Here is a 138,587-nt window from a genome sequence, read left to right as displayed (position 1 = left end):
AGGGTTAGAAAGAGAGGAAAGGAGCAGTTGTTAATTAAAAGCAGTTATAAATTAGAGCAGTATGTTAGTAGGTTTGCAGGCCTCATGCTCATCAGTCCAAGGTCAGTCTGGCAGAGAGCCTAGAAGCGAAAAGGGAGGAGGGAAAGTGAACTGAGGAAAGTCCAAGTGGCACTCAAAACTTAAAGTTGCTTTCTACCAATCTACCAATGGAATTCGCTTAGACCTGTCCTTTGTTTATGAAACATTCAGCCAGGGTGTCCCTTTCTTAAAGGCACAGCCTCAAACGGTCACACACTCTGTGGTAGCTTGCCCAATACAGGCTGCCTTACATAGACACCTGTAGGGTCCCCAGCTTGCTGATGCACCTGTGGTGATGCAGTTGTACATTTCTTTCTAGGACAGCCATTTCCACTCCATCTATTGTTTAACTGAGAGATGGTGCTGGAAAGTTGTAGCTGCCATCCAGTCTCCTGAGTTTAGCAAATCACTTGACCAGCCTGTGTGTTTGCCAGTGGTACCCTTGGCCTGGGGATAATAGGGAGTGTGAAATACCCACCGGATGCCTTCTTCCTTTGCCGGTTTCTGTACTCCTGTGGCAGCAAACTGGGATCTGTGACTGCTTTGCACGTCCTCTGGGAGAGGTAGGGCACTAAACTGACGAGAACCGAGACTGGGATGACAGGACTCAAGACTCAATATGAGTGATAGGAATCATCCAACTTGATTGTTCCACGCTTCATTATTTATAGTCTTATCTTATGCATAGTTAATCCTAATTTAACACACACTATTGGTTTCTCTCTAAAAGGTTACATCATTATTTTACTACTCTGTGGTTTTTTCTACTCGGTCTAATTGCTCTTTTCCCCAGATCTTGCCTCCTCCATATCTTGTCTGTCTCTTCTCAGAGGCAGCTTGACCGTAGCATACCAGGCAATCAGCACTTTCCCACAACTCCTACTCCAGTGCTGTATTTTCAACAGAAAGTCCTTCAAGGCCTGAACTGCACAGGTGTTCCTGGGACTCATGTCTTTTTTCCTTAAACCAATCCCCAACACTAAACCACTTCTGCAGACTTATTCTGTTGGCAGTTTTAACAGCTGTGGACATGGTGACTCCTGAAATCACTTCTACCAGGATATGTATTTTCCCCCTGAGGGTGGTAGAGAGCCTAAGTCATCTATTTGTCACTTACCCCACAGCATTTTCCTACCCCAGATATGCCCTGGAGGCACTGCACCCAGCTGTGTTCAGCCACGTGAGATCTCAAGTGTGGGCAGGCAGTGCTCTTCACATCACCTCATGAAACAGGCCAGCCTTGGGCTGTGCCTTCCCTGTGGCAATGCCAGCGACGAGCAGTGTGAGCAATCTGGCAGTGCAGGCCTAGAGCCTGACATGGTGGTAGGCCATAAATGCAGAGCCAGCTAGCAGTGGAGCAAAACAGTGCTGTGCCTGCAGCATGTAACTAAAACAAGACACTGGTAGCTATAAACATGGACAGTTATCTTGGGACAACAGGACATGCACCTGCATCAACAACCTGGTTGTGTCATTAGTAGTTGGACCAATAATCTGTAATGGTGCAATGTGTGGTCACTCAGAGGGAACCAATGGAGCTCTGCCAACAGGGCTCTCCGAGTCTATATAAGTTGTAGCAGTTGCCTTGCTACGCACTTCTTCTTCTGCCTTTCCTGTCTCCTGTTTCTTCTACACTTTACAGTGCTATACTTGCACTACAGGCCTGCTCCATAGGCCTGCAACACTGGAACAATAAAGGAACAATACTCGATCACATTGGTCAGCTGTATTGATTCCCAATCTTCGTCGTCTACATCTTCCCCATATGGATCAGCACATCCAGTCTGGCCTCACTGTTCCCATTCATGATCATCATTCATGGTACCAACTTGTCATTACCAGCCGAGGTTATCGGCCTGTTGATTACACTGAGCAGCTCCAGATGCTGAGCAGCTGTCTTTCACCCAATCAACACGCAGTGCTTGCTGATCTCCTAGCTCTAACAACTGTTTCCAGCTGTCAGTTTGCCAGAATGGGACCCTATTCACCTGTCAGCTGCTAGCCACTCAGTGACCTGCCCACTCTGTAGCTCCTTTAAAGACAGCATGAGGACTGCCCTAAGCTCTCCCACTTGTGCACTCCCTTGGCCTGTTTGGCTTAGCCTTTCTCCAGTGCCGTGGCCTTACGGTTCCATTGGTTGGTTTGTCTACAGGATGATGCATCAGGAAACCAAACCTCTTTAAGGTTGCTGCCCTTTTCTTGAAAGGTGCCTCTCTAATGGGAGGTTTGCTTGGAGGGGTTTGAAATATCCAATTCCTATCTACATTTTCCTGTAATTTACTTTAATATTGCCTTCCCTAATAGGCATGATGTCCAAATTGGTTTACCACTTACAGAGGGTTGGTTTCTGGGCAATGCCTGCAGATTGGAGCTGTGCCTTTATGGACTACATCTAAAAGGTGGTGAGGTCCTCAGATGATCACACTTTGTCCCCTTCTTATCTGTTTGCTTTGGCTCACCACTTGTACCAGTGGCAATGAACCTTTCCAAATATCTGGTTCTGTTACCAGTGAGGGAATGAGAGCTAAATCCTAATGGTCTCTCTGGTCCTTCTGGTCCTTGTTGATACAGATTGTAATGGAACTCATGTTCAGTGAATTGGGCATGGCCAGGGCCTAATTGTTGGAAAAGTCTTAATTAGTAAATCTCCTGTTGTTCAGCCCGTTGCCATGACTTACACCTTTAGAGCAGGTTGTATAAAGGACAAGCAATAATAGGACAGCAAGGGGTGTGTTTGCACCACTAACTTAAAGCCTGCTGCAATTCCTTTTTGCTAGTTGGACTCTGTCCTTGCTCTGTTTTTCCCAAGGTGTCTGGGGAATCAGATGCCATTAGACCTCCAGAAACATTGTCCTTTGTGCAGGCCCTTGACACTTGCTCTCCAGGTGGCTGTGTTTGTGCTGCAGCAGCATCATAGCACCATTCATTTGGATGCATTTGATACCTGCAAGGCTATCTGGAAGGCCATGAATGAGAGGAGTTACTCTGGCCTGATTGACAGGAGCTAGCATCAGGGATCACTTTCATACATCTCTCATACACCCACTGCACAGATGCTGCTAGATCTGAAGCCTTAGTAACAAGAGGGTCTCCTCTCTCTTGTGGGCCTGTGGCCCCAGCTCAGGAAGGTGCTCAGGCAGTTAATGAATAGTTGTGATTACCTGGGGTGGTGGTTGGAAGTACTTCAGGTCCCAAATATCCTTCTGCCTTGTCCTCACTCAACTAGACCCAATCCCTGCCTGTGAGGGAAACTCACCTCAGTGACTCTACTTCAGATCCCTCTGGGCACCAGGAATATTTTTCCTGCAATGTAGGCAGGGACATGAGGGAGGTTTGTATTGCAGTGAGGCCCTTCCTCTTCTCCCTTTCCAGCAATTCCAGCCCTAATTAATAGGCAAATCTGTACTGGTTCTATCATAGGGTCAGGGTCTTCTTCTGGATCACTGTCATCATACCACAGGTCTCTGTCCCACCTTTTGGAATCCTCATGGAGTTAGACATGTGCTGGACTGAATCAGGGAGTGGTCAGTGTGAGATTCAATCAAGTAATTGCTCTACCTGCAGCTGGCTTTCTTGTGTCCCAGCTGCAGCCAGGAGTTTTCCCAACTGCTCATTTTTACTGACAAGAGCAATATTCTCACTTGAAAAAGCATCTGCTTGTGTTCCCAGTTTCCCTCACCTCTCTTCCTCACAAGCTAAGGACATTTTAAGTAGCTCATTCTCTGACTTCAGAATTGCATATTCTCCATTTGCATTTTTTTTTTCAGGAGTGTGAGAGTCTAATAAGTTTGTCTCTCTTGATGTGAGTCAACAAAGATAAACTGATAGCAGAGCCACTGGAAAGAAGGTGGAAAGAATCCTGTCTACCAATCCTGGATGCAAATCAGCTTGTGATTGCATCGTGATAACACGGGACTACAACCATGGACCCAAGGACCCAGCCATCACACCTTTAGGGCAAGATAATCTCCACCCATCAAGTACCCTGGGCAGGGTAACACAATGGTTTTTACCACCTGTTTCCTGCTGTGTAAGGAATGTGGGGGGCTTGTAGACGGGGGAGACAGAGATTCCCTCCCCTCCATCCAAAAATCTTGCCCACACAGCAGTATACATACCTAAGGACTAAAAACTGTATAAAAGACTGGTTTGTAGAGAGAAACAGGAGAGAGAAACAGAGGAGAAAAACGGAGATGAAGGAAAACACAGGAGACGGAGCATGCCGCTGAGAAGAGAAAGCTGGGACAATGCTGCTCCAGAGAAAAGAAGCTGCCCGGAGCACCACAGCTCCAGCCAAAGCCTCAGCACCCTTTCTCTAGAGACCCAGGCTGCCCAGAGGAGCCTCAGCACCATTCCTGTACCAACCCAACATCTCCCCAGAGGATCACAGCTCTTCTCCAGCCATAGCCTCAGCACCGTTTCTCTACAGACCCAGGCTGCCCAGAGGAGCCTCAGCACCGTTCCTGTATCAACCCAACATCTCCCCAGAGGACCACAGCTGTTCTCCAGCAAAAGCCTCAGCACTGTTTCCCTACAAACCCAGCATCTCCTGCAGCACCTTTCCTCCGCAGACTTTAACTGTCTTGGGGGGGATAAGGGGTGTGGTAATATAATTCCTTTCCTCTTCTCTCTCTCTTTTCTCCCTCTCCCCTTCTTAATATAATTCCTTTCCTCTTCTCCCTCTCTTCTCTCTCTCCCTCTCTCTTTTCTCCCTCTCCCCTTCTTATGTCCACTTTATTTATGTAATAAATAGTCTAGCTGTTGATACTTTGGCCTCGTTTGTGCCTCTGATTTCACAACACGGGAATATTTAAAAGAACTGTGTCTCCGGACCGAGGCATTTAATGTCTCTGGACCTTGACAAGGAGGTGGGGAAATTTCCATCTCTTGTTTTGCCTGCAAGACAAACAAGCCCCCAAATGTGCAAATAATTCTTTGACCAGTTCATCTTTTTCATTTCTGTTGATTCCTGCATTGCTCTATTCCCTGCAATGAGAACATGGCTGCAGTGACACCCTCTGCAGTACTGATTTGTAGTACCAATTTTGCATTATGCTCCAATCTGGTCTTTTTAAGGGTGCTCCATTATCGTGATGCCTGTAATTAGCAATTAATGGCTCATTTGCAGTGAAACAGCTGAACCTCTTAGCTTTCAAGACACTTCTGTTTATGGGTTTGGTTTCAAGACAGGATATGAGCATCTCAGGTGGAAGAAGGCAGGCAAGCAGCAAGAGAAAATAGAAGTTCTAGTAAGGGCAGTGTCAAAGCAGAGGTGCAGGATCAAAGGGCAGTGAACAGAGCCCTGAAGGCAGTCTCCAAGGAACAGCAAGCCAGCATCCAGAGCGTGCAGCAAACTGGGATGGAGCAACCTCGGGCAAGAGGCGGCAGTCTGGTTGGGAAGAAAATCCAAAGTAAGTTACTGCTTTTGAAACAACTTCTGTGTCAAGTGGGTGGAAATTCTGCTGCTGCCTCCAGGCTTTGGGAGGCAAGGTTCAGATTGCTAAAGCTGATAACTTGAACTCACTTCTACTGTGAAACGTGGAAGTGCCACACACTTAGATCCTAAGGCGATGCTGAGGTTTGGCCGTGATCAGTTCTAACAATGGAACAGCTCTGGCCTGAAGGAAGGACCCCCCCACGCCAAGGGAGATTCCCACGCTGTGAATCCTGCCCTGGGTTCTAACAGGCTGAGTGATTCCACCTCAGAATCTGTGCCAAGGGACACAACTCTCTGGTGAGCTAATAACTCGGAGTGGTCTGAGAGCAGGAGTGCTGCTCCAAGATTGCTGCTCCAAGATTGCTGCTCCGAGATGATTGCTGCTCCAAGTTGATTGCTGCTCCAAGATGATTGCTGCTCCGAGATTGCTGCTCCAAGATTGCTGCTCTGAGATGATTGCTGCTCCAAGATTGCTGGTCCAGGATGATTGCTGCTCTGAGATGATTGCTGCTCCGAGGTGGCTGCTCCCTGCGCCCTGTCTCCGCCGTGCCAGCCGAGCGGCCGCGGTGCAGCCGTGAGCTGCTGCTGCCTGTTCAGGCAGTGCCGGTCTCGGCCGGGAGCGCCCCTGTGCTGCCAGCCTGCAGCGCCCCCAGGAAGCCATTTCCCTTGGTTTAGTGCCAGCACTTCCTGGATTATTCTGCAGCTCCTGGAAGCTGTTTCCCGGACTTCAAGTCCCCAGAGAATTCCCTGCCCTCAGGGCACCAGCTGCGGCTCCTCAGCCTCCTGGGCTCTGGCGGCCGTTTGGAGCCGGGGAAAAGCTGTCTGTGGGCTTGGCCTTTCCACCGTGTCTGAACTGCCTACCTTGCTTGTAACCATTAACAATCCTGTATTGTTATAGTATCTCCCTACTGGGAGCTGTATGTATTTTTGGGGCAGGAGTTTCCTGGGAGAACAAAAAATTGTATTTTCATAACTCCTGCCTGATATTGATTATTAATAACCATAACACTCACTGCCAGCGAGGAGCTGTGCTCTCTGGAGTCTCTGATGGTCTGCAGGAGAGGAACCTTTCTCGAATGTTGATTGAACCTTTGAGTTCTTCTTCTGTAGATGTCATGTTAGATCATCACTCTGTCAGGTCCTCTGCTTTGAAGGACACTTTGCTAACTAAGGGAAGATATCTGGGGAAGCTTTGGGGATAAGGATGCAAAGACTTTGTTAGTTACAGGTGATAAGGACGTGGTTAAATTGTGGAGGTAAGCCGACGCCACCAGGATTTCTCTTTGGTCTCCTCCTGTTCTTGCACTGCCTTCTCATAGATGATGTTCCTGAGCACTGGATCTTAAAACCATCTTCTCACCTGGAGTACCTCATCCAGCTCTGGAGCCCTCGACACGGGAAGATCATGGACCTGATGGAGCAGGTCCAGAGGAGGCTGGAGCACCTCTGCTGTGGGGACAGGCTGAGGGAGCTGGGGCTGTTCTGATGAGCAGGAATTTCTTTTCAAGATCTTATCAGGTTGAAGAGTAACAGAGCTGATAAGGAGCTCCTCATTGTTAGTTGGAATGCAGGAGGGATTAGAGAGAGAGCACTTGCATAGATAGAAGCACCAGGATTTCTGTGAGATACTTCTGTTGTTTTTAGATAGATAACCTTTGTAGAGGTAGAACACACCTGGGCTTTGCTGTCAAATATTAACATGCCTCTGCCATTTCAGATGGATCTCTTTTTGTATATCAGCCTGCACAAAACTCTCTGAGGGTGCACAGCTCTTTTGAAGGGATGCTACCTGTGTCCAGCACTGAAACAGAAGCACAATACAAGAAACTTACTGAGTCTCTTGTCTTTCTCTAAGTCAGTTCTTCTCTTTAAGTCAGTTCAGCCTGGAGAAGAGAAGGCTCCAGGGAGACCTAATAGCAACCTGCCAGTACCTGGAGGGGCTACAGAAAGGATGGAAAGAAAGGCCTGCAGTGATAGGATGAGGGGCAACAGCTTCACACTAGAGCAGAGCAGATTTGGATTGGCTGTGAGGAACAAGCTCTGCACCATGAGGGTGGTGGAACACTGCAACAGGTTGCCCAGGGAGGTGGTTGAGGCTCCATCCCTGAAGATCTACAAGGTGAGGCTGGACAGGGCTCTGGGCAAGCTGATCCAGTGGAGGATGTCCCTGCTGAGTGCAGGGGGTTGGGCTGGATGAGCTTTGGAGGTTCCTTCCAGCCCAAACCATTCTGTCATTCTATGTCCATGCAATGTTACTGTCCAATTACAGCACAAGTACCCTCTTGTCTCTAATAAGTAATTAAAGGCCACCCTGTTTTCCAGGACCTGTAATAACTCTGCTGAGGTGCTACTCAGTACTTTGATTGTAGCCTTGGCCAGTTGTTCTCCCAGGAGGCTTCATTTGTTCATGTATGTTCCATGTTTCCCTGCAGCACACATGGGGCACAGGGGCAGGATTAATGAGTGGTCATTTTTGTGACTCTGCAGATGCCCAGATCCATGCCAGGTGTCCTGCACACCGTTCAGGCCAATAGCACTCCAGGAAAACCCCACTCCTCCTCTCATTAGCAGTCAGCAAAGCCAGCAATCAGTCACATTCCCTAACCTGGCAAAGCTAATGTTGAAGTTTTCATGCACATTATCATTCAGACACATTATCACATCTGACTCCATCCAGTATGGGAACTTTCCCCTTTCCATCCCATTCCAAAATACATGACATGAAAAATGACCTCAGGGGTTTGTTCCTCTCCACTGAGGTCCTTCTGGTGTCAGAGCTAGCTTCACTCAAACGAAGGATGATCACCAGTTGATCCCTTCCACTTTGACTGCTGTACTGGAGAACCTTGAATGGCCCTTTCCACTTTTCCTGAAGAGGTTTGTTGCCCCAGGTCCAGATGTATGCCAAGTCTCCTGGATGATAGGGATGTGCTGGAAAGGCAAAGGTCACTGGAGAAGCTGGAACAACAAAACTATGCAAAGATGAGGCAGGTACAACTGCCCTACCCAGACACAAAAGCCTGACAGACACTGGACAAAGGGCTGAGGCTTGCTGGGAGCTGATAAAAGTCAGCTTGACACCTCCGTGGTGAGGGACCCTGCTTCTTTGTGCTTGGAGGACTCAAGAAACTGATCACAGAGCACCCTCAACAGGGTATCAATGGAATCCTGCTGTGGAGACAGGAAGAGTTGATGTCCATGCAGCAAGCAGCCTGGCAGACAGAACCTCTCCCCTTAGACTGGGCCCTTGTCTGAGGAGCCCTCATTGCCCTTTAGTTGAGTGTCTACATTTTGGGTACCCACAGAACACATCCTCACAGAGAGCTCCAAGCTCAGCCAGTCCAACCCAAGACCCAGCACAGCAGGGTCAGCACCAAACCATGTCCCTAAGCCCCAGGGCCACAGCTGCTGGAACACCCCCAGGGATGGGGACTCCAGCACTGCCCTGGGCAGCCTCTGCCAATGGCTGAGATCCCTTCCAGGGCAGAAATCTTGCCTGAGCTCCAGCCTGAGCCTCCCCTGGGGCAGCTTGGAACCATTGCCTCTGCTCCTGTCCCTTGCCACCAAGGAGCAGAGGCTGTCCCCTCCTCACTCCAACCTCCCTGCAGGGAGCTGCAGAGAGCAAGGAGCTCTCCCTCAGCCTCCTCTTCTCCAGCCTCAACCCCCCCAGCTCGCTCAGCCCTCCTCTAGCCCAGGGGCTCCAGGCCCTTCTCCAGCCTGGCTGCCCTGCTCTGGACAGGCTCCAGCCCCTCAGTGTCCTTCCTGCAGGGAGGGCCCAGAGCTGAGCACAGCACTCGAGGTGTGGCCTCCCCAGTGCTGAGCACAGGGGATGGTCACCTCCTGTCCCTGCTGCCCACCCTGCTTCTGACCCAAGCTTCCTTGGCCCCCTGTCTATCTGTGGGATTTTCTCTTTCTGAGTGGGTGAGAGCACATTTTGGTTCATCTCTCTCTAGACAAGTCTGCTGATTATGCAGCAGGATCCTCCTGACTGACATCCAAACCTGGAATTTTTGAGTTCAGAGTAATTACCATAAATTCACATGCTGAGGTGGCTGCTGCTGCTCTGTTCTGTGGCTGCCTGCACACCAAAAGATGAGAATCCCCTTCCCAAAGATGTGACATACTCCCTCTGGCTGTGACCTCCCATTACATGACTGTCCCCTGGAAAAACAGTGATTGGGAAGGCCTTCCCTGCAGGATCTCCTCGGGACTCACCTTCTCTTTGGAACTGGCTGGGTTCTTACCAAGGCTCAGGGAAGAGCCTCTGGCCACTCCAGGGATGTTTCCTGGCAAATTTGACTAAGTTGTCTCTTTAGGCTCTGATTCATCCTTCCCACCATCCCAGCTGATTGTGGTCTCCAAGGCATAGGGAGGTCCCACTTGATTGCCATTACTGTGGAGAAGTTTTGTGCAGCCTCTGCTGTCAGATGAAGTCCCCTGTCTGATGACATAGACCCAAGAAATGTAGAGCTCCCATCTTCACTGAGCTACTCAGACTCTGTGCTTCACTGTGCATTCAAAGTAGACAACCTGCAATAGTTGTGGGCAGCCTTTGGCCTGTTTCAGACACTGGGGGACAGAGTCCTTTGGGAGGCATCCCTGAGGGGCCAAGGAGTCCAGAAAGGCTGGAACTGCTCCAGAGGGAAATCTGAAAGGCTCAGGAACAGGCTGCTGCTTAGGGAGAAGAGAAGAGTCTGCAGTCATTGGAAGAAGGGGCAGGAGACTTGGGAGGCCTGCAAGATTGTCATGAGACTATGCAGGGAGAAAATTAGAAAGGCCAAACCCCAACTGGAAGTGAACTTGGCTTCAGACATCAGAAAACAGGAAACTCTACAAATAAATTAGCAACAAAAAAAGGCCTAAGGAGAATCTCTGCCCTTTGCTGGGTGCAGGGAGGAACAGTGGCAAAAGATGAGGGAAAGGCTGAGGGACTTCACAGCTCTTCTGCATCAGCCTTTAGCAGCAAGACCAGTTGTTGGCTGGTAGCCAGCCCTCTGTGCTAGAAGCCCCCATAGTCCAAGAGGAGAGGGCCAGTGACCTGCTGCACTGCTCAGACATGCACAAGTCTATGAGGCTGGGTGGCAAACACCCAAAGGTGCTGAGAGACCTGGCAGAAGTGCTCACCAAGCCACTCTCTGCCCTGGCTCAATGGGGACATGCCAGCTGACTGGAGATTGGCAAACATGACACCCATCTAGAAGAAGGGCCAGAAGGAGGACCCAGGGGACTGCAGACATGTCAGTCTGACCTCAGTGCCAGGAAAAGTCATGGAGAAGATCATCTTGAGTGCCATAACACACCAGATACAGGACAACCAGGAGATCAAGCCCAGTCAGCATGGGCTCATGAAGGGCAGATCCTGCTTGATGACCCTGGTCTCCTTCTACAGCAAGGTGACTGCTGAGTGGATGAGGGACAGGCTGTGGGTGTCCTCTACCTGGCCTTCAGTGAAGCCTTTGACACTGTCTCCCACAGCATCCTCCTGGAGAAACTGGATGCTCATGGCCTGGATGGGTGGATGCTTCACTGGGTTAAGAGCTGGCTGCTGGCCAAAGAGTGGTGGGGACTGGAGTTAAGCCCAGCTGGTGGCCAGTCAGCAGTGGTGTCCCAGGGCTCAGCACTAGGGCCACTTCTCTTTAATGTCTTTGTCAATGATCTGGGGGAAGGGATCCAGGCACCCTCAGTACGTTTGCAGATGGCACTGAGTTCAGTGGCAGTGTTGATCTGCTGGAGGGTAGGAAGGCTCTGCAGAGGGAGCTGGGCAGACTGGATCATCTACTGGGACCAATGGAATGAGGTTCCAAAGGCAAAGTGCTGGGTCCTGCACTTGGGCAACAAGAACCCCATGAACACTCCCTGCTAGGGGCAGAGTGGCTGAAACTGCCCACCAGAAAAGGACCTGGGGGTGCTGGTGGACAGCTGGCTGAAGATGAGCCAGGGTGTGCCCAGGTGGCCAAGAAGGCCACCAGCATCCTGGCCTGGGTCAGCAGTGGTATAGCCACCAGGAGCAGGGGAGTGATCATCCCCCTGTACTGGGCACTGGTGAGGCCACACATCAAATACTGGGGTCAGTTTTGGGCTCCTCACCCCAAGAAGGACATTGAGGGGCTGGGGTATGGCCAGAGAAGGGCAACCAAGCTGGGGGAGGGTCTGGAGAACAGGGCTGAGGAGGAGCAGCTGAGGGAGCTGGGGGTGTTGAGTGTGGAGCAGAGGAGGCTGAGGGAGACCTCATTGCTCTCTGCAGCTCCCTGAGAGGAGGCTGCAGGGAGGTGGGGGTTGGGCTCTGCTCCCCAGTCTCAGGTGCTAGAAGGAGGGGAAATGGCCTGGAGTTGTGCCAGGGGAGGCTTAGGTTGGAAATGAGGAAAAATGTTTTTGCTGCAGGAGTGGTCAGGGACTGGCAGAGGCTGCCCAGGGAGGTGGTGGAGTCCCCATCCCTGGAGGTGCTCAAGAACTGTGTGGCCATGGCATTGGGGACAGGGTTTGATGGCCATGGTGGTATTGGGTTGCTGGTTGGACTGGAGGATCTTGGAGGGCTTTCCACCCAAATCAGTTCTATGTTTCTATGGTATTTATCTTACATCTCTATAGCTGTTTAGCACAGAAACCAAGAGACTTGCAGCAGTGTGAAGATTGAAGCAGAGTCTCCTGGATGCAAGGACTATGGCTAGATTGGGGGTTTTGAGGCAGTCTAACAGCAGAGCTGAAACCCCACATTGGTGCCTGGAACGATGTGGGCTTGCACTGAGGTGAGCAGTGGCAGTGTGAACACAGAGACTGCCTTGGTTAAGCCACTTCCCAGGGAGGACTCTGCTCCTCTGGTCACTTTGCAGCATCCCTTGCCTTGACACCTGTTGTACTGCAGCCACAAGCAGTGCTCTGTGCTGCAGCCATGAATGCAGGGTCTGATGTGTGAGGACATTTTCCTTTAAGCATTCTTTTCCACATGCAGTGTGTGTTTTAAGTGCCTTCCTTTGTTGCCTATTCTTAGAATTTCTGGGAGGAAAGGAACAATTTCACTGTTGCAGAGATTATTTCATTTCATGAAGAAAATAATAGACTGAGAAATGATATCCATTCTATAGACAAAGAGGCAGGAGGAAAGCAGTTGGGACTGTCAGTGCCAGCACTTTTCTGTTCCTCCTTTGTTCAGGTCTAGATTAGCCAGCAACAGGGCTGCCAAAGAGCTACATCTCAGGCTTCCCATCAGAGCAAGACACTGTGCCTGCTTGATGCTGGCCAGTCCTCCACCCTAGAGCATGTGCAGGTGACTCTGAGACACAGGCATTTCCTTCTCACAGTTCAGAAGGACTACTTGGAAGGCACAGAGTTGATGTGCAGGTGCCCACTGTTGTGTAGGTAAGGACCAGGGCCCAGCAAGTCTTTCAGATGTATTGGGCCATACATTTCAGCCTTCCTGCTGGTGAGAAGGACCAGGGCCAGGATGAACATGACATGGAACTAAAGGAAAGCCCTTGGAGCACAGCTCATCCTCTGCTGGAGCCCTTAGCATAAGCAGCATTTCAGAAGAGACAGACGGGTTTGTGTGAGCCTGTCTCTTGTGTCAGCCATTCCCAGGTGCTTCAGCAGCTGAGAGGTAAATGCAGCAAAGATTTGAAATAAGTCAAGAGCCCAGCTCAGGACTGGGTCTGTGTGGCTGGCAGCAGCCTTGCTGAAAGGGACCTGGAGGTTCTGGTGACTGCAAGCTCAACCCGAGCCAGCAGAGCCCTGGCAGCAGCAAAGGCGAATCGGATCCTGGGCGGCGTCCGCAGGGGCGTTACTAGCAGAGACACAGACATGATCAATCCACTCTGTGCAGGCCAGGCTTCTAGAATACTGTGCCCAGTTCTGGTCCCCACAATTCAAATATGTGGATGAGTTGGAGAGGGTCCAAAGGAGCACCATAAAAATGGTCAAAGGGCCGGAGAACCTGCCCTACCAGGAAAGACTGAAAGAGTCAGATCTTCTCTCAGTGGAGAAGAGAAGGCTTAAAGTACTTAATGGCAGGCACAAAGAGGAGAAAGGCTCTCTTCACAGGGAGCCACATGCAGAAGATAAAGGGCAAAGGGTATAAGTTGCACTGGGAGAGATAACATCATCAAGCCTCTCCTTCCCATGAAAGGCTGGGTCAGATGACCTTTCAAGGTCCTTTCCCATCAGGGCTGTTCTATGGTCCGGTGATTTTTTGGCTTGGGGCAGGCTTACCCTAGAAAGCTCCAAATCAATTAGCAGGACCAGCCCTTTGTGCCCTTTCCCCAGCCCTGCCCCAAGAGGAGATCTTGCCAGAGATGCACTGGCAAGCCCCCTGCCAGAGCAGGGCACCCAGGGCAGGGCACACAGAACACATCCAGGTGGGGTTGGAAAGTCTCCAGAGCAGGAGACTCCACAACCTCTCTGGGCAGCCTGCTCCAGGGCTCAGCACTCTCACAAAGTTTCCCCTCCTGTTCCTGTAGCTCCTCCTCTGCTCCAGCTTGCCCCCAGTGCCCCTTCTCCTGTCCTTGGCCATCCCTGAGCAGAGCCTGGCTCCAGCCCTGCACATCTTTATCCCCAGCAATGAGGGCAGCCCTCAGGCTGCTCTGCTCCCAGCCCCAGCTCCCTCAGCTGTGCTCACAGGGAGATGTTCCACTGCCTGCAGCAGCTCTGTGCCTCTGAGCTGGACTCTTTCAAGCAGTTCCCTGAGGTCCTTCTTGAACTGAGAGGCCTTTTTCCTCCAGCTGTTGCTTTTTCCCAAGCAGGCACTGTTACAGAACAGGCTTCCTCAGTGGGACCCTGCTCTGGGACAAGTGCTTGGTCGCACCCAAACTGCACACAGTGAGATTGTGGTGACCTGGCTGGATGCTGCCATCGCCACTACACCACAGGACAAGCAGTGTCCTGAGGCTGGGTGTGAGTGCACTGTGACTTGCCGTGCTCTGCAGCGTGCTGCATCAGCGCTCCTCACTGCAGAGAAGCGGCTGCGAGCGGCAGGCGCAGCCAGCGAGGCCATCGCCTCACCTGGGTGACTGCAGGCTGGCTGCAGCGTGCTTCAGAGGCCAGGCCTAGCTGGAAAGGTCACAACATCCCCTGAGCTGCCTCCATACTTTCAAAGCTCCTTCCTGCCCCGGCTCAGCCAGTCTGCCCTAGCTGACAACACCCCCCAGACCTGTGGGGAGCTTCTACTGCCCTTGTTTGTTGACAGTGAAACACTTGGGAGCAGCACAAGACTGATTATTCTCCAGCCCAGTCCTCACAGGAGGACTGCTCTGCATGCTCTGCATGCTCTGCCTGCTCTGCTTCTGCTTCCTGACCACAAGATGTCTCCTACAAACCGTGGAAACAGCCCAAGGTTGTAGGACAGCCTGGGGAGGTGCCTCCACGGAGGACACAGTCCTGGCACTTGTGTCTTGCACCTGCTTGGGATGAAAATCGACTCAGGTTCACCCCTCCTCTTGCATCAATTCCAGCAACACGGGGTGTGGAAATGATTTATTGATTTTAGAGTCATAGAATCATTTGGATTGGAAAAGACCTTTAATGTCATGGAGTCCAACTGCCCATCCCACACCACCACAGCCACCATGTCCCAGAGCTTGTGTCCACAACAGCTCTGGAACACTTCCAGGGATGGGGACTCCACCACCTCCCTGGGCAGCCTGTGCCAGTCCCTGACCACTCCTGCAGCAAAGACATTTTTCCTCCTCTCCTAAACCTCCTGTGGCAGAACTTGAGGACATTTCCTCTCATGCTATCATTCATTACTTGGGAGAGCAGATGGGCACCCACCTTTCTCCAGCCTCCTCTCAGGGAGCTGCAGAGAGCAATGAGGTCTCCCTCAGCCTCCTCTTCTCCACACCCAACCCCCCCAGCTCCCTCAGCTGCTCCTCCCCAGCCCTCTTCTCCAGACCCTTCCCCAGCTTGGTTGCCCTTCTCTGGACCTGCTCCAGCCTCTCAATGTCCTTCTTGCAGTGAGTGGTCCAGAACTGAGCCCAGCAATCAATCTGTGGTCTCACCAGTAGTGAGTACAGGGCCATGATCAATTCCCTGTTCCTGGTGGCCACACCATTGCAGATCCCAGGCCAGGATGCTGGTGGCCTTCTTGGCCACCTGTGTGGCAGTTGCACTGCACCAACTGCAACTACACCCTACACCCTACACCCTACACCCTGCTCCTGCTCCTGCTCCTGCTCCTGCTCCTGCTCCTGCTCCTGCTCCTGCTCCTGCCCTCACCATCCCCAACCAGGAGGAAAGACCTCGAGGTCGAGCTTGTTCTCGCTGGTGTCCCTCAGTGTTAGGTCCTTTTGTTTGCTTGGAGAGCAACTAATTGGGCAATTGCCCACAGCCAAGCTGAGAGGGGGGTTAGTGGAGCAGAGCTCTGGCTCCACAGAAGCAGCCTTTGCACCTTGGAACTTCTCCCCTTTAGAAGGCAACCTAAGGAACCTCCTACCACCTCCCCCACCTTGGTGAGTACATCCACCTACCCTGGCTGTCCCTGAGAGGTTCCTTTTCTGAGTGAGTTGTGTGCACGTTTTGGCTCATCTCTCCCAACACTTCCACGAGTTTCACTAGTTGTGCAGCAGCATTTTCCTAGCCCACAGCTGCACCTGCTGTTTCCTTGTGCTGGAAGCAGAGCAGATTTCACTGCAATAAAGCACTGGCTGGCAGCCCCCTGCTTTGTCTCTTTCCTGAGTACACACTGCCTCATCTTCAGCTGCTCTCAACAACCACAGTTCACAGGTGGGACCCTTGAAGGGCATCTTGTCCAATTCCCCTGCAGTCAGCAGTGACAGCTCCAACTAGAGCAGGCTGCCCAGGGATACATCAAGTCTGATCTGGGTTGTCTCCAGGAACAGGGGCTCCACCACATGTCTGGGCAACCTGCCTCAGTGCCTCACCACCTTCATTGTGCAGAAATTCCTCCCGATGTCCAACCTAAATCTGCCCTGCTCCAGTTCCAAACCATTGCCCACAGGCCCTTCTGAACAGAGCCTTCCCAGCCTTCCTGTAGGTGCCCTTCAGATATTCAAATGCAGCTCTGAGGTCTCCCTGGAGCCTTCTCCAGGCTGAACAGCCCCAACTCTCTCAGCCTAATCTCTGATCATCTGTGAGTACTCTTCTGGACCCTCTCCAGCAGGTCCATATCCTTGTGCTGAGGGTGTCATAGCTGGACACAGGTCTGCAGGTGAGTTCTCATCGGAGCAGAGTGGCAGAATCACCTCTCTCTTTTTGATGCTTCTTTGGATGCAGCACAGGCTGCCATTGGCCTTCTGGGCTGCAAGTGCCCATTGTTGGCTCCTGTCTAGCTTCTCACCCACCAGCAGCCCTGAATTCCTCTCTGCAGGGCTGCTCTCAGCCTCCTCGCCCCCAGCCTGCATTGTTAGCAAGGGTTGCCCTGACCTAGGTGTAGGACCTGGCACTTGGCCTTATTGAACTTCATGACATTCTCCTCAGCCACCTCTCCAGCTTGTCCAGGTCCCTCTGAATGGCATCCTGCCCTTCAGTCTTATCAGCTCAGCTTGCAAACTTGCTGAAGGTGCCCTCAGTCTCTCTGTCTGTGTCATTGATACAGACATTGACCAGCAGTGGTCTAACTCTCAGATCCTTTTCTGCTGGGCAGTTTGCAGCCCCTCTGCCCCAAGCCTGACGTGTTCACGGGGCTGTTGTGACCCAAGTGCAGGACCCAGCACTTGGCCTTGTTAAACCTCACACAATGGTATGATACTGTAAGGAAAAATTAATCCTACCTAGAAGTTCCTGTTCACAGCAGAGACCAAGGAGTCTTGTAAAGCTTTGTTTGAATCAAGGCAGAGTCCACAGGACAGTTCCCTGCGGGGTCTCTCAAATTGCTGAAGGCACAGCTTCCCTTTTATCCCAAATTCCTGGACACAAATTTCCCTTTCCCCATGGCTAAGATACTCAGCATTTACAGTCCTGATATGCCCTACTACATGTACCCCTTCACAGGGCACCCCTGCATCATACACCCTATGTTCATTTCAGTTAGGTTCTTCTCTGGGTGGAGAAGTTAGTACTGAGTAGTCTCTTAAGCCTGCACTCTGTCCTAGAAGTTCAGCAGTTCAGGCTGTGTTCAGTGTCTGCTATCTTCAGACAGCCTCCTGCTGAAGCAAGATCCCAGGTGAGACACTTAGCAGAGGCCCTTTGTGATTCACATACACATAGATCAGGTGAACTGTCTGGTTCTTCCTGTGCTATTTCAACTCCCTCTCAGCCAATTATTCCTTTGTAAAGGCATTGCCTACTTCTAATCCCATCAATACCAGTGTCAAAAGCCTTTCTGAAGTCAAGGTAGGCAACATCCACTGCTCTCCCCTCATCTACCCAGCTGGGCACACCATTATAGAAGGCTATAGAATGGCCAAGCATGGTTTTCCTTTGGTGAATCCATGTTGACCACTTACAATAACCTGGGTTTGTCTATTGTCCTATTTTTCCCTTACCTTGTGAGCCCTCCTTGGTGTTGCTAGACATGTATATTGTTAAAATTTGACATCTTTTACTTCCCAACTGATTCCAGACTATTTCTTTCATGAATTTACCTCTCCTTTCCCCTACCTGCTTTTTGTGTGTGTTTGTGCTTTACCTTACCAGGAAAGGCAGGGTGAAGACTCTCAATCTGTTACCATCTGAGCTTTTAAACTCCAGTTGAAGCTCAAAGCAGCACACTGGCCCGTCTCTCCTAAAACGTACGTGGGGGTCCACCACAGTGTTCCAGCCAGAAGAGCTCTCTCCTGGCTCTGTACTTGCAATGGAGCCATGGCCCTGGGCCCCTTTGATACCCCAGGTGTTTGTGTACAGGCATTTCAGAGGGTTAATCAAGCATGCACCACATATGGGTGCAAGAGGATGCACCATAGCCAGGCACACCCTTGAGGTGCTCGGTCATTTGGCCTCCATCTTGGAGGGCAGCCGGGGAACATTTTTTGCCATTCTGACTGGCCTGACTTCTTAGGTGGAGGGGTTGGCATGACCCATTTGGGGTGCTGCCCCCCAAGCCCTTCAGTTTAGTTCAAGGTTGAGTCTCTGTCCTGGTTTGAGCTGCAGCAGAAGGAATTCTGTTGGGTGCTTTCGCTCTCCTGAGTAGCTGCACGCTCGGAAGATGGCAGCAGGTGTTTGCACAGTGGCTGCTCTGGCAACAGCCAGAGTCAGCACCAAGGGGTGCACCGAGGGCACTGCCACATCCTCTGTGCTGCCTTGGGAGGTGTGGAAAGGCCACACCTGCAGGGAGGAGTGGACAGGACAGGTGACCCTAAACTGACCAACAAGGGATTCCATCCCATGGACATTCAGTAGGTCACTTGGGTCAAGCCTCTTCTTCAATGACCAGCATCTGAGGAGGCTTTTCCTGTAGGAGAGTTATTGTTAAGCTTATGCATTACTGGCATAAGCTTCACAGGGGAGCTGTCTGCGTGAGGCACTGCAGTGTGAGATCAGAGCTGAGGCACTGAGGGTGACAGAATCAGCTGCATCACCGTCACCCATCCTTGCTTTAGAGAAGGAGCGTGGCAAGAGGCACCTCTTGGAGCCTGCTGGCTGCAGCCCTGCATGCTGAGGCCTGGGCAGCAGCTTTCCTGCTCATAAGGCTGCTTGGGACCCTTTTTGCCTGTCTACCCCTGTGCTCTGGCATGCCCTGTGCAAAGACACAGCAAAACTATGATGTCCACAGTCATGAGAGTACCTGACCTGTTTCTCTCCCTTTGAGACAGCCAGGGGAGCCCCTAGCAGCTGAGCTGTGTGAGCTGCCCCCTCCCCAAACCTGCAGGCATCACTGCTCCTCCTGAGCCAGCTGGCACGGTGCTCACTGCTGCTCTGCCAGAAGGACACAGAGTGCAGCATGCAGGGTGAGAGATTGGAATGAGCTCCTGTCCTTATCTGGGGTAGTATCACATTGCTGATTGCAGAGAGCTGCCATCTGCGCTCCTCGGTTCAAGAAGGACAGGGATTGAATAGAGAGTGTCCAAGGGAGGCTACATGGATGCTGAAGGGACTGGAACATCTCTCTGGTGAGGAAAGGCTGACAGCCCTGGAGCTCTTCAGCATGGAAAAAAGAAGGCTGAGAGGCAATCTAAATATAAATGTCTGAGGGGTGAGTGTCAAGAAGGGGCCAGGCTCTGTTCAGTGGTGTCCTGTGATAGGACAAGGGGCAAAGGATATAAACTGCAACCCAGGAAGTTCCACTTCAATATAGAGGAAAACTTCTTTGCTGTGAGGGTGCTGAGCCCTGGAGCAGGCTGCCCAGAGAGGCTGTGGAGTCTCTTCTCTGGAGACTTTCCAAACCCATCTGGATGTGTCCTGTGTGACCTGCCCTGGGTGACCCTGCTCTGGCAGGTGGGTTGGACTGGGTGGTCTCCAGAGGCCCCTTCCAACCCTACCACTCTGTGACTCTGATTCTATTATCTGAGAATGGCAAAGGGCCTTTTAAAACACACAGAGCAGCACAGCAGACAAGCCAGCAGAAGTACAGCCTGTGAATGCTGTGCTGCTTGCTGTGGAGTTTCAGAAGGTGCAGCAGCCCTGTCACAGGGAAGGCAGCAGCAGTACTGACCAGGACTCCTTGACCAGGTCTCCTTGAGCAGGACTTTCAGAGCAGCATGGTGGATTCTGGGTTCCTCTGAGGCTCAGTGAGACAATGGTGACGGTGCCAGAACATGTTCAGACGGAAGCATGCCGGTCGACTCCCGTTAAATGCTACAGAGGGAGCCAAGTGCTGCCTGGCACTTGTACACTGTGCCCCTGTACACTGCACTGGTTAGGCCACACCTCCAGTACTGTGTCCAGTTCTGGGCTCCTCAGTTTAGGAAGGAGGTTGACTTGCTAGAACAAGTCCAGAGAAGGGCAACGAAGTTGGTGAGGGGTTTGGAACACAGCCCTGTGAGGAGAGGCTGAGGGAGCTGGGGCTGCTTAGCCTGGAGAGGAGGAGACTCAGGGGTGACCTTATTGCTCTCTACAACTACCTGAAGGGAGGTTGTAGCCAGGCAGAGGTTGGTCTCTTCTCCCAGGCACCCAGCACCAGAACAAGAGGACACAGTCTCAGGCTGCGCCAGGGGAAGTTCAGGCTGGAGGTCAGGAGGAAGTTTTACAGAGAGAGAGTGATTGCCCATTGGGATGGGCTGCCCAGGGAGGTGGTGGAGTCGCTGTCACTGGAGGTGTTCAGGAGGAGACTTGACAGGGTGCTTGGTGCCATGGGTTAGCTGATTAGGTGGTGTTGGATGATAGGTTGGACGTGATGATCTTGAAGGTCTCTTCCAACCTGGTTTATTCTATATGTTCTATATGTTCTATGTCTTGGATTATTTTGTTGTGGTGGTGGTTTGGTTTGGGTTTTTGGTTGCTTTTTGTTGTTGTTGCTTGTTTTTAATTAACCATTTGCAGAGACATTATTTAAGCTTTTGAGCTGACAACAGAGCGAGCTCTGATTTAGTTCCTCGAGGAAGAGTCACAGGGCTGTAGCACAAAGTCCAGCTGCAGCTTGCATGGGAGTTCAATGCTTCTGGATACTTCATAAATCAAAACCATATCACTTCTTTTCAATGTATTCCTGGAAAGTGATATTTTCACAGCTCTCTTGCAACTTTTGGGGTATTTCTGCCCTGTTGCCAGTGTCTCTGCTTGTGGAGGATATGATGAATTAGTATTTTTGTCAATCAGTCTTTCCCTCATTTCCCCTTAGTTAGAAGTCCTTTTGTTTGCCCTAAGACTGAAGGGGCAAGAAGTGTTGCAGCTTTTTTTCAGGAAACTTCCTTTTGTGACATTTCCTTTCACCTCATTTCATGTAATTCCATGGCTGAGAGAGCTGGGGGTGGTTAGCCTGGAGAGGAGGCTGGGAGGGGAACTTATCAATGCTTACAAATATCTAAGGGGCGGGTGTCAGAAGGATGGGGCCAGACTCTCCTCAGTGGTGCCCAGTGACAGGACAGGAGGGAATGAGCACAGACTTGGCCATAGGAACTGCCATCTAAACATGAGGAGGAACTTCTTTACTCTGTGGCTGGCAGAGCCCTGGAGCAGGCTGCCCAGAGAGGTGGTGGAGTCTCCATCTCTGGAGATGGATCCACCTGGATGTTTCTGGGTGACCTGGCCTAGGTGACCCTGCTCTGGCAGGGCACTCCATCCACGATCTCTGGAGGTCCCTCCCAACCCCTATCTGTGATTCTGTAAACAATTTTCCCTTTTCTTTTCATTTAAGCCAGGGGAATGCTGCAGGATCCTCTCGTGCCAGCACTGGCCTTTGCCAAAGTACTTACTTCACCAGCTGGAGCTCTTGCTTCCACTGCCACCACTCTTTGGAGTATACATGTGCTCATGAATTTAAATGCACTTATGCTAAAGAAAGTGTCCATGTGAGTCACAGGAAAAGCCTGACATGGCAAAACATCCAAGAGTTCAAAGCTTACCCTAACTGTAGGAGAAGTTTAGTTTTTAAGAGGTCATTCTTGCTGCCAGTTCCACTGAAGAAGGTTTATCCTTGCCAGTCGAGAGGACCCAGTCTCAGGCTCTGCCAGGGGAGGTTTAGGCTGATGATAGGAAGAAGTTCTTCCCAGAAAGAGAGATTGGCCATTGGGATGTGCTGCCCAGGGAGGTGGTGGAGTCACCATCCTTGGAAGTGTTTAGGAAGAGCCTGGATGAGGCACTTGGGGCCATGGTTGAGTTGATCAGATGGTGTTGGGTGATAGGTTGGACTGGATGACCTGAAAGGTCTTTTCCAACCTGGTTGATTCTATTCTATTCTATTCTATTCTATTCTATTCTATTCTATTCTATTCTATTCTATTCTACTCTACTCTACTCTACTCTACTCTACTCTACTCTACTCTACTCTACTCTATTCTATTCTTTCATCTGCAGTGTCCTCTGCTCCCTTCACAGGAGGATTTGCCTCCCAGAGCAGGTACCATTTCCCTTCGTGCATGCATGAAGGTCTCCCAGGGTGCCTTTGAAAGTCTTTCCCGCAGCAGTTTGTCTTCAAAGGCTGTCCAGCTGCAGTCATTCTGAAGCTGCAGTTTATTTGTATTAAGTTTTCCAAGAAGCCTTGCAGCTTTTAGCAGGAGTTCCTGTAGCATTCACTTTTTTTCCCACTGAAAAAATTGGGTCTATCAAAACAATGTCATGTCCCTTTGGAGGAATGAAAACCAATTCATCATGTTCTCAACTGCCCAAGGATATCTAATTGTTTTGTTTCAGGATGGCTTGTCTCTGTCCATCTGCTAGAGGGTAGGGAAGGGAGGGATCTGGAGAGGTGGGAGCCATGGGCCAAGGCCCATTGAATGGAGTCCAACAGGGACCAGAGCCACATCCTACAGCTGGGTCACAACAACCCAGTGGGGAAGCTACAGACTTGGGGATGTGTGGGTGGAAAGCTGCAACTTGGAGAGGGACCTGGTGCTTATGGACATGGTTTAGTGTTGACCCTGCAGTGCTGGGTCAAGGGTTGGACTGGAAGAGCTTGGAGCTCTCTTCCAGGTGGATGTTCTGTGGTTCTGTCATTACCCATCATGAGTGGGTCATGGTTTAGGTCCTCCATTTCCCCTTTCTTCTGGGATTTCTGACTGAGTTCCATTTTCCATCAGGAACAGTAAAGTCCCTCCTCACTGTGTTGTGATGCACCACAGGTGAGCCAAGCTCACATTTTAAACCCCAAATATTTTGGAACTTCCTCTGGTTTATTTCTCTTTCCAATACCGAACAGAAGCAGCAACAAGGGACAGTGCAGCACACAGGCTGATTTTCAGCAGGCTCTACTTTGAAGGAAGGAGGAGGAGGATAAGAAAACTCTAGTGCGCTGGCACCTCCCACTTCAGTGGAAGTGAAAGGAACAGTGAGCAGAGCAGGCAGCACCTGGGCCACACCTCCATGCCCTGCCCTTCTCTTTAGTCAGGATTCTTCCTTAGTTACATTTCCCTGCACATGAACTGGCATTAGGGGAATAAAAAAGAAAGAAGGAAAGAAATCAATACCTCCCTTTCTTAGAGTAACTGCAGAATTGGAGCAATGTTGATAAAACCTCTCTGTGCTGAAGGAAAGATAATGAAATTGTTCTTTTTATAGCTTCCACTTCCAGCTCCATGGCAGGTAGCGAGTTCTCCGCAGCCTGTTCTTCCCTTCAGAAGAATATGAGCATGAAGCAGCTGTGAGATGGCCTCACTGGCTTCAGCACCCTGTAGGGGAGCTCCACTTGGGTTCTGCGCTGCTCCTGTCCCCTCCAAGCGCCAGATGCTCAGGAAGCAGGATGACCAAGCACCAGGACAATTCAGGAGCAGCTCAGCAGTACTCTTCCTTATCTATTCATTCCTGTATGCTTTTTCTTCCCAAGCAAGGTGTGGAGAAGAGAAGAGCTGCTGCCATTTTCCCACAAGAGTTGTTGCACTATGGGAGGTCCATCCCAGCTGTGCCTTCCTAGCTGACTGAAAGGAAATGCTGGCTTGGCCTCTGGAGCCATGGGATGGAGCACTGGAGCAACAGAGAGCATGCAGATAGAGGTTTTGGAGCACACTCCTTAGATCTGCTGAGCTCCTATGAGTGCAGTGAGACTGTGGCAGAGCTCTGTGGGTACATTGCTAACACATCCTGGCATTTTCCTGACATCTGCATGGGAGGCTTCCTACATTTCAAACCACTGTGTCCAGTTTGGAAGTAGAGGTGTTTGTGTGTAACTCAGATGGCAAAGCTGCTTCCTTCTGACATGAGCAAGCAGCAGACTTCCACCTTGCAAGCGTCAGAACAATGAGGCAGTGAGCAAGAGCAATCTTAGCCTAAGAAGCTGGGCAGTTATAGGCAGCTGAAAACCCTTACCAAGAGTACTGCTGGTCCTTCACTTCGTCTCTTCATCTAGTTTTCAGATTCTAAAGTCAGTTTTTCCACAAGAGCCTCTCCTTGAGCAGTTGTTACCCTGCCTGCCTCCTTCACGACTCTCTCCTTCACTCCAGCACAGCTTCTCAAGGAAGAATGGAAGAACCCAAGGCAGTTCAGGTCAGCTCTGACCTCTTTTTCTCCTACTGTTTGTCCCTTTTCTTTCTATGGTCTGTACATGCCCTGTTTTGTGAGGAGGAGAGCATATGGTCCACATCTCTCAGGACAGCAGAGTGCCCAGGCCATTGTCCTGGAGGTGGATGCTTTCACAGGCTGCAGATCTTGCAAATGCGGAACGTTCAATAAATGCATCTTAGCAGTCTCCAGATCAAATGCTGCAAGAGTGAAGGGTACAGGATGTGTAGCAAAGCAGGGCTGAGCATTGTGTTCATCACACACAGCACTAACCTTGGAACAAAAGCACTGGTTATTGTAAGTAACCATAAGCAAACACTGATGTGCAGCTCAAAGGAGGTCAGATAGGAAGAGCTAAGGATTAGTGCTGGCACTACACAATGCAGCAGCCTGTCTGAGCTAACTGGCTGTGACACACATGTCAGCAGAAGCAGGGCTGGAAGTGAAGGGAAGTTCCAGGACCAAGTCAGGCATACTTTCAAAAATAACTGGCAGTAATTTCAAAGTCAATGGAATCAACTGATTGCCCAAAGAGCACTCTCAAAATACAGTAAGCAGAAATAGTGCCATGACTCAAGAGCAAACAGAAAGCTCATTTGAGAAAGAAGAGTATCTACTCTTGCAAAGAGATGTGCACACCAAACCCAAGATCCCTGCCATTTGGAAATGCAGAAGTAGTTTAAGGCAAACCAGGATATCTGACCCAGACATGATAAACACAAAGCTTGAAGAGAAGACTTGCTTCAGAACAGGGAGCAATGATGGGGCCAGCAGACAGTGCTTTAGCTCTTCATTGCCTTAACCAAGTGCTATATCCAGCCTGCCCTGCTTTGAACTGGAACAGAATCAATTCTGCTCACTTTCCAGTGCTTTCTGAAGGTGCCAGCAGGTACCTGTAGGCAACTCCACACTGCATGTTTGCAGATATCTCTTCTGAAATAGCAGAATGCTCAGTGTTGATAGATACTACTAAAGACCAGGATGCAGACAAGCTCTTGCTTCCACCTGATCCTGCAGAAACTAAGGTCAGTGCTAAACTGCGTGTCACACCTGAGGGAGGGAGCAGACAGGACAGTGGTTCCAAACTGGCCATGAATGGATTCTAATATAGACAGTAGTGAAGTTCAGCACAGCATAGCACAGCACAGCAGAGCATAGCACAGCGTAGCACAGCGCAGCATAGCGCAGCACAGCACAGCACAGCACAGCGCAGCACAGCACAGCATAGCACAGCACAGCATAGCACAGCACAACGCAGCACAGCACAGCGCAGCATAGCATAGCACAGCACAGCACAGCATAGCACAGCACAACGCAGCACAGCACAGCGCAGCATAGCATAGCGCAGCACAGCACAGCGCAGCACAGCACAGTGCAGCATAGCATAGCACAGCGCAGCACAGCATAGCGCAGCATAGCACAGCACAGCATAGCATAGCACAGCGCAGCACAGCACAGCATAGCACAGCACAGCATAGCACAGCACAGCGCAGCACAGCACAGCATAGCACAGCACAGCATAGCACAGCACAGCATAGCACAGCGCAGCATAGCACAGCACAGCATAGCACAGCACAGCGCAGCACAGCACAGCGCAGCATAGCACAGCACAGCATAGCACAGCGCAGCACAGCGCAGCACAGCACAGCGCAGCACAGCACAGCGCAGCATAGCACAGCACAGCATAGCACAGCGCAGCACAGCGCAGCACAGCACAGCGCAGCATAGCATAGCACAGCGCAGCACAGCACAGCATAGCACAGCGCAGCACAGCACAGCACAGCGCAGCACAGCACAGCATAGCACAGCACAGCACAGAGCAGCACAGCACAGCACAGCACAGTGCAGCATAGCATAGCGCAGCACAGCACAGCACAGCGCAGCACAGCATAGTGCAGCGCAGCCCAGCACAGCACAGCACAGCGCAGCACAGCATAGTGCAGCGCAGCACAGCACAGCACAGCGCAGCATAGCATAGCACAGCACAGCGCAGCACAGCACAGCGCAGCACAGCACAGTGCAGCACAGCACAGCGCAGCACAGCACAGCACAGCATAGCGCAGCACAGTGCAGCATAGCATAGCACAGCACAGCGCAGCACAGCACAGCGCAGCATAGCATAACACAGCGCAGCACAGCACAGCGCAGCACAGCACAGCACAGCACAGCATAGCACAGCATAGCATAACACAGTGCAGCACAGCACAGTGCAGCATAGCGCAGCGCAGCACAGCGCAGCACAGCACAGCGCAGCACAGCACAGCGCAGCGCAGCACAGCACAGCACAGCGCAGCGCAGCACAGCACAGCGCAGCGCAGCACAGCGCAGCATAGCATAACACAGCGCAGCGCAGCACAGCGCAGCACAGCACAGCGCAGCGCAGCACAGCGCAGCATAGCATAACACAGCGCAGCACAGCACAGCGCAGCACAGCACAGCGCAGCGCAGCACAGCACAGCACAGCATAGCGTAGCACAGCACAGTGCAGCACAGCACAGTGCAACACAGCGCAGCATAGCACAGCACAGCGCAGCACAGCACAGTGCAGCATAGCATAGCACAGCACAGCACAGCATAGCACAGCACAGCATAGCACAGCACAGCGCAGCACAGCGCAGCACAGCGCAGCATAGCATAGCACAGCGCAGCACAGCACAGCACAGCACAGTGCAGCAGAGCACAGCACAGCACAGCACAGCGTAGCACAGCATAGCACAGCACAGCACAGTGCAGCACAGCACAGCACATCACAGCACAGCACAGCACAGGGCAGCACAGCACAGCACAGCGCAGCACAGCACAGTGCAGCACAGCACAGCACAGCGCAGCACAGCACAGCATAGCGTAGCACAGCACAGCACAGGGCAGCACAGCACAGCACAGCACAGCACAGTGCAGCACAGCACAGCGCAGCACAGCACAGTGCAGCACAGCATAGCACAGCACAGCGCAGCACAGCACAGCGCAGCACAGCACAGCACAGCACAGCGCAGCACAGCACAGGGCAGCACAGCACAGCGCAGCACAGCACAGTGCAGCACAGCATAGCACAGCACAGCACAGGGCAGCACAGCACAGCGCAGCACAGCACAGGGCAGCACAGCGCAGCACAGCACAGTGCAGCGCAGCACAGCACAGTGCAGCACAGCATAGCTCAGCACAGCACAGCATAGCACAGCGTAGCACAGCACAGCAAAGCACAGCACAGCATAGCACAGCAAAGCACAGCAAAGTACAGCAAAGCACAGCCCAGCCTTGCCTCACAGGGCTGTGTTCCAGACCCCTCCCCAGCTTTGTTGCCCTCCTCTGGACACCTTCCAGCAGCTCAACATCTTTTCTAACCTGAGGAGCCCAGAGCTGGACACAGGACTCCAGGTTTGGCCTAACCAGTGCTGAGCACAGGGCACAATGACCTCCCTGCTCCTGCTGGCCACACTGTTCCTGATGCAGGCCAGGATGCCTTTGGCCTTCTTGACCACCTGGGCACACTGCTGGTTCATGTTCAGCCTACTATCACCCACTCCCCCCAAGTCCCTCTCTGCCTGGCTGCTCTCAGCCACTCTGACCCCAGCCTGTAGCACTGCCTGGGGTTGTTGTAGCCTATGTGTAGAACCTGGCACTTGGATGTGTTCAATCTCCTGCCCTTGGACTCTGCCCATCTGTCCAGCCTGGCAAGGTCCCTCTGCAGAGCTCTCCTACCCTCCTGCCCTCATCCAGATCATCAATAAAGATATTGAACAGGCTGGGGCCCAGCACTGATCCCTGGGGCACACCACTGGTGCCTGGCTGCCAGCTGGCTGTGGCACCATTCACCACCACTCTCTGGGCTCAGCCTCCAGCCAGTTCCTAACCCAGCTCAGAGAGCTGCTGTCCAAACCAGGGGCTGACAGCTTGGCCAGCAGTTTGCTGTGGGGGACAGTGTCAAAGGCCTTGCTGAGGTCCAGGCAGACTACATCCACAGCCTGCCCCACATCCACCAGGCAGTCACCTGAGCATAGAAGGAGATCAGGTTGGTCAGGCAGGACCTGCCCTTCCTAAATCCATGTTGGCTGGGCCTGAGCCCTTGGCCATCCTGTGAGTGCTGTGTGATTGCACTCAGGATGTCCTGTTCCATAACCTTGCCTGGCACTGAGGTCAGGCTGACAGGTCTGGAACTCCCTGGCTCATCCAACTGGCCCTGCATGTGGATGGGCATCACCTTGGCAGTTTCCAGTCCTCTGGGACCTCTCCAGTGAGCCAGGACTGCTGAAAAATGATGGAGTGGCTTGGAGCTCATCTGCCAGCTCTCTCAGCACCCTAGGATGGATCCCATCCAGTCCCATGGACTTGTGGCTGAGCAGGTCTCTAACTACTTCCTCCTGGATCAGAGGGGAACTATGCTGCTCCCTGCCTCCACCTGCCAGCTCAGGAGGCCACTTGTCCTGCAGACAACCTATCTTGCCATTCCATATACCTCACATCCAGCATAAAGCTGAGCCATCACCATGGCCAAGTTCTCCTCTTCCACGAGCAGTATCCAAGGAGGAGTCCATCAGCTCCAGCCCATGCATTATGGAAGCACTGAATCTGGTTCCCATCTGCTGCCCAGTGCAGTCTGCACATACTATCAGGGATGATGTGACTGCTATGGGGGCAGTTGGGTTCAGTATAGGGTTTGTCCATATTAAATGTCATTGTTGTTCCATTAAAGCCATTGGTTTTCTTTTCCAGTCAACAAAGTCTCTTTCTCTTATTCCCCGGGATAAAACTCTCTGGGCTACTGAGGGATGAGCAAGAAAAAGTGCCCATTTCTGCTGCAGTGGTGCACTGGCAGCTAGCACACCAAGGCAGTAACCAAGCCTGCCTGATCCCCAGCTATGAGCTGAGCCATCTGCTGGAGAGCCAAGGAGCAGTCAGCAGGACCTGCTCCTCGTTTAACAGTCCCACACAGCCGGTGCAGCCAGCGCGCGTCCGCCCCACTGCTGCGTGTGCTGTGCCGCACGTGCGGGAACTCAGCAGGAGCTGCAGTCCAAGGCAGCCGAGTGGTAGCAGCACAGCTGACACGGCTGAGGCACTTTCCTCTGGCCCTTTGGCAGCACAGTGCAGGCCACACTTGGCTTTCACTTGAAGGGGTGTCCAGTACCACTCGGAAGGGGACTAGTCCAGACCGCACTGCAACAGGACACCTCCAGAACACCTGCAGAAGACGTCTTACAGGGTGACACATCTTAACCAGCCTGTGAACGCAGACTGCAGCCCTGAGCACCCCACCAATCGGCTGTTCCACACCCCCCTGCCCTCAGCTGAGCCAGCCAATGGGCTGTTCCACACTCCCCTGCCCTCAGCTGAGCCAGCCAATGGGCTGTTCCACACCTCCCTGCCCTCAGCTGAGCCAGCCAATGGGCTGTTCCACACTCCCCTGCCCTCAGCTGAGCCAGCCAATGGGCTGTTCCACACCCCCCTGTGCTCAGCTGAGCCAGCCAATGGGCTGTTCCACACCCCCCTGCCTTCAGCTGAGCCAGCCAATGGGCTGTTCCACACCATCCTGATCCATGGGCAGTGCATTTGCAGCCAGTGGCTGCAGCTGTAGAGCAGGGCCAGGGGGCCTGTCAGGGCCGGGCCGGGCTTGGCAGGGCCATCCCTGCAGCCCCGCACTCTGTGCAGCCTGCCTGCAGCGTTTTGCTGTTCCCAACGTGTTTTTTCTCTCTTCCTGATGTTCTGTGAAACTCTCCTTATCTCCACCCACCGGCATTTGCCTTCACTCCCGGTTTTCCTTCCCATCCCACCCGCAGGGTGCTGCAGCTGCTCGCTGCACCCAAGCCCTGACTTTTGGCTCTTGTGAGATAGAGTCACCAACGCCCTGCTCAGGAGAGCTGCATTCCTCGAGGAGACCACAAAGCCAATCCAGTGAGCGCAAAGGGCAGGGCCGCTGCCCCAGGCTGCCCAGCAGGAGCATTTTATACCATAAACCACCCCGTGAACTGAAGAGCTGTGCTCCCAGACCTGCTCTATCTGCTGTGACCATCCAGCTTTTGTTGGTGCTGTGGTGCTCAGTGCTGACATTTAACATCCACTGTTGGGAGTGTGTCTGGCTCCTGATCTCTCCCCGAGTACAACTTTGTGTGCTTCACATTTCTAGCAGTAATAAGTTTGTATTATTGCTTTATTAAAACTGGTCTCATTTCAACATCTTCCTTTTCCTGATTTCCCTCCTTGGGGAGGGAGCAGTGGTCATTGTCTGATCAAAAAACTGGCCACATGGGGACAAAGCCTGCTGCTTATTCCCATCTATTGGAAAATATCCCAGCAAGTGTTTTCCAGCAGGCCTCACCCTGTCTGATGGACTGATCTTTGGTGTGCACTGCTAAAGCTCTTCACAAAACCAACCTGCCCACATCCTTCCAAATCTCAGGAGACCAGCCCTGCATTTTACAACCACAAACCACTGAACCCAATCAATGCCTGAAATATCTCAGGCTGCCTTCCTCTGTCTCTACTCCTGTTCGTCCTTCTTTCTTTCTGCTCTTACACCTGTGGGATGAATCCCATGACTGGAGTGTGGCTGTCAATGGCTACAGGCTGATCAGAACGGACAGCAGAGGAAGGAGGGGAGGAGGTGTTGCCCTCTCTGTTAAGAAATGGATAGAGTGTGAAGAGATGTCCCTAAAGAATAGCCATGAGGAACTTGAAAGCTTATGAGTATGAATTAGAGATCAAGGCAATAAGGGGAACCTTGTGGTTGATGTTTACTGAGGCCACCTGATCAAGGAAGCCTACTGATGAAGTCTTCTTATTCCAGCTTCAGGAGGTATCATGCTCACAGGCTCTCATCCTGCTGGAGGATTTCAACCACCTCAACATCTACTGGAAAAGCAGCATGGCAAGCGGTAGCCATCCAGGAGACTCCTGCAGTGCCTCGTAACTTCTTTCAACAGAAAACAGAGAGCCCTGCCCAAGGGGATGCGAGACTGGACCTGATGGCCACCAATGCAGGAGAGATCATCAGGGATGTCAAGACTCTTCTCCCAGGCAATCAGCACCAGAACAAGAGGACACAGTCTCAAGCTGTGCCAGGGGAAGTTTAGGCTGGAGGTGAGGAGAAAGTTCTTCCCTGAGTCACTGGCCATTGGAATGTGCTGCCCAGGGAGGTGGTGGAATCACCGTCCCTGGAGGTGTTCAAGAGGGGATTGGACGTGGCACTTGGTACCATAGGTTAGTGGTCATGAGGTCTTGGGTGACAGGTTGGACTTGATGATCTTTGAGGTCTTTTCCAACCTTATTGATTCTATGAATGGAGGCAGCCTGGGCTGCAGTGATCACACACTGGCGGAGTTTGCAGTCCTAAGGGATGAGTCAGACAAGGAGCAGAGTCAGTGCCCTGTATTTTAGGAAGGCAAACTTGTAGCTCTGCAAAGAATTAGTAGGGACCCCTGGGAAATGGTCAGAGCTGGTGGATCTTTAAGGATAGACTGCAAGAGCTCTTGATGCCCAGGCATAAAAAAAAAATATCAGGAAAGGAAGGGAAGAGACCAGCATGGCTGAGTAGAGAGCTCCTGGTGAAACTGAAGGGCAAGAAGGAACTGCACTGGCAGTGGAAACAGGGGCAGGGATCTTAGCAAGAGCATAGGGATACTACCAGTTGTGTAGGGATGAAGTTAAGAAGGCCAGGGCATGGCTGGAGCTGAACCTGGCAAGAGATATGACGAATAACTAACAGGGCTCCTGCAGGTCCATCAACCAGCAGAGGTTACAGAAAACACACTCTCTGACCAGCAAGAAAGGTGAGTTGGTGACAACAGAGCAGGAGAAAGCTGAGGCTCTCAACAGCTTTTCTGCCTTGGTCTTCACTGGCTATCTCTCTTCTCACACCCTCCCAAGTTGAATGACCACAAAATGGGGACCAGAGGGACAAAGTCCCTCTCACTGTAAGGGAAGATGAGGTTCATGACCACCTGAGGAAACTGAACGTATGCAAGTCCATGGGAGCTGAGGAGAGTCCCAAGGGAGTTGGCTGCCGAAGTTGCCAAGCCATTCTCCATGCCATTGGAACATTCCTGGCAGTCAGGTGCAGTCCCTGAGGACTGGAAGAAGGGAAACCTTGCCCCCACTGTTGAAAAGGGTAGAAAGGACACTGAGAACTACCAACCTGACAGCCTCACCCCTGTGCCTGGGAAGATCATGGAACAGATGCTCCTAGAATCTGTGCTGAGGCACATGAGTCCAATGGCTGCCTGGGCTTCTGTGTGGTTTAGGCATGTGCCCAAAGGGTCCAGGAAAGTTTAAAGTCAGATCTGGGTGTTGGTTTCGGAAGTTGGGACTCAAGTTCTCTTGCCGGGGCGACTGTGTGAGCTCTTATGGACTGCCGGGGGACACCTGGTGCACGGCCGATGGCACAGAAACCACTCCTGTTGTTTGAAAGCAGCGAGGCCTGGTTCTCTCTGTGGCTTTCGGCTCAGGGTAGCTTAAGAATGCGAGACCTACCTTTTTCTTCCTTGCTCTCTGCAGAGCGGCAAGTGGCAGGGAGCAGAGTGGAGGAGGGGCAGCAGCAAGCAGACCAGAGTCAGGCCTGTTTTCACTGTGGGGGAGGGCCACCCGTGGCAAATGGGTGAGCAATGGCTCCCAAAACCCAAGATGGCAAATGGGGACTTCAGCTGGAAAGCCATTCCCAAAGGCTCTGGGAACGCGTTCATGGCTTTGGCTGGAAAAGCCATTTGAGTACCTGAAGGGGTGGAGGTGACTTTGATTCTGCATCGCAGCGACAGAGATGGCAGGAGGCCTGATGGGTACTGAGTGGTGGCGGCTCAGCGGGAGCCGTGCCATGTTCAAGTGGTGGTGGCAGCATGGCCTGTGCCAGGCTGCATTCGAGCGGCAGCACTGCCTGTGCTGGGCTGCGTTTGGGTGGCGGCAGCGGCACCGCCTGTGCCGGGCTGCGTTTGGGTGGTGGCAGCGGCACCGCCCGTGCCGGGCTGCGTTTGGGTGGCGGCAGCGGCACCGCCTGTGCCGGGCTGCGTTTGGGTGGTGGCAGCGGCACCGCCCGTGCCGGGCTGCGTTTGGGTGGTGGCAGCGGCACCGCCCGTGCTGGGCTGCGTTTGGGTGGCGGCAGCAGCACCGCCCATGCCAGGCTGCGGTTGGGTGGTGGCAGCAGCACCGCCTGTGCTGGGCTGCGTTTGGGTGGTGGCAGCGGCACCGCCCGTGCCGGGCTGCGTTTGGGTGATGGCAGCTGCACCGCCCGTGCCGGACTGCGTTTGGGTGGCGGCAGCGGCACCGCCCGTGCCGGGCTGCGTTTGGGTGGCGGCATTGGCACCGCCCGTGCCGGGCTGCGTTTGGGTGGCGGCATTGGCACCGCCCATGCCGGGCTGCGTTTGGGTGGTGGCAGCGGCACCGCCCGTGCCGGACTGCGTTTGGGTGGCAGCAGCGGCACCGCCCGTGCCGGACTGCGTTTGGGTGGCAGCAGCGGCACCGCCCGTGCCGGGCTGCGTTTGGGTGGCGGCAGTGGCACCGCCCATGGCGGGCTGCGTTTGGGTGGTGGCAGCGGCACCGCCCGTGCTGGGCTGCGTTCGAGCGGCGGCGGCAGCTGTAAATCTCTTCCCTGGTTTTTGGATATGTTCTGAAAATGGCGCCTAGAACCTGGCTCCGCCTCCTCTCTTCTCAGTGGGCTGTGGTGCAGCCGCTCCCTCTTCCAGGGGAGAGCTGTGCACCTGGATGCCTGTCATGCCTCGGTACGCGAACGCCCAGCGGGGGGGCGATGTACCTGCGATATGCGTTTGTATAGCCTCGGACCGTGGCTGGAAGCGGCCAGCGCTGGGCTTGGGATAGGCCCCTGCTGGTTTATGGGAGGCTCGACATGTGGCTCCCTGGAGGGATGAAAAAAAAGCGGTCGTGGAGCCTGATTGCTCCGACCGGCTTGCCCCAGGGTTGGAAAAAGCCACTGAGTAAATGTAGATTCAAATAAAGGCTTGACTGAGAAGTTGTGAGGTTCTTCCAGGTGACCAGGATGTCCAACAAGTCCACAAAGAATTCACACTGCAGGAGAATGGTTCTGTGTTGCTGGGAGGTTCCAACATATGAGAAAGAAGAACTGGAATGGACTGATACTTGAGCCTGAATGAGAGACTGTGTGGAAGAACACCCAGATGAAGACACGGACTGCTGCTAGACATGTCATCAGAAGAGTTCTAATTTGATTGTATGTTTTGGGTGCAGGGATTATGGTATGAAATAAGGGGTGGTGTGTGGAGGTTCAGGCATGCCCCAGGGGGTCCAACCCAGGGGGTGGGCACAGGAAGCCAGTATTTCATCCCATAATGCCCTGCTCCCCTATAAAACTTCAGCAGGGGGTCCTCTCTGCCTCTTACTTCCCTCACCGCTCCCTAGGTAATAGGGTGAGCTGCCTGTCTTGGGCCTGGCTAGGCCCAAGGCCGGGCTGGGGGCGGGAGAAAGAGCCCTGGGAGTTTTGGGTGTACCCCCAGGTGGGGGTGGGATGTTCTTGGGTATGTTTTAGGATCTCTCTCTCTTTTGTCATGGTGCTTGTGGTTCTCTGTAAAACTTTGTTTTTCCATTTAAACTTTCCACTATTTTTTGCAATCCGTTTGTCTGAGTCGTTTCTTTTGCCCGTGGTGGGAGAATTGGTCTCTCAACCTACCACAGCTTCATCAAAACAAGCATCAAAAAGAAAGAGGTGATTCTGTCACTCTGTTCTGGTGAGACCTCACCTGCAGTGCTGTGTCCAACTCTGGTGCCCCCAGCACAAGAAAGACATGAAACTGCTGGAGAGGGTCCAGGGTAGCCACAAAGATGATCAGAGGGATAGAGAACCTTCCCTATGGGGACAGGCTGAGAGGAGTTGAGGCTGTTCAGCCTGGAGAAGAGAAAGCTCCAGGGAGACCTCAGAGCATCCTGCCAGTAGCTGAAGGGGCTACAAGAAAGCTGAGGAGGGCTTGTCCACTTTGGGTCATGGTTTAATGGCCATAGTGGTGTTCAGCTGATAGCTGGACTTGACCTTGGAGGCCTTTTCCAACTGAAACAATTCCATGATTTTATGACTGTTTGCAAGGCTTGTACCACTAGGAGAAGGGGCAGTAGTTTGAAAGCAGAGCAGGGCAGATTTTGGTTGGACATTAGGGAGAGGTTCTTTACTGTGAGGGTGGTGGAACACTGCAACAGGTTACCCAGAGAGGTGGTGGAGGCCCCATTCCTGAAGACATTCAAGGTTAGGCTTGATGGGTCTCTGAGCAACCTGATCTAGTTGGGAGATGTCCCTGCTCACTGCAGAGGGGTAGGGCTGGATGACCTCTAAAGGTGCCCTCCAACCCAGTGCACTCTAGGATTCTATTTCCCCTTGTAAAAACTGTTTTCTTGTTTCCTGATGTTCTTGGACAGTACAAACAGCCAATGGAATTGCTTAGAAGGGGTGGATTGTGACAGTTTTAGGCTGTGCCTTTAAGAAAGGTCAGCTACTGAACGCTCTAGCTGAATGTTTTGGTGTAAAAAGGAAAACAAAGATAATTCTAAATTAATTTCAATGGTAGATTGGTAGCAATGTAACTTTAAGGAGTTTTAGTTTTAGTTCAGTCTGTGCAGTCGGTCTGGACAGCTGGTTTTCTTTCTTCTGTGCTTGCTGGAGCTGACCTTGGACTAATGAGATAAGAAACTAATTCTTTTCTTCCCTTAATATATGCTTTGAACTAACAGAATTTCCCTTAATAATTACTTTTCTCTCTAACCCTTTTTGGGAAAAAAGAAGGAAGGGGGGAAAGGGGATTTTGGGGGAAACCCTCCTCCATCGAGGGGGGGAAAGTTTTCTGTGTTACATTCTTTCCTGTATATTTTTGTATATACTGTAAATCCTGTATCTTGTGTATATATTCATTGCATTTCATCCTGCTGGTAAAAATACAGCTCTTTTCCATTTTTCTTCTCCAAATGAGTTAGCTGTGGTTTGTGTGAGGGGGGGAGAGTTGAACTTCTCTCACTACCACACCCTAGAAACACTTTATTTGGCATCACCTGTACTTGATCCTACCCCATCACTGGGTAACCTGGAAAACCAAGCCCCAAGACATTAAGGACTGTAAAAAGAGAAATGATGCCCTAATTTAGAATGAATTCAAGGGCATTCTGCAGGTATTATTTAGACAAATGTTTCAGATTTGCAGCTGAAGTGCAGCTGAGGGGTTGCTGGGTGCCCAGCCTGGCTGCAGGGCTGTTAGAGAAGATGCTGGCAAATGGCAGCAGCAAGCCCTTGCCACACAGCCGTGCCAAAGCAGGGCAGCTCCTCCCACCCCAGCCAAAGTCAAAAATATCAATTTAAACCAAAAGAAAAGGTACAGGATATTAATCAAAGCAGCTGAGACTGGTGCCAGTTTCAGCAGATGCCTCCTGAGCACATACCAAGAGGTGCCCATCCCCCTGCCCAGCTCATAGCACTGCACAGCCCCACTCCATCACACAGCACAGGGCAGCTGTGCCCAGGTAAGATGTGGTGACAGCTTGCAGGCTGGCTCACAGACAGAAGGTGGCAATGATGCCCCCAGTCCCCTCCAGTGCGGGATCAAAGAGATTGAACAGCCAAAAGTTTGGTGAAGTCACTTCCTGCTGTCTCTTCACAAACAAGGGACACTCAGACTGTCACCAGCAAGTGCAAACCGGTGTCAGCATCAGCTGGGGTTTCACTGCAATGCAAGCATGTCTGCCCTCTAAGACTCCCAGACTCAAACCCTCATCTACTCTTCCATGCTCAGGTGGTGTGGCTCTGAGCTTGCTGTCAGCCATGGTCACTCTGCCCTCCCCTCAGCTGTTCTATTTTAATCACACTGTGATTGAAATGGTGAGGTTCAACAAGGCCATGTGCAAGATTCTGTAGCAGAGTAGGTGCAACCCACAGCATCAATACAGGCTGGAGGATGAAGGGATTGGCAGCAGCCCTGCAGAGAAGGTCCTGGGGATACTGGTAGATGAATAATTGGACATGAGCCAGCCATGACTTCTTACAGCCCTGAAAGCCAACCATTGGGATTCTGCCCCGGTACTCTGCTCTGGTGAGACCTCACCTGGAGAGCTGTGCCCAGACAGGAAATACAGAGACCTGTTGGAACAGGTTGAGAGAGGACCACAGAAATGATCTCCTGTGAAGAAAAGCTGAGAGTTGAAGCTATTCAGCCTGGAAAAGAGAAGGCTCTGGGGAGACCTCAGAGCAGCTTAAAGGAGGCTTATAAGAAAGATTATTTTTAGCAGGGCATGCTGTGAAAGGAGAAGGGGTGATGGTTTTAAACTGGAGGAAGGTAGACTCAATCTAGATATAAGACATCTTTTTACAGTGAGAGTGGTGAAACATTGGCCAAGGTTGCCCAGAGAGGTAGGCAGGTGCCCCATCCCTGGAAGCATTCCAGGTGAGGTTGGCTGGAGCTTTGAACAACCTGATTTAGTTAAAAATGTCCCTCCTTCATTGCAGAGGAGTTGGATTAGATGACCTTTACGGGTCCCTTACAACTCAAAACATTTTGTGATTCTCTGACACTCAACCACAGTCCCAGTACTACCCTAGCAGCCAGGAGCACACATGCATGTAAGACAGCAAGGGGAGGCCACAGCTCACAGATTAGTCTTTCAGAAAGCCAACAAAGAATCCCTTAAGTTGGTTCTAAGGAGAGAAAGCAATGGGAGAGGTATGATGGGACTGAGAATCCCAACGAACCCTTTGGTATCACATGGGCAGAACCAAGTGCATTCCGTGCATTGACCCTGGGGCCTGAGACCTAGCAGGCAGGTTCCAGGAAGAGCTGGCACAAGCCAATGTGCCTCTCACTAGAAAACCTTAGCTTCTAGTTAAGCTAGAAAAATCAGTACCTTTGACACAGCATGAAGATGATCACATACTTGGGGCTTGGTCTGGTTTTCAGACATGCAGGTTTTAATACTGTGCTGTAAAATTACCCCCACAGCAATGCTTGCCTGTGTGAAGGCCAGGCCAGACTGCTGTGAGCCCAGCTGGGGCCACGAAGCTGCGGCAGACATGGACCAGCCTGCAAACACCCCTCCTCAGCTCAGGCATTTGCCCAGGTCAGTTTGTAAAACCCCTGTTGATTTCAGTTCTGGATGACGTGATTTAGCTAGAGGATAAACTTCATCACTCCTGGCTGCATTCTGAGTGCAATTTCCCAAACCTAACATAGTTTCACTTTTTTTGCATTTTGTTAACTGCTTAGTGTACAGAGTCACAGCATGGGCTGGGTTGGAAGGGACCTTGAAGCTCATCCAGTTCCAACCCCCTGCCTTAGGCAGGGACACCTCCTACTAGCTCAGGTTGCTCAAGGCCTCATCCAGCCTGGCCTTGAACACCTCCAGGGAGGGGGCAGCCACAGCCTCCCTGGGCAGCCTGTGCCAGGCTCTCCCCACCCTCACTGCAAAGGATTCCTTCCTCATCTCCAGTCTCAATCTGCCCTCTCCCAGTTTAAATATGTCCAAACAAATACATCTGTTTGTTTCTATTGCATGGAAAAATACAAATGGCTGTACTACACAGCATTGCCTGGAAGATAAATTGGACATCCTGCCTCAACTGCTTTTTAAAGATCAAAATTACATTATATTGTCATTAGTGATCAATGTAATTGTTTTATAGTCAGCCTTTGAACCAAGTAAGAGACAAGCTACATAAACTCTGTTCCCATGCCAAATTTGACTACTAGAAAGCTGAAAACAATAAAAGTCAGCACTGAGAGAGGACTGCAAATTTGCCCATGCAAATGTCAACAGCATTGCTTTTTTAAGGTATTTTTTGTTGTTCTGCTTCGTCCTGCAGGCTGGGTGCACTTGAGTGACCTTTATCCACCAAGGCCACCTTCACACCCATCCAACTTCTCTTTCTGAAAACGCGGGGTCCTGAGCGAGGAGCCCGTAGCAGAAAGCACCAGGCCCTCCGGCTCGGCGTGCAGGGGACAGTCTGCGCTGCGGGGCAGCCTTGAGCTGCTGCGAGCCGCAGAGGCGGCTCAGCGCCAGCTGCAGCCCCGAGTCCCCGCAGCGCCCGCAAGCCGCAAGCTTTGCGTCTGACCCAAAGAGCCCACATTTACCGAGTCTAAGCCGTGGCCCACCTGGAGGTGCCTGGTTGAGGATGTTCAGTTATTTTATTCGCCTTTCCCGCACCGCGACGAAGGGCTCTGCTGCCGAAATCCCTCAGGTTCAGCTTTTCTGCCGAGAGAGCCTTGCCGAGGCTACTCGCCTGGCACCGTTGGGACGCGGCTCGGGACCCCCCTCGTATTTATCCCGACGCAGATCCCCAAGACCCAACCCAAGTCCATCCCGGACAGATAAAGATAGGAAGGGGCGGCTGCCCTCCGCCGAACCGCGGTCCCCTCCTCGCCTCCGAAGCCGCAGGGTAAGGCCTCGTTCCTCCACCGTGCTGGCCCCGTGCGCACCGCAGCGCCGCGGACTCTGCCACCGCCTCTGCCACCGCCCGCAGCCCGCGCCACGGACTCGGGCGCGGCCAGCCGCTCCCAGGGCGCGCGGGCGGCGCGGGGGCGGGCACGAGCGCGGCGGAGGAGGGGCGGCGGGGCCCGGCGGGGCCCGGCCGGAGGGGCGGGGAGGCTCCGCCTGCTCGCGCAGCACGGCTCCGGCTCCCCGCACGCACCGGAGCGCCCTGCTCCCTCCTCCCGTTCCTCGTCCCTCCTCCCTTCCCCTCCTCCCCCCCTTCCCTCCCCGGGTCGCCGCGGCTCCGGGAGGAGCGGGGGGGGTCCTGCTTCCATCCCTGCCCCCACCGTCTCCCACCCGCCGCGCCGAGGAGAGGCAGGTGAGGACTCGGCCGCGGCCCCGCTCCCGCTCCCTGCCTCGCGGGAGAGGCGGCCGCGATGGCGGCGCCCGCCGAAGCGCTAGGCCCCGGCCGCCCGCCCCCGGCCTGTCCCCGCCGCGCCGCCCCGCCGCCGCGCCCCGGGCAGGGGCCCCGCGTGCCTCATCCCCGGCCCCTTCCGCCGCAGAAAGTTTCTCGGCAACTTTCTTCCCGGCCCGCGCCCGCGGGGCCGCGGCAGCGAGCGGGCGGGCGGGAGGGAGCCGCGGCGTTCCGCGCCGCTCGGGGCCGGGCCGGGCTGGCTGCGAGGGCTGGGCAGGGGGGAAGTTTGCGAGGGGGAGCTCTGTGCCCGCACCCCACCGGCGGGCTGCCGCCATCGCGGCGCTCTGCGGGAGGCTGCCGGCTCCCCCCCGGGTCGGCGCTCGGCGTGAGCTGTGCGCGGCGCGCGCCCTGCCCGCTCCAGGTCCGGGCGCGGGCGGTGGGGTGCAGGCACCGCTCGGCCGGCACCGCTCGGCAGGCACCGCTCGGCAGGCGGATGTGCGAGACCGACGTTCGGGGAATCGCTTTCCGAGCCGCCTGCGGCTTGGCCTGTATGGAATTGATGGCTGTAATGTTTTTTTCGCCCTCTGATCTGGTTTGTATCCTTGCTTCGAGCAGGTGGAGCACGATTGCTTTAAATTTCTGAGTCATTAGCGTTCAGTCATGATATTTCATCAAGCCTCTTCATCTTTCTTACGATTAAAGGAAAAGAAAGTGTTGGACACCCACAGGCCCCTGTTCCGCGGAGCCTGCGGGTGGCTTGCGGTGCTGTGTGCGGCTGCAGGTTTGCTGCGCAGAGTTGTGCACACCCCCCCGGGGCCAGGCCAGCCTGGCGGCTCCTGGGCACGGCGCTGCAAAGAAACCTGCCGTCGGAACGGGCCGGTCCGCGTCTGCTCTGCCTGTGGGTACAGGCCCCTGGGAATGAGAAAAGTGGGTTATCAATAGCGCCGGACCTCCTGGCCGCGGAGAAGGTGCGTTCAGGCATACCTGCTGCGTGTCACCTGCGCAGAAATGACGAAAGAGGTGTTTGGATTTACTTAAACGGTCAGGATAGCCCAAAATCGGTTGAAAACTTGGAGCGTGTTGCCAGGGAATGTTGTCTGTTGCTTAATAATCCATAGGCAGGAAAATGAATTGCAGGCAAATTTTGCAAGCGAGATCTAAAAGTTTACCTTGGAGGCTTTTGTTTGTTTGTTTGTTTCTGGGAAGTAAGCCCTGGAAGAGGAATCTCTAATAGAATTCCCCTGTCAGTTACACTGTCAGTGTGTTGCAGATTTACCACAACCCTCTGCTTCTGCAGGCTTCCTAGATGTAAGAATTCTTCCCATCCACACAGCCAAACGTTGCCCTTCCACCCCTGCTTCTGATGTGTGTCTGTAAGTTAGGCCACAGGAAGCTGCTGCTGAACGTAAGCATAGAGTGGAGATCCTGGGTGTGTTTTGCTTAGCCAGGATGTCCAAGGTTGGGACCAGAGAGTATCTGTGACAGGAACAGAAAGAAAGCAGCTTGAGCACTGAGCTGAATGTTGGGTGAAAAGCTCCAGTGTTCCCAGGTGTGGGAAAGGACGAGAGCAGCTTGTAGCAGTGTTGTTATTAATCATTCCATGGGTTTCCTTAGCTCTGTTTCCTCAGGAAGCGTGGCTCAAATGCAGCTGCAGGGCCTGTGCTGTCCGTCCCTCTAAGAACTATTCTGGCTGCTAGCTGATTTCTAACCAGTTTGGTAGCTGAGGTCTCAGGTGAGAAATTCCTACAAAATCTGTGGATGTGAGCAAGCAAGGTGGGAGAGAGCTTATGGTGCACACACTGGAGAGCTCATAGCAATACCTCAAGGTAGCAGGTGATGCAGGGAATGGGGCTCCCTGTTGTGGAGCTGGCAGAGCTCCTGGGCCAGTTTTCAGTCATCTTTCTTGGTATCTGGAGCCCAGTGCCACTCCTGGAAATCTGAAGAGCTGCCTTTGGAAGGAGAGCAGTGAGCCCAAGGTAGCTTAATCTGCATTTCATGCTACAAAGAGAGATTTTTTCAGAGGAATATTTATTGTCTCCCAACAGTTCTTTGGCTCTGAGATAAATGACAAAGCTGAAAGTATATTTAACTTGGTGCATTATTTGAAAGAGCTAGAAAATAACCTTTGTTGTGTGACACAGTTCTTGGGGAGCTGCAGCTAGCAGTCTGGGCTTCCTGTCTTTATTGGCAGTCTTTATTTGGGGCTGGGATTCGCCAAGAGTGGAATGGGTGCTGTGCACTCCAGGAGCTGGTGGCTGCCATGTGACAGTGCTGTGGGACATGGCACGCCGTGGGGGCAAAGTTTACTGCATGAACAAAGTAGCTGTGTGTGTTTCCTGTTCTCTGTGGACAAAAGCTGTGTATTTATACAGAAGATAGGTGTATTTATGTATCCATATGTACATATATGTGTCTATACAGAATGTGTATTTGTACAGAAGAGCTGGGGAGGACAGGACAAGGGGCAAGGGCTTTAGCTGGAGGAGGGGCCATTTAGACTGGAGATTAGGAAGAAATTCTTTAGAGTAAGGGTGGAGAGACCCTGGAACAGGTTGCCCAGGTAGGCTGTGGATGTCCACTCCCTGGAGGTGTCAGGCTGGATGAGGCCTTGAGCAGCCTGGGCTGGTGGGAGGTGTCCCTGCCCATGGCAGGGGTTTGGAACTGGATGAGCTTCAAGGTCCCTTCCAACCCATTGCATGATGCTGTTTTTCCATGGATAAGTCCCTGTGTTCAGACTGTTAGCTAGAGGAACTCCACACTCTGATCTGTACTCCTTCCTTGGCCCCAGCTGCTTTGCCTCGCGCCTTGGTCACAGTTTGGCTGAGCCCTTGGCCTTCATCTGGAGCCTGGTGGCAGCGTTACCACAGAAGCTTTTCTGAGCAGGGCCTCGCTGCTGCATCATGCCAGGCAGGACACCTGTGTGAGGGTGTAGTCTGTGGGTACTCTGAAGCTCTCATGGAAGCTTTTGGGCTTCTGGTACTGGAAGTCTGGCAGCTGATGGCTCAGGTGGGTTAGTGAGTGAGAAGTGAAGGTTCTCAGGCTGCTGTCACAGAGTGGTTTCATTTGTGCCCTGGAGTAACCACCTCCAAATACAAGTCGCTAGCTCCTTCTTGCTGTTCATTTCTTTGTTGTTCTCCTTGAGATGGCAGTGAGATGCTGGTTTATAGTTGGGGTTTGTGATGTGGCAGCCACTTTTCCTTTGAATTCATTTTTGTTTAATACAACCTGCTGTATGGTTGCCATATGGTAGCTTCCTTCAATCACTGCAGTTTCCAGCTGCCTTCAAGCCAAGGCTTTAGAGCTGTAGGATTCCAGACTGTGTTATCAAGGTGCCAGGTTTTGAAGGCAAACCTGGATAAATTCTGTGTGCTAGATATAGTAGGAAAAAAAAAGTTCCTATTAAAGGGGGCTGTCAGTTAACTAACTGTAGGAGAAGTTTAGTTTTTAAGAGGTCATTCTTGTTGCCAGTTCCACTGAAGAAGGTTTATCCTTGACAATTGAGAGGACCCAGTCTCAGGCTCTGCCAGGGGAGATTCAGGCTGATGTTAGGAAGAAGTTCTTCCCAGAAAGAGAGGTTGGCCATTGGGATGTGCTGCCCAGGGAGGTGGTGGAGTCCCCATCCCTGGAGGTATCATAGTATCATTCAGGGTTGGAAGGGACCACAAGGATCATCTAGTTCCAACCCCCCTGCCATGGGCAGGGACACCCCACACTAGATCAGGCTGCCCAGAGCCTCATCCAGCCTGGGCTTAAACACCTCCAGGGACAGGGCCTTGACCACCTCCCCAGACAACCCATTCCAGGGTCTCACCACTCTCATGGTGAAGAACCTCCTCCTCACATCTAGCCTGAATCTCCCCACCTCCAGCTTCATTCCATTCCCCCTAGTCCTATCACTCCCTGAGATCCTGAGAAGTCCTTCCCCAGCCTTCCTGTAGGCCCCCTTCAGATACTGGAAGGCCACAATTAGATCACCTGGGAGCCTTCTCTTCTGCAGACTGAACAACCCCAACTCCTTCAGTCTGTCCTCACAGGAGAGGTGCTCCAGCCCTCTGCTCATCCTCCTGGCCCTTCTCTGGACACCTTCCAGCACCTCCACATCCCTCTTGTAATAGGGTGTTTAGGAAGAGCCTGGATGAGGCACTTGGGGCCATGGTTGAGTTGATCAGATGGTGTTGGGTGATAGGTTGGACTGGATGATCTGAAAGGTCTTTTCCAACCTGGTTGATTCTATTCTATTCTAATGCCAGTGCTTCAGAGCAGATCCTGACACCATAGGAAGTTGCTGAAATGGGAGGCACTGCACCCACAGGTGAAGATGCAAGGCTGATTGCAGGCTCAGGGGTGAAGATGATGGTGACCTTAATGCTCGAGATTAAGTAGCTACAAGTAATCACTTGTGCCTGAGTCTTGTTCCCTTTAGATTTAAACACACATTGGTGGGAAAAATAGAGGGTAACTGTAAGTGGGGTGGGGAATCCTCTTTCCTTTGTCACTTTGGGTAGGTACCTGGGTTTCACAATTGCTCTTGGCTGTAATGAGCCCTCAAGCTGGGGGTCTCCTGTGAGGACTGTTGGCCCTGCAGCTCAGTGGGATACTGCCACAGGGCTTGTTGGGAAGAAAGTCCTTGGCTGCATCAAATGTTGTGGCCAAGACCTGGGGTTTTGATTCAGTTGTTCTTAACTGCAGTGCTAGGTAATGTTACAGGGTGCTGAACACAGTCAGGGCAACCCCTAGCAAAAGAAAGGGTTTGTGTTCATCCCCCTCCCAAATATTTGCCCATGGTTCAGGCAAACTTTTTGGTGATGCATATCAAGTTCAAGAAGGAATATGCAGGAGCTTGGCTACAGGCTTCCACATTTTCAGCCATCATGAATGTCTCTGTGATTCTAGGAAGAGGCACTGCTCATGGGAGCAGATTTAGGACTAAAGTCCTAGGAGGCTCTTGTGTGTCAGCTGTGCAGCACAACTGTTTTGGCAGTCAGTCAGGAAAAGAAGACTTAAATGGATAGTGAACAGTCATGGTTTAGTAAGTTATTTTAAGTGTGGTTAGATAACAAAAATCTTACATGTGCTTAAGATGTGGCAAAGGAACTCCAGCTCTGTGTGATCTGGCTGCTGTCTTTTGGAACCTGAATGCCTGGCTGACACTTGTGATCACAGAAGAACCAACAAACCCTCTCGAAATTCCTTCTGTACACCTTGCTCTTTTTCCCATGCTTTTCCTGGTTTTTACCAGCTGAGCTTGCCCAAAGTGAATCCTCTGTCTTGGCAGCAAAAATGCCCTGAAGGTCAGAGTCCATCAGGTTGATGGAAGAATAGCATGGCCACAGCTTGCCTGGCTCTTAGGCTCTCTCCTGGAACATCCAACATTGCCATCAGCTCAGGCTGGGGGGACTAGTGGTGAACCTCAGCTCCAACTCAGGAGTATTTATCTACCTGGACTTCTGGTGTGCTTGGTAACAGCTGGCTTTTCAATAGGCTTGCCTTGGTGAGCCTCCATCCACAGCAGGGCTGAGGCTCTGGTCAAAGCATGCTCCCCTGGAAAGCTGAGCAGTGTCTGGGCAACATTCTCCTTTTCAGCTGATCTGAAGCTCAGGATTCACTTGCAAGACTGGAAAAGAATAACTGAACAAAGCTGTGGCTGAGGAAGGAAATTTGAATGTAAATACCAAAGTTCTGGGGTTCATTGTAAAGTGTTCAGAACAAAACCCCAAGTTCAGTTTTACATCTTCCAGCTTGGTTTTGTTGTTCACTTGTACCTCCTGTCTGTGCCTTGGGGCTGGTTTTCCAAAGGCCTGCAGTTTGAGGTTAAAAATGTAGCCTTCCTGCTTCCCAAAGCATATCAGTGGATGACATTTGTAGTGTTCTTGGTGTGTGAGGGGCAGAGAATGAAGAGTGCCCCCCAGGTGTGAGACAAGGGCACAGCAGTGATCCCTGCCCACAGTGGCACTTGAACCTCTGCAGGAAACCTGACAGCAGACTGCACGGTGGAAAAGCTTGTAGGCTGTAGCATTGACAAACAGAGGAGGGGCAGGCAAGGATGTCACAGTGCAGAGCCACAAAGGTGCTGCAGGCAATGAAACATCTCCCTGTGAGGACAGGCTGAGGGAGCTTGGAGCTTGGAGCAGAGGACCCTGAGGGGTGCCCTCATTGCTGGGGATAAAGATAGAATAGAATTAACCAGGTTGGAAAAGACCTTTGAGATTATCAAGTCCAACCTGTCACCCAACATCATCTAATCAACTCAACCATGGCACCAAGGACCTCATCCAGTCTCCTCTTAAACACCTCCAGGGATGGTGACTCCACCACCTCCCTAGGCAGCCCATTCCAATGACCAATCTTTCTGTGAAGAGCTGTGCAGGGCTGGAGCCAGGCTCTGCTCAGGGATGGCCCAGGACAGCACAGGGGGCACTGGGGGCAAGCTGGAGCTGAGGAGGAGCCACAGGAACAGAAGGAAAAACTTTGTTACTGTGAGGGTGCTGAGCCCCGGAGCAGGCTGCCCAGAGAGGTTGTGGAGTCTTCCCCTGGAGACTTTCCAACCCCACCTGGATGTGTTCTGTGTGCCCTGCCCTGGGTGCTCTGCTCTGGCAGGGGCTGGGACTGGAGGCTCTCTGGAGGTGCCTTTCAACTTCTAACGCTCTGTGATGTCAAGAGAGGAGAGTTTATGGTGATGAAAGCAAGTTTGTTCTGTCCCCTTTCCCATTACTGCTTGAGCTGCAAACAGTGTGTCAGCAGAACCCCTCACTGCTTCTGGGGCTGTTGAGTCAGTGTTTATGGTCTGTGACTCCATGGTGCCCAGGGTTCATCTGAAGCACTTCACGTTTCCTCAGGGGTGCGAGCCGCCATTGGTGTGAGAATGAAGCTGCCAGCGTGTGCCAGTGCCTCTTGCTCACTTGTGGGGGCTTCCTCTTGAGAGAAAATCTTCCAGTACTTCCAGGGATTTATTTTCTTTTTCCTGATGCAGATTTCTGCAAGGCCTGGGTCAGACCCATGGGGCAAAGCCCATTCCTTGCATTGCACCTGGCTAGATCCTGTGAGCGGTGCACAGAGGTCTGCCCAGGGCTGGAGGAGATGGAGAGCTGCTTTTGCTTGTTTGGCTTTTATCCCAAACCTTGCCATAGCTTCTCCTCTCTCTGCTTGCACCTGCTTGCTGAGTGGCAGTCCAGATGGGCAAATGGTTGGGTTTCAGCTTTTATTTTTGCCCCCCCCCCAGTTATGTCTCCAGCAAAAGGGTTTGGAAGTGTGCTTAAAGGAGAAATTCCAGTCTGGGGCTTGCAGCAGCAGCAGTTCTGATTCTGCCCATTTGAAATAAACATTCTCAGGTTTTCTTCCAGCAGCAGGGTCTTAAAATCTCAGGGTGCCTTCTGGGTTCAAGGCTTGTGATATTTGAGAGGCTTGCCAGAGTATGTTCTGTGGGGTTCATTGCTTGCCCCTCCCCCTCTTACTGGCAGAAGAAGCATCAATAAGCTGACAAAGTCCTGGAAGCATGGAGAAGGAGGGGTTTGTTTAACTGCCAGTGATGCTAAATATTTGTCTCAAGGGTTATTAATGGTGTTGGCTGCATCAGCTCATTCACATCCAGCTGAAAATGAGGCATTGGAGACAGGAACAGAGAGCCAGGGCTGATGCCCTTGTCTGAGTGAAGGTAGCAGCAGCAGCACAGAGCAGAGCACTGTCCCTGTGGAAACCCATCACCCAGCAAGAGACAACTGGGATAATTCCTTAGCTGTTGCTACAAATCAGTTGAGGAAGTTTTCAGGGTAAACTTCCTTTGCTCAGCAGCCACACTTGCTCAGGCTGAGAGAGCTTTGCACTGATAGCCTCTAGGGGGGCAGAAAAGGTGTCCTAATGTGGGGGGGCTGCTTGAAGTCCTGTGGTCTTCAAATGAATCAGCACAATGCAAGTACAACATTTTCAGCTTCAGAAGACACAAGAATGGGATGCTGAGTTGTGGAAGTTATGCCCTTAAAACACAACTCACAAATCACAGTGCTGAGGTTATTGGAAGTGATAAACTTTCGGCCTGTCTTACTGAGGAGTAAGTTTGCCATGCATAGAGATACATTTGTAATGCATCCTTCTATACTATGCATTGGCAGAGAGATCTGCACTGAACAGGAAATGCTTCATGGTGTCCTAGTTTTGAGCCATCAGCTGCCCAGGGCAAAAGGCCAGAAAAGAGATGCTACCCCTTCCCAAGGAGTGAAATAGAAATGCTCCACACTGGAGTGGAAGTTTGAAAGGAAATTCTGTTTACAAATCTGTACAAAAGGCACTCAGGTAACAGGAGCACATTCACAGACTGGGCTCAGCTCTTCACCTTCTATCAGGCCAGAGCCTTCCAGAAACCTCCACCCCTCTCAGCCTCAGCAGAGAGATGGAGGGAAACTGAACAGAATAGCAGCCCTGGAGAAAAGGCCTTGGGGGTGCTGGGGGAGGAGAAGCTCAGCAGGAGCCAGCAGGGAGCACTTGCAGCCCAGAGAGCCAAGCAGAGCCTGGGCTGCAGCAAGAGAAGTGTGGCCAGCAGGGCCAGGGAGGGGATTCTGCCCCTCTGCTCCACTCTGCTGAGACCACAGCTGCAGCTCTGGGGCCAGCTCTGGAGCCTCTGTGCCAGGAAGGATCTGGAGGGGCTGGAAGGTGTCCAGAGAAGGGCCAGGAGGAGGAGCAGAGGGCTGGAGCTGCTCTGCTCTGGAGACAGCCTGAGAGAGTTGGGGTTGTGCAGGCTGGAGAAGAGAAGGCTCCCAGGAGACCTCATTGTGGCCTTCCAGGATCTGCAGGGGGCTGCAAGAAAGCTAGGGAGGGACTTTTGAGGGTGTCAGGGAGTGAAGGACTGGGGGGATGGAGCAAAACTAGAAGTGGGGAGATTGAGATTGGCTGTGAGGAAGAAGTTGTTGCCCATGAGGGTGGTGAGAGCCTGGCACAGGTTGCCCAGGGAGGTGGTGGAAGCCTCCTGCCTGGAGGTGTTTGCAGCCAGGCTGGATGTGGCTGTGAGCAACCTGCTGTGGTGTGAGGTGTCCCTGCCCATGGCAGGGGGTTGGGACTGGCTGATCCTGGAGGTCCCTTCCAACCCTGACAATTCTATGATCTATGAATTGCAGTGTCCTGGGTCCAACTGCCCATCCCCCTGGGACTCTTTAGCCTCTGGAGGACTTTCTTATACCAATTAACTCTTGATTTCCCTTCACACAGTGTGGAAACCTGTAGAAGTGCCTGGCTTAGACTGTCATGAGGTGTGCAACATGAAGGCAGTTTAGAGATGACAGATGGGACTGACTTAGTTCTAGCCTTGTCCTTCTTCATTCCTTTCCCAAAGAAAGGGTTGCAGTGGTTCAGATCAGAAGGGAAGAGGTCAAACCGAACCGGCAGGGTACCCTGGCCCTGTGCCCACCACAGGAGCGAGGGTAAAGTGGCACACAAGAACTCAGGATTGAGACCAAAACAAGTGAGATGGTGCAGCTGCACAACTCCCTGAGCCTGCTGCAGAAGCAGCACAGCACAAAGCAGCAGCAAGTGAGGCTGAAGGCCAGGCCAGGGAGCTGCTCCCCCAGCCCTCCTTGTCCTGCTGCCATCCCTGTGGGAAGGACAGCAGCCGAGAACCTGGAACCCAGGGCCAGCAACCAGAACAGGAAGCCTCCCATGCTGCAACCTGAGCTTCCAGCCCCATCATGGTTTGACCAAGGGCAAGTCCTGTCTGAGCAACCTGCCAGCCTTTGGTGAGGATACCAGCAGGGGGATGGATGAGGGCAGAGCAGTGGGTGTGGTTATTGTGATTTCAGTAAAGCACTGGACACTGTCTGCCACTGCATCCTGGCAGCTAAGCTGAGGCAGTGTGCTCTGGATGATCAGGCAGTGAAGGGAAGAAGTCAGAGAGTTGTGGTCAAAGGGACAGGGTCCAGTTGGAGGCCTGTGTCTAGTGGAGTCCCTCAGGGGTCAGGACTGGGACCAGTTGTATTCAATCTATTCATCAGCATCCTGGCTGAGGGCACAGAGAGCACTGCCAGCAAGCTTGCTGCTGACACCAAACTGTGTGGAGTGGCTGAGACAGGAGGGTTGTGCTGCCATTCAGGCAGACCTGGACAGGCTGAGAGCTGGGCAGGGAGAAATGGAATGAAATTCAGCAAGGGCAGGGGTAGAGTCTGGCAGCTGGGAAAGAACAACCCCAGGGAGCAGGAGAGGTTGGGGGCTGAGCTGCTGCAGAGCAGTCAAGGGGATAAGGACCTGGGGGTCCTGGTGGATGGGAGGTTGACCATGAGCCAGCAATGTGCTCTGCTGGCCAAGAAGGCCAAGGGCAGCCTGAGTGATGCCCAATGCCAGCACAGGTGGCAATGGTGAAAGCTGAGGCAGAGGAAGTGCCATGGAAACATGGGAAAGAATCTTCTCCCTGTGAGGGAACACTGGAGCAGGCTGCCCAGGGGGGTTGTGGGGTCTCCCTCTCTGGAGAGATTCAAGACCCACCTGGATGTGTTGCTGTGTGATCTGCTCTAGGTGCTCCTGCTCTGGCAGGGGGGTTGGACTGGATGAGCTTTGGAGGTCTCTTCCAGCCCCTAACATTCTGGGCTCCCCTCCAGCCAGCACTTCCCTCTGTGAAGCTGGCATGACTGCAGCATGGTCTGGTAACAGCAGCAGGTGCAGGTCAAGCCCTGGCACTGGCTGGCTTTCAGTGGTCAGTACATAGATTGACTCCCAGCACAGAGCTGCTTTACTCTGCTTTTGTCAGCCTTTTGCCAGGGGCATGGATTCTGTGCATGTGTATTTAATGCTCTAAGAGTTTGTCTCAGTTCTTGTGGGCTATGGAATTGTTTGAGCAGCGAAAGCCCAATTTGTGTGCAAGCCCTTTTCTCTTCTGTCCAGTGGCATGTGAGTGGAGAGCCTGGTTGAATTTGGTGTGAGCAAGCAGTGCTACATTTTAAGGTGAAGGTTAATAGTCTGTTGCCTTGTAGGCAAGGCTGCAGAAGGCCAGGGCTCTAAAATCAAATCACATTTGGTTTTAAATCTGATGGGTCTATTTACCAGAAAACATACTAGCTTGAATTTGTTGACTGGTCTTGGTCACTGCAGTGTCTGAGGGGTCAGCACAGATAGATTTCATACTTGCTGGGGTTTGTTTCCTTTGAAGATACCAAAAATCTCTCCTCTGTCTTTTAACATCATCTTAAGTGTGGCCAGGAGGGCTGACTGTTGCTCTGCCCTGGTGAGAACTGACCTGCAGTGCTGTGTTCAGCTCTGGTGGCCTCAACACAAGAGACGTGGAACTGAAGGGGTGGGTCCAGAGGCCACAGAGCTCGTCAGAGGGATGGAGAATCTCTGCTGTGGGGACAGGCTGAAAGGATTTTGGCTCTTCAGCCTGGAGAAGAGAAGGCTCCAGGGAGAGCTCAGCTGCATTTCAATATCTGAAAGGAGGCTGTGGGAAGGCTGGGCAGGGGCTGTTCAGAAGGGCCTGGGGGGTTAGGATGAGGAGCAGTGGTTTGAAACTGGAGCAGGGGAGGTTTAGGTTGAACCTCAGGAGGAGGCTCTGCACGACGAGGGTGGTGAAATACTGGAACAGGTTGCCCAGGGATGTGGTTGAGGCCCCAGCCCTGGAGGCATTCAAACTCAGACTCAGTGTGGCCCTGGGCAGCCTGCCCTAGCTGGGGCTGTCCCTGCTGCCTGCACGGAGTTGGACAAGATGACCTTGGAGGGTGCCTTCCAAGCTGGTGCAGTCTGTGGCTGTGAGTTCCAGTGAAGCACTACAGGAATAGCAGTAGTTGGTGGCAGGGGGAGAGGTCCTCAGCACTGCTGTCCCTGCAGGTGTTGTCTGAGCCTTTAGAACCAGTGCCAGGTGAAACAGCTCTTCACAGGCTTGGAGCTGGAGTGGAAAGCAGGTTTCTGTTGTTCCTTGCTCCTTCCATCAAACCAACTCTGTATATTTATCCTTTTCTTTTCCTCTTTATCCATTAGGAAGCAGAAAATCCAGACCTGTTGTAGTTCACAGATGCTGTAACCTTGTGCTGGGAGCTGAGGAGCCTTTGCCACACTGAAGTGCAGAACTCCCCTGTGCTGCAGGGAGAGCTGGGTTAGCTTCACACAGCAGGATCAAAGTGTCCTCTGGGATAAGTGGAGACAACTCTATTGAATTATACTTCATTAGAGTATAAAGTGAAGAGGAAGAAGTGTTGCCTTTGTTTACAGGCAGTGGAACTGCATCTCTTAGCTTTAACAAGCAGGTTGGTTCAGCTGACTCAGCCTGTGCCATGAGACAGCAGCGCTGCAGCAGCTCGGAGCAGGGAGCAGGTCGCTCGGTGTTCAGTACAGATCTTCACAGGAGGAGAATCTCCTTTGTGGGGGCTAAGAATTGTCATGAGACATCCCTAACACTTTGGGAACAGTTTATAAACCCTTTATAAGCCATTTCTCCTGCAGTGGCTGGAGGGGATCCACCTGCTTACCTTGAACCGGCTTTTGTGCCAAGTGCTGTGGGCTTTGCATGGCTTCACCCCTTCAGCCTCAGGCTGGTGTCCCAAGCGGCTGCCTGGCTGAGGAGGGACAAGGCTGAGTCATCTACACCAGAGGATGGACTGCAGGCTCTCCTCTGTCTTTCCTGGAGTCATCTGTGGTGTCCAGAGTAATCCCCCTGGCTTCCCCAGCAGAGTGTTGCCTTTGGCCTCTTCAGTGCTTTCTGTAGCTGTGTCTGTGGTGTGTGCACAAATGGTGAAGAGAGAGTATTGGAGAAGTGAGCTCAGCTGCTGGGATTGCTTCTGGGTCACTCTGCTCTGCTTCTGCTGAAGTGAAGCCACCTGCCACTCACATCAAACCTTTCTTCCAGTGCTTCTGGTGCCTGTTGGCATCGTGAATAAACCAAACAGGCTGGCTGATTATTTTCACCTAAGCACCTTTAGCTTTCTTGTCCTTAATAAAGCTGAAGTTTAACGAGGGGCAGAGGGGCTGGAACATTGTCATCTCCTTAGAGTAATTTGAGACCAAGTCCTTAAATGCTGCTGCACCCTTTGTTTGTTAACATTTTGCTTGGGAGATAAAATTTCTTCCCTGGGAGGAGTGCAGATCCCTTTGCAAAGAGCTGCTGGTGCTAGGGGGTTGAGCAGTGAACTGGAACTCTGCAGCACCTCTGTGCCTTTGCAGGACATGGCACAAGGACTGTTACAAGATCAGTTGTAGGTAGGAAGCTTATTGAACTACCAGTGCCTTCCCAGGAGCATCCTGTGCTTTTGTTGTCTTCAGCTGGCTTCACCTCTGCATGGTCTGAACTGCTTCTTGGTGTTTAGGCACTCTCGCTGCACCTTCTGTGTGTGAGGCACATTGTCAGTCCTGTCCTCCCCTGCCAACCAACTGTCCCCTCAATGCAGTGATTCACTTGGGTGAATAGTGCTCATGCTTTGAGGGACAATTGCCTGCCAGAGAGAGTGCCAAGCTGCTTGAACTTTGCACAAGTGTGAGAGTTTGTGAATGGCTGCTGTCAGCTAACACTGGCCTAGGACTTCAGCTGCCTGCAAATTGTTGTAATTGATTGGGAGTATGTCCAGATTTGTTTAAAAGTTAGTCAGCTGCTTGGCTGAAGACAGCATCAGCACCCCAGAAACCCTTAAAGGCTGCTCCTTGGTCTGTTGGAGCTACAGCAGGCCTGTCCTGGCCAAATGTACAACACAGCTTCTGAGAGGGGCTCTTTCTTGGCAGCACATCACTAAACTGATGAAAGGATGCAGGACTGCCCTTGTAGTCTCTCCTTCCAGCTCAGCTGAACACCACAGCCTGTCTGGAACACTTGGTCAGCTGCAGAACCCACAGTCAAACCACAGCTGCAGGGCCTGTGGAGCTGAGCTGCCCCCCAGCCACATCAGCAAGGAGGGTGTTTGGGGCAGAGCTGAGGAAAGCTGATCATGACTCTGCTGCTGCAGAGGGGCTGATGCAGTTCTAGTGGAGGTTGGTACTTGGGTGCAGAGGATTTGGTGCTGTGCATTCTTCCCCTCTCAGGGTAAGCAGGGGTCTGGGCCTTAGCACAGCTTGGGCTCTGATGTGTCTTCAGTGCACTTCTGAAGGGGAGAGAGAGAGGGAAGGTCCTCCCTGGAATTCCTGGTGCCTCAGGTTCAGGGAGGCCTGAGCTGAAGGGCTGCTTCTCTCCAGAGCCTGGGCCACCTGATCTGGTTGCTCAGTGCAGGTGATGGGGCTAGATGGCCAAGCCAGGGGGTTCTGAGAAGGCAGGGGATTGCAGGAGATGTGGAGAAAGGCTGCCAGCACCACAGGGCTCGAGGAGGGAGAGAGATTCTCACAGCTATGGGAGTTGGATGGAGTGCTTGGAAACTTGGGGTTTCCCAGCAGGCAGTAGTAAGTAGGTCTGGGGATGGGTAGGAGGCTGTTGGCCTGCCTCTGAGAGGATGAGGCCATTCCAGCTGCAGTTTCAATCAGTGGTGGGGAAAAGGGAAGCATTGTTCCTGCAGTGAGGGGTTGGTTAAGCAGTGCTGGGAGATTGGCTGTTCTGAGCCCACCCCAATTAGCACTTGTGCAGCTGCTAATGAGGGAGTGCATTGTGTAGAGCAGAAGTGAAAGGCTCAGACTGGAAGAGACTAAGAACAGGAGCTGGAATAGCTTGAATCTGAAAGACTAGAAGTTGATTTGGAGCTGTCAGCATAGTGTGGACCTACGAAGGGGAAATCATGCTGAGGCACCTTCAGGGAGATGGCTGAGGGGGTGAGGGCAGAGCACTGGGTGTTGGGTGTTGGCTGGCAGTCACTGACCAGGAGCCAGCAGTGCCCAGGGGGCCAAGGAAGCCAATGGCAGCCTGGCTTGGGTCAGAAGCAGGGTGGGCAGCAGGGACAGGAGGTGACCATCCCCTGTGCTCAGCACTGGGGAGGCCACAGCTCAGTGCTGTGCTCAGCTCTGGGCCCTCCCTGCAGGAAGGACACTGAGGGGCTGGAGCCTGTCCAGAGCAGGGCAGCCAGGCTGGAGAAGGGCCTGGAGCCCCTGGGCTAGAGGAGGGCTGAGGGAGCTGGGGGTGTTGAGGCTGGAGAAGAGGAGGCTGAGGGAGACCTCCTTGCTCTCTGCAGCTCCCTGAAGGGAGGTTGGAGTGAGGAGGGGACAGCCTCTGCTCCTTGGTGGCAAGGGACAGGAGCAGAGGCAATGGCTCCAAGCTGCCCCAGGGGAGGCTCAGGCTGGAGCTCAGGAAATGTTTCTGCCCTGGAAGGGATCTCAGCCATTGGCAGAGGCTGCCCAGGGCAGTGCTGGAGTCCCCATCCCTGGGGGTGTTCCAGCAGCTGTGGCCCTGGGGCTTAGGGACATGGTTTGGTGCTGAGCCTGCAGTGCAGCCTTGGGTTGGACTGGCTGAGCTTGGAGCTCTCTCCCAGCTGGATGTTCTGTGGTTCTGTGACTTCAGCGAGCCTTTCAGCACAGGTTCCCCTAGAATCCTCCTGCACAGGCTGATGAAGTGCAGCCATGGGAGTAGATAATGAGAAGAGCAGGAAACTGTCTGAGCTGGTGGCCTCCAGAGGTGGTCAGCAGTGGCACTCCAGGCCAGCTGGAGGCCAGTCCCTGGTGATGTCCCCCAGGGCTAAACTGAAGAGCCACAGAGGGTTTTGGGTTGGAAGTGACTCCTCCAGGTCAGCCAGTGCAATGCCAGGGCAGTGAGCAAGGGCAGCTTCAGCTGTCAGCTTGCTCAGAGCCCCTCTCCAGCCTCATCTTGGATGCTTCCAGGGATGGCCCTGTGCCATTCATCACTTTGTAGCTGGTTTGAGTGGCCACACAAAGGTGCACTCTGAGTTGGCAGAGGATGCAGAACTAGACCAGAGAGCTAGGCTGGAGGTTGGTGCTGCCATCCAGAGGGACCTCAGCAGACAGAAGAACTTGCAGTGAGGAGAGGTGCCAGCTGTGCCCCTGGAGGGGAGCAGCACAGGCAGCAGTGTATGCTGGGGACTGCCTGGCTCCTTGCAGGGGCAGGGCAGGTTGTCCTCTCCCTCTGCTCTAGTGAGGCCACATCTGGAGAACTGTGTCTGGTTTGGGCTCCCCAGTTCAAGAGGGAGCTGCTGGAGAGAGTCCAGCGAAGGGCTTCAGGGCAGCCTGAGGGATCTGGGGCTCTTCAGCCTGGGAGAAGAGGGAACTGGGAGGAGCTGTTATCAATAGTTATTGCTATCTGCAGGGTGAGGTCAGGAGGGTGGGGCCAGACTCTTCAGTGGTGCCCAGCAACAGGACAAGGGTCAGTGGGCACACACTGGCACCCAGGAAGTTCTGAGCCTAAGGGAGATCTCTTTGCTGTGAGGGTGCTGCAGCAGTGGAGGAGGCTGCCCTGAGCCAGTGGGAGTTTCATTTCTCTGGAGGGATTCCAGACCAGCCTGGCAAGGTCCTGGGCAGCCTGCTCTAGGGGAACCTCCTGTAGCAGAGGGGTTGGACTCAAGAGGCCCTTCCAACCCCCACATTTGGTGCTTGTGTGAGCCAGCAGTGTGCCCTTGCAGCGAAGGAGGCCAGGGCTATCCTGAATGCATTAAGAAAAGTAAGCAGGAGGCTGAGGAGGTGATCCTTCCACTCCAGGTGAGGCCACCCATGGAGTGCTGCTTGTGTCTGCTCCTGGGCTCCCCAGTACAGCTGAGAGGAGAGAGTCCAGCAAAGGTCTGGTCAGGACCTGGAGCATCTCTCCTGTGTGAGTGGAGGCTGCTCAGCCTGGAGAAGTGAAGGAGGTGCAGGGGGAGGCTAAGTCTACCTGATGGAGTGGAGTAAAGAGGACAGAGCCAGGCTCCTTTCAGCAGTGTCCAGTGACAGGAGCAGAGGCACTGGGCAGAAACTGTGACAGAGGAAATTCCCTGTGGCTGTTTTGGTGCAGGGGTGATGGGGGAGTGCTTGGAGGGGTGGTGGGGAAAGATGTGGAGTCAAGTAACTCAAAACCCAGCCAGACACAGCCCTCAGCAACTTGCTGTTGTTGACAGGGCTTTGAGCAGCAGGGTTGGAGTAGATGACCTCCAGAAGTCCCTTCTGACTTTACCTGCTCTGTGGTTGTCATTGAAGGCTTGGAGAGGCCCCCAGCAGGCTGTGGTGCTGGACATGACACTGAACAGAAGAGCTCAGAGGCAGAGGGTTTCTGTTGGTTCAGGCAGACACTTTCTGCTGGTGCTTCCACAAGCCTGCCTGGGACAGCTTGGAGGATAGGAGGTGACTGCAGCTTTATTGTTCTCCTGGGGGTCTTTCCTTTGCTGCCAGCAGCACTGAAGTCTCTTCATGGCTGTCCACTGTGTCCTCTCCATGCCCCATGGCAGCAGTGGTGAGACACTGGGTGCTATTAACTTCTCTCTTGCCTGCCAGACAGAGCAGCCCCTTGAGCATGCCCATGGAAAACACACTGCAGCCTGTGCATGAAACTGCCTCAGCCTGCTCCAGCACAGGAGCAGTGGGGAGACTGGAGCCAGAGAACCCCCAGACACTGAGTTGCAAGCCCCTGCTGCTACTCCCAGATGTACTTTCCATAGGCCATGCAGAAGCTCTACAGGGAAGCTTTGGTTCCTATGCAGAGGGAAGCAAGCCCCATGTTGAAACAGGACACATGAAGGTATGTCCCCCCTGGATCTGCTGGAGGGTAGGAAGGCTCTGCCCAGGTGCTGCTGGAGACACTTAGCATCAACACTGTGCTGAGGGAAGGCTCACAGCTTGCTGCCAGGCTTTGCAGACTCACTGGAGTTGTGCTGAGCTTTGCTTGTACAGGCTGGGGTCAGAGTGGCTGAGAGCTGCCAAACAGAGAGGGACCTGGGGGTGCTGATTGACAGCTGCCTAAACATGAGCCAGCAGTGTGCCCAGGGTGGCAAGAAGGCCAATGGCATCCTGGCCTGCATCAGGAAGAGTGTGGCCAGCAGGAGCAGGGAAGTCCTTGTGCCCTGTGCTCAGCACTGCTGAGGCCACACCTTGAGTCCTGTGTCCAGTTCTGGGCTCCTCAGTTTAAGAAGGACATTGAGAGACTTGAAGGTGTCCAGAGAAGGGCAACAAGGCTGGGGAGGGGTCTGGAGCACAGCCCTGTGAGGAGAGGCTGAGGGAGCTGGGGTTGCTTAGCCTGGAGAAGAGGAGGCTCAGGGGTGACCTCATTGCCCTCTACAACTCCCTGAAGGGAGGTTGTAGCCAGGTGGGGGTTGGTCTCTTCTCCCAGGCAAGCAGCACCAGAACAAGAGGCCACAGTCTCAAGCTGTGCCAGGGGAGGTTTAGACTCGAGGTGAGGAGGAAGTTCTTCCCAGAGAGAGTCATTCCTCATTGGGATGTGCTGCCCAGGGAGGTGGTGGAGTCCCCATCCCTGGAGGTGTTCAAGAGGAGATTGGACGTGGCACTTGGTGCCATGGTCTAGCCATGGGGTCTGTGTTGATAGGTTGGACTCAATGATCCTCGAGGTCCTTTCCAACCTAAGTTATACTGTGATACATGGATGAGAGAGATCTGACAGAGTTCACAGGCTGTGTTGGGTGGAAGGGACCCTCACAGGTCCTCCTGTCCAGCCCCCTGCAGGCAGCAGGGACACCTGTGGTGAGGGGAGGCTGCTGAGGGGACATCAAGTCTCATCTGAATGTCTCCAGGATGGGGCCTCCCCCGTCCCTGGGCAACCTGTTCCAGCATTTCACCACTCTCACTGTGCAGGACTTCTCCTGATGTCCAACCTAACTCTGCCCTGCTCCAGTTCCAAGCCATTGCTCCTTGTCCTGTCACCACAGGCCCTTCTGAAGAGGCCTTCTCTTCTCCAGGCCGAGCAGCCCCAGCTCTCTCAGCCTATACCCACGGGGGAGGTTCTCCAGCTCTCTGATCATCTTGGTGGCCTCCTCTGGAGCCTCTCCAGCAGGTCCATGTCTCTCTCCTGTTGGGGGTCCCGTGGCTGGGCACAGCACTGCAGGTGAGGTCTCTCCTTGGATACTTGGATTTCCCACAGGTGTTTGATGCAGGCATCCACCGAGCAGTGCAGAAGAAACTGAGCAGCTGTAGGACAAGGGAAAGGACTTTCTGTGGCTGAGTGACTAAGTACAAGCATGGAGAACTGGAATAAGAGTGTAGAGAGGGGTCCTGGGTTTACAGTTCTCCAGAGTGATGGTAATGAGGACTGCTCAAGTTCAGAAGGGATGCAGAAGAAAAGTGAACTGCCAGCCTTCACTAGTGGGTAGTGAGGGCAAAGCCAGGCTCTGGCATCCCACAAGCAGTTGCCAGTGCTCAGCAGCCAGATGTTCAACTGGCAGGAGACATTTCCCAGGAGCAGCTCCATGTGGTGTGGCAGAAGGTGGGCAGTAGCCAGCTTGCCTTCAAAGGCATCTGGAGAGATGAGCTCAGGAGTGACTGGGAATGGTTGGGAAAGAAAGAGAGTAACCATTGCCTTGTTGTGAAAACCCAATCACTTCTCCCTTCATTCCTACCCTGCTCTCCCCTCCCCCTGTCATTTCTCAGGAATAGCCAAGTTGAGCTTTCAAGGAGGAGCAGCTGTGGAACAGCTTCTGTGAGGGCAGAGCTGCAGCCCAGGGCCTGGCCCGGCAGCACCTCCCGGCGCGGGCAGGAGCAAGCAGGGCACCGCCAGCAGGTGCTTGGTCACTCTCCCTTTCCACTGCACTCCCACAGTGGTGTCCAGAGAAACCTGCAGCTGGATACAGGAGGAGGTGGGGCTCAGCAGAAGCTGTAGCAGCTGTGAATTCCTTGGGAGGGTGCAGAGGGTAAACCTTGCACCCTGACCTGGCCGGTGAGCCAGGCTGTGCCAGTCCCTGGCCTTGCCTAGGACATCCTGCAGGCTGCTGGGGCTGTGGTGGCAGCTCCTGGTGCTCTGCCTTGCTTCACTCCCTGTCTGTTACTGGCTGCTGGCTCTGCTCTGGGGCTGTGGTGGCAGCTCCTGGTGCTCTGCCTTGCTTCACTCAGTGTCTGTTGCTGGCTGCTGGCTCTGTTCTGGGGCTGTGGTGGCAGCTCCTGGTGCTCTGCCTTGCTTCACTCCCTGTCTGTTACTGGCTGCTGGCTCTGCTCTGGGGCTGTGGTGGCAGCTCCTGGTGCTCTGCCTTGCTTCACTCAGTGTCTGTTGCTGGCTGCTGGCTCTGTTCTGGGGCTGTGGTGGCAGCTCCTGGTGCTCTGCCTTGCTTCACTCCCTGTCTGTTACTGGCTGCTGGCTCTGTTCTGGGGCTATGGTGGCAGCTCCTGGTGCTCTGCCTTGCTTCACTCCCTGTCTGTTGCTGGCTGCTGGCTCTGTTCTGGGGCTGTGGTGGCAGCTCCTGGTGCTCTGCCTTGCTTCACTCCCTGTCTGTTGCTGGCTGCTGGCTCTGCTCTGGGGCTGTGGTGGCAGCTCCTGGTGCTCTGCCTTGCTTCACTCCCTGTCTGTTGCTGGCTGCTGGCTCTGCTCTGAGGCTGTGGTGGCAGCTCCTGGTGCTCTGCCTTGCTTCACTCCCTGTCTGTTACTGGCTGCTGGCTCTGTTCTGGGGCTGTGGTGGCAGCTCCTGGTGCTCTGCCTTGCTTCACTCCCTGTCTGTTGCTGGCTGCTGGCTCTGTTCTGGGGCTGTGGTGGCAGCTCCTGGTGCTCTGCCTTGCTTCACTCCCTGTCTGTTGCTGGCTGCTGGCTCTGTTCTGGGGCTGTGGTGGCAGCTCCTGGTGCTCTGCCTTGCTTCACTCCGTGTCTGTTGCTGGCTGCTGGCTCTGCTCTGGGGCTGTGGTGGCAGCTCCTGGTGCTCTGCCTTGCTTCACTCCCTGTCTGTTGCTGGCTGCTGGCTCTGCTCTGGGGCTGTGGTGGCAGCTCCTGGTGCTCTGCCTTGCTTCACTCAGTGTCTGTTGCTGGCTGCTGGCTCTGTTCTGGGGCTGTGGTGGCAGCTCCTGGTGCTCTGCCTTGCTTCACTCCCTGTCTGTTACTGGCTGCTGGCTCTGTTCTGGGGCTGTGGTGGCAGCTCCTGGTGCTCTGCCTTGCTTCACTCCGTGTCTGTTGCTGGCTGCTGGCTCTGCTCTGGGGCTGTGGTGGCAGCTCCTGGTGCTCTGCCTTGCTTCACTCCCTGTCTGTTGCTGGCTGCTGGCTCTGCTCTGGGGCTGTGGTGGCAGCTCCTGGTGCTCTGCCTTGCTTCACTCAGTGTCTGTTGCTGGCTGCTGGCTCTGTTCTGGGGCTGTGGTGGCAGCTCCTGGTGCTCTGCCTTGCTTCACTCCGTGTCTGTTGCTGGCTGCTGGCTCTGTTCTGGGGCTGTGGTGGCAGCTCCTGGTGCTCTGCCTTGCTTCACTCCCTGTCTGTTGCTGGCTGCTGGCTCTGTTCTGGGGCTGTGGTGGCAGCTCCTGGTGCTCTGCCTTGCTTCACTCCGTGTCTGTTGCTGGCTGCTGGCTCTGCTCTGGGGCTGTGGTGGCAGCTCCTGGTGCTCTGCCTTGCTTCACTCAGTGTCTGTTGCTGGCTGCTGGCTCTGTTCTGGGGCTGTGGTGGCAGCTCCTGGTGCTCTGCCTTGCTTCACTCAGTGTCTGTTGCTGGCTGCTGGCTCTGCTCTGGGGCTGTGGTGGCAGCTCCTGGTGCTCTGCCTTGCTTCACTCCGTGTCTGTTGCTGGCTGCTGGCTCTGTTCTGGGGCTGTGGTGGCAGCTCCTGGTGCTCTGCCTTGCTTCACTCCCTGTCTGTTGCTGGCTGCTGGCTCTGTTCTGGGGCTGTGGTGGCAGCTCCTGGTGCTCTGCCTTGCTTCACTCCGTGTCTGTTGCTGGCTGCTGGCTCTGCTCTGGGGCTGTGGTGGCAGCTCCTGGTGCTCTGCCTTGCTTCACTCAGTGTCTGTTGCTGGCTGCTGGCTCTGTTCTGGGGCTGTGGTGGCAGCTCCTGGTGCTCTGCCTTGCTTCACTCCGTGTCTGTTGCTGGCTGCTGGCTCTGCTCTGGGGCTGTGGTGGCAGCTCCTGGTGCTCTGCCTTGCTTCACTCCCTGTCTGTTGCTGGCTGCTGGCTCTGTTCTGGGGCTGTGGTGGCAGCTCCTGGTGCTCTGCCTTGCTTCACTCCCTGTCTGTTACTGGCTGCTGGCACTGTTCTGGGGCTGTGGTGGCAGCTCCTGGTGCTCTGCCTTGCTTCACTCCCTGTCTGTTGCTGGCTGCTGTCATCAGAGGGTGTTTGAGTGGGTACTGGCCTCTGGCTCTTGCTCCTTGCTCCAGCCATTCCTGCCCTCTGGAACCTGCCCCCTCTTGGACCATTGCTTGTACCTTTTGTTCCAGAATCCTTTCTACCAGTAGCCTTCAGACCTTGGTCCAAACTGGGGTACTAAACAGGTTTATTTAGGGGATGGTTTAGGACCTACCCATTCTTTTCTTTGACCTTGGATGTGCCACCCAAATATAAGTATCCATGAAGCAAGGGTCGTGTTCAGAGCAGGTTTAGGACTGCAAGGGCCTGTGGCTTTGTCCCCCCCATGTTCCTTTTGGCCATGCAATGGATGCCCTTCCACTGCCCTTTCTCTTGTAACACCCACCTAACAGAGGCCCTGGAGGGAGGGAGGAGTCGTAAAGGAGAGGCCCCTGTGGGTGTGGATCATGGTCTGAGCTCCACTCTCTCCCCTCTGCTTTCTCTTTGCACTGCTCCTCTGTGGTGATTTGTGCTGCCCTGCAGCCGTGCTGGGCCCCTGCTATCTCTCTGTTGTTTGTCACCAGCTTAGCAGTGGAGATGCATTTCCTATACCTGTTGAGACTACTGAAATGGTCAAGGGACCTCTCCACTTCTGGATGGAGAAGTGATATTCAGAGGGGATTGTGCTGGACAGCAGTACTGCATGGGCAGGTTCACCCCACTGGGAACAGGAGGCTGCTACTTCATGAACCTGCTCCATTCCCTTACTAAGGAGGCAGCTGTGCCAGGCCCAGAGGGGGCTGCTGTTTGGTTCACTCTTAATGGGTTGGGTAGATGGTAGGAGCAAGTTTGCACCAGGGGGCTGCTGGAACACTGCAACAGGTTGCCCAGGGAGGTGGTTGGAGCCCTTGCCTGGAGATCTTCAAGGTGAGGCTGGACAGGGCTCTGGGCAAGCTGATGCAGTGGAGGATGTCCCTGCTGAGTGCAGAGGGGTTGGACTGGATGAGCTTTGGAGGCCTCTTCCAACCCAGAGCATTCTGTGACTTAGTGGTAAACTGTGTCAGTGACTTGAATCCTGAGTCCTCGCTGAGGTTTAGGATGTTTAGGCAATGAGTAGAGTTCAGAAAGTGTTTTCATCCAGTTGTGAATCATTTTCTGAAGGGGGATAGCTTTCTACAGCTAGCTGCAGTGTCTCAGAGCTGTTCTTCCATCCCCCACAGGTGTGCAGCTCCATGCAGTTGTGGAGTTTCTAGTTTGGTTTTGATTGGTGTGTAAAGGGAGGACAGTGGCTGCTGCTGCTGCTGCTGACACACCACTGAAGGTCATTCTGGTGCCAGTTTAGGACAGTGCTGCTTCTTGCCTTGTTCAGAGAGCTCTCCTAAGCCTGGTTTTGTGGTTCAGTGGTAGAAGACAAGCACTGGGCAGGCTGTGCAGAGTGCACTGGAGCATTAGCTGCCAGGAGACAGCTTGGTGAATGCCTTGGCTGCCTGTGGGTGAGCTGGCTCTGCAGGCTCCCTTTACAGGCTGTGGAGAAAAAGAAGCCCTCTCAGTGCCTGGTGCCCTCACACACAGCTGGGTGTCCCACCTCAAGCTCATCACTGCACAATAATGCAGTGGTTTATCGTAGGAAACGTGAAGGACATCCTTGCCTGGCACAGCAATTGAGTGAAAGTCTTCTGGCTTCTTCCAGGCTATAGGATGCAGAGCTTTAAAAGCAGCACTCTGTAGCCTGGTTGTGTTCTGTGGTGTCTGAAGGTGCTTTGCTTCTGTGGCAGATTGGAAGCTTACCAAGCAGGACAGATTCCCACTGCCTCTTTCCTGAGCATCCAGCTTTGCAGGGCTGGCTCAGGAGCCTTACTGCCAAGAGGTTTGGTTTTTGAGGTGGGGGGATGAAGGCAGGGAGTAGCAGTGCATGTAACAGGATGTTCCTTCTGCTCCAAACTGCTGTTAAACCTTAGGGATGGGGGAAAATTGTCTTTCAGATCATTTCCTCTCTGGAGGAGCCTGTGTCTCCCTGCTGGTCGTACAGGCAGCCCCTGCAAGGTGATCCAGCCTTGACATTTCCAGCACCAAAAGGAAGGCAGCACAGATCCCTGCTCTGATGATTGTGCTGGTCTGGAGGGGGCCCCTGGAGGGGCTGGTGGCCTTTTGAGCTACTTCTTGTGCCCTGCTCGCTTGCTGCTGTGCTTGCAGGCTCTTTATTTCCTGCTTGGTTTTGATCCCTGTTAGTGGCTCTCTTGCTCTTTTCCCTTTCCTTTTGGGAACTCTGCTTCTAATGTCCTCATTTGTGGTGGCTTCATGCTCTTGGTCACACTGACCACATCCCATCAGCAGCCTCTGTCTTCAGAGCTGAATCCAAAAGCAGCTGCTGTACTCTCCTTGCTGCTGCCTCAGGGTCTCTCTCCTCTTGCACTTGGGTTTGGAGAGGCAAAGGCTGGTGGTGCTTTGGGGGAGGGTTTGCACTGAAGTGTTGTTCTTTCATTTCTGACATCAGCCTGGTTAGAAAACAACTCCAAACGTCTCAGGTTACATAGATCACAGAATCACAGGATTGCTTCTGTTGGAAAGGATCTCTCAGATCTTTGAGTCCAGCCATCAGCCCAGCCCCACTGTCACAGAAACCTGGCTGCTGCAGCACGGGGGAGAGGAGTGTGTCACACAGAGCTTAGAGGAGCTGCTGGCTGGAAAGCTGGTGCAGCCTGGCAGGGGCTCGGGGCTCGTAAGGGAGAGCTGGGTGCTGTACAGGCACCAAGTGGACTCCTCACATGTACTGACCAGTCTGTGAACCAGTTCTCAGCTCTAGCAAGAAGCAGAAGTCACACCTCTGGCATGCTGCAGGAGCAGGTGAGGACAGCTGGAGCACATCAGCAGCCCTGGCACCAGCAGAGCATTTGTCAGCTAGAAATTGCCAGGCAAAGAGCTGGTTTCCAGGCAAGGAGACAGAGCAGTCTCTGAGAACTGGCTGGATAATCCTCCCTGTCCCAAGCCTGGCAGTTCATTACTAGGTCTTGTGTGAGCAGAGGATGTCAGCCTGTCAGTCTGTGCCAGGCAGCAATTGCTGAGCTCTGCACTGGAGGCTGGGCTGGACTTTGCTGGGGGCCAGTGTCCCTGCCCCCCAGCCAGTGTGTGGCAGAGTCTGAAGGCCTATGGACAGCTGCCCTGCAGGCTGCTCCAGGGCACTTACTGCCTTCTGGTTTTTCCTTTCTCCCCACTGTGCACCTGGGGGTTAGTGCTGGATTGGGCAGACCCTGCCTGTCTTTAGATCAGTCACCAGTGAATTGTGCCTCTGGTGGCCCAAGGTACAGCTCCTCCATTGCTGCTGGGGCTCAGTGACTGGCAGTGGGTTCTGGCAGTGAGCGGGGCAGCAGTTGCTCTGAGCAGCAGAACTTGGTTTTCAGCAGACTCATTCCATGTTTAGTCCATCAGGCAGTGTTCACAAGGCACTCCCTTGGTTCTCAGAACTCACCTGGGAGTGACAGTACTGAGTGGCTTCCAGCTGGATGGGTGGCATTTAGAGGAGGCCTTAAGGAGTTTCAGAAGCTCCGAAGGTTTGAGGCTTAGCAAAACAATCCCATTGCTGCTGGGCAGGAGACACGGCCTGCTCCCACCACAGCTTCCTGTGCAAGCTGCTGGGAGCTGAGCAGCGAGTTACCAACATTTCTAAACCCTTAGGTTAGTTGAGATCAGGGTCAGAGGAGCCAAGCACTGCAAGAAAACAGCAAACCACTTGACACACCTGCCCCAGCCTCCGGGGAGACCTGGCGCAAGGTTTCTCCCCTTCCCTTTGTACGGGAGCAGCAGAACACACAACTGTTGGCAGGGGCTGGTGGCTCTTTGGTTTCCAATCAGCACTTGATTTTCTGCATTTGATTTGACTTCCCTCTGGAGCCTCTCAGGCTGCAGCGAGGTGCAGGGAGCAGCCCCCAGGAGCGGCCCTTGGGAGCGCGCCGCGGCCCCCGGGAGCGCGCCATGGCCCCCGGGAGCGCGCCGCTCCTTTCTGGGGATCAGAAGTTCTGTCCTGGCAGTGCTTTTATCAGGCAGCAGGGAGTCCATGTCAATCCTGTTCATAACTTATTGTTCATAACTTAAATCCTTCTGACCTGTGACCAAAGTGTCCTGGGGGTTACTGCAGAGTAAGCTGTTTGCCAAGCACACTGCTGCTGAACCTCCAGTGCCTTCTGCCCACCCTTCAGGGTTTCTACCTTTAGCAATGGACCCAGAATTGGTCCTTCCTTCTGAACTCCTCCTGGAGTTCAATCAGAGCTGTTTCAGTTGGAAAAGCCCTCCAAGATCATCCAGGCCAACCAGCACCCCGTCCCCAGCACGGCCACTAAGCCATGTCCCAAACTGCTGTGGCCACCTGGGTGTTCTGGAGCACCTCCAGGGTGGAAAGAGCATTGCTGAAAGCTCTTACTTCTTAGGAGCAGGAGGGGTTGCTGCTAAACAGCAGCTCTGTAGCCTGAGAAGAATCTCTAAGTGCATGTTAAGTACTCTTGAAAACAAGGCACAGGGATGGCCTAGAAGATAAAATGAGCAAGGGGGGTTTCCTCACCCTGAGCCTGCTGCCACGACCTGGAGCCTGGCATGGTGCTGTGCTGTGCCCTGGTGCAGCTTACCAGCCTTTGCTGGCATGGAGCACAGCACACTCATGTTCTGCTGTTCCTCTTTGGTTTCTTTGACTCCTGACATCCTGTTTGCTCTTTTGGAAAGAGCTCTCAGTGCTCTGGTTGCTGCTCTAGCATCTCCTCCCTCTCCTGTTTGCACCCTTCTCATCCACTCCTGGTCTGCTTTCCACACTGTACAGAGGGGAACTTAGCAAAGCTCAGCTCTGTTCAGCTGCCTGGGGTATGCTGGCATTGTGTTACCTGCATGGGAGGGAGCAGGGCAAGCTTGAGAATGCTAAAGGAGAGGGAAGGCTCCTTGCCTAATGTGGGAAAGCTCTTGAACAGAAAACTCTTGCATGTGTCCTTAGGAGATGTCTGAAGACTTCAGCACCATTGAGCTGTATCTGGGTAAACATTCCCCCTTGCTTTGTTCTGTCAGGGAAAGTCTGGCTCTGACATCTCTTTCAGAGCTCTCTTTGGGGGCTGTTTAAGGCCCTTTCAGCAGCTGTCAGTGGGAGATCAAAAAGCAGCAGATGAGTCTAAAAGAAAAGCAGCAAGGAATGGCAAGCACTCTGTGGGTCTCCTTGTGTGCCTTGGGACTAGTCTGGAGCTGGGAACAGCTGAGTGTCCTGGTTCCTTAGGCAGAGGAAACATGAGCATGAGGGAAAGCAGAGTGTTAAGGTTTTATTGGTTCATCCTTCCTGGCAGTGAGCTCACCAAAGTGCTACCAGAGCCCTTGCTGTTGAAGACAGAGCTGTGCTGCATGTGTGGCTGTCTAGAACTGTGCCAGGTTTGCCTCCCAAGGCAGAAGGAAGTGGGTGCTTCCCCTCTGCAGGGTGCTGCTGAGCTGCAGCAGGGAGAGCTGTCTCCTGCAGAAGCAGATGGGCTCGGGTGGTGGAGCTGCTGCGTGGCTCAGCTCCCTGCACAGCGCCAGGGGCTTGGAGAGCAGAGGACAAGCAGGTCAAAGGTGGTGTAGGTAAGGGTAAGGCAGTGCTGAGACTGCTCTCTCCTCTTGTCTCCATTTCCAGAGGAGTGTGAGATTCTCCCTAGCCAGGCCTCTTGGGTACAGCAAAATGCTTCTCATGCCTTTAGGAGCAAGGCTGAGCACTGTGCTTTCAGAGTGTGGCAATTGCTGTCCTGGAGCAGCTCTGAAAAAGACCTGGGAGTTGTAAGGGAGAGTGGCTGCTGCCAGGGCAAAGCAGTCTGAGGTGGGCCCAGGGGAACCTCATGAAGTTCAGCAAGGCCAAGTGCAAGGTCCTGCATCTGGGTCAGGGCAGTCCCCAGTGTCCATGCAAGCTAGAGGAGGAATGAATTGAGAGCAGCCCTGCAGAGGTGCTGGTAGGTGAAGCTGGCTAGGAACTGCCTGTCTCTTGCTGGCCAGCTGTAGCCTGGGCTGCATCAAAATAAGTGTAGCCAGGAGGTCAGGGCAGGGGATTCTGCCACTCTGCTCTCATGACATCACCTGCAGTCCTGTGTCCAGCCCTGGAGCCTCCCACCCAGCAGGAGCATAGACCTGTCAGAGCAGGTGCTGGGAAGAGCCACAAGAGTGGTCTGAGGGCTGGAACACCTCTGCTGGGAAGAGATGAGTTGGAATTGTTCAGCATGAGGAAGAAAAGGCTGCAGGGCTTGCAGCCTTTCAGTATCTAGAGGTGGCTTACTGGAAAGCTTTGGGCCAGGCTCCTTGGCAGGGCCTGTTGTGGCAGGACAAGGGGTGATGGTTGGAAATGGAAGGAGGAAGGTCTGCACCAGGAGAATAGTTCTTTTGTGATGGGGGTGGTGAGGCCCTGGAACAGGTTTTCCAGGGAAGTTGTGGATGCCACACGACTGGAAGTGTTAAAGGCCAAGTGGAATGGGGCTTTGAGCAGTGATCAGTGGGAGGGGTCCCTGCCCAGGGCCAGGGGGCTGGGACGAGGTGGTCTTTGAAGGTATCATCCCATCCCAACTCTGCTGAGTCTGGGAAAGATCCCGTCCCTGTGCTGGTCTCAGGAGGGGCCCAGCCATCCATTACAGGAGCTTTGCCTGTTTCATCTTGGAAGTTCCTGTGCCTCTCCTTGGGGTTGGTGGAGTGAAGGTGCAGCTGGATTCGTGCTGACAGAGGAGTTTGTCATCCCCATGCAGTTGTCACTTTGGCTGCCTGCCCAGCTGGGAAGATGACACAGTGTGGATTGATAGGGATTGCAGAAGCTGGCAGCCCATTTTGCCCAGACTTCTGGAATGTCTCAGATGTTAGTTTTTAAGGTGATTTGAGTTATTTATGGATGAATAAAACCAGCCTCTGCCCTGAGAAGCCCAAGCCCAGGTGGGCTTTGGTGCCTGCTGCAGCGCTGCCGTCCCAGGGGCAGCAGCAGTGCTCTCTGGATGGCAGCTGAGTTGTGTTGGCTGTGGCACCATCTTGGCAGGGAAATGGCTTCTTGTGGCAGAGCTTTGAAATAGTCTGGCTAGAGATTGTGACTACCTTTTAATGTGGGCTCCTGTGTGTGGAGCAGAGTGATTCTGCAGCTCTGATCGTTTGAATCCCTCCCTGCTCTCAGCTGCTGGAATACAGAAGAGAGATCCCTCAGGGCTGTGCATTTTGCATCAGCTGCCTTAGGTGCTGGCAGGTCTGCTGGCTGTACAGGGGCACAAGTTCTCTTCCACTATTTCTGGATGGGAGCAGTATGCCAGCCTCACCCAAAAGTCAGAGTAGAGCCTGAAAACAAACTGAAAGCAGGATTCCTGTTCAGCAGTGGGGAGGCTTTTCAGAGTGCGCTTCCACACTTGCCCCTGACACCTTCCCTGGCTTTGGAGGCTAGATGCAGCTCTCCCTGGCTGTCAGGCCATTCCCCCCAGCTGGGCTCTCTGCCTGCCATGCCTGGCCTTGGGTGCTTGAGTTTGGGTTTGGTTATTGTTGTTCCCCCCTGGGTGCCTTTTTGTGCTTTCTCTTGCCCACAGGGTGGGCAGCTCCCAGCTGCAGTGCAGCACAGCTGGAAGGCAGGGAGGTGGCTGACAACAGTCTGCTTTTGCAGATGCTTGAACAGCTTTGATGAGGAATCACAGAATGGTCTGGCTTGGAAGGGGCCTCCAGAGTTCATCCAGTCCAACTCTGCAGCCAGCAGGGACATCCTCCAGGAGGTCAGGGTGCCCAGGGCAAGGAAGCCTTTTCCAGGTGTATGACACTAAAGCCAGGCCGTGACAGTCGTGCTTGGAACAGCTCCTTCAGCTCTTGTCTGCCTTCCTTCCTCCTTTCAGAAGCCTTGGCTGGGACAGAGGGCTCAGCCCCCAGGCTGTTGTGATGTTCCAGCAATCATCCTTCTGCTGGATGTGATGAGCCCAGCTGGCAGCAGGCAGCCAGGAGCCGTTCAGTACTGACCCAGAATGCAAACCCTGAGAGGTGTTGCATCCACAGTCACCTCGGTGCCATTCACAAAGCAGGCCACACCTGCAGGACTTCTCTTGAGTGGCTGAGTCCTGAGTCTTCACCTGACTATGGACTGAGCTGCACACTGCTGGAGCAGAGCTCCTGCCAGCCAGGTGAGCAGGGCCTGCAGGGGGAGGCTCAGGCTCAGCTGTTGGTGCCAGTCTGAAGCTGTGGTTCCTGCAGACAGGCCATTGACTGGAACAGAGGTGGAACATCTCCTGCAGCTTGTAGCTCAGGAATACAAACTGTCCAGCTGAAGAGACATCTTGGTACTGCTTGGCTTTTCCTTCTCTGTGTGGAGTCCTCTGCTGTGCTGTTTGCTGAGCTGCAGCATCCTTAGCAACCCATCTGAGGTTCCTTCTGCTTCTGCCCAAACCAAAAGGTCCGAGAGTAGCCCCAGAGTGATTCCTTTAAGGTGATGTGCAGTCATGGCAGGAGCAGGGTGTGGGCTCTGGGGTCAGAAAGTTCAGGTTGGAGGTCAGTGGTAAGGAGAATGTTGCATTTCCTTTCCATGTCTTTGGGCCCAGGGGCAGCTGCAGAGTGCCAGCGCTGGCTTGCAGCGACTCCTCTGGGTAGAGCTGCCCAGAGCTGTGTGCTCAACACTCCAGCCCCACTCATTTGCATCCTTGCTTCCAGGCTTTGGGGCTTTTATGCTTCTTGCTTTATTTTCTCTTGCTTCTCCTGAGACCTTTCCTTCCAAGGTTAGGTTGCTTGCACTTCAGGTGCAGCGTGCCACCGAGCCTGGCAGGGCTGCTGCCACTCCTGGGGCGGCACTGAGGCCAGCAGAGCTCACTCCTCAAAATGCCCTGCTTGGTCCTGCTGAAAAGAGCAAACTTGGCAATTTATGACAGCCTGGAAAGTAGGAACCACAGCATGTGAGAAGAGCTGCAGAGCTTGGGAAACAGTGACAAAGACTTGGCAAGGAACCCAGGGAGGCTGGGATTCCATTAGGTGAAAAGAGGAATAGAAGCACAGAACAGCTCTGGTTGGGAGAGAGCTCCAAGCTCAGCCAGTCCAGCCCAAGGCTGCACTGCAGGCTCAGCACCAAACCATGTCCCTAAGCCCCAGGGCCACAGCTGCTGGAACACCCCCAGGGATGGGGACTGCAGCACTGCCCTGGGCAGCCTCTGCCAATGGCTGAGATCCCTTCCAGGGCAGAAACATTTCCTGAGCTCCAGCCTGAGCCTCCCCTGGGGCAGCTTGGAGCCATTGCCTCTGCTCCTGTCCCTTGCCACCAAGGAGCAGAGGCTGTCCCCTCCTCACTCCAACCTCCCTACTGCATCAGAGAATGAACCAGGTTGTGAGAGACCTCCAAGATGATCAAGTCCAACCAATCAGCCAACCCTAACTAATCAACCAGGCCATGGTAGTCTTGTCTTAAACACCTCCAGGGATGGGGACTCCACCATCTCCCTGGGCAGCACATCCCAATGGCCAATCTCTCTGTGAAGAACTTCTTCCTCACCTCCAGCCTAAACCTCCCCTGGCACAGCTTCAGACTGTGTCCTCTTGTTCTGGTGCTGCTTGCCTGGGAGAAGAGACCAACCCCCACCTGGCTACAACCTCCCTTCAGGGAGTTGTAGAGGGCAATGAGGTCACCCCTGAGCCTCCTCTTCTCCAGGCTAAGCAACCCCAGCTCCCTCAGCCTCTCCTCACAGGGCTGTGCTCCAGACCCCTCCCCAGCTTTCTTGCCCTTCTCTGGACACCTTCCAGCAAGTCAACCTCCTTCCCAACCTGAGGAGCCCAGAACTGGACACAGGACTCAAGGTGTGGCCTAACCAGTGCTGAGCACAGGGCACAATGACCTCCCTGCTCCTGCTGGCCACACTGTTCCTGATGCAGGCCAGGATGCCATTGGCCCTCTTGGCTGCCTGGGCACACTGCTGGCTCATGTTCTGCTGCTGTCAACCAGTACCCCCAGGTCCCTCTCTGCCTGGCTGCTCTCAGCTACTCTGACCCCAGCCTGTAGCACTGCCTGGGGTTGCTGTGGCCAATGTGCAGCACCTGGCACTTGGATGTGTTCAATCTCCTGCCCTTGGCCTCTGCCCATCTGTCCAGCCTGTCCAGGTCCCTCTGCAGAGCCTCTCTACCCTCCAGCAGATCAACTCCTGCCCCCAGCTTGGTGTCATCAGCAAATTTACTGCTGATGGACTCCATGCCCTCATCCAGATCATCAATGAAGATGTTAAAGAGCACAGGGCCCAGCACTGCTCCCTGGGGCACACCACTGGTGCCTGGCTGCCAGCTGGCTGTGGCACCATTCACCACCACTCTCTGGGCTCAGCCTCCAGCCAGTTCCTAACCCAGCTCAGAGTGCTGCTGTCCCAGCCAGGGGCTGACAGCTGTCTTAGGGAGCTGCAGAGAGCAATGAGGTCTCCCTCAGCCTCTTCTCCAGCCTGAACACCCCCAGCTCCCTCAGCCCCTCCTTGTAGCCCAGGTGCTCCAAGCCCTTCTCCAGCCTCTGGAACATCTCCTGTGAGCACAGCTGAGGGAGCTGGGGCTGGGAGCAGAGGAGCCTGAGGGCTGCCCTCACTGCTGGGGATAAAGCTGTGCAGGGCTGGAGCCAGGCTCTGCTCAGGGATGGCCAAGGACAGCACTGGGGGCACTGGGGGCAAGCTGGAGCAGAGGAGGAGCCACAGGAACAGGAGGGGAAACTTTGTCCCTGTGAGGGTGCCAGAGCCTGGAGCAGGCTGCCCAGAGAGGCTGTGGAGTCTCCTGCTCTGGAGACTTTCCACCCCCACCTGGATGTGTTCTGTGTGCCCTGCCCTGGGTGCCCTGCTCTGGCAGGGGGTTGGGCTGGAGGCTCTCTGGAGGTCCCTTCCAGCCCCTGCTGTTCTGTAACACAGGGGAGTTCCAGCTGGGGAGCAGAGCAGCATCGCTGTGCCTTTGGTCCCTGCCGGGCAGAGCAGGCTTGGTAGGCCTCCAGCAAGGCCACTCCTAACCCCCCCGGTGCGCTGCAGTGATCCGAGCCAGCAGGGGAGCCCTGGAGTCCCAGAGCCAGCTGCTGCGGGGCCTGCAGTGCTGCCTGCAGACACCACGGCGTGGCTCTGCTGCCCTGCCCTGCCCTGCCCTGCCCTGCCCTGCCCAGCCCTGCCCCGCCCTGCCCCCCTCCTCCCCCCGCTGCCCTGCCCCTCCTCCCCCCGCTGCCCTGTCCCTCCCCCCGCTGCGCTGCCCCTCCCCCCCCCCGCTGCGCTGCCCCTCCCCCCCCCGCTGCGCTGCCCCTCCCCCCCCCGCTGCGCTGCCCCCCCCCCCCGCTGCCCTGTCCCTCCCCCCGCTGCCCTGCCCCTCCTCCCCCCGCTGCCCTGCCCCTCCTCCCCCCCGCTGCCCTGCCCCTCCTCCCCCCGCTGCCCTGCCCCTCCTCCCCCCGCTGCCCTGCCCCTCCTCCCCCCGCTGCCCTGCCCCTCCTCCCCCCGCTGCCCTGCCCCTCCTCCCCCCGCCGCCCTGCCCCTCCCCCCCCCGCCGCCCTGCCCCTCCCCCCCCGCCGCCCTGCCCCTCCTCCCCCCTGCCGCCCTGCCCCTCCCCCCCCGCTGCCGTGCCCCTCCTCCCCCCTGCTGCCCTGCCCTGCCCCTCCCCCCCGCCGCCCTGCCCCTCCCCCCCGAGCCGCCCCAGCAGCAGGGAGCTCGCTGGGGGCTCGCTGGGGGCTCCCTGCACACGCAGCCTGCTCCTCTGGGGGAGCCTGGGGCAGGGCCCCGTGGCCTGAGCTCAGCTGTGTGAGTGTCAACGAGGCCAAGGGCCTGGCCCTGCCCTTGGCTCACAACAGCCCCTGGAGTGCCCCAGGCTGGGGCAGAGTGGCTGCAAACTGCCCAGCAGAGAAAGCCCAGGGGGTGCCCTGCTGGCTGAGAAGCTGTCTCACTGCAAGAAGGACACTGAGGTGCTGAAGGGCATCCAGAGAAGGGCAGTAAAGCTGGGGAAAGGTCTGGAGAGCAGGGCTGGGGGCCGGGGGGTGTTCAGCCTGGAGCAGAGGAGGCTGAGGGAGACCTCATTGCTCTCTGCAGCTCCCTGGAAGGAGGTGGCAGTGGGGTGGGGGTTGGGCTCTGCTCCCTAGCCTCAGGTGACAGAAGGAGAGGAAATGGCCTGGAGTTGTGCCAGGGGAGGCTGAGGTTGGAGATGAGGGAAAAATCCTTTGCTGCAGGAGTGGTTAGGGCCTGGCAGAGGCTGCCCAGGGAGGTGGTGGAGTCCCCATCCCTGTTCAGAGAGCTGTGGCCATGGCACCTGGGGGCAGGGTTTGGTGGCCGTGGTGGTGCTGGGTTGAAGGGTACTTAGTCTTAAAGGTCTGTTCCAAGCAAAACAGTTCTGTGGTTCTGAGTTTGTTCTGCTCCTGTCCCTGCCCTGGGCTGCCCCAGGCTTGGTGAGTTGTTTGGGGGCTGGCAGTGCAGGGCAGGGCCCTGCTGCAGAGGCCTGAAGGGAAGCAGGAGTGCCTCAGTGATTCTGCTGCTGGCGCTGGCTTTGGCTGGCTGGCCTCCTGCTCTTTGCTCCTTTTTACTGTCTCACCATCTCCAGCCCAGCAGGGAGCTGGGCTGAGCAACCACCCCCATGTGCTGGTGGGGTGTGGTGTTGTCAAGGGCCAGAGTTAGGTCATCCCTGGCCTGTGAGTGACCTGGGCTTTGTGTGCAGCCCTTCCCCGTGCAAGGAGGCAGCAGGGGCTGGGGGCTGCCCGGGGGTTCAAACCCAATCAGTAATCTGGGGAGTCTTTGTGTTAGCAAAGCTCAGGAGGTGCACTCATTCTCTTCCCTTTCCTCCTCACAGGAGCAGCCATGGGGTGCATCAAAAGCAAAGAAGAGAAGGGTGCAGGCCTGAAGTACAGAGCTGAGAGCGCCCCCGAGCCGGTCAGCCACGGCAGCCACTTCGGCTCCGACTCCAGCCAGGCCTCGCAGTCGCCAGCAGCGAAGGGATCAGCAGTCAACTTCAACAGCCATTCCATGACTCCTTTTGGAGGGCCCTCAGGAATGACACCCTTTGGAGGAGCATCCTCTTCATTTTCAGCTGTGCCAACTCCATATCCCAGCACTCTAACAGGTAAGTGTCACAGCAGCTGATGCTGCCACTGCCGCTCACAGAACCACAGCGTGGCTCAGGCTGGAAGGGACCTCACAGGTCATCTTCTCCAACCCCTCTGCCAGGGCAGGGACAGCTCTGAACTAAACTTGGCTACCCAAGGCCTCATCCAGCCTGGCTTTGAACCACCCCCAGGGAGGAGGCAGCCACAGCCTCCCTGGGCAGCCTGTGCCAGAGCCTCACCATCCTTGTACTGAAGAGCTTCTTCCTCAGCTCCACTCTAACCCTGCTCTGCCTCAGCCTCAGACCCTTCCCCCTTGTCTCATGATACCCTCAGGAGAAGTCCCTCTGCAGCCTTCCTGCAGGATCCCTTCAGGCACTCAAAGGCAGCTCTGAGGTCCCCTGGAGCCTTCTCCTCTGCAGGCTGCACAGCCCCAGCTCCCTCAGCCTGTGCTCACAGCAGAGCTGCTCCAGCCCTGGGATGCTCTGCACCACTGCCAGCTCTGTGTCCTTCTCTTATTGTTGTTGCTGCTAGGAAAGCTTAAAAGTGGTATTCCAAACACCACCTGGCCACAGCAGCCAGTTCCCAGTGTACAGCCAGCAGCCTCTGCTGCTCAGTTCACCCCATGATCACTAGTGCCTGACACTTGGCAGGGGCTCATGTCTGGGCAGTTGTGTCTTGGAGGTGATTTTAGCATCCCAGAGGAACTGAAGGCTTTCTAAAGGCAGTAAGGGAAATGGTTGCTAATGCTGTGTTAGGAATTGCAGGCTGCTGAAGGAGTGCCTGTGAGAAGGGCTTTAACATGTGGAGAGAGGTGCAAAATGAGAGCCACTTCAGGAGCTGGAGCTTGGAAGCTGCTCTTCAGACTTGTTAGCTGTGAGTTCCTTTGGTGCAACGCTGAATCTGTTCATCTCTGCAGCTGCAGGGGTTCTGCTCTGGGGGGCAGGGCAGGAGGGCTCCCAGGGGTGGGGTCAGTTCAGCAGCAAACAGAACATGCCCAAATCCAATGGAGAAGGCACCAAGAGCTGCTCAGGTGACTGAGAGCCTCTGAAGAGGCAGCAATGGACAGGCATCTGCACACTGGCTGTTGTAAACTCCCCTTTATCACAGAGTCTTGAAACATCCCTGGAAAGGCATTGGCCCTGTGCAGGCTGGCTGCAGGCTTTGCAGGAACCACAGAGCTCTTCCTTCTCTGAGAGTAACAGAGGAGAGAGAGAGCTGTGAAGGCTTTGCAGAGACCCTTCCCCTCACGTGGGCAATGGTCACTCTAGCTCTGGTGTCGCCACAGAGCTCTCATGTTAGCACAGGCACAGTCCCTGCACATTTGCTTTGTTGTGGCACTGCTCACAAGCTTTTAAACACCAGAGATTGGGCATCCCTGGTAAACCTCTGTGGCTTTGCCACCAGGGAATAGCATAGCATAGCATAGAATAGAATAGACCAGGTTGGAAGAGACCTTCAAGATCATCATGTCCAACCTATCATCCAACACCACCTAATCAACTGACCCATGGCACCAAGCACCCCATTCAGTTTCCTCCTGAACACCTCCAGTGATGGTGACTCCACCACCTCCCTGGGCAGCACATCCCAATGGCCAATCACTCTGTGTGGAACTTCCTCCTAACCTCCAGCCTGAACCTCCCCTGGCGCAGCCTGAGACTGTGTCCTCTTGTTCTGGTACTGGCTGCCTGGGAGAAGAGACCAACCCCCTCCTGGCTACAACCTCCCTTCAGGGAGTTGTAGAGAGCAAGAAGGTCTCCCCTGAGCCTCCTCTTCTCCAGGCTAAGCAACCCCAGCTCCCTCAGCCTCTCCTCACAGGGCTGTGTTCCAAGCCCCTCACCAACTTTGTTGCCCTTCTCTGGACTCGTTCCAGCATCTCAACCTCCTTCCTAACCTGAGGAGCCCAGAACTGGACACAGGACTCAAGGTGTGGCCTCAGCAGTGCTGAGCACAGGGCACAATGACCTCCCTGCTCCTGCTGGCCACACTCTTCCTGATGCAGGCCAGGATGCCATTGGCCCTCTTGGCTGCCTGGGCACACTGCAGGCTCATGTTCAGCCTACCATCAACCAGCACCCCCAGGTCCCTCTCTGCCTGGCTGCTCTCAGCCACTCTGCCCCCAGCCTGTAGCACTGCCTGGGGTTGCTGTGGCCAATGTGCAGAACCTGGCACTTGGATGTGTTCAATCTCCTGCCCTTGGCCTCTGCCCATCTGCCCAGCCTGTCCAGGTCCCGCTGCAGAGCCTTTACCCTCCATAGGGGAACTGTTAGGTGGTGTGGCTTTAAGCACAGCCAGGCCCCACACAGCCCTGCACACAGCTGCCCCCACCCCTCACAGAGTCACAGAGCTCCCCCAGCCCACTCCTCAGCCCAGCACTGAGAGGTCAACACTAAACCATGTCCCTCCCCCAGCAGGATGGGTGGCAAATCTGGGAGCAGACTGCAACCCCCTTAGGGTGAGAAAAGGAGAATTGAACAGGGCAATGCAAAGAGCAAAGGGAGGAATTGCAAGGTGCCTGCAGTCTGGTGAAGTCCCTGCTGACTGGAGAAGGGAAACAGCAGCCCCATCTTCAACAGGGGAAAAAGGAAGAGCCCAGAAGCTGCAGGCCAGTCAGTCTGGCCTCTGCCTGGCAGGGTCCTGGAGCAGATCCTCCTGAAGCCCTTGCTGAGGCCTATGGCAAATGAAGCAGAGGTGATTGGTGGTAACCAGCAGGGCTTCAGCAAGGGCAAACCCTGCCTGGTGAACATGATGGAGGCACAGCACCAGTGGACAAGGGAAGAGCAACTGATGGCATCTCCCTGGGCTTGTGCAAAGCACTGAGCCTGCCCCACCTGACAAACTGGAACAGCATGGACTGGAGGGGAGGCCACTGGCTGGGTAAGGAAGTGGCTGGATGGCTGCACTCAGAGTTGTGGTCAATGGCTCAGAGTCCCAATGCAGAGCAGTGGCAAATGGTGTCCCTCAGGGGTCAGTGCTGGGAGCAGTGCTGTGGAACAGCTTTGTCAGGGCCATGGGCAGTGGCACTGAGGCTCCCTCAGCAAGGCTGAGATGACACCAAGCTGTGTGCTCTGGCTGCACACTGGAGGGAAGGATCCACGATGCAATAGAGTTTAAGATCCTCAGGGCAACTAGGAGGAGTATCCCAAGCTTACAGCCCTGGACTTCAGGCATGCAGACTTTGATCACTTCAGGGATCTGCTGGCCAAAGCATTGTGGGACAAAGCCCTAGAGGGAAGAGGGGCCCAGGGCAGCTGGGCATTGTTCAAGGACCACCTTCCCCATGCCCAGGAGCAAAGTATACCCACAAAGAGGAAAGCAGGAGAGAATGCTGGGAGACCTGCCTGGGTGAGCAAGGAGCTCCTGGACATCCTGGCACACAAAAAGGAACTCTACAAGGAGGGGAAGAGAGGAGAGCTGGAATGGGGGCATGGAAGGGAGCTGCCCAAGCAGCAAGAGCCCTGGTTAGAAAAGCTAAAGCTCAGTTAGAAGTCAATCCAGCCAGGGAGACCCAGGGGAGCAGTAAACATTCCTATAGGTATAGTAAGGGTGAAAAGAAGCCTGGGGAAGGTGTGGGCCCCTCAGAAAGCAAACAGCTGAGCTAGTGACAAGTGCCATGGAGAAGGCTGAGGTGCTCAAGGACTTCCTTACCTCAGTCTTCACTGGCAAGGGCTCCAGCCACGCTCCCAGAGTGATGGAAGATGATGGCAGGGACTGGAGGAAGAAACTGCTCCTGGTGAGTGAAGCTCAGGTTGTGACCTGAAGAACTTGAGAGTGTTCAATCCATGGGATCCAATGGGACCCAGCCAGGGGTGCTGAGGGAGCTGGGGAGGAGGTTGCTAAAGCATTCTCCATTCTATTCCAGAAGCCCTGGCAGTCTGGGGAGGTCCTCACTGACTGGAAAAGGGGCAACATAACTCCCAGTGTCAAGAAGGGAAAGAGGGATGACCCAGGGGACTACAGGCCAGGCAGTCTCACCTCTGTGCCTGCTAAGCTCATGGAGCAGAGCCTCCTGCAGGCACTGCTGAGGCAGAAGAATAGCAAAGAGGTGACTGGGCACAAGCAGCAGGGCTGCACCAAGGGCAAATCCTGCCTGACAAACCTGGTGGCCTTCTGTGAGAAGGTCACAACATCAAGAGATGAAGGCTGAGCAGCTGACCTCATTGACCTGAGCAAAGCCTTCAACCACATCCTGGTCTCCAAGCTGGGCTCCATAGAGGGACCACTCAGTGGGTACAGACCTGGCTTGAGGGCTGCACCCAAAGGGTGGCTGGCAATGGTCCATGGCCAAGTGGAGGCCAGGGACAAGTGGAGCCCCTCAGGGCTCAGTCCTGGGACCAGGCTTGTTTAACATCTCTGTTGGTGCCATGGAGAGTGGCACTGAGGCTCCCTCAGCCCCAAGCTGTGTGGTGCAGCAGGCAGCTGGAGGGAAGGATCCATCCAGAGGGACCTGGACAGGCTGCAGAGCTGGGCCCAGGACAACCTCAGGAGGTTCAACAAGACCAAGGGCAAGGTCCTGCAGCTGGGGCAGGGCAATCCCAGGCACTGATCCAGGCTGGGCAGGGACTGGCTGGAGAACAGCCCTGGAGAAAAGGCCTTGGGGGTGCTGGGGGAGGAGAAGCTCAGCAGGAGCCAGCAGGGAGCACTTGCAGCCCAGAGAGCCAAGCAGAGCCTGGGCTGCAGCAAGAGAAGTGTGGCCAGCAGGGCCAGGGAGGGGATTCTGCCCCTCTGCTCCACTCTGCTGAGACCACAGCTGCAGCTCTGGGGCCAGCTCTGGAGCTGCCCTGCCTGAGCTGCCCTGCCTGAGCTGCCCTGCCTGAGCTGCCCTGCCTGGGCTGCCCTGCCTGGGCTGCCCTGCCTGAGCTGCCCTGTCTGGGCTGCCCTGCCTGCGCTGCCTTGCCTGGGCTGCCCTGTCTGGGCTGTCCTGGCTGTGTTCCCTGCCCCCTTCCTGTGAACAGAGACTCCTATCCTAGCCAAACCCAGGCCCTCATCCACTCCTTGTTCTGTGCCACCTCTGGCCTGCCCAGAAGGTAGCTAGCAGTCAGCATCATGCAGGTCCTTGCCCAAATGAAATGCCTTGCAGTACAGGTTGGATCTCCACCCTCCTGCAGCACCCAGCAGCTGCTCCTAGCTGCCCATGGAGGGATTTGCCTTTGCCAGAAGCAGGACTGGCCCTGCCCATCCTGAGCTGTTCTCCAGGGCACCACAGGGCTCTGTCCCTCTGCAGCAGTTGGGAGTGGCCAGGCCCTCACCTGCTTCCAGGGAGCATCTGCCCTGCCTCAACCCTGTGCCAGCTCTGGGTCCCTGCTTTGGGTGAACATATTCAGAGATGAAATAGCATCAGAATTCTTCTTTATTGCTCCTCATGCCTGAAACCTTCATCTGCTTCCCCAGTCTTGATGTGTTTCTGTGTTGGGATGGTGCCTGGCTCTGGGCAGCAGGGAGGGGGCTACTGGCATATCTCCTCTAAGGAGCTTCCAGAACTCCCCCAGCTGCAGGCTGGAGCCACCTCTGGCCAAGGCCAAGGCATTCAGCACCTCTGATAACACTGGAGAGGGGAAAGCTGCTTGTCTGGGGAGCTCTAGTCCTGCTGGAGCCATGTGGATGCCCAGGGCAGTGAGGAAGGAGCAGGGAGGCATTGCTGGAGCAGCTGTGGGAGAAGGCAGCTGAGCCTTGCAACCCCTAGAGATCAGTGCTGGAGGAGAGCCCTGCCTGCAGCCTGTGGAGGAGCCCTGCTGGAGCAGGCACTGCTCCTGAAGGAGTCCACAGCTCTGAGCCCCATCTGGAGCAGTCTGCTGCTGCAAGGATCACAGAACACTTCCAGCTGGGAGAGAGCTCCAAGCTCAGCCAGTCCAACCCAAGGCTGCACTGCAGGCTCAGCACCAAACCATGTCCCTGAGCCCCAGGGCCACAGCTGCTGGAACACCCCCAGGGATGGGGACTCCAGCACTGCCCTGGGCAGCCTCTGCCAATGGCTGAGATCCCTTCCAGGGCAGAAACATTTCCTGAGCTCCAGCCTGAGCCTCCCCTGGGGCAGCTTGGAGCCATTGCCTCTGCTCCTGTCCCTTGGCACCAAGGAGCAGAGGCTGTCCCCTCCTCACTCCAACCTCCCTGCAGGGAGCTGCAGAGAGCAAGGAGCTCTCCCTCAGCCTCCTCTTCTCCAGCCTGAACACCCCCAGCTCCCTCAGCCCTCCTCTAGCCCAGGGGCTCCAGGCCCTTCTCCAGCCTGGCTGCCCTGCTCTGGACAGGCTCCAGCCCCTCAGTGTCCTTCCTGCAGGGAGGGCCCAGAGCTGAGCACAGCACTCGAGGTGTGGCCTCCCCAGTGCTGAGCACAGGGGATGGTCACCTCCTGTCCCTGCTGCCCACCCTGCTTCTGACCCAGGCCAGGCTGCCATTGGCTTCCTTGGCCCCCTGGGCACTGCTGGCTCCTGGTCAGTGGCTGCCAACCAACACCCCCAGGTCCCTCTCCAAGCTGCAGCTTTCCACCCACACATCCCCAGGTCTGGAGCTCCCCATGGGGTTGTGGTGACCCAGGTGCAGGACCTGGCCCTTGGCCTTGTTGAACTTCATCTAATGAGCCTTGGCCATGGCTCTCACCTGAACAGACCCTGCTGTAAGGCTCCCTGCCCGCTAGCAGAGGGACACAGCCACCCAACTTGGTGCCACCTGCAGACTCCTGAGGCTGCCTCCATGCCCTCACCCAGACCAGTGACAAAGACACTAAAGAGCACAGCCCCAGCCCTGGGGACACCACTGGTGGCTGAGTCCCAGCCAGGTTCAGTTCCATTTCCACCCCTCTCTGGGCATCAGCCAGGTTGTGAGCCAGGGCAGAGGGCACTGAGCCAAGTCTTGTGCCAGCAGTTTCTGTAGGAGAACCTGGGGCAGTGTCAGAGGCTTTGCTGAAGTCCAGCAGACAATGTGCAGGCCCTTCCCTCCTCCCCTAGCCAGGTCACTTGCTGTAGGAGGTCAGAGCAGCCCCCAGGAGCTGCCTTTCATAGCCCCCTGCTGCTTGGCCCTGCTTTTCAGGGTGTCTGTGTGTGCCCTGCTGCATGACCTTGCCTGGCACCCAGCTCAGGCTGTCAGGCCTGGGGTTCCCTGGCTTCTCTTCTCAGCTATTCTTGTAGCTGGTATCAGCTGTGCTGGCCTGCAGTCCCTGGGACCTGCCTGGGGAGCCAGCACTGCTGCCAGCTCCTGAGGCAGCCCTGCTGGCTCCCATCCTGTCCCCACAGAGCTGTGCACACCTCAGTGGCACAACAGGTCACTGATCATTTCCTCCTGGCCTGTGGGAGCTGCTTGCTGCTCCCCATCCCTGTCTCCCTGCTGCACCACTGCTGTGAGGGCAGCTGCTGGGCTGGTGCAGAGTGCAGGACTCCTTAGCTGACAACTCCCTAGCTGCACAGAGCAAAGCAACCCCATTCCATGGGAGCCAAGAGCATCCTCCTCAGCTGGCACCCTGGGGCTGGCCCATGCTGCAGGGACACCTCCTGGGCATGCTGGCACCTCCCTGGGGAAGGTTTGAGCCTGTCCCTGTGCTTGGGTTTCACTGGCTGAAGGGATTGAGAACACAGAGCCCCTCTGAGCTAGGCTGGGCTTTGGTGCAGGGCTGCTGTTGGGAGGTGCTGAGGGCTGCTGCTGGGAGGTGCTCAGGGCTGCTGCTGGGAGGTGCTGAGGGCTGCTGCTGGGAGGTGCTCAGGGCTGCTGCTGGGAGATGCTCAGGGCTGCTGCTGGGAGGGTGCTGAGGGCTGCTGCTGGGGGTGCTCAGGGCTGCTGCTGGGGAGGTGCTCAGGGCTGCTGCTGGGAGGGTGCTCAGGGCTGCTGCTGGGGAGGTGCTCAGGGCTGCTGCTGGGAGGTGCTGAGGGCTGCTGCTGGGAGGTGCTCAGGGCTGCTGCTGGGAGGTGCTGAGGGCTGCTGCTGGGAGGTGCTGAGGGCTGCTGCTGGGAGGTGCTCAGGGCTGCTGCTGGGAGGTGCTCAGGGCTGCTGCTGGGAGGTGCTCAGGGCTGCTGCTGGGAGGGTGCTCAGGGCTGCTGCTGGGAGGGTGCTCAGGGCTGCTGCTGGGGAGATGCTCAGGGCTGCTGCTGGGGAGATGCTCAGGGCTGCTGCTGGGAGGGTGCTCAGAGCTGCTGCTGGGAGGTGCTCAGGGCTGCTGCTGGGGAGATGCTCAGGGCTGCTGCTGGGGAGGTGCTGAGGGCTGCTGCTGGGAGGTGCTCAGGGCTGCTGCTGGGAGGGTGCTCAGGGCTGCTGCTGGGGAGGTGCTCAGGGCTGCTGCTGGGAGGGTGCTCAGGGCTGCTGCTGGGGAGGTGCTCAGGGCTGCTGCTGGGAGGGTGCTCAGGGCTGCTGCTGGGAGGTGCTCAGGGCTGCTGCTGGGAGGGTGCTCAGGGCTGCTGCTGGGAGGTGCTCAGGGCTGCTGCTGGGAGGTGCTGAGGGCTGCTGCTGGGAGGTGCTGAGGGCTGCTGCTGGGAGGTGCTCAGGGCTGCTGCTGGGAGGTGCTCAGGGCTGCTGCTGGGAGGTGCTCAGGGCTGCTGCTGGGAGGGTGCTCAGGGCTGCTGCTGGGAGGGTGCTGAGGGCTGCTGCTGGGAGGTGCTCAGGGCTGCTGCTGGGGAGATGCTCAGGGCTGCTGCTGGGAGGTGCTGAGGGCTGCTGCTGGGGAGATGCTCAGGGCTGCTGCTGGGGAGGTGCTCAGGGCTGCTGCTGGGAGGGTGCTCAGGGCTGCTGCTGGGAGGTGCTCAGGGCTGCTGCTGGGAGGTGCTCAGGGCTGCTGCTGGGGAGGTGCTGAGGGCTGCTGCTGGGAGGGTGCTCAGGGCTGCTGCTGGGAGGTGCTCAGGGCTGCTGCTGGGAGGGTGCTCAGGGCTGCTGCTGGGAGGTGCTCAGGGCTGCTGCTGGGGAGGTGCTCAGGGCTGCTGCTGGGAGGTGCTCAGGGCTGCTGCTGGGAGGGTGCTCAGAGCTGCTGCTGGGAGGTGCTCAGGGCTGCTGCTGGGGAGATGCTCAGGGCTGCTGCTGGGGAGGTGCTCAGGGCTGCTGCTGGGAGGGTGCTCAGGGCTGCTGCTGGGAGGTGCTCAGGGCTGCTGCTGGGAGGTGCTCAGGGCTGCTGCTGGGGAGGTGCTGAGGGCTGCTGCTGGGAGGTGCTCAGGGCTGCTGCTGGGAGGTGCTCAGGGCTGCTGCTGGGAGGGTGCTCAGGGCTGCTGCTGGGAGGGTGCTGAGGGCTGCTGCTGGGAGGGTGCTGAGGGCTGCTGCTGGGAGGGTGCTGAGGGCTGCTGCTGGGAGGTGCTCAGGGCTGCTGCTGGGAGGTGCTGAGGGCTGCTGCTGGGAGGTGCTCAGGGCTGCTGCTGGGAGGTGCTGAGGGCTGCTGCTGGGGAGGTGCTCAGGGCTGCTGCTGGGGAGGTGCTCAGGGCTGCTGCTGGGAGATGCTCAGGGCTGCTGCTGGGGAGATGCTCAGGGCTGCTGCTGGGGAGATGCTCAGGGCTGCTGCTGGGGAGATGCTCAGGGCTGCTGCTGGGGGTGCTCAGGGCTGCTGCTGGGGAGATGCTCAGGGCTGCTGCTGGGAGGTGCTCAGGGCTGCTGCTGGGAGATGCTCAGGGCTGCTGCTGGGAGATGCTCAGGGCTGCTGCTGGGGAGGTGCTCAGGGTTGCTGCTGGGGAGGTGCTCAGGGCTGCTGCAGGGAGGTGCTCAGGGCTGCTGCTGGGAGGGTGCTCAGGGCTGCTGCTGGGAGGTGCTCAGGGCTGCTGCTGGGAGGTGCTCAGAGCTGCTGCAGGGAGGTGCTCAGGGCTGCTGCAGGGAGGTGCTCAGGGCTGCTGCTGGGAGGTGCTCAGGGCTGCTGCTGGGAGATGCTCAGGGCTGCTGCTGGGAGGTGCTCAGGGCTGCTGCTGGGAGGTGCTCAGGGCTGCTGCTGGGAGATGCTCAGGGCTGCTGCTGGGAGGTGCTGAGGGCTGCTGCTGGGAGGGTGCTCAGGGCTGCTGCTGGGAGGGTGCTCAGGGCTGCTGCTGGGAGGTGCTGAGGGCTGCTGCTGGGGAGGTGCTCAGGGCTGCTGCTGGGAGGTGCTCAGGGCTGCTGCTGGGAGGGTGCTCAGGGCTGCTGCTGGGAGGTGCTCAGGGCTGCTGCTGGGAGGGTGCTCAGGGCTGCTGCTGGGGAGATGCTCAGGGCTGCTGCTGGGAGGTGCTCAGGGCTGCTGCTGGGAGATGCTCAGGGCTGCTGCTGGGAGGTGCTCAGGGCTGCTGCTGGGAGGTGCTCAGGGCTGCTGCTGGGGAGATGCTCAGGGCTGCTGCTGGGAGGTGCTCAGGGCTGCTGCTGGGAGGGTGCTCAGGGCTGCTGCTGGGAGGGTGCTCAGGGCTGCTGCTGGGGAGATGCTCAGGGCTGCTGCTGGGGAGATGCTCAGGGCTGCTGCTGGGGAGATGCTCAGGGCTGCTGCTGGGGGTGCTCAGGGCTGCTGCTGGGGAGATGCTCAGGGCTGCTGCTGGGAGGTGCTCAGGGCTGCTGCTGGGAGATGCTCAGGGCTGCTGCTGGGAGATGCTCAGGGCTGCTGCTGGGGAGGTGCTCAGGGTTGCTGCTGGGGAGGTGCTCAGGGCTGCTGCAGGGAGGTGCTCAGGGCTGCTGCTGGGAGGTGCTCAGGGCTGCTGCTGGGAGGGTGCTCAGGGCTGCTGCTGGGAGGGTGCTCAGAGCTGCTGCAGGGAGGTGCTCAGGGCTGCTGCAGGGAGGTGCTCAGGGCTGCTGCTGGGAGGTGCTCAGGGCTGCTGCTGGGAGATGCTCAGGGCTGCTGCTGGGAGGTGCTCAGGGCTGCTGCTGGGAGGTGCTCAGGGCTGCTGCTGGGAGATGCTCAGGGCTGCTGCTGGGAGGTGCTGAGGGCTGCTGCTGGGAGGGTGCTCAGGGCTGCTGCTGGGAGGGTGCTCAGGGCTGCTGCTGGGAGGTGCTGAGGGCTGCTGCTGGGGAGGTGCTCAGGGCTGCTGCTGGGAGGTGCTCAGGGCTGCTGCTGGGAGGGTGCTCAGGGCTGCTGCTGGGAGGTGCTCAGGGCTGCTGCTGGGAGGGTGCTCAGGGCTGCTGCTGGGGAGATGCTCAGGGCTGCTGCTGGGAGGTGCTCAGGGCTGCTGCTGGGAGATGCTCAGGGCTGCTGCTGGGGAGATGCTCAGGGCTGCTGCTGGGAGGGTGCTCAGGGCTGCTGCTGGGAGGTGCTCAGGGCTGCTGCTGGGAGGTGCTGAGGGCTGCTGCTGGGAGGGTGCTCAGGGCTGCTGCTGGGAGGGTGCTCAGGGCTGCTGCTGGGAGGTGCTGAGGGCTGCTGCTGGGGAGGTGCTCAGGGCTGCTGCTGGGAGGTGCTCAGGGCTGCTGCTGGGAGGGTGCTCAGGGCTGCTGCTGGGAGGTGCTCAGGGCTGCTGCTGGGAGGGTGCTCAGGGCTGCTGCTGGGGAGATGCTCAGGGCTGCTGCTGGGAGGTGCTCAGGGCTGCTGCTGGGAGATGCTCAGGGCTGCTGCTGGGAGGTGCTCAGGGCTGCTGCTGGGAGGTGCTCAGGGCTGCTGCTGGGGAGATGCTCAGGGCTGCTGCTGGGAGGTGCTCAGGGCTGCTGCTGGGAGGGTGCTCAGGGCTGCTGCTGGGAGGGTGCTCAGGGCTGCTGCTGGGGAGATGCTCAGGGCTGCTGCTGGGGAGATGCTCAGGGCTGCTGCTGGGGAGATGCTCAGGGCTGCTGCTGGGGGTGCTCAGGGCTGCTGCTGGGGAGATGCTCAGGGCTGCTGCTGGGAGGTGCTCAGGGCTGCTGCTGGGAGATGCTCAGGGCTGCTGCTGGGAGATGCTCAGGGCTGCTGCTGGGGAGGTGCTCAGGGTTGCTGCTGGGGAGGTGCTCAGGGCTGCTGCAGGGAGGTGCTCAGGGCTGCTGCTGGGAGGTGCTCAGGGCTGCTGCTGGGAGGGTGCTCAGGGCTGCTGCTGGGAGGGTGCTCAGAGCTGCTGCAGGGAGGTGCTCAGGGCTGCTGCAGGGAGGTGCTCAGGGCTGCTGCTGGGAGGTGCTCAGGGCTGCTGCTGGGAGATGCTCAGGGCTGCTGCTGGGAGGTGCTCAGGGCTGCTGCTGGGAGGTGCTCAGGGCTGCTGCTGGGAGATGCTCAGGGCTGCTGCTGGGAGGTGCTGAGGGCTGCTGCTGGGAGGGTGCTCAGGGCTGCTGCTGGGAGGGTGCTCAGGGCTGCTGCTGGGAGGTGCTGAGGGCTGCTGCTGGGAGGGTGCTCAGGGCTGCTGCTGGGGAGGTGCTCAGGGCTGCTGCTGGGAGGTGCTCAGGGCTGCTGCTGGGAGGGTGCTCAGGGCTGCTGCTGGGAGGTGCTCAGGGCTGCTGCTGGGAGGGTGCTCAGGGCTGCTGCTGGGGAGATGCTCAGGGCTGCTGCTGGGAGGTGCTCAGGGCTGCTGCTGGGAGATGCTCAGGGCTGCTGCTGGGAGGTGCTCAGGGCTGCTGCTGGGAGGTGCTCAGGGCTGCTGCTGGGGAGATGCTCAGGGCTGCTGCTGGGAGGTGCTCAGGGCTGCTGCTGGGAGGGTGCTCAGGGCTGCTGCTGGGAGGGTGCTCAGGGCTGCTGCTGGGGAGATGCTCAGGGCTGCTGCTGGGAGGGTGCTCAGGGCTGCTGCTGGGAGGGTGCTCAGGGCTGCTGCTGGGAGGTGCTCAGGGCTGCTGCTGGGAGGGTGCTCAGGGCTGCTGCTGGGAGGTGCTCAGGGCTGCTGCTGGGAGGGTGCTCAGGGCTGCTGCTGGGGGTGCTCAGGGCTGCTGCTGGGAGGGTGCTCAGGGCTGCTGCTGGGGGTGCTCAGGGCTGCTGCTGGGAGGTGCTCAGGGCTGCTGCTGGGAGGGTGCTCAGGGCTGCTGCTGGGAGGGTGCTCAGGGCTGCTGCTGGGAGGGTGCTCAGGGCTGCTGCTGGGGAGATGCTCAGGGCTGCTGCTGGGAGGTGCTCAGGGCTGCTGCTGGGGAGATGCTCAGGGCTGCTGCTGGGAGGGTGCTCAGGGCTGCTGCTGGGAGGGTGCTCAGGGCTGCTGCTGGGGGTGCTCAGGGCTGCTGCTGGGGAGGTGCTCAGGGCTGCTGCTGGGAGGTGCTCAGGGCTGCTGCTGGGAGGTGCTGAGGGCTGCTGCTGGGAGGTGCTCAGGGCTGCTGCTGGGGAGATGCTCAGGGCTGCTGCTGGGAGGGTGCTCAGGGCTGCTGCTGGGAGGTGCTCAGGGCTGCTGCTGGGAGATGCTCAGGGCTGCTGCTGGGAGGTGCTCAGGGCTGCTGCTGGGAGGTGCTGAGGGCTGCTGCTGGGGAGATGCTCAGGGCTGCTGCTGGGAGGGTGCTCAGGGCTGCTGCTGGGAGGTGCTCAGGGCTGCTGCTGGGAGGTGCTGAGGGCTGCTGCTGGGGAGGTGCTCAGGGCTGCTGCTGGGAGGTGCTCAGGGCTGCTGCTGGGGAGGTGCTCAGGGCTGCTGCTGGGGAGGTGCTCAGGGCTGCTGCTGGGGAGGTGCTCAGGGCTGCTGCTGGGAGGGTGCTCAGGGCTGCTGCTGGGAGGGTGCTCAGGGCTGCTGCTGGGGAGGTGCTCAGGGCTGCTGCTGGGGAGGTGCTCAGGGCTGCTGCTGGGAGGGTGCTCAGGGCTGCTGCTGGGAGGGTGCTCAGGGCTGCTGCTGGGGAGATGCTCAGGGCTGCTGCTGGGAGGTGCTCAGGGCTGCTGCTGGGGAGATGCTGAGGGCTGCTGCTGGGGAGGTGCTCAGGGCTGCTGCTGGGGAGGTGCTCAGGGCTGCTGCTGGGAGGTGCTCAGGGCTGCTGTTGGGGAGGTGCTCAGGGCTGCTGCTGGGGAGATGCTGAGGGCTGCTGCTGGGGAGGTGCTCAGGGCTGCTGTTGGGGAGGTGCTCAGGGCTGCTGCTGGGAGGTGCTCAGGGCTGCTGCTGGGAGGTGCTCAGGGCTGCTGCTGGGGAGATGCTCAGGGCTGCTGGGGAGGTGCTCAGGGCTGCTGCTGGGAGGTGCTCAGGGCTGCTGGGGAGGTGCTCAGGGCTGCTGCAGGGAGGGTGCTCAGGGCTGCTGGGGAGGTGCTCAGGGCTGCTGCAGGGAGGGTGCTCAGGGCTGCTGCTGGGAGGTGCTCAGGGCTGCTGCTGGCTGCTGTCTGTGAGGGGCTCCCAGGACTTCTGCTGCTCAGGACACTCAGAGCTCTCATGCTGGGAATTCCACACCACAGCAACAAAGGACTTCTGGGAGGACTGCTGAGACCCTGCATGCCTGGGGTCTGGTTGCTGCACAGCAGCAGGGTTCCTGCCTTCATTCCTCACCCATCTCCCACTTCCAGGCCTGACTCCTCCTGGAGCAGCTGGGGTCACTGAGAGACACTGAGGCAAAGCAGGGCTCAGCAGCTGAGCCTGCTCCTTCTCCCTGGCCAGGAGCTTCCCTGCTGCACCCAGCAGTGGGTGGGGGTTCTGCCCTCCCCACTGGCTCCTTTCCAGCTGTGTTAGGAAGTTCTCTCCCATGCACTCCAAGACCCCCTGGGATGCTTCCTGCCTGCTGTGTGGCAACCCCAGCAGGTCTCTGGTAGGCTGAAGCCCCTCACAAGGACAGGGGCTGGTGGTTCTGAGCCCTGCCCAAGGCACCTCTGAAGCACTTCATCTACCTCCCTGTCCTGGCTGGGTGCTCTAGCAGAGCCCCCTCTGGACTTGGCCTTTCCCCTGGCTCTGACCCACAGTCACCATGCTCCTGGCAGCCCAGGCCCTCCCTGGCACACAGGCTCCTCTCCTCCTGGCCCTTCTGGAGAGCCTGCAGTTGTCCTCCACAGCACTCCCCCCTGTTGCATCAGGGCAGTGACAGTGTAGTGTGCTGCTGGACCAGAGGCTCCAGCCTCCTGGCCTGTTCCCCATGCTCCACACCTGGGCAGACACCCTTCAGCTGGGGAGCTTTGTGTGGGGGCTGCTCCCTGCTGGCTCACTCCATGCCCTGCTGGGAGCCCTGCCTCCTCCAGGGCCCTTGCCCCTCCTCCCCACATGGCCTGGCTGGGGCAGCAGTGCAGCCACCACAGCAGCCCATCGGTGTCCCAGCCTGGTCTGCAGCAAGCCTGCTCCTTCCCCCTCCACTCCAAAGAGCAGCACCTGCAGAGGGGATCCCTGCTGGCAGGAGAGGCCTGGGAGCAGTGTGCCATGGCTGCCCCAGGGCAGCAGGGCAGGGCTGTAAGGAGCTCTGGCCCTCAGGGGGAAGGGGCAGCAGAGACAAGCTCAGGGCAGCACAGCCCCATGCTGTGTGGCACTGTGGGCACAGAGCTGGGCATGAGCAGGGGCAGCTGGGGGAGGTGCACTGCTCACTGCCCCACTGAGCAGCTGGGGATTGCTGGGGGCTCTTCAAGCTGCTTTGCTTCCCCCAAGCCTTAAGGCTGTGCTCTAGCTGTGAGCAGGGCTGGGCAGTGAGGCCTCCTTGTCCTTGGTCTGGGCCCTGGAGCCTTTGGTTGTGTTTCCTCCTCCCCACCCATGGCAGGGGCAGGATTAGGCAGGCAGCTGCAGGGCTTCAGCTCCATGGGCTGAGAGTAACACAACAGCATCTCACTGACTGCTCTGTTCCCTTGGGAAGCACAGCTGTGTGTGCAGGCACCCCTGGGCAGCAGCAGCAGGCACCCCTGGGCAGCAGCAGCAGGCACTCCTGGGCAGCAGCAGGCACCCCTGGGCAGCAGCAGGCACTCCTGGGCAGCAGCAGCAGGCACCCCTGGGCAGCAGCAGCAGGCACCCCTGGGCAGCAGCAGCAGGCACTCCTGGGCAGCAGCAGGCACCCCTGGGCAGCAGCAGCAGGCACTCCTGGGCAGCAGCAGCAGGCACTCCTGGGCAGCAGCAGCAGGCACCCCTGGGCAGCAGCAGGCATTCCTGGGCAGCAGCAGCAGGCACTCCTGGGCAGCAGCAGCAGGCACCCCTGGGCAGCAGCAGCAGGCACTCCTGGGCAGCAGCAGCAGGCACCCCTGGGCAGCAGCAGCAGGCACTCCTGGGCAGCAGCAGCAGGCATCCCTGGGCAGCAGCAGCAGGCACTCCTGGGCAGCAGCAGGCACCCCTGGGCAGCAGCAGCAGGCATCCCTGGGCAGCAGCAGCAGGCACTCCTGGGCAGCAGCAGCAGGCACCCCTGGGCAGCAGCAGCAGGCACTCCTGGGCAGCAGCAGGCACCCCTGGGCAGCAGCAGCAGGCACTCCTGGGCAGCAGCAGGCACCCCTGGGCAGCAGCAGGCACTCCTGGGCAGCAGCAGCAGGCACCCCTGGGCAGCAGCAGCAGGCACCCCTGGGCAGCAGCAGCAGGCACTCCTGGGCAGCAGCAGGCACCCCTGGGCAGCAGCAGCAGGCACTCCTGGGCAGCAGCAGGCACCCCTGGGCAGCAGCAGGCACTCCTGGGCAGCAGCAGCAGGCACCCCTGGGCAGCAGCAGCAGGCACCCCTGGGCAGCAGCAGGCACCCCTGGGCAGCAGCAGCAGGCACCCCTGGGCAGCAGCAGGCACTCCTGGGCAGCAGCAGCAGGCACTCCTGGGCAGCAGCAGGCACCCCTGGGCAGCAGCAGGCACCCCTGGGCAGCAGCAGCAGGCACTCCTGGGCAGCAGCAGCAGGCACCCCTGGGCAGCAGCAGGCACTCCTGGGCAGCAGCAGCAGGCACTCCTGGGCAGCAGCAGGCACTCCTGGGCAGCAGCAGGCACTCCTGGGCAGCAGCAGCAGGCACCCCTGGGCAGCAGCAGCAGGCACCCCTGGGCAGCAGCAGGCACCCCTGGGCAGCAGCAGGCACTCCTGGGCAGCAGCAGCAGGCACTCCTGGGCAGCAGCAGCAGGCACCCCTGGGCAGCAGCAGGCACTCCTGGGCAGCAGCAGCAGGCACTCCTGGGCAGCAGCAGGCACTCCTGGGCAGCAGCAGGCACCCCTGGGCAGCAGCAGCAGGCACTCCTGGGCAGCAGCAGCAGGCACCCCTGGGCAGCAGCAGCAGGCACTCCTGGGCAGCAGCAGGCACCCCTGGGCAGCAGCAGGCACTCCTGGGCAGCAGCAGCAGGCACCCCTGGGCAGCAGCAGCAGGCACCCCTGGGCAGCAGCAGGCACTCCTGGGCAGCAGCAGCAGGCACTCCTGGGCAGCAGCAGCAGGCACCCCTGGGCAGCAGCAGGCACTCCTGGGCAGCAGCAGCAGGCACTCCTGGGCAGCAGCAGCAGGCACCCCTGGGCAGCAGCAGGCACCCCTGGGCAGCAGCAGCAGGCACCCCTGGGCAGCAGCAGGCACTCCTGGGCAGCAGCAGCAGGCACCCCTGGGCAGCAGCAGCAGGCACCCCTGGGCAGCAGCAGCAGGCACTCCTGGGCAGCAGCAGGCACTCCTGGGCAGCAGCAGGCACCCCTGGGCAGCAGCAGCAGGCACCCCTGGGCAGCAGCAGGCACCCCTGGGCAGCAGCAGCAGGCACCCCTGGGCAGCAGCAGCAGGCACCCCTGGGCAGCAGCAGCAGGCACTCCTGGGCAGCAGCAGGCACTCCTGGGCAGCAGCAGCAGGCACCCCTGGGCAGCAGCAGCAGGCACCCCTGGGCAGCAGCAGGCACCCCTGGGCAGCAGCAGCAGGCACTCCTGGGCAGCAGCAGGCACCCCTGGGCAGCAGCAGCAGGCACCCCTGGGCAGCAGCAGGCACCCCTGGGCAGCAGCAGCAGGCACCCCTGGGCAGCAGCAGGCACTCCTGGGCAGCAGCAGCAGGCACCCCTGGGCAGCAGCAGCAGGCACTCCTGGGCAGCAGCAGGCACTCCTGGGCAGCAGCAGCAGGCACCCCTGGGCAGCAGCAGGCACCCCTGGGCAGCAGCAGCAGGCACTCCTGGGCAGCAGCAGGCACTCCTGGGCAGCAGCAGCAGGCACCCCTGGGCAGCAGCAGGCACTCCTGGGCAGCAGCAGGCACCCCTGGGCAGCAGCAGCAGGCACCCCTGGGCAGCAGCAGGCACCCCTGGGCAGCAGCAGCAGGCACTCCTGGGCAGCAGCAGCAGGCACCCCTGGGCAGCAGCAGCAGGCACTCCTGGGCAGCAGCAGGCACCCCTGGGCAGCAGCAGGCACTCCTGGGCAGCAGCAGCAGGCACCCCTGGGCAGCAGCAGCAGGCACCCCTGGGCAGCAGCAGGCACCCCTGGGCAGCAGCAGGCACTCCTGGGCAGCAGCAGCAGGCACTCCTGGGCAGCAGCAGCAGGCACCCCTGGGCAGCAGCAGGCACTCCTGGGCAGCAGCAGCAGGCACTCCTGGGCAGCAGCAGGCACTCCTGGGCAGCAGCAGGCACTCCTGGGCAGCAGCAGCAGGCACCCCTGGGCAGCAGCAGGCACCCCTGGGCAGCAGCAGCAGGCACTCCTGGGCAGCAGCAGCAGGCACTCCTGGGCAGCAGCAGCAGGCACTCCTGGGCAGCAGCAGGCACCCCTGGGCAGCAGCAGCAGGCATCCCTGGGCAGCAGCAGGCACCCCTGGGCAGCAGCAGCAGGCACTCCTGGGCAGCAGCAGCAGGCACTCCTGGGCAGCAGCAGCAGGCACCCCTGGGCAGCAGCAGCAGGCACCCCTGGGCAGCAGCAGGCACCCCTGGGCAGCAGCAGCAGGCACCCCTGGGCAGCAGCAGGCACTCCTGGGCAGCAGCAGCAGGCACCCCTGGGCAGCAGCAGGCACTCCTGGGCAGCAGCAGCAGGCACTCCTGGGCAGCAGCAGGCACCCCTGGGCAGCAGCAGCAGGCACCCCTGGGCAGCAGCAGGCACCCCTGGGCAGCAGCAGCAGGCACTCCTGGGCAGCAGCAGCAGGCACCCCTGGGCAGCAGCAGGCACCCCTGGGCAGCAGCAGCAGGCACTCCTGGGCAGCAGCAGCAGGCACCCCTGGGCAGCAGCAGGCACTCCTGGGCAGCAGCAGCAGGCACCCCTGGGCAGCAGCAGGCACCCCTGGGCAGCAGCAGCAGGCACTCCTGGGCAGCAGCAGCAGGCACCCCTGGGCAGCAGCAGGCACTCCTGGGCAGCAGCAGGCACCCCTGGGCAGCAGCAGCAGGCACCCCTGGGCAGCAGCAGGCACCCCTGGGCAGCAGCAGGCACCCCTGGGCAGCAGCAGCAGGCACTCCTGGGCAGCAGCAGGCACTCCTGGGCAGCAGCAGGCACTCCTGGGCAGCAGCAGCAGGCACCCCTGGGCAGCAGCAGCAGGCACTCCTGGGCAGCAGCAGCAGGCACCCCTGGGCAGCAGCAGCAGGCACCCCTGGGCAGCAGCAGCAGGCACTCCTGGGCAGCAGCAGCAGGCACCCCTGGGCAGCAGCAGCAGGCACTCCTGGGCAGCAGCAGCAGGCACTCCTGGGCAGCAGCAGCAGGCACCCCTGGGCAGCAGCAGGCACCCCTGGGCAGCAGCAGCAGGCACCCCTGGGCAGCAGCAGGCACTCCTGGGCAGCAGCAGCAGGCACCCCTGGGCAGCAGCAGGCACTCCTGGGCAGCAGCAGCAGGCACTCCTGGGCAGCAGCAGCAGGCACCCCTGGGCAGCAGCAGGCACTCCTGGGCAGCAGCAGGCACTCCTGGGCAGCAGCAGCAGGCACTCCTGGGCAGCAGCAGCAGGCACTCCTGGGCAGCAGCAGCAGGCACCCCTGGGCAGCAGCAGGCACTCCTGGGCAGCAGCAGCAGGCACTCCTGGGCAGCAGCAGCAGGCACCCCTGGGCAGCAGCAGGCACTCCTGGGCAGCAGCAGGCACTCCTGGGCAGCAGCAGCAGGCACTCCTGGGCAGCAGCAGGCACTCCTGGGCAGCAGCAGCAGGCACTCCTGGGCAGCAGCAGGCACTCCTGGGCAGCAGCAGCAGGCACTCCTGGGCAGCAGCAGCAGGCACTCCTGGGCAGCAGCAGCAGGCACCCCTGGGCAGCAGCAGCAGGCACTCCTGGGCAGCAGCAGCAGGCACTCCTGGGCAGCAGCAGCAGGCACCCCTGGGCAGCAGCAGGCACTCCTGGGCAGCAGCAGCAGGCACCCCTGGGCAGCAGCAGCAGGCACTCCTGGGCAGCAGCAGGCACTCCTGGGCAGCAGCAGGCACTCCTGGGCAGCAGCAGCAGGCACTCCTGGGCAGCAGCAGCAGGCACCCCTGGGCAGCAGCAGCAGGCACTCCTGGGCAGCAGCAGGCACTCCTGGGCAGCAGCAGCAGGCACTCCTGGGCAGCAGCAGCAGGCACTCCTGGGCAGCAGCAGCAGGCACCCCTGGGCAGCAGCAGGCACTCCTGGGCAGCAGCAGCAGGCACTCCTGGGCAGCAGCAGGCACCCCTGGGCAGCAGCAGGCACTCCTGGGCAGCAGCAGCAGGCACTCCTGGGCAGCAGCAGCAGGCACCCCTGGGCAGCAGCAGCAGGCACTCCTGGGCAGCAGCAGGCACTCCTGGGCAGCAGCAGGCACTCCTGGGCAGCAGCAGCAGGCACCCCTGGGCAGCAGCAGGCACCCCTGGGCAGCAGCAGCAGGCACTCCTGGGCAGCAGCAGCAGGCACCCCTGGGCAGCAGCAGCAGGCACCCCTGGGCAGCAGCAGGCACCCCTGGGCAGCAGCAGGCACCCCTGGGCAGCAGCAGGCACTCCTGGGCAGCAGCAGCAGGCACTCCTGGGCAGCAGCAGGCACCCCTGGGCAGCAGCAGCAGGCACCCCTGGGCAGCAGCAGCAGGCACTCCTGGGCAGCAGCAGGCACTCCTGGGCAGCAGCAGGCACCCCTGGGCAGCAGCAGCAGGCACCCCTGGGCAGCAGCAGCAGGCACTCCTGGGCAGCAGCAGGCACTCCTGGGCAGCAGCAGCAGGCACCCCTGGGCAGCAGCAGGCACCCCTGGGCAGCAGCAGCAGGCACCCCTGGGCAGCAGCAGCAGGCACTCCTGGGCAGCAGCAGGCACTCCTGGGCAGCAGCAGCAGGCACCCCTGGGCAGCAGCAGCAGGCACTCCTGGGCAGCAGCAGGCACTCCTGGGCAGCAGCAGCAGGCACCCCTGGGCAGCAGCAGCAGGCACTCCTGGGCAGCAGCAGGCACTCCTGGGCAGCAGCAGCAGGCACCCCTGGGCAGCAGCAGGCACCCCTGGGCAGCAGCAGCAGGCACCCCTGGGCAGCAGCAGCAGGCACTCCTGGGCAGCAGCAGGCACTCCTGGGCAGCAGCAGCAGGCACCCCTGGGCAGCAGCAGCAGGCACTCCTGGGCAGCAGCAGGCACTCCTGGGCAGCAGCAGCAGGCACCCCTGGGCAGCAGCAGCAGGCACTCCTGGGCAGCAGCAGGCACTCCTGGGCAGCAGCAGCAGGCACCCCTGGGCAGCAGCAGGCACTCCTGGGCAGCAGCAGCAGGCACCCCTGGGCAGCAGCAGCAGGCACTCCTGGGCAGCAGCAGCAGGCACCCCTGGGCAGCAGCAGGCACCCCTGGGCAGCAGCAGCAGGCACCCCTGGGCAGCAGCAGCAGGCACTCCTGGGCAGCAGCAGCAGGCACTCCTGGGCAGCAGCAGGCACCCCTGGGCAGCAGCAGCAGGCACTCCTGGGCAGCAGCAGCAGGCACTCCTGGGCAGCAGCAGCAGGCACCCCTGGGCAGCAGCAGGCACCCCTGGGCAGCAGCAGCAGGTACCCCTGTGCAGCAGCAGCAGGCACTCCTGGGCAGCAGCAGGCACCCCTGGGCAGCAGCAGGCACTCCTGGGCAGCAGCAGCAGGCACTCCTGGGCAGCAGCAGGCACTCCTGGGCAGCAGCAGCAGGCACCCCTGGGCAGCAGCAGGCACCCCTGGGCAGCAGCAGGCACTCCTGGGCAGCAGCAGCAGGCACCCCTGGGCAGCAGCAGGCACTCCTGGGCAGCAGCAGGCACTCCTGGGCAGCAGCAGCAGGCACTCCTGGGCAGCAGCAGCAGGCACTCCTGGGCAGCAGCAGCAGGCACCCCTGGGCAGCAGCAGGCACTCCTGGGCAGCAGCAGCAGGCACTCCTGGGCAGCAGCAGCAGGCACCCCTGGGCAGCAGCAGGCACTCCTGGGCAGCAGCAGCAGGCACCCCTGGGCAGCAGCAGGCACTCCTGGGCAGCAGCAGGCACTCCTGGGCAGCAGCAGCAGGCACCCCTGGGCAGCAGCAGGCACCCCTGGGCAGCAGCAGCAGGCACCCCTGGGCAGCAGCAGGCACCCCTGGGCAGCAGCAGCAGGCACCCCTGGGCAGCAGCAGCAGGCACTCCTGGGCAGCAGCAGGCACTCCTGGGCAGCAGCAGCAGGCACTCCTGGGCAGCAGCAGGCACTCCTGGGCAGCAGCAGGCACCCCTGGGCAGCAGCAGCAGGCACCCCTGGGCAGCAGCAGGCACTCCTGGGCAGCAGCAGGCACCCCTGGGCAGCAGCAGCAGGCACTCCTGGGCAGCAGCAGCAGGCACCCCTGGGCAGCAGCAGGCACCCCTGGGCAGCAGCAGGCACTCCTGGGCAGCAGCAGGCACCCCTGGGCAGCAGCAGCAGGCACTCCTGGGCAGCAGCAGGCACCCCTGGGCAGCAGCAGGCACCCCTGGGCAGCAGCAGCAGGCACTCCTGGGCAGCAGCAGCAGGCACCCCTGGGCAGCAGCAGGCACCCCTGGGCAGCAGCAGGCACTCCTGGGCAGCAGCAGGCACCCCTGGGCAGCAGCAGCAGGCACTCCTGGGCAGCAGCAGGCACTCCTGGGCAGCAGCAGGCACCCCTGGGCAGCAGCAGCAGGCACCCCTGGGCAGCAGCAGCAGGCACCCCTGGGCAGCAGCAGGCACCCCTGGGCAGCAGCAGCAGGCACCCCTGGGCAGCAGCAGCAGGCACCCCTGGGCAGCAGCAGGCACCCCTGGGCAGCAGCAGCAGGCACCCCTGGGCAGCAGCAGGCACCCCTGGGCAGCAGCAGGCACCCCTGGGCAGCAGCAGGCACTCCTGGGCAGCAGCAGGCACTCCTGGGCAGCAGCAGCAGGCACTCCTGGGCAGCAGCAGGCACCCCTGGGCAGCAGCAGGCACCCCTGGGCAGCAGCAGCAGGCACTCCTGGGCAGCAGCAGCAGGCACCCCTGGGCAGCAGCAGCAGGCACTCCTGGGCAGCAGCAGCAGGCACTCCTGGGCAGCAGCAGCAGGCACCCCTGGGCAGCAGCAGGCACCCCTGGGCAGCAGCAGGCACTCCTGGGCAGCAGCAGGCACCCCTGGGCAGCAGCAGCAGGCAGCCCTGGGCAGCAGCAGCAGGCACTCCTGGGCAGCAGCAGCAGGCACTCCTGGGCAGCAGCAGCAGGCACCCCTGGGCAGCAGCAGCAGGCAGCCCTGGGCAGCAGCAGGCACCCCTGGGCAGCAGCAGCAGGCACCCCTGGGCAGCAGCAGCAGGCACCCCTGGGCAGCAGCAGGCACTCCTGGGCAGCAGCAGCAGGCACCCCTGGGCAGCAGCAGGCACTCCTGGGCAGCAGCAGCAGGCAGCCCTGGGCAGCAGCAGCAGGCACCCCTGGGCAGCAGCAGGCACCCCTGGGCAGCAGCAGGCACCCCTGAGCAGCAGCAGCAGGCACCCCTGGGCAGCAGCAGCAGGCACTCCTGGGCAGCAGCAGGCACCCCTGGGCAGCAGCAGCAGGCACCCCTGGGCAGCAGCAGGCACTCCTGGGCAGCAGCAGGCACCCCTGGGCAGCAGCAGGCACTCCTGGGCAGCAGCAGCAGGCACCCCTGGGCAGCAGCAGCAGGCACCCCTGGGCAGCAGCAGCAGGCACTCCTGGGCAGCAGCAGCAGGCAGCCCTGGGCAGCAGCAGCAGGCAGCCCTGGGCAGCAGCAGCAGGCACCCCTGGGCAGCAGCAGGCACCCCTGAGCAGCAGCAGCAGGCACCCCTGGGCAGCAGCAGCAGGCACCCCTGGGCAGCAGCAGGCACCCCTGGGCAGCAGCAGCAGGCACCCCTGGGCAGCAGCAGGCACTCCTGGGCAGCAGCAGGCACCCCTGGGCAGCAGCAGGCACCCCTGGGCAGCAGCAGGCACCCCTGGGCAGCAGCAGCAGGCACCCCTGGGCAGCAGCAGGCACCCCTGGGCAGCAGCAGCAGGCACTCCTGGGCAGCAGCAGCAGGCACCCCTGGGCAGCAGCAGGCACCCCTGGGCAGCAGCAGCAGGCACCCCTGGGCAGCAGCAGGCACCCCTGGGCAGTAGCAGCAGGCACCCCTGGGCAGCAGCAGGCACCCCTGGGCAGCAGCAGGCACTCCTGGGCAGCAGCAGGCACCCCTGGGCAGCAGCAGGCACTCCTGGGCAGCAGCAGGCACCCCTGGGCAGCAGCAGCAGGCACTCCTGGGCAGCAGCAGGCACCCCTGGGCAGCAGCAGCAGGCACTCCTGGGCAGCAGCAGGCACTCCTGGGCAGCAGCAGCAGGCACTCCTGGGCAGCAGCAGGCACCCCTGGGCAGCAGCAGGCACTCCTGGGCAGCAGCAGGCACTCCTGGGCAGCAGCAGGCACCAGGGATGAAGCTCTACCCTAGGCAGCACAAATCCCTGGCTGCAGAGGCCAGGCAGGATCTCTGGCCTGTCCCTGTGCTGCTGGTGCTGAGGCTCTCCATGTCCTGGGCCAGAGCCCAGAGCCTCATCAGTGTGGGGTCAGTGTAGGGCAGGCTGTGGGGGCAGTGCCAGCTGTTTGCTGTCAGGTGAGGCTCTGGTGCACAGGCACTGACTGCTCCTGGCTGTGTCACAGTCTCACAGAATCACCAAGGGTGGAAGAGACCTCAAAGATCATTGAGTCCAACCTGGCACCACAGACCTCATGGCTAGACCATGGCACCAAGTGCCACATCCAATCCCCTCTGGAACACCTCCAGGGATGGGGACTCCACCACCTCCCTGGGCAGCACATCCCAATGGCTAACAACTCTCTCTGGGAAGAACTTTCTCCTCACCTCCAGCCTAAACCTCCCCTGGCACAGCTTGAGACTGTGTCCTCTTGTTCTGGTGCTGGCTGCCTGGGAGAAGAGACCAACCCCCACCTGGCTACAACCTCCCTTCAGGGGGTTGGAGAGAGCAATGAGGTCTCCCCTGAGCCTCCTCTTCTCCAGGCTAAGCAACCCCAGCTCCCTCAGCCTCTCCTCACAGGGCTGTGCTCCAGACCCCTCCCCAGCTTTGTTGCCCTTCTCTGGACACCTTCAAGTCTCTCAATGTCCTTCTTAAACTGAGGAGCCCAGAACTGGACACAGGACTCAAGGTGTGGCCTCAGCAGTGCTGAGCACAGGGCACAAGGACTTCCCTGCTCCTGCTGGCCACACTCTTTCTGCTGCAGGCCAGGATGCCCTTGGCCTTCTTGGCCTCCTGGGCACACTGCTGGCTCATGTTCAGGCAGCTGTCAACCAGCACCCCCAGGTCCCTCTCTGTTTGGGAGCTCTCAGCCACTCTGCCCCCAGCCTGTAGCTCTGCCTGGGGTTGCTGTGGCCAAAGTGCAGCCCCTGGCACTTGGACTTGTTGAATGCCATCCTGTTGGCCTCTGCCCATCTGTCCAGCCTGTCCAGGTCCCTCTGCAGAGCCCTTCTGTCCTCTGACTGACCAACATCTGCCCCCAGCTTGGTGTCATCTGCAAACTTGCTGATGCCTGACTCAATGCCCTCATCCAGATCATCAATGAAGATGTTAAAGAGCACAGGGCCCAGCACTGATCCCTGGGGCACACCACTGGTGCCTGGCTGCCAGCTGGCTGTGGCACCATTCACCACCACTCTCTGGGCTCAGCCTCCAGCCAGTTCTTAACCCAGCTCAGAGAGCTGCTGTCCCAGCCAGGGGCTGACAGCTTGGCCAGGAGTTTGCTATGGGGGATGGTGGCAAAGGCCTTGCTGAAGTCCAGGCAGACCACATCCACAGCCTGCCCCACACCCACCAGGCAGTCACCTGGGCATGGAAGGAGATCAGGTTGGAGAGGCAGGATCTGCCCTTCCTGAATCCATGCTGGCTGGGCCTGATCCCTTGGCCATCCTTCAGGTGCAGTTATTGCCCCCAGGATAATCTGCTCCATCACTTTCCCTGGCACTGAGGTCAGGCTGCCAGGCCTGGAGTTTCCAGGTTCCTCCATCCGACCCTTCCTGTGGATGGGGACCACGTTGGCCAGTTTCAGTCAGCTGGGACCTCACCTGTGAGCCAGGACTGGAGGACAATGATGGAGAGCACTTGGCAGCTCATCTGCCAGCAGCACATCCAGGAACGCTTCCAGAGTGCAGAGGTTGCCCCAGAGGCCATTAGAGTACCCAGCACCAATTTTGGGATCAATCCAAACTGGTTTTGTGAATGAGTAAAGTGATGAACTTCCTCTGGAGGTGAGCTTTCAGAGGGCCACTGCCCCACTGGGTCCTGTCCTCTGGCCCTTGGTTTCACAGGAGAGGAAGAGAGCCTTGCCCAACCCCTCTGAGTGCCAGGAGTGTTGGCTCATCCAGCAGTGCTGCCTTCTCACTTCTGCTCCTGGACTCTCCCTGGCTCTCTGGCCCTGCTGCACCTTGAGAGTGTTGGCTTTCTTCCCCTGCTGAGGATCTCTCTGGGGATGGTTTCTTTCCCCACCCTGTGGTTGCTGTCTGTGGATGCAGAGGGCAGCAGTCTGTCCAGCAGGCAGAGTGGTGCTGTGGGAGGCAGGCAGGCACTGGGCCAGCTGTGCTGGGTGTAACTGGGACTCACTGCCTGGATGCTCATTGCCCCTCATTCTCACTTCATGGCTCACAGCTCACCCCACTTGCTCTCTCCTCCTGTGGGGACACTTCTTTCTATTTTTCCTAGAGGAACTGAGTTCATTTGCAGCTGAGGCCTGCTGGGATCCTGCAGTCACAGCCTGAGTGCAGCAGATGGCAAGGTTCAGGTGGGTGGGAGCTCCTGCAGCAGTGTGTCAGCACAGGGTGTCAGCTGTAGGCCATGCTCATTGCATTCCCAGCTTCAGTCACAGTGGGAGCTCCACAGCTAGCCCTGGAAGGGAGCTCCAAAGGGCATCCAGTCCAACCTCTCTGTAGGACACTGGAGCAGGTTGCCCAGAGCCCTGTCCAGCCTCACCTGGAATATCTCCAGGGATGGAGCCTCAGCCACCTCCCTGGGCAGCCTGCTGCAGTGTTCCAGCAGCCTCCTGGTGCAGAACTTGTTCCTCACATCCAATCTCAATCTGCTCTGCTCTACTTTGAAGCCATTGCCCCTGCTCCTGTCCCTGCAGGCCTTTGTCTCTCCATCCTTCTTGCAGCCCCTTCAGGTCCTGGCAGGCTGCTCTAAGGTCTCCCAGGAGCCTTCTCTTCTCCAGGCTGAAGACCCCCAGCTCCCTCAGCCTGGCCTCATGGCAGAGGTTTTCCAGCCCCCTGACCTTTTTTGTGGCCTCCTCTGGACCATGTCCTTCCTGTGTTGAGGGCTGCAGAGCTGGACACAGCCCTGGAGCAGTGGCAGAGGGCCCTGCTGGCCATGCAGCATGTTTCTGTTGGTGGTGCCCCATCTCTCTTGGTCCATGGGGATGAGTGTTAGAGCTGGCTATACTCTTTAGCAAGTCACTGCTTGGGCTGTCACTAGGCCTCCTGAGTGTCCATTGGACTGGGGAAGAGCAATCCCAGAGCTCCTGAACTGTTTCTGAGCTGATGGTTTGAGGACCTTTCCAACCCACCTAAACATACAGAGAAACTTCTTCACCTGGAGGGTGCCAGAGCCTGGATCAAAGCCCTGGCTGTGTTCTGTGTGCCCTGCCCTGGGTGCCCCTGCTCTGGCACCCAGGGCACTCAGGAGGTCCCTTCCAGCCCCTCCCCTGCTGTGATCTGCAGTTTTCTATTTGCACTGTCCTGCAGTTCTGGTCCCCAGCTGTGGCTCTGCAGTGTGGCTTGCACTGGCACACAGCCTGCTCTCCTCCCCCTCTCCTTCCTGCTGCCAGGACAGCAGCCCCTGCCCCCACTCAGCATCTCATGACCTGTGCTCATGGAGTGGTTTAGCTTGGAAGGGACCTTGCAGGCTCACAGTCAGAGGCCCTGGTTGCTAGGGGGACTTGAGCTGCTGAGGTGTTTGCTGGGAAGCCTGCTCAGCCAGCCCTCCACAGCCAGGAGCTTCCTCCAGGGCACTGATGGGAATTTATTGATGCAGATGGGGGGGAGCCAACTAGGAGAGGAGCATTCCTGGACCTGATACCTTCAGGGAGGAAGTGGTTGAAGCAGGGAAGGCTGAGGGCAGCTTTGGCTGCAGTGACCACAGGATAGAGGAGGTCAGGATCTTGTGTGGCAGGAAGAGAGGATCAAGCAGGATTACAGTGCTGGATTTCAGCAGGGCCAACTTTGGCCTTTCCAGGCAGCTGCTAAGGGCAATCTCAAGGGACAGGGTACCAGAAGGCAAAGGGGCCCAAGGCAGTTGGTTAACATTCAAGGACCTCTTCTTCCAAGCTCAGGATCAGAGCATCCTAAGGAGTAGGAAATGGAGAAGGGGAGCCAGGAGACCTGCATGGTTGAGTAGGGAGCTGCTGAGCAAACTCAGGTGGAAGAAGAGGGCCACAGATGATGGAAGGAGGGGCTGGCACTTGGGAGAGTCTAAGACAGTTGTCAGAGGATGGAGGGAAGCTACTAGGAAGGCTAAGGCCTCCTTGGAACTCAGCCTTGTGAGGGGAGGTCAAGGACAACAGAAAAGGCTTCTTCAGATCCCTTGCAAGAAGAGCTAAGAGCAGAGGCAGTGCAGGCCCAGTGCTGAGTGGTGCCTTGGTGACAGAGGGCACAGGGAAGGCTGAGTTGCTACATGTCTCCTTGTCTCCATCTGTGCTGCTGGAGGCTGTCCCCAGGGGCCCAAGGCCCCAGAGAAGGGCAGGAGAAACTTTCCATGGTTGGTGAGGACTGGGTTAGAGATCAGTGAAGCCTTTATAGAAGCCAGCTGGGCACCCATGAATCCATGGGTCCTGATGGGATGCACCCAGAGATGCTGAGGGAGCTGGCAGAGGTCATTGCCAGACCAGCCTCCAGGTCATGGCAGACAGGAGAGCTGCCTGGGGACCAGAGGAGGGCAAATACCACTCCAGGCTTCACACAGGATAAGAAAGGAGGACCCAGGTGACTATAGACTGCTCAGCATCAACTCCATCCCTGGCAAGCTGATGGAGCAACTTATCCTCAGCACTGTCCTGAGGCATAAAAGGACAGGAGGGTCATTAGGAGCAGTCAGCATGGTTTGACCAAGGGCAAGTCCTGTCTGAGCAACCTGCCAGCCTTTGGTGAGGACACCAGCAGGGGGATGGATGAGGGCAGAGCAGTGGATGTGGTTATTGTGATTTCAGTAAAGCATTGGACACTGTCTGCCACTGCATCCTGGCAGCTAAGCTGAGGCAGTGTGCTCTGGATGATCAGGCAGTGAAGGGAAGAAGTCAGAGAGTTGTGGTCAAAGGGACAGGGTCCAGTTGGAGGCCTGTGTCTAGTGGAGTCCCTCAGGGGTCAGGACTGGGACCAGAGTTGTTCAATCTATTCATCAATGACCTGGCTGAGGGCACAGAGAGCACTGCCAGCAAGTTTGCTGCTGGCACCAAGCTGGGAGGAGTGGCTGAGACAGGAGGGTTGTGCTGCCATTCAGGCAGACCTGGACAGGCTGAGAGCTGGGCAGGGAGAAATGGAATGAAATTCAGCAAGGGCAGGGGTAGAGTCTGGCAGCTGGGAAAGAACAACCCCAGGGAGCAGGAGAGGTTGGGGGCTGAGCTGCTGCAGAGCAGTCAAGGGGATAAGGACCTGGGGGTCCTGGTGGATGGGAGGTTGACCATGAGCCAGCAATGTGCTCTGCTGGCCAAGAAGGCCAAGGGCAGCCTGGGCTGGATTAGAAGGGCTGTGGTCAGCAGCTCAAGAGAGGTTCTCCTGCCTCTCTACTCTGCCCTGCTGAGACCACAGCTGGAATCTTCTGTCTAGCTCTGGGAACCTCAGGGAACTGTTTGAGAAGAGTCCAGCACAGAGCCCCAGAGCTGCTGCAGGCAGTGGAACTGGTTGTCATTAATGTTTGTGACCTCATTGCTGTTGCTAAAGCTGTGCAGGGTGATGCCCAGAGGCTGGAGCCAGGCTCTGCTGGGGGATGCCCAATGCCAGCACAAGGGGCAGTAGTGGAAGCTGAGGCAGAGGAAGTGCCATGGGAACAGGAGGAAGGATTTTTTCCCTGTGAGGTGACAGAGCCCTGGAGCAGGCTGCCCAGGGGGGCTGTGGAGTCTCCCTCTCTGGAGATACTCAAAGCCCACCTGGATGTGTTCCTGTGTGCCCTGCCCTGGGTGATGCTGCTCTGGCAGGAGGTTGGACTGGATGAGCTCTGGAGGTCCCTTCCAGCCCCTCACATTCTGAGATTCTGTGACCTTAAAGATCACCTAATGCCATGGACACCCAGGGACACCTCCCACCAGCACAGCCTCCTCAAGGCCTCATCCACAGCCTCCCTGGGCAGCCTGTGCCAGAGTCTCCCCAGCCTCACTCTCAACAATTTCTTCCTCATCCCCAGTCTCAGTCTCCTCTCTCCCAGCTCAAAGCCATTGTTCCTCACCCTGGCACTCCCAGTCCTTGTCACAAGTCCCTCCCCAGCTCTCCTGGAGCTCCTTCAGGTACTGCAAGGCTGCTCTGAGGTCTCTCCAGAGCCTTCTCCAGGCAGAACAGCCCCAACTCTCCCAGCCTAGCCCCACAGGGGAGGTTCTGCAGCCTCTGATCATTTCATGGCCTCCTCTGGACCCTCACCAGCAGCTCCAGGTTCTTCTTGTGCTGGGGGTTCCAGAGCTGGAGGCAGTGCTGCAAGTTGTCTTGGTCCCAGCTGTGCAGCCTGTCCAGGTCCCTCTGGATGGATCCTTCCCTCCAGTGTGCAGCCAGAGCACACAGCTTGGTGTCCTCTCAGCCTTGCTGAGGGAGCCTCAGTGCCACTGCCCATGGCCCTGACAAAGCTGTTCCACAGCACTGCTCCCAGCACTGACCCCTGAGGGACACCACTTGCCACTGCTCTGCATTGGGACTCTGAGCCATTGACCACAACTCTGAGTGCAGCCATCCAGCCACTTCCTTACCCAGCCAGTGGCCTCCCCTCCAGTCCATGCTGTTCCAGTTTGTCAGGTGGGGCAGGCTCAGTGCTTTGCACAAGCCCAGGGAGATGCCATCAGTTGCTCTTCCCTTGTCCACTGGTGCTGTGCCTCCATCATGTTCACCAGGCAGGGTTTGCCCTTGCTGAAGCCCTGCTGGTTACCACCAATCACCTCTGCTTCATTTGCCATAGGCCTCAGCAAGGGCTTCAGGAGGATCTGCTCCAGGACCCTGCCAGGCAGAGGCCAGACTGAGTGGCCTGCAGCTTCTGGGCTCTTCCTTTGTCCTGCAGGAGCAGTGGGATGGAGCAGCACATCCGTTTGGTTGGTGCAGTGCAGCTGCTTCTCCCGGGACTCGTCTCAGTGCTTGTCACCTGGAGCAGTACACTGAGGTCATCCTCAGCAAGGGGCTGTGGGGGGTTGATGGAATTGAAAACCTTTAGCTCTAAAGCAGAGAAGTGTCTTCATCTCCAGCAGAATGCATTTCTTTCTGGGTTAGTTCCTTGAGCAGACCTTGAGGTGGAGCCTCAGAAGGCTGGGGACTCCTCAGCCCGGTTCAGCTGCAGGAGCTGCTGTGGCTCCCAGCACAGCCTGCAGGCCCTTCAGACCTTCTGGATCTGCCTTCCTTCACAGGAGCATGCTTCCCTGACTGCTGCTGACTCCTGTCTGTGTGTGAGAGCTCTTAGTCCTTCACCTAATGCTGGGGCATCCCTGGCTGTGCTGTGTGCTGTGCAAGGCTGGCCTCAGGCTTTCTCCTAAGGACTCTGCCGATGGTTGATCCAAACGGGATCCGGAGTCTTAGCTGCTTCCACACCCAAGTGGAGGAGCTGTTCCGTGGGCAGGGCCTGCAGTGCACCAGTGCAGCTGTGTCATGTGTTGCTGTTTTTGTCCTCCCCCAGGTGGTGTTACTGTTTTTGTGGCCCTGTATGACTACGAGGCCAGGACCACGGAGGACCTGTCCTTCAGCAAGGGGGAGCGCTTCCAGATCATCAACAACACGTAAGGCACAGCCCAGGGAGCCTCAGCTCTTCTGGGGCCTGGCCTGCTGCAGAGAGCAGCAGATGGATTGATTTCTCCATTTTCTTGCCTAGATGTTCAAGGAGCTTGGGGTCAAAGTCTTGCTGCTGGTGAGACAGCAGCCTGCAGGCTCAGCCCTGGGTTCTGAGCGCAGCGCTGCGGTGAGCGGGGGGCCCCAAGCCTCTCCCCTCCGGCTGGCTGAGTGCTGTCCTTCCACTCCTTGCTCCAGCGAGGCACAGCTGCCCTCTCCAGCACAGTGGGGCTGCAGGCACATGCTGTCCAACCCAAGGCTCTGCAGCTTGCAGGGTCTCTGGTGGCTTCCCTGCCACCTCTCCCAGGGAGAGGGCACAGCTGGCTGCACTGCGCTGGGAATGCCAGAGCAGAGAGCGCTGCCTGCAGGCAGGGACAGCCTGCCCTGCAAGTGCTCAGGCCAGCCATGCCCAGAGGCCTGTGAGCAGCTGGGTGTAGATGAGCTGCAGGAGCCTTACAGCACCTCAGCCTGTTTTCTGCAAGTCTGATGAAGGAAATCCTTAGTTCATCTTGAAGGTCTCTTTGCAGGCAGCTGTTGGCTGCAGTGATGTTCTGTTCCACTTAGCACCTGGAGCAGTTTCATTTGTCCACTTCACTGGCTGGCTTCCTGCTTCCTTATGTGTCAGCAAAACCATCTGGGAGAGCCAGGTGAAGAGCAGGGAACAGGGAATTCCTTTCACATCTCTGCCCCAAACCTTCCTGCTGTAGGTCTGCAATTCACATGATTGATAAATCCCTCTTGCAATTGAAGTAACAAGCCCCAAACCCTTGCACTGCAAAACTCACAGTCATGGAGTGTGCTTGGAAGGGGCCTTTAAAGGTCATCCAGTGCAGCACCTCCACAGCCTTCAGTGAGCAAGTTGCTCAGAGCCCCATCCAGCCTGACCTTCAGAGGGGTGCTGGTGCTGCTTACAGCACATGGCTCCAGTTATGTGGCCTTTCAGGTGAGGATGTTAGAGGTGCTGGGGAATGCTGTGCTGCTTGTGTGTGGAAGAGATAACTGATGTTTCATTGCAGGGAAGGAGACTGGTGGGAAGCAAGATCCATTGCTACAGGAAAAACAGGCTACATCCCGAGCAATTACGTGGCTCCTGCAGACTCCATCCAAGCAGAAGAGTAAGACCTTGCACCCTGTCTGTCCTCCTTGCCCACCCTACACTTCATGCCCTGTGGTGACACTGTTCCTTTGGTTCAGTCTGTGTAACATGAAGTGCACTGATGAGAGGTAGCAATGCAGCTTGGATCATCTCAAAGGGAGGATTAAGTGTGAGGGGGACACATGCAGATGTTTTCATGCAACATAGAATGGGCTGGGCTGGAAGGGAGCTCCAGAGCTCATCCAGTCCAAGCCCCTGCACTCAGCAGGGACATCCTCCACTGCATCAGGTTGCCCAAAGCCCTGTCCAGCCTCACCTGGAATAGCTCCAGGGATGGAGCCTCAACCACCTCCCTGCACAACCTGCTGCAGTGTTCCAGCAGCCTCCTGGTGCAGAATTTGTTCCTCATCCAATCTCAATCTCTCTGCTCTAGCTTGAAGCCACTGCCCCTGGGCCTGTCCTTGCAGGCCTTTGTAAACAGTCCCTCTGCAAACCCCTTCAGGTACTGGCAGGCTGCTCTAAGGTCTCCCTGGAGAATTCTCCAGGCTGAACACCCCTAGCCCCCTCAGCCTGTCCCCATAGCAGAGCTGCTCCAACCCCCTGAGCATTTTCATGGCCCTTCTGTGGACCTGCTCCATCAGATCCATGTCCTTCCTGTGTTGAGGGCTCCAGAGCCCTCTGCTTGCTATAGGTAGGTCTAGAGGCAAGAGGATGGGAGAACACAGTCCTGAGGGGAAGGGCTGGGGCATATGCAGTGTGTTTCATAGAAGGCAAAAATGGATCAGGAGTTCACACACCATCAGGTCTAGGGTTTTATCCTAACCCTAGCTGAAGACCAGCCACAGCCTTGGCAGCACCTCATCTTACACTATAAAAAGCCTTTGTGTGGACAGTTCCTGCTCATCACAGAATCACAGCATGGTAGGGGTTGGAAGGGACCTCTGAAGATCTTCTGGTCCAACCCCATTGTTTGAGGAGATCACCTGCAGTAAATCACCCAGGAGTGCATCCAGGCAGGTTTTGATGGCCTCCAGAGACAGAGACTCCACCACCTCTGGGCAGCTTGTTCAGTGCTCTGCCACCCTCACAGTAAGGAATTTCACCCCAGGCCCCCCCTGCTTGCCTCTAGCACTAAGCAGCAGCAGTGGCTGTGTCCCTGCTGCACCCCACACTGGGAGTCCATTGCAGCTCCTGGCTGACAGCATTGGGAGCTGTGCTGAGGACTGATGTGACTTGGGAATGATCTTGCTTTGGGCACCTTCCTCCCTTGCAGAGATCCCAGAGCACCCCCCAGAATCACAGCAGGTTATGTGGGAGCTGTGAGTGGAGGTGCAGTTTGAAGTGAGACTTGTTCCAAGGGCTCATTGCATTTGTTGTACCTGCAGCACAGACCCCCACAGCTCTTGCTTCAGACCCCAGGCCTGGCACTGCCAGCAGGCAGTTCCCTGCCCACTGGTCTGTGTTCTGTCTTGTTTGCTGCCACACTTCTGGGATAAGTGCCCAAGGTGTTTCCTGAGTCTCAAGCTGAGACTTTTGTGTGTTGCTGCTGCTCTCAGCTGGCTCTGCTAATGAAAGGGCCTGCAGTCAGCACCCACTGGCACTCTGTGGTGCTCCTCCCCAGCTGCAGGACTCTACAGTTACCTTGTTGAAGCTCATGAGGTTCCCCTTCACCCAGCTCTCCTGCTGCATGGCCACATAGCCCAGTGGCCTGTCAGCCACTCCTCCCAGTCTGGTATCACAAGCACATCCCTTCAGCCACTTGCTGAGGATCTTGAGTAAGACTGGACCCAGCACTGACCCCTGGGCAACACCACTGGCCACAAGTCTCCAGCTGGACTCACAGCCCTCTGTGCTCTGTCCTTCAGCCAGCTCTCAGCCCACCTCACTGCCCACTCCTCTGACCCCCACTTCCTGAGCTTGTCTGTGAGGATGTTATGGGAGACAGTGTCCAAAGCCCTGCTGAAGTCAAGGCAGGCAACATCCACTGCCCTGCCTGCATCTCCCTTTCACCCTGTCCTGTGGCTCTTGGCTTGGTCAAACACCACTGCCCCTTGGGCAGTCCCTGCTGGCTATTCCTGGTAACCTTTTCTGCCATGTGCTTAGAGATAACCTCCAGAAGGAGCTGCCCCACCACCTTTCCAGGGATGGAGCTGAAGCTGACTGCTCTGCAGTCCCCTGAATCTTCTTGCCCTTTTTGAAGACTTAGAGTGCCATTGGTCCAGCCCTCAGGCACCTCTCCCATGCTCCATCACCTTTCAAGAGTGATGGAGAGTGGTAGAGCAAATCAGCAGCAGCTCCCTCAGCACCTGTGGGTGTGTGGATCTGTGCACATTCAGCTTACCCAAATGACCTCTAACTTCACTGACCACTGGAGACTCCTCCTTCCACCAGGCTGTCTCTCTTACCTCCAGGATCTGGGATTCCTGAGGGCTGGTCCTAGCACCAAAGGCTGAAGCAAAGGTGACACTCTGCAGCCTCTGTCACCAGGGCTCCACCTCATTCCTCAGTGGGCCCACATTCTGCCTGCTCTTCCTGTCACCACTGATGGATTTGCAGCAGCCCTTCTTGTTCTCTTTGCCTTTGTTTGCCAGGTTTAACTCCAGCAGAGCTTTGCTCTTCCTTGCTGGATCCCTGCACACCCTGCCAAGGTTCCCATCGTCCTCCCAAGGGACCTGTTCCTTTTTCCACATCCTGTGAACTTCTTTCTTTCCTATGACCTTTCCCAGCACATCCATACAGGTTTCCTTCCTCCTTCCCTGCATTTGTAGCTCAAAGGAATGCACCTGTCCTGAGCTTGAAGGAAGGGATGTTTGGACACTAACTACCCTCTTGGTGCCCCATGCCCTGTCTTGGCCCACAGGATTCCCTCTTCTTGGAGAGGCACAAAGGGAAGGACTCGAGCAGTCAGAGTGCAAATGCAGTCAGGAGTGAGGATGAGTTTCCCAAGCTGCACATTGCCAAGAGATTGCAGAGCCCCACACAGGGATCCCTCCTGACCTGTGTTTGACACCTGCCAAGCCTGCTTCTCTTGGCAAGAGTTTCCAGTGCTGGTTCTCCCCACTCTTGGGCCAGGTTTGCTTGGTGGTAGGATGGTGCCAGACAAAACTGTTTGCATTTTACACTCTGCATCACTTCTGAGGCATACAGCCAAAGGAAAATGTAGTTAGAAATAAAGAGATACTGCAAAGCCTAGGGGTGCCCTGGGAGATGGATCTCAGAAGAGAGCTGTGTGCAGGCTGCTCCTCAGCTTGAGTACTGTGGGAACATAGAAGCAGCTCCTTGTGTGAGAGGACTGCAGGCAGTTCAGCCATTGGTGCCTCGGCGATGGGACTGAGGTGGAGTGGTGCTGCTGGAGGGGGCACTGATGCCTGCCACAGGGCTGATCCTTCCACTGACACAGGGAAGATTGAGAGGCAGTGGAAGGTGAAGCAGCAGATTCTCTCTCCAGCTGCAGCTGGATATAAGAAGAAACCTTTCCAACCCTTTTCAGCCAGGCAGGCACCCAGGCAGGCACCCAGGCAGGCACCCAGGCTGGCACCCAGGCAGGCACCTAGGCTGGCACCCAGGCATGCACCCAGGCTGCCCAGGCAGGCACCTAGGCTGGCACCCAGGCAGGCACCTAGGCTGGCACCCAGGCATGCACCCAGGCTGCCCAGGCAGGCACCCAGGCTGGCACCCAGGCAGGCACCTAGGCTGGCACCCAGGCAGGCACCTAGGCTGGCACCCAGGCAGGCACCCAGGCTGCCCAGGCAGGCACCTAGGCTGGCACCCAGGCTGGCACCCAGGCTGCCCAGGCAGGCACCCAGGCAGGCACCCAGGCTGGCACCCAGGCTGGCACCCAGGCTGCCCAGGCTCCCTCTGCAGGGTCCAGCCTTCAGATTTTTCAAGCCTGCAATGGACAATGCCCTGAGCAAGCAGGGCTGTGCTCACAGCTGACCCTGCCTGCAGCAGGGAGCTGGAGCTGACACCTCCTGAGGATGCCTTCCAGCCTGAGCCACCCTGGAATCCTGCGGTGGATGTGCACAGCCCCAGGCACTCAGCGCTGCTGTGGCACAGAGCAGAGCAGGGAAGGTCGTTGTGGGGTGGGTGTGGTGCAAGGTCATCTGATTCAGCTTGGGCTGTGAGCTCCTTAACCAGGAGCAGGATGGTGGTGCCAGGTGCTCAGTGTGCACTGCTGCACTGCTGCTGCTTGCAGGCAGGGCCTCTGCAGCTGTGCTCCAGGGGTGATGGAGAAGGAGCTCTGCTCGGGCTGCTGATGCCTGGCAGTGCTTGAGGGGTGGCTGCCTGGGCTCTTGGCTGCTAAACCTTGGGTTTCTGTCCTTGCCAAAGCACAGGAAGCTCTTCCTTACACACATTTCCCTTAACACTCTCTAGGTGGTATTTTGGGAAGATGGGCAGGAAGGATGCAGAGAGGCTGCTGCTAAACCCTGGCAACCAGCGTGGGATCTTCCTAGTACGAGAGAGTGAAACCACTAAAGGTAGCTGGGTGGGGCTGGGTGGGACTGGGTGGGGCTGGGTGGGGCTGGGTGGGACTGGGTGGGGCTGGGTGGGGCTGGGTGGGTCTGTGTTGGTCTCTGTTGATCTGTATTGGTCTGTGTTGGTCTGTGTTGATCATCTGTGTCTCTTCTCTCTGCCATTCCCCACTCCCTCATCCCCCCCCCAAGCTGGACAGCATGAGCATTTTCTGCCTGTCCCACTGTGTGCTCCTGTGCTCCCTGTCTGTGTGTGGTGCTGGGGGCATATGCTGGGTCTGGGGTTTAATTCCTGGTGAAGATCCAGGGATGCTTTGTTCCCTAGGTGCTTATTCCCTCTCCATACGAGACTGGGATGAGGTCAGAGGTGATAATGTGAAACACTACAAAATCAGGAAGCTGGACAATGGTGGATACTACATCACAACCAGAGCACAGTTTGAATCTCTCCAGAAGCTGGTGAAACACTACAGAGGTAAGCCCAAGCTCTGGTGTCCCAAGGCCACTCTCTGCCTCTCAGGAAGCAAAAGCTGCCTGTGGAGCTTATTCACATTCACCATTCTGACACTGCCTTTATCTCAGCAAAGACTAAGGGGCTGGCTCCTTCTGTCAGCAGGAGGATGTCACTGTGGTGCAGTCTCAGCAACTGAGCTTATTTCTCCATCTCCTAGAACATGCTGATGGGCTGTGTCACAAGCTGACAACTGTGTGTCCCACTGTGAAACCACAGACACAGGGACTGGCAAAAGATGCCTGGGAAATCCCTAGAGAGTCTTTGAGGCTGGAAGTAAAGTTGGGCCAAGGCTGCTTTGGTGAAGTATGGATGGGTAAGAGCTTCATGTGACTGCTTTCACGTTGTTCTTGTGAATGTTTTGGTGGTGTTGTGAGCAAATCAGTACTGGGGTCTGAAAAGAGATCCTGATCACAGGGCCACAGAAGGTAGGGGTTGGCAGGGGCTTCTGGATATCACCCAGTCAACCTCTCTGCCAGAGCAAGGTCACCTAGGGCAGGTCACACAGGAACACATCCAGCAGGACCTTGAAAGGCTCCAGAGAAGGAGACTCCACAACCTCTGGGCAGCCTGCTCCAGGGCTCCAGCACCCTCACAGTAGAAAAGTTTCTCCTCATGTTGAGGTGGAATTTCCTGGGTCCCAGTTTGTATCCATTGCCCCTTGTCCTGTTACAGGACACTACTGAAAAAAAGGCTGGCCCCCTCTTCCTGGCCCCAGCCCTCAGCTATTGAGAGACATTGATCAGATCCCTCTCAGCCTTCTCCTCTCCAGACTCAACAGCCCCAGGGCTCTCAGCCTTTCCACATTGCACAGATGTTCAGTCCCTTCAGCATCCATCGGGTTCTCTCTAGTCTATCCCTGCCCTTCTGGAACTGGGGAGCCCAGAACTGGACACAGTACTCCAGATGTGTTCTCACCAGGGCAGAGCAGAGAGGCAGGAGAAGCTCCCCTGAGAAATGAGCAACTGAAGAGAGCCAAGCGCAGAGCGAAGGCGCCGGCTGCGGCGGGCCCTACAGGCACCCCAGCTTGTGCTGTGAGCTCACTGAAGGGCAGCAGCCAGGCAAGATTTCAGCAGGAAGTCTCTGATTTGCTCTAGGGGAGAGTAAAACCTGATGTGCTCCTCCAGGGACATGGAACGGCACCACGAAGGTGGCGATCAAGACGCTGAAGCCTGGCACCATGATGCCCGAGGCCTTCCTGCAGGAGGCGCAGATCATGAAGAAGCTGCGGCACGACAAGCTGGTGCCGCTCTACGCCGTGGTCTCGGAGGAGCCCATCTACATCGTCACCGAGTTCATGACTAAAGGTGTGTGCAGGGCACCCCTCAGGCAGGAGGGAGTGTTTAGGGCCCCAGCAGCAAAGTCCAAGTGAAGCTGACGTAAGGGTCAGGGGTAGCTCGGGTCCAGCTGACGCAAGGGATGCGGTTCTGAGCCAGATCGCGGGGGGAGGCCTGTTGGGTTTCCTCTAGCCCCTGGTACAGGGGCCACTGAGTGACAAACGAAGGCACAAACACTGTTGCTGTACAGCAGTGAGGCTCCAGAAAGGCAGAGAATCTCAGAAGTTCTCCCAGAAGTCCTTTGTTGCTGTGTTGTACAATCCACAGCATTACAGTCCTGGAGTCCCACTTGCAGCAGAAGTCCCTGAAGCCCTTCACAGCTGAAGATCTCTAACCTATGTCCCTAACTGAAGGAGAGTAACTACTGCCCAAGAGTGGCTGTTTCTACACTCTTTGTTGTAACTCCCTTACTCAGTAAACTACAACCACAGATATAAGCTACAACCTTTTCCCAGCATGCCCAGGAGGTGTCCCTGCAGCACGTTCCAGCCCCAGGGTGCCAGCTGAGGATGCTCTTGGCTCCCATGGAATGTGACTGGTTTGCTCTGTGCAGCTAAGGAGTCCTGCACTCTGCACTAGCCCAGCAGCTGCCCTCACAGCAGTGGTGCAGCAGAGGCACATCTCTCACTGGCTACTCCTCCAGCTACAGGATTGGGGTTTTCTCCTGGTTTTCTAGCATGTCCTGCCTGTTAGATTTGAATTGGGTGAAATCCTCTGAGGATGGATGCCTGCAGCCAGATGCTCCTCACAGCAGCAGAGTCAGTTGGCCTTGGGTTTTTTCCAGTTTGGGCTTTTTTCCAAGCAGTGTAACAGTGACTCTTTTTAAGGGTGAAGTGTTGGGTTTTTTCTCCTGGGCTTTCTCCTTTGTCTCCTTGGTTTCAGCCTTTCATCTTTCTTCCTCTGTATCCCTTCTCCCTGCTACTGAAACAGATCCTTAGAGATTTAGGCTGGATACAGAGGTAAACATCCTAAGTGTGGTAGTGGTGCAGAGCAGCAGACTTGAAAATCACTTAGTAGAGTTCTTAATATGCAGCCTTCAGATTATCTCAGAGCAGCTTTACTCTCCTGGTGAGAAACAAAACCGATGTTACAGTCCAAGAGAGTGGCTGCCTGTGGGTTTTCCCTATCAGATTGGGAGTCTGGAGTGTTGTAGAAGTTTGAAAAGGTAAAAAGGAATAGAAAACATCAAAAACCAGGTCAGTGTCATTACTGCTGCAAAACAACACTGGGCCCTCTCTGTCAGAGCTTAAAGCTTCCATGCCAAACCTCTTTCCATGGCTCATCCAGCTGGTTTGGCAGAGCAATCAGGAACAAAAGATAGGCTTTCTAGGGCCTAAGAAAAAGGGAGGATTAAACCTGGGACTGGGACATTACCCTGCAAAGAGTTGGAAAAGTTGTGGCATGATTCTCAGCTATGGATTCCAAATGCCATTGGGAGCCTCTGAGTGCACTTGGAAACTTCCTCCCACGTAACCCTGAGGAAGCGGCAAACCTCTTTGTCACGCTTGGAAGTCAGCAGAGCTTTTTTCTTTCCCTTTGCTTTTTCTTTCTCTGTTGGTGAGGAATGGAGGTGGGTAAGGGCAGCACCGAAGCCTTTGTCACTATGAGCAGAGTGCCAGAGGTCAGTGTGAAATCTTTGCTCCTCCTCAGCCCTTTAAGCTCAGGAACCACCCAGGAGAAGGCCTGCATAGACACAGGCAGCAAACAGCAGCGGCAGTGGGAGCCTGGCTTGCCACAGTGACTCAGCCCATGTCGGTGTCTCATTCACAGCTGCTGCCATCAGTCCTCTGCACTTTCCCCACCATCACCACATTTCTAACTGTGATGAGGCTGGCTAGTTCTCAGTTGTCTTCTGCAGAAGGAGGTGATGTCCCTGTAGCCTTATGGCACCTGTAGGGAAGGCTTCTGTCAGAGAGCGGATGGGGCCGTGCATGGCCAGGGGACTGTCCTGAAAGGAGCACAGGGCCTTGGAACTGATTTCAGACACTGCTCCTGTTGGAGCATGCTGGACACAAGTGTGGGAGATGATAAGACAAAGACTGAAAGGAAGTGAAAACCAACAAGATAAAAGTCAGAATTTCATGGTCATTTCTCTTGTATGGATTTGGAGCTGTCCTTGAAAATGAAGTAAACAGGAGGAGCATTTTTGTTCTTCATTTCTAAATCCCCCTGACTGGGAAGGGTGTTGACACAAGGAATTTTGGGGAAAATCCTTCCAGAAATATTCCAAATCCTTCCAAAAATATTGCCATCCAGCTGAGGTCTGTTCTGTCAGTGCCCAGTTCCCTGAATTACCTAACTGGGTTCCACAGCGCTTGGATAAGGCTCTCGCTGGTCCCCAGGGCAGAGGCAAGTGCAGGCGTGGCCATTGTGTGCTCTGTTCAGGGACAGGTTTGGGGAGGGCAGTGTAAATCTTTATGTTTAGGGCAGAAATAATCTTATTCATCTTTTCAGGTCAAATTAATGCTTTGTTATTTTCCATTAACCTGTTTTCCCCCAATGTGTTGTCTTTTACAGGCAGCTTGCTAGACTTCCTCAAAGAGGGAGAAGGGAAGTACTTAAAACTGCCCCAGCTGGTTGACATGGCTGCTCAGGTACAGTGTGGGAGCCAAGAGAACTGTTTGTGCTTAGATATCTGAGACACAGCTAAACATAAATGCTGAAGGCCCTGGCTGCTGTGTACTGCTCTCTCTTACACCTCTTGTGGGTTTGGAGCTTGACAAGGGGAGAGAGTCTAGTTCCCAGTTCGCAGCTCCTCTCTAGCCAGAGGCTCTAAGCAGTGCTGGCCCAGGCTCTTGCTCTGGTGTACTCTCTAGACTGTTCCCATTAGAATGGAGCTAAGATGAAGAGGTACAGCTTGATGTTTGGGAGACATGGATAGAGGCATGGAAAATAATCTTTAATAAAAACTTTATTTTTAAGATTGCTGATGGCATGGCTTACATTGAAAGAATGAACTACATCCACAGGGACCTGCGGGCAGCCAACATCCTTGTAGGAGACAATCTGGTGTGTAAGATAGCAGACTTTGGGCTGGCAAGGTTAATAGAGGACAATGAGTACACTGCAAGGCAAGGTAAGGCTGATTTATTTACTGCATAAGAAACCAGTTGCTGTCAGATTGCTTAGAGCTGTCCCACAGAGCAGTACCTGGGGCTGCATGAGCAGAGCAGGTGTGTGTCTGGCTTGCAGCTGGGGTCAGCTGTCCCACTCCCAGCACTGCCATTTCAGTCAACTTCTTAACCTTCAGAGCTATCCAGCACTTTGGCTGTGTTTTAACAAAGCCATGTTTAGATGCTCTGGAGGGCTCAAAGTCGCTGCAGTTTGAGGAGAGCTGGGCTTGCAGGGGAGTTGCTCAGCAGATTCTGGGAAGCCGCTTTCTGAAACGGAGCGAAGACCCCAGGGGTCTTGGCTGCTCCCAAAAGCTGTGGCCAGTAACTGCTGCCCTAACTGGAAGCTGCTTTCCAGTCTGAGGTGATACTAAGAGAGGAGAGCAGCTGGAGTTCTGTCAGTGAAGCAGGATGTGAGTTGTTCTGAGTGCAGCACTCTCCCTGTCTGCAGGAGCCAAGTTTCCCATCAAGTGGACTGCCCCCGAGGCAGCCCTCTACGGGCGCTTCACAATCAAGTCGGACGTCTGGTCCTTCGGCATCCTGCTGACAGAGCTGGTGACGAAGGGCAGAGTGCCATACCCAGGTGAGGGCAGAGCTCCACACCTTTCCTTTCCTTTCCTCTACTCTCTGCTGCTGAAATTACCTTTTGTACTGTTGGCTTTCATTCAGAGTCCACAGCAGAGACAGAAACTTAGTCACATGGCACCGGTGCCTTGTTCAAAGATGCTTTGTTTTAGTTGTAAAGCATGGTTTGGGTTGGAGGGGTCCTCTAAAGGTCATCCAGACCAACCTCCCATCCACTCAGCAGGGACATCCTCCACTGGATCAGGTTGCCCAGAGCCCTGTCCAGCCTCACCTTGAATATCTCCAGGGATGGAGCCTCAACCACCTCCCTGGGCAACCTGTTGCAGTGTTCCAGCAGCCTCATGGTGCAGAACCTGTTCCTCACATCCAATCCCAATCTGCTCCTGTTTAAGATAGCAGCATTTGCAAATGTGCCTGATCATTACTGCCACATTAGTGTGGGTATCCTGATGCTTTTCTGTGTCTGTTCCTGAAATTCTTACTTTGGACACACTGCCAAGCTGCAGGGAGCATCAGTGGAGTGAAGCTGCTAGAGCAGTTCTGGACTCTAAACATGTGTAACACGTGTGCTGCTGTGGCTGGAGTGTCTAAGGCACTTCTGTTAGCTACAAAATGCCTTTTTCATGGCCTGATTTCAAATTAAGTGGTTCTTTGGTGGAACCTAAGGCAGGGAGAAGGCAGTGCTTGAGACTCCTTGTCCAAAGGACAAGCCCAAGGCAGTGCTTGAGACTCCTTGTCCAAAGGACAAGCCCAAGGCAGTGCTTGAGACTCTTTGTCCAAAGGACAAGCCCAAGGCAGTGCTTGAGACTCTTTGTCCAAAGGACAAGCCCAAGGCAGTGGGGAAGCACACAAATGAGAAAGCAGAGAAATGAAAGAAGAACCAAGTCTGGAGGAAGCCCTTTCATTGTACCAAGAGTAGTGAAATGAACTCCAGACAGTGTATTTGATGCTGAATATGAAATCCCCTCATGACTGATTTTCTCAGGGTAGATTGGTGTGCATGGTGGCTGGAGAGGCCCTTGAGAGCCTTGGTGAAACTGTTCCATGCTCACCCCTCACTCTTCAGCTCAAAGGGTTTTTCCTTTCAGGGATGGTGAACAGGGAAGTTCTGGAGCAAGTGGAACGTGGCTACAGGATGCCTTGCCCACAAGGCTGCCCAGAGTCCCTCCACGAGCTAATGAAACTCTGTTGGAAGAAGGACCCTGATGAGAGGCCAACATTTGAGTACATCCAGTCTTTCCTGGAGGACTACTTTACTGCTACAGAACCACAGTACCAGCCTGGAGACAATTTGTAAGCCAGCAGTGCTCCCAACATGCACAAATCTGCCAAATGTCAGAGACTTGCAAAGAATTCCTGACCTCTGCAAGGAGTCCAAGGAGAGGAAATCTTTGCTACTTTGCATGCTCTTAATGGCAAACTGGAATTTCATCATGCAGTTGCACAAAACCACTTTGAAAGTGTTAGGATCTCCTTCACCAATGACATGGGTTCATTTTGTTTCCTCTCCTCCAACTTATTTTCAGGGTCCACAGGAAGCCTACTGAAAATGCAGGGTAGAAGGTGGGTGTTGATGTGAGCAGCAGCAGCAAAATCAATGTTTCCAACCCTGGGGTTTTCCCCAACACTTGGGAATCGTCTGGGATTAGTGATCTTGGTGTAAGGTGTTTTGAAAGCAGAACTTTGTGGGACCAAGCAATTCTATTCCAGCTCCCTGTGTTCAGAATTAGATCTGTGTGCCCCCCAGCCCCTCCCAACAATCAGGTGGTACAGAGCTGTGTCTGAGCTGAGCTGTGTCTTTCAGCTTCCTGTTGCATGAACCCAATTAGGGCAGGCAGGTTAAAAGACATCGGAGCAGGGAGCGACAGCCCTGGTCTGAGGGTGGAGCTCAGCAGCTCACCAGAGCAGGGTGCTGAGCTCCATGCTTGTGTTCACAGAACTGGAAAGGGGCAGGAGAGTTTCCTGGGTTCTTTCTGTGTAACTCATTCAGAACAATGAAGGTAACTAGAAAGTGAGAAAGTATTTCACAGATTGGTGTTGCTGGAGTGTGAGATATTGGAGCTTAGAGCTGTGGAATGCAGAGGGGAAAGCCTTTAATCTCTGAAGCCCCAACCTAAGGCTGAGCTTTTGTATGGGAAGAGGCCCCGAGCAAAGCTCCCCAGGAAAGCAAGCCTGGAGCTGGTAAATGGCTACCTTGTAGTCCTCTGCCAGCCCGGTGCGGTGCTGTGTTGGCTCCCAGGAGTCAGCAGGGGGGAGGGCCAGGCCTGCTGGCTGCGCTGCTTCAGGGATTTGATTGCACTTTTGTTCAGACACAGTTACACACAGTTGCTCTTCCCACTTCTGCCTCCCTGCAGAATTATTGAACTGAAAATGAAGAGGGGGAAATGTGAGAGTTGACAAATGAAAGCTATGAAAGATATTTACTGCTGTCCACCTGGCTGGGGGGCAGCAGCTGGCACTGCATCCAGGCTGAGCAGTAGCAGCCTGTCAGAGACTCAGCAGTCTGCATGAGGCTCTGGGCTTCCTGAGCAAGCTTCTGTATCTCTAATTTTGAAACACTAAACTTCCTTAGCTGTCAGCTGGGGATTCAGATTGTCAGTGTGAGCCTGGCCAGCAGCTGAACCCATGCAGCCTGGGTGCTGAGGGTGTTCAGAGCGCGCCGAGTCCGGCTGCCAGGCAGACCTTTGGCGGAGCAGTGCCCTGGGGGTTCTTTGCCCTCCTCATCTCCCATCCCCAGGCCTCTCTGCTTAGCCACTTTGAAAGGGCTTTAGGTAGGAACAACAGAACCCACAGCAAACCCCAGGCTGCGACGGGGACGTGCACAGACCTTTCCTTTTTCTAAGCATTTTAAAATGAATAACACAATCATCTGGATTTAGCTCTACATGGTTAGAAGAAGGCAGATGCCCAGCTCTGGGCTCTGCACTGCTGGCTGTGGCAGCTCCTTGGACAGAGAGAATCAAACACTAACGGGTGCCCGGCCGCGCTGGGGACGCTGGCGGGGTGGAAGACTTCTCCAGCAGAGTCTCTTTGTGGATGAAAACTCCTTTCACTCAAAGACCTTGATGTGGTTCTTACTCTAACAGAGGTTAAAATTCACATTCACACTTTTTATATGACTAGGAATAAGTTTAATGATGTAACTGAGTATTTTTATAAAGTCTGGCATTGTCAAACTGTTTTGCAGAATTGGTTCCAAATAAATCTCTCCTTGATTGCATCTTGCTTCTTTCAGCAGGGGGAGCTGGGGAGGGAGCACAGCACAGCAGCCCTTGTGCTGAGGGCAATAAAGCTCCCCTGAGGTTTGAGTCTGGTTTTACCCTCTGTGAATGCTCTTCCTGTACTCCGTGCGAGCTGCTGAGTCCGTGGTGCATTATTGCTGTGAAGAGTCACAGCATGGTCTGGGTTAGAAGGGACCTGCAAGGCTCATCCAGTCCAACCCCCCTGCAGTCAGCTGTGGCCAGCAGGAGCAGGGAGGTCATTCTGCCCCTGTATACTGCACTGGTTAGGCCACACCTCGAGTGCTGTGTCCAGTTCTGGGCCCCTCAGTTTAGGAAGGAGGTTGAGTTGCTGGAACGAGTCCAGAGAAGGGCAACGAAGTTGGTGAGGGGCTTGGAGCACAGCCCTGTGAGGAGAGGCTGAGGGAGCTGGGGTTGCTTAGCCTGGAGAAGAGGAGGCTCAGGGGTGACCTTATCACTCTCTACAACTACCTGAAGGGAGGTTGTAGACAGGCAGAGGTTGGTCTCTTCTCCCAGGCAGCCAGTACCAGAACAAGAGGACACAGTCTCAGGCTGCGCCAGGGGAGGTTCAGGTTGGATGTTAGGAAGAAGTTCTACACAGAGAGAGTGATTGCCCATTGGAATGTGCTGCCCGGGGAGGTGGTGGAGTCGCTGTCATTGGAGGTGTTCAGGAGGAGACTTGCTGGGGTGCTTGGTGCCATGGATTAGCTGTTTGGGTGGGTTGGATTGGTTGATGGGTTGGACACAATGGTCTTGAAGGTCTCTTCCAACCTGGTTTGGTTTATTCTAATAAAGGTTTATTCTAATCCTCAACTAGATCAGGTTGCCCAGAGCCCTGCTGAGCCCTTCTAGAGTGCTTCAGAAGTCCTCGGTGGGAATGGCCTAGAGCAGTCCTCTGAGTTAGAGCTGCCCCCTGGGGTGGATGGACAGGAGGCTGGGCAGAGCAGGTCCAGCCAAGCTGGCAGTCAGTGCCATGCTGTAGGGCAGGCACCTCCCCCTTGCTTTGTTTGGTGTTTGCAGCCACTGCTGACTTGTGGAGTTTTAGACCTCTGTTGTGTGACAGCTGATGTTTGAGCTTCATTGAATGGTGCCTGTCCCATCCACCAGCACGACTGAACCTGCAGATCCTGGCAGGGGTGGGCAGCACCTCTGTAGAGGAAGAAGCTGGCAGTGGTTTGGGTGTCAGCAATAACTGCTGCAGCACTAAACTCATTCCTGCAGCCCCCACAGAGAGCAAAGGCTGCTGTGTTTTCAGTGGGAATTAGTGTCATGTAATTCAAGTGTCACTGCTCCTAATGGCAACCACCAGGTCATCTCTGGTCATCTGTGCTCTCCCCAGTGTCCCTCAGAACCCTGTGGCACTCACCCTGCATGCCAGGCCTGCAGAGTTGCTGCCACACATTGGCTTGAGCTTTAAAAACATTTCCATACTATTTTTGAGTACATTTCCAAACACAGAGGTCTGATCCTGCTCCAGGTAAAGACCTGCCTTGGCACTGAGCACTGTGAAGGGAACATCCTGTGTTCTCATCCCTGCAACCTCTGAGGTGCCATTTCCCTGACCTTGTGAGGAGCTCCTGGCATTGAAGAGTGAAAGAGAAAAAAATGGAGAAGGAGGAGGGAGAGGAAGGGGAAGAAGTAAATCTCCTAGAGTTTGCTGCTGGACAGAAGGAAGCCAGAAGGCTCTTCCCTGTCCTCACCTCTAGTCCTGCCCAATCTAACCCACACTGGCTGCAGCTGGGGTTGGCACAGATGAATATAAACAACTGAAAGGAGGGAGTTCTGTTCTTCAGCTTTGATCTGTGGAATCTCTGTGGTTTGAAGTTCCCTGTGAAGATGCTGCAGATGTTTGTGCCCACTTCCCCTCAGCACAGGAGACTTCACTTGGAGCTGTAGAGATGTGTTGGGCTCCAGCCAGAGGAGCACTCACCTGAGCTGAGCAGTGCATTGCAAACAGGAAACAAAGGCTAAAGAACTTCCTCGTGGAAGGGTTGGGGCTGCATCTGACTGTCTGCATTGGGCAGCATGAGCAAGCAGGGCTGGCTGGCCACCTGCTCACACCCACCACTGTGCTATTTCCATCAGCTCTGCTGCAGTGGGTGCTTGGGCTGCTCAAAGGCAGCTGCTTGCTCCTGCTTCAGCCGATCCCACTGCAGGAAGGAGGCTGCCGTTGGCCCTGCAGGTGGCTGGCGGTCAGCATCCAGCTGGGAACCACCAGGATGTGCATCTCTGGCAGACACCTTCTCCAGATGGGGCACAAAGTCAGCAGGTGGCAGTGGGGGGGTGGTATCTATTGATAGCCTTGGAATAAAATCTGGGTTCTAATCAAGGATCTTGCACACATGGTTGTCAGCTGAGAGGTTGCTGAGAGTCAGGAGCAGAACCCACTGTAGGACTTCACCCACAGCCACAAGCTCAAGACTTTGCTCTGCACTTTTTCCTGCTGACACTTAAGAGAGAGAAACATCAGCAGCTTCCCAGCTTCTCTGTTTTCACCCTTAGTGCAGGGGAGGGGAAGGAGGAGACTGAGATGGCAGGATGGAGGTGAGCAGCTGAGGTGCTACAGTGCTTCACTGGGCAGAAAGAAGGAGGCTGAGGGCTGTAGCATAGCAGAGGTCATCTGTTCTTCTTTATCTTGTGAAGGAGAATTGTAAGTGCAGGGATCTGGAGGAGCATCTGTCCCTGTCTGCACCATGGGCATGAAGCAAGGCTGCTGCCAAGAGCTGCTTCTGTTCTCTGCAGTGGTTCTGAGCAGCTCCCCCAAGCTGGTTTGAGCCATTTGTATGAGTGACCCTTAGGGCACAAACTGGTGCAGAGACCACAACGTGTGGTGGAAGGGTGAAGATTAAAATGAGACACATCCAATGAGCCCAGGCTTTGGGCAGAGATCAGAGGCTGAGGTGCTCTGCAGAAGGCAGCAGAGCCTTTTGAAACAGAAATAAGAGCCATAGGGACCTTGATGAAAGGAACAGATATGGGATGTGCCCAGAGATAGCACAAGAACTGATCAAGGTGTGTCCTTGGCTCATTATAGTGTGAAAATCGCACCCCAGAGCCTCGGGTACCCACCCCCAAGACTCACAGAACCTCAGGTACCCAGCTCTAAGACCCCTGCCCCCAAGCCTGTGCAGTGCACTCAGAGCACACTGCAGGAGGAACCATCCAGTGGCTGCCAGCAGGAGGGTTTCTGTCCCCTAGCGAGAGGAAGGCTCCTCAGCTGTATCTTGTGCTGCTTTGGGAGCATTTTCTGTGCAGAGCTGCAGTAAGCCAAACATCACTCTGTGCTGCTTGGCCTTGCACACTGTGTGAGGAACATTCTGGACACCCCCTGGATCCCAGCTGGACAGGAGGGTTTGCCTCTGGAGCGATGGCATCCCAGCTGCTGGCAGCTGGCTGAGCAGCTCCCTGTGGATGCAGCTGCTGCAGCAGGCTGTGTTAGGTTGCTCAGCTCTCCATGCAGACACAATGTGCCTAGGACTTGACAGAGTGCAGGCATCACCATGGCCCCTGTGCTCTTCACTGGTCCTCTTGGAGCTGCTTTCCCCTGGCAGTGCTGCAGGCAAGCACCAGCAGAGCTCGTTTCTCCTAAGACTCCTTTAATTTAAAGGCTGCTTCTGTGGCAAAAGGCAAAGCTGTTGCTAGAGGATCAGAGTATCCACACTGCAGAGCCCACGGCACACCAGGTAAGGACAGGGATGGGGGAATGAAGATCTGCCCACCCTAAGAGAAGACCAGGTTCAAGATCACCTAATGAAAGTCAAGGTGCTCTCGTCCATGGGACCGGACAGACGGAGCTGCAAAGCCACTTTCTGTCGTGTTTGAAGGGTGCTGGCAGTCTGGTGCCCCTGGTGGGAAAAGGGGAAATGTGCCCCCCACGTTCTACAAGGGAGAGAAGGAAGACACAAGGAACTCTAGGCCAGTCAGTCTGACCTCTGTGCCTGGCAGGGTCATGGAGCAGAACTCCTGACGACTGCTAGGACACATGAAAAACAAGGAGGCAACTGGTGGTAACCAGCAGGGCTTCAGCAAGGGCAAGCCCTGCCTGGGGAACTTGGTGGCCTTTTATGATGAACTCACAGCATCAGTGGACAAGGGAACAGCAACTGATAGCATCTCCCTGGATGTTGACTCTGTCCCACATGATATCCTTGCCTTTGAACTGGAAGGATATGGATTTGATGGATGGAACCCATGGTGGATAAGGAACTGGCTGGATGGCCACTGCCAAACAGTTGTGGTTGATGGCTCAGAGTCCAAATGCAGAGCAGTGGCAAGTGGTGTCCCTCAGGGGTCAGTGCTGGGAGCAGTGCTGTGGAACAGCTTTGTCAGGGCCATGGGCAGTGGCACTGAGGCTCCCTCAGCAAGGCTGAGATGACACCAAGCTGTGTGCTCTGGCTGCACACTGGAGGGAAGGATCCATCCAGAGGGACCTGGACAGGCTGCAGAGCTGGGACCAAGACAACCTCATGAAGGTCAACAAGGCCAAGGGCAAGGTCCTGCAGCTGGCTCAGGGCAATCCCAAGCACAAATCCAGCCTGGGTGAGGAAAGCAGCCTGGAGGAGAAGGCCTTGGGGGTGTCAGTTGGTGACAAACTCCCCAGGAGCCAGCACTGGTCCCTGGCAGCCCAGAGCCAGCTGAGTGCTGAGCTGCAGCCAGATCAGGGAGAGCAGCAGCACAGGGAGGGGATTCTGCCCCTCTGCTCTGCTCTGCTCAGCCCCCACCTGCAGCACTGCCTCCAGCTCTGGGACCCTGCGAGAGACTAAAGTTTGTCTCTTCTGGTGTGACTCAACAAAGATAAAATCACCTTTGCTGCTTGCCCAGACAGCAGCTGATGTGTGTTGGGCAGAGCCACTGGAAGGACTCTTGGAAGGTGCAAAGATGACATTGATCACTGGGCCACAGCTGGCCTACAACAATGGACCCAGGCCACCTTTGGGAATAAGCATGAGACAAGATAACCTCCACCCATCAAGTACCCTGGGAAGGGAGGGTGATGAGACAATGGAACGAGTGTGTGGGCAGGTAGATGGAGAAGGAGCAGGTGGAGGCCTCCCCCCTCCATCCAGACCCCTGCCCAAACACACAGGAACGCACAGAAAGATCTCCTGGGGAGCGATGCCTGGAGACTTGCCTAAGGATGATTTCCTGGCCCCTGATTTCCTCAGGGACAATACTTGGACACATAGCTAAGGACTAAAAACTGTATTAAAGACTGGAGCCACTACTGGCTTGGCAGAAGAAAAAGGCAGAAGAAAAATGGAGACGAAGGGAAACACAGGAGAAGGAAAGCACAGGAGAAGGAAAGCACAGGAGAAGGAAGCCACAGGAGAAGGAAGCCACAGGAGAAGGAGCATGGTGCTGAGAAGGAGAAGCCCAGGACAATGCTGCTCCAGAGAGAAGAGGCCCTGGAGCCTGGAAGAAGCAGACTGAGCCCTCTCTCCGTGTCCTAAGATCTGCCTGCTGCAACTCATGGAGCTGAAGGCGCTGCCCAGAGGACCACCTCTCTTCTCCAGCCAAAGCCTCAGCAGCCTTTCTCTTCAGACCCAACATCTCCTGCAGCACCTTTCCTCCACAGACTCAAACTGTCTTGGGGGGTGAAGGGTGTGGTAATATAATTCCTTTCCTCTTCTCTCTCTCTCTATTCTCTCTCGCCTTCTGATCCATCCACTTTATTTATGTAATCAATAGCCTGGCTGTTGCTGTTTTGGCCTGGTTTGTGCCTCTCATTTCACCACACGGGAATATTCAGATGAACTGAGGCTCTTTCCCTCTCCAGACCGAGACAGCTACCCAGTGAAACCCAGCAGGGTCTGAGCATCAGCCTGGGAGTGTGAAAGGGAAGCCTGAGCGCCCTGGATGTGGTGCAGCAGCACTGTGGCTGCTCCGGGAGCGCTGCAGCAGCTTTCCTGCTCACAGCCAGCCGCTGGTGGTGTAGTCTATACAAAGGCTATTTTGATATGCAGGAAGCAGAGCGATTAATAAAAATAGCAAACCCCCACGAAAACTGTGAACTAAACCTCTCTCCAGGCTGGGGGTGTTGGGGGGTGGAGCAGACCCCTCCCCAGCAGGGACAGTTTAAACAGTATGTGCAAAGCTCCAGAGACAACAAACAGCTTGAAACTGCCAAGAGAGGAACCTCGGCAAGGCAGCAAGGGGGGAGCTGCAGAATCCCCTGGGGCACCAGAGCTGCAACAGATGCTTAGAACAATCAGGTATTGTAATTCCTCCCTGCTCCTGGCACCTCCTGGCACAGGTTAAGATCTAGACAAACCAAAGTGCCGTCGACCACGTGGAGGCTGCAGGAGCAGAGTTTCACTTTCTGTTGGTGCCTGCAGCTTGTTGCTGCGGCAGGAGTTGCTCCCGAAGGGTTTGCAGCTGAAGGCTTTGTAGAGAGGAGGTTCCTCTGCTGCAGTCCTTTGGCAGCGGCGCTGGCTCCTTGCTCCGGTCAAACGAAACTGTCCCGGGGACTCAGCTCCTCCGGGGCTCCGCCTCTCGGCCCGGCAGGTGTCTGCCCCTGGGCTGTGCAAGGCTGAAACAGCGAGGGGGCTCTGCTGTCCTCTCTGGGTGAACTGAAGCACAGCTCGGCTTCCGAGCGAAGCTCGTGGTGCCTTCCAGAGCGTGGGCAATTGCAAGGCAAGGCTCTGGCTCTTTGGGCTGGTACTTAGAGATTTCCCGAGGCAATAATGGCCACTAGCAACACGGAGCTAGGGATAAGACCCTGGTATTGCAACCTCTAGAAAGCCTTCTTTCCAAGCGTGGCCAAAAGCAGCCCCACCTGGCTCATTCTGGCTCTGAGACATGTTCAGGCAAGCCTAAAGAACCAGAGCTACTAGCTTCTGCCTCATTGTCTGGTTCAGAGCAGCTTGGAGGCTTTTTTGTCCATTCAGGACACTACTCCCAGCTCACTTCTTTGCACCCTGCTGCTGAGTTATGGAGTCTCCAGCTGAGGCTGCTGCTGAATGCAGCATAGGCAACAGACTGATCTGGGCAGCTCACCCTGGCATTCCATCCCATGCCTGCCAACAGCTCCCTGCTTTCCTGGACTTCAGCAGGTGCCTGCCCTTACATTCACTATTCCTGCAATGCTCCCACCTATAGCCCCAGGCCTCCAGGGGGTGTGGGGCTGGTCTTCCTTCTCTTGGCCTCAGTGTTTGGAAGCTCCAGGGTAAGGAGGCACTGCTGCTCTTTGAAAGCCACACACAAAAAGACCTAAATCTCAGTTCATGAAACTCCTGTGATAGAAGTGTCACAAATAAGGAGAATTTCCAACAATGCCACAGCTGCAGCATGAGAGCAGTGAGGATGGCTCCCTGCTCCTTCAGGGACTGTGGAAAAGAGCACTTGCAGAGATGGGCAAGGTGTGCAAAAGCTTCCTGCTGCTCAGAGGTAGTGGAGACTCCTTCTCTGGAGAGCTTCCAAACCCACCTGGAAGTGTTCCTGTGACCTCATCTAGGCAAAACTGCATTACACAGGGGTCAGACTGGAGGATCTCTGGAGGTCCCTTCCAGCTGCTACCATTCTGTCATCCTGTTGTTGACTGAAGTCCCACATTGGTTTGCAGCCCCTGCTCAGGCCTGGCGAGGAGGCCAGCCTGCTGTTGTGTTCTTCAGAGGCAAGAGTGTCAGCTCACATTCCTCAGAGGGAAGCTGGCAACTAAAAGCCTTCTGTCTCTTGCATTCCTCTACACAACCTCCTCTCCTTTCAGCTCTAGCCTGGGTGCTCTTCACCACAACCTGATTTGTGTTTCCCCTCCATGTGGCTGTGCAGTACCAGCATGGGGACACAGGAGGACTCACACAATTGATGATTAGAAGCCTTCAGCAGCCTTCTGAACCCTCTGGTTGTTGATTGTTTGGGCTTTAACAGGAGCCCAACAAGCTGAGCAGCCTCCTCCAGAGCAAAGCTGTGTCACTGGTGGTGTGATTCCATTCCACATTACCCAGCAACTGACCAGGAGCCAGCAGTGCCCAGGGGGCCAAGGAAGCCACTGGCAGCCTGGCTTGGGTCAGAAGCAGGGTGGGCAGCAGGGACAGGAGGTGACCATCCCCTGTGCTCAGCACTGGGGAGGCCACACCTCGAGTGCTGTGCTCAGCTCTGGGCCCTCCCTGCAGGAGAGATGTGGAGGTGCTGGAGCCAATGCAGAGGGCAAGGAAGCTGTGAAGGGCCTGAAGAGTAAATCTGGTGAAGAGCAATTGAAGGAGCTGGGGAGGGTTAGTATGGAGAAGGGGAGGCTGAGGGGAGACCTCCTGGCACTCTACAGCCATAGAACAAGAGGGAAGGGCCTCAAGCTGCACCAGGGCAGGGTCAGGCTGGACACAGGAAACATTTTTCCCCTCAAGAGTGGTCAGGCACTGGAGCTGCTGCCCAGGGAGGTGGTGGAGTCACAACCCTGGAGGTGTTTAAAGGTGCCTTAGATGCGGTGCTTGGGGGATATGGTTTAGGGGTGAACTTTGTAGAGCAGGGTCAGTGGTTGGACTCAATCCCAGGGGTCTTTTCCAACCTGAATGATTCTGTGGTTCTTCACTTCTAGACTGGCTGTGTCTTTCAAACTGGCTGGCATCAATATTCATCCTGTCCTCAGTGCTCAGGGAGTACAGTGCAACAGAAATTGTTCCCATATATGCCCAGGGAGGTGGTGGAGTCCCCATCCCTGGAGGTGTTCAAGAGGGGATTGGATGTGGCACTTGGTGCCATGGGTTAGTCATGAGGTCTGTGGTGCCAGGTTGGACTCAATGATCCTCGAGGTCTCTTCCAACCTTGGTGATACTGTGAGACTGTGAGACTGTGATATTTACATTTTGGTTTAGTCCTGTAAGAGTAACTGCATCAAGGTGTGTGCATCTCAGCCCCCTGCCAGCCCCACCAAAGCACGGCCATCTGCCAGGGGAGATTCCTTGCCTTACGAAACTGCAGGCTCAGCAATTTAAGGTTACAATAAGTAACCTTACTTAGTAACTTTGTCTAAACCTTTGTCCAGTCGGTCCCTGGGCAGGGCTGGCCATGGTGGTAACTCACCACAGTAACTCCTTCAAAAAATCAGTCTCGACTCAGTCTGAGGGGGAATATAAGCAGGTAGGGAGGTGTCATAAGCAAGAGGTAGGTGTCCAGGCATCTGGCTGCAGGGAGTGCTGGAGCCTGGCACTTGAGATGCAGGGTAGAGGGGGCAACTCTTGCATAAGGTGTGAGCAGATTGACTATCTGCTTAGCCTGGTGGCCAGACTGAAGGACAAGGTTGCTAGACTTACAGATGTAAGGGATTGTAGAAGGGTGATGAACCTGAGTAACCAGGCCCTGCAGGCTCCCCCAGCAGAGGCTGGTGATCCAAAAAGCAGAGGGGAATGGACGCAGGTTCTTCTCAAAAGACGCAAGGTTAAACCTCCTTGCCTCCCCTCACCTTCCCTACTGCCCTTGGAAAACAAGTATGGGGCACTGGAGGTCGAGGGTGAGGTGATCCTGATGCCAGAGGACACAGCATTTGGGGTTTTCCCTAAGGCAAAGCAGCCTAAGGTTAAGCAGCCTTCCCCTGGCATCAGGACCTGCTCCCTTCAAGAAAAAGAGGAGGGTAATTGTTATTGGTGATTCCCTCCTGAGGGGAACAGAGGGCCCCAGACGTCAGCCAGACCCTACTCACAGGGAGGTTTGTTGCCTTCCAGGAGTTAAAGTTAGAGATGTTACCAGAAGGCTGCCTAGCCTGGTGCAGCCCTCTGACTACTATCCCTTACTAGTTATGCAGTTAGGGAATGATGATGTTGCAACCAGGACTCCCAGGGCTATCAAAGATGACTTCAGGGCCCTGGGGGATCTTGTTGAGGGGTCAGGGGCACAAATAATTTTTTCATCAATACCCTTAGTTGCAGGAGGGAATACCATAAGGAACAGGTCAGCAGCTGCAGTCAACAAGTGGCTTAGAGGCTGGGGCAGCCAAAAAAAATCTTGGGTTTTTCAATCTTGAAAAACTTTCTGCTGCACCAGGCCAGCTGGCAACAGCTGGAGCACATCTGTCCCAGAGGAGGGGTAAGATCAGAGTGTATGAGAATGGCCTCTCCCTCAAAGGGAAAAAGATTCTGGGAAGGGAATTGGCAGGTCTCATAGATAGGGCTTTAAACTAGATTTGAAGGGGGAAGGGGCTGAAACCAGTCCCCCCAGGCAGGAGTCTGGGGGTGATAAGCCAGGGCCAGAGGTGAAACCAGCAGCCCAGCTGCAGTGCATGTACACTTATGCACGAAGCATGGGCAACAAACAGGAGGAGCTGGAAGCCTTGCTGCAGCAGGAAAGTTATGATGTAGTTGCCATCACAGAGACGTGGTGGGACAACTCACATGACTGGAGTGCTGCAGTTGATGGCTACAGGCTCTTCAGGAGAGACAGACGAGGAAGAAGGGGTGGAGGGGTGGCCCTGTACGTCAGGGAGGCACTAGATGCCATTGAGCTGGAGATCAGGGATGTTCAGGTTCAGTGCCTGTGGGTGAGAATTAGAGGGAAGGCCAACAGGGCTGACATCCTGGTTGGAGTCTGTTATAGACCACCCAACCAGGAGGAAGATGTTGATGAAGCATTCTATAGGCAGCTTAGGGCTGTCTCAGGATTGCCTGACCTTGTTCTCATGGGCAACTTCAACCTGCCTGACATGTGCTGGGATCTCAGCACAGCAGAGAGGAGGCAGTCTAGGAGGTTCTTAGAGACAGCTTCTTATCCCAGGTGCTGCGAGAGCCTACCGGGGGAAGGCTATGCTTGACCTCCTCTTCACCAACAGGGAAGGGCTGGTGGGGATGTGGTGGTCAGAGGGTGTTTAGGGGCCATGACCTCCTCTTCACCAACAGGGAAGGGCTGGTGGGGATGTGGTGGTCAGAGGGTGTTTAGGGGCCAGTGACCACGAGATCATTGAATTGTCAGTATTCAGCCAAGCTAAGAGGGGCAGCAAGAAGACCTCCACTCTGGACTGCCGGAGGGCAGACTTCAGGTTACTCAAGGAACTAACTCAGAGGGTTCCTTGGGATAAAGCCCTTAAAAACAAAGGGGTCCAGGAGAGTTGGACCTACTTCAAGGAAGAACTGTTGAAGGCTCAGGGACAGGCTGTGCCAATGTGCCAGAAGATGAGCCGCCGGGGCAGACAGCCTGGATGGGCAATGAACTCTTAATGGAACTGAGGGAAAAAAAGAGGGTGTATCACCTTTGGAAGCGAGGGGAGGCAACCCATGCGGTGTTTAAGAATGTTGCTAGGTGTTGTAGGAAGAAAATGAGGGAGGCAAAAGCACATTTGGAGCTTAGCCTGGCCTCTGCTGTGAAGGACAACAAAAAGTCCTTCTATAAATACATTAATAGCAAGAGGAAGGGCAAGGACAACCTCCACTCCTTGGTGGACACGGAGGGGAACATTGTAACAAAGGATGAGGAAAAGGCAGAGATACTTAACACCTTCTTTGCCTCAAATTTCAATAGCAGGACAGAATGTCTTCCAGACAGCTGGCCTGCAGAGCTGGCAGAAGGAGCCAGGGAGCAGCATAGTTTTCCACTGTTCCAGAATGGGGTAGTTGGTGATCTGCTCAGCCGCCTGGATCCCCACAAGTCCATGGGACCAGATGGGATCCATCCTAGGGTGCTGAGAGAGCTGGCAGAGGAGCTGGCCAAGCCACTCTCCGTCATTTTTCAGCAGTCCTGGCTCACTGGAGAGGTCCCAGAGGACTGGAAGCTGCCAAGGTGATGCCCATCCACAAGCAGGGCCGGTTGGATGAGCCAGGGAATTCCAGGCCTGTCAGCCTGACCTCAGTGCCAGGCAAGGTTATGGAACAGGACATCCTGAGTGCAATCACACAGCACTCACAGGATGGCCAAGGGCTCAGGCCCAGCCAGCATGGATTCAGGAAGGGCAGGTCCTGCCTCACCAACCTGATCTCCTTCCATGCCCAGGTGACTGCCTGGTGGCTGTGGGGCAGGCTGTGGATGTGGTCTGCCTGGACTTCAGCAAGGCCTTTGACACCGTCCCCCACAGCAAACTCCTGGCCAAGCTGTCAGCCCCTGGCTGGGACAGCAGCTCTCTGAGCTGGGTTAGGAACTGGCTGGAGGCTGAGCCCAGAGAGTGGTGGTGAATGGTGCCACAGCCAGCTGGCAGCCAGGCACCAGTGGTGTGCCCCAGGGATCAGTGCTGGGCCCTGTGCTCTTTAACATCTTCATTGATGATCTGGATGAGGGCATTGAGTCCATCATCAGCAAATTTGCAGATGACAGCAAGCTGGGGGCAGGAGTTGATCTGCTGGAGGGTAGAGAGGCTCTGCAGAGGGACCTGGACAGGCTGGAGAGATGGGCAGAGGCCAAGGGCAGGAGATTGAACACATCCAAGTGCCAGGTGCTGCACATTGGCCACAGCAACCCCAGGCAGTGCTACAGGCTGGGGTCAGAGTGGCTGAGAGCAGCCAGGTAGAGAGGGACCTGGGGGTGCTGGTTGATGGTAGGCTGAACATGAGCCTGCAGTGTGCCCAGGCAGCCAGGAGGGCCAATGGCATCCTGGCCTGCATTAGGAGCAGTGTGGCCAGCAGGAGCAGGGAGGTCATTCTGCCCCTGTACACTGCACTGGTTAGGCCACACCTTGAGTCCTGTGTCCAGTTCTGGGCCCCTCAGTTTAGGAAGGAGGTTGAGCTGCTGGAAGGTGTCCAGAGAAGGGCAACGAAGCTGGGGAGGGGTCTGGAGCACAGCCCTGTGAGGAGAGGCTGAGGAAGCTGGGGTTGCTTAGCCTGAAGAAGAGGAGACTCAGGGGAGACCTTCTTGCTCTCTCCAACTCCCTGCAGGGAGGTTGTAGCCAGGTGGGGGTTGGTCTCTTCTCCCAGGCAGCCTATACCAGAACAAGAGGACACAGTCTCAGGCTGTGCCAGGGGAGGTTCAGGCTGGAGGTTAGGAAGAAGTTCTACACAGAGAGAGAGATTGCCCATTGGGATGTGCTGCCTGGGGAGGTGGTGGAGTCACCATCACTGGAGGTGTTCAGGAGGAGACTTGCTGGGGTGCTTGGTGCCATGGGTTAGTTGATTAGGTGGTGTTGGGTGATAGGTTGGACACCATGATCTTGAAGGTCTCTTCCAACCTGTTTTTCTATTCTATTCTATTCTATTCTATTCTATTCTATTCTATTCTATTCTATTCTATTCTATTCTATTCTATTCTATTCTATTCTATTCTATGTGGGTTACTTATGGGCTAAATCTAACCTCTGACCCTGCTGTCACTAGCAGCAGCCCTTTCAGAGTGCTGCTGAGTGTCCTGAAGAGCAACTGTGTGGACACCTAGCAAGAGACATGGCCTCTGAGTTCCCTTGGTCATTAAGGAGAGGAGAGATGAGCCTCCCTGCAGCATGGGGGTGATTAGTGGCATTCAGGACCGTGGGGTGCACACCCACCTGCCACCCTGCCCTGTGCACTGCTCTGGCTGTCAGCAGAGCAGCACAGTGCCTTTGGCTCACCCTGAGACAGACACTTTCATGCCAGGCACTGGGCAGCAGTCCCCTGATGTGCAGTGTCTCTCCCCAGGGGTTCCAAGGCATATGCCATCTACCCCAGCAGGCCTTCCTCCCTGCTGTGCAGCATTTCCCACTCAAACACTTCACAGATCAGATCAGTTGTGTTATCTCAGGATGGCAGAGGCAGGCAAGAGGAGAAGATGTATTGTGGCTCACCCAGGATGGAGGTAAGGACTGTGACCAACCAGTGGCCACAACCAAGTGTTTCATCTGCTGGGAATTTGCTTTGGATGGTGTCTCGGTCCGGAGAGGGAAAGAGACTCAGCTCTTTTAGAATATTCCTGTGATGTGAAATCAGAGGCACAAACGAGGCCAAAATATCAACAGCTAGACTATTGATTACATAAATAAAGTGGACATAAGAAGGGGAGAGGGAGAAAATAGAGAGGGAGAGAGAGAAGAGAGGGAGAAGAGGAAAGGAATTCTATTACCACACCCCTCACCCGCCCCCCCCCCCCCAAGACAGTTTGAGTCTGTGGAGGAAAGGTGCTGCAGGAGATGTTGGGTTGGTACAGGAACGGTGCTGAGGCTTTGGCTGGAGAAGAGCTGTGGTCCTCTGGGCAGCCTGGGTCTGTAGAGAAAGGCTGCTGAGGCTCTGGCTGGAGAAGAGAGGTGGTCCTCTGGGCAGCCTGGGTCTGTAGAGAAAGGGTGCTGAGGCTTTGGCTGGAGCTGTGGTCCTCTGGGCAGGCTCTTTTCTCCGGAGCAGCACTGTCCCGGCTTTCCCTCCTCAGCAGCACGCTCCGTCTCCTGTGTCTTCCTTCATCTCTGTTTTTCTCCCCTTTAATCATCCAGTCTGGGAGACACAGTCCCCCACATTTTCCTTCTGCATTTTCCTTCTAAGCAGCCAGTAGTGGCTCCAGTCTCTCATACAGTTTTTAGTCCTTAGGTATGTGTCCAAGCATTGTCCCTCAGGAATTCCAGGGGCAGGAAATCATCCTTAGGTAAATACCCAGGTATCGTTCCCCAGGAGATCTTTCTGTGCATTTCTGTGTGTTTGGGTAAGAGATCTGGATGGGGGGTGGAGGGGGGCCCTCCATCCAGACAAACCCCCACACTCATTACACATCATTGTCTACCCTTTCCAGGGTACTGGATGGGTGGAGATTATCTTGCCCTGAAGGCGTGAATGGCTGAGTCATTGTTGTAGGCCAGCTGTGGCCCAGTGAGCAAGGTTATCTTTGCAGCTTCCAAGAGTCCTTAGTGGCTCTGCCCAACACATATCAGCAATTGTCTGCAAGCAGCAAGTGATTTTATCTTTGTTGACTCACACCAAGAGAGACAAACTTTTAGTCTCTCACAGATGGGAGCTCTTAGCATCACAACCAACCTCAGTCCTGATCTTGAGATTGGAGAGGTGATGTCCCAAGAAAATTCACATTGTGCCCCACATTGGACACCTGAACCACTCCAGAAAAACAATGAAAGAGCTGGATAAAGCCTGTGAGCCCCACACAGCAACCTGGCTGCCACAAGACCAGCGACTGGTGTGGGACTTGAGTTGGGAAACCCTGCCATGCCCAGCCTGTGGCTGCCTAGAGCCAGCAGGCAGAAGGGTAAGGGTAAGCAGCCCCATTCCTGAAGCATCTGACAGGTAAAGGGCTCACAGCCGTCCTGCTACAGGCAGCAAGTTCTGCTCTGCTTTGCAGTGCTTTGTGCTCTCAAGGCTTTCCTTACTCGTGTGGTCAGCAGAGAAGGGGAGAAACTGCCAACAACGTTGGAGGCCTCTCCAGGGAGCTGGCAGTAAGACTGCCTGCTAGGTGAGCCAGCCTGTGCTGGGAAGAGGACAGGAGCAAAGACCAGCTGTGCCTTTCCACACTTGGAAACTGGGAACACAGCTGGTGCTAAGGCAGCCAGGGTGAGGGTGACCAGGCAGAGAGCTCTGGGTGGGTGCTTGATGCAATTTCACCACCTGCTTGGGTTGTCATTACTAACCACCACAGATTCCTCCCTCTCTCCAGTGCCTTTCCCCTTCCCCTACCAACAGTGCTGGCTTTTAATCTCTGGCAAAGAAAATATCCTGTGACAGGAGCTGAGACATGGGTGAGTGCCAGAGCCCTGTGGGTGATGCTGGTGGATGTTTGCTCAGAAGATTGCAGCAGAGATGGCTGCTGTGCACCTGGCCAGGGCTGCTGTCCTGCATGCTCTGTGATCCAAGGGAGAAGGAAAAGTGACACTCCAGGGGTCTCAGTGTAGGAATGCTTCTGGGTGCCCTCATTTCAACATCTGGTCTTAATTCTGTAGTAATTTATACACACACTTGGGTTTAAAATAGCAACAAAACCCCAGGCACCAGCAAGTGCATGGAGAGTCTGCACAGGCTCCACTTTTGCAGGATGGAAAACTCTAGTGGTGGAACTGGGCAGAAAATTCTACTTGGCTGGACTGGAAGCCTTTCTGAGACACTTCAGAGGGCGCTCCCTGTGACCTGCTCTTGGTTTCACCTTTCTTAGGGGAGATTTTCATCTGAGATTTTGACCTTTTAGCCATTTTCCTGCTGATTATGCTCTAGGAGCCAAATCTTGTATCCTTAGCATGCAGCTGGCTGTTCCCCACAACCTCTTCAGGCAGTGATGCAAGCAGCCATAGAGGTGGCCTGGATAGAAGGTGAAATTACTGAACAGAAGATATTGTCTGCTCAAAAACACTGACTGGGAACAGACTGCCAGCCTGCAACTGCCAGCCTGGGGACCAGCCCTGGGAACCAGCCAAAAAAGTCCTTCTATAAATATATGAATAGCAAGAGGAGGGCAAGGACAACCTCCACTCCTTGGTGGACACGGAGGGGAACATAGTAACTAAAGATGAGGAAAAGGCAGAGGTACTTAACACCTTCTTTGCCTCAAATTTCAATAGCAGGACAGGTTGTCTGCAGGACAAGTGGCCTCCTGAGCTGGCAGATGGAGGCAGGGAGCAGCATAGTTCCCCTCTGATCCAGGAGGAAGTAGTTAGAGACCTGCTCAGCCACAAGTCCATGGGACTGGATGGGATCCATCCTAGGGTGCTGAGAGAGCTGGCAGATGAGCTCCAAGCCACTCCATCATTTTCCAGCAGTCCTGGCTCACTGGAGAGGTCCCAGAGGACTGGAAGCTGCTAAGGTGATGCCCATCCACAAGCAGGGCCAGTTGGATGAGCCAGGGAATTCCAGACCTGTCAGCCTGACCTCAGTGCCAGGCAAGGTTATGGAACAGGACATCCTGAGTGCAATCACACAGCACTCACAGGATGGCCAAGGGCTCAGGCCCAGCCAGCATGGATTCAGGAAGGGCAGGTCCTGCCTCACCAACCTGATCTCCTTCCATGCCCAGGTGACTGCCTGGTGGATGTGGGGCAGGCTGTGGATGTGGTCTGCCTGGACTGCAGCAAGGCCTTTGACACTGTCCCCCATAGCAAACTCCTGGCCAAGCTGTCAGCCCCTGGCTGGGACAGCAGCTCTCTGAGCTGGGTTAGGAACTGGCTGGAGGCTGAGCCCAGAGAGTGGTGGTGAATGGTGCCACGGCCAGCTGGCAGCCAGGCACCAGTGGTGTGCCCCAGGGATCAGTGCTGGGCCCTGTGCTCTTTAACATCTTCATTGATGATCTGGATGAGGGCATTGAGTCCATCAGCAGTAAATTTGCTGATGACACCAA

General features: G+C 56.2%; 2 protein-coding genes across 2 annotated transcripts; both read left to right on the top strand.

The window, feature by feature from the left end:
- Positions 1–33,306: 33,306 nt before the first annotated feature.
- LOC137454995 (loricrin-like) lies at positions 33,307–34,077 on the top strand. Its single transcript, XM_068165482.1, has one exon. The coding sequence runs from the start codon at positions 33,307–33,309 to the stop codon at positions 34,075–34,077; it is 771 nt and encodes a 256-aa protein (XP_068021583.1).
- Positions 34,078–40,117: 6,040 nt separating this feature from the next.
- On the top strand, positions 40,118–121,438 carry YES1 (YES proto-oncogene 1, Src family tyrosine kinase). The gene is made up of 12 exons (XM_068165488.1): positions 40,118–40,250; positions 75,004–75,273; positions 106,959–107,058; positions 108,124–108,222; positions 112,578–112,681; positions 113,001–113,150; positions 113,347–113,502; positions 114,314–114,493; positions 117,041–117,117; positions 117,446–117,599; positions 118,085–118,216; positions 119,307–121,438. Exons 2-12 carry the CDS (start codon positions 75,012–75,014, stop codon positions 119,513–119,515), a joined length of 1,623 nt encoding a protein of 540 aa, XP_068021589.1. The 5' UTR covers positions 40,118–40,250; positions 75,004–75,011; the 3' UTR covers positions 119,516–121,438.
- The last annotated feature ends 17,149 nt before the right edge of the window (positions 121,439–138,587 follow it).

Source organism: Melanerpes formicivorus, unplaced genomic scaffold, assembly GCF_026170545.1.
Source record: "Melanerpes formicivorus ecotype bairdi unplaced genomic scaffold, bMelFor1.0.p_v2 SCAF_89, whole genome shotgun sequence".
In the NCBI taxonomy this organism is placed as follows: domain Eukaryota; kingdom Metazoa; phylum Chordata; class Aves; order Piciformes; family Picidae; genus Melanerpes; species Melanerpes formicivorus.
Note: the sequence above shows the minus strand (reverse complement) of the source record. Positions and strands in the feature narration are given on the sequence as shown.

Coding starts and splice junctions, on each gene's coding strand:
- LOC137454995 (XM_068165482.1), top strand. CDS start 33,307: ATGGCCTGTGCCAGGCTGCATTCGAGCGGCAGCACTGCCTGTGCTGGG.
- YES1 (XM_068165488.1), top strand. CDS start 75,012: ATGGGGTGCATCAAAAGCAAAGAAGAGAAGGGTGCAGGCCTGAAGTAC. Junction 113,503..114,313: donor CTTTGGTGAAGTATGGATGG/GTAAGAGCTTCA, acceptor GTGCTCCTCCAG/GGACATGGAACGGCACCACG. Junction 117,118..117,445: donor TGGTTGACATGGCTGCTCAG/GTACAGTGTGGG, acceptor TTTATTTTTAAG/ATTGCTGATGGCATGGCTTA.